Here is a 144,179-nt window from a genome sequence, read left to right as displayed (position 1 = left end):
AAGTGGTGCAGAGGCATTTTGCTGGCAACCCTTGTGTGCTTAAGAATATTTAGTTGTTTTTACAGTGCTATCCATTTAAACACTCATTTTAAAATTCTATATTTATTTTGTTTTCAAGAAAAAATGCCTATGCAAACAACAATACAATGAGCAAGATATTCAAATTAATACAACAATCATTATGGCTGACCTGAGGACAAAGGAATATAAATATGCAAGTCTATTACTTTATGCTTTTAGCTTCTGGGTTTGCTTTATTATTGTTTTATTATTATTTTTTTATTTATTAGTTACTATTTAAAAAAAATGTTGACACAGGAAAGAGCCAATGCATAACTAACAGATCAGTGCAGTTAAAAATTCAATTTAAAATGCACATCAGACATGAACCATGTTTTGTCACAACTTTATTAATACATCCAAGTGACACAAAATTTTAGTGTATTTTCTCCCATTTTATTGCCAATATAGTTTTCTCCATCCAAGCTATGTTTTACCATTATTTCAATCACTGTATAAACTGGAGCTGTGTTAGATTCCCTTTTCTGAGTATACACTTTGTGCTAGTAATAGACATTTCAGTACCTGTATCTTGGTGTTTGCGGAAAGATTTAATTCATTGCTAATTCCCAGCATTTGGAGAAGGACAGATCTTTGTATTCACAACCGTGGAAAGACCTTTACATACATTGCTCCAATGTTTTTGTAACTGGCGACAAGAAAAATTTATACGGGAAAGGTTATCTGGTGATTGATGGCATCCCCAATATTTACTGTAGTTACCTAAATCTGCTTTATAGACACACTCTGATGTACAATAAAAAAATTGCTTTTGAGAACCAGAGAAGACTATCTAAGTCTTTTATGTAATCCCTGTAATACCCTAAACTCAGTATTTGCTGTGTTGCAAACACTTCCCTGTACAGCAAATATTGAGGTACTGTTGTCTAGTTATCTGAAGCAAAACCAGAACGCTTACAAGTACAGAAACTGTAGATGGAATATTTTATATAAATTTCCCATTAAATTATATGCTTGTATTTTTTCAAAGGCAAGATAATACTGAAAAATGGTTATTATGATGTTACCATAAGGACCACAGCACCTTAGATTGTTTCCTTTCTATTCTGAACTTGAGGAATCTTTCCTATTTCTATATTTATTGGTCTATGCTTTCATGCTCCAGAATCTCTGTCTGAAACTATTTTTGTTTCCTGTATTTGTTAGCTGAGATACTCTTTATCAAAATTAGAATAATTTGAACACAGAATAAAAATTTTGTAGCAATCTAGACTCCTCTCTGTTCTGCATATTAAAACAGCCCCAGAGAGCCAAACTACTGTATTTACCATAGTGAAAATTGATTCTTTACAGACTGTTAGGATTGAAATTCTTCATTTTCAGAAGTCACATGATATAAATTAGAGTGATATGCCTAATGGCACTTTTTCTGTGTGTTGGTCCTCCAGTATGAATACAGCTAATATCCTGTGAGGCAGAAGAGGGGGATGGCAGGGTCACATAGTGAGATGATACTGGATGGTCTATCCCAGGGCATGCTGGCTAGCACCATGAAGGTTAGATCACCAGGTGACTTAAATCATTCCAATGTGGCTAATTCCTCTTGTCACTTATTCAAATGGGGGTCACTCACTATTTGATTCTGCCAGTGAAGAACCTTAATGCCAAGCTCCTAGAAGAAAATAATGCTGGCTCCCATAAGATCAGGAGGGAGGCCCACTACGAGCATTTCTCATTCACAGGAATCCATTGTTCTGTAAAAGAGTTTTCTGGTACACAACTTGCACATGTAGAAGCAGCTCTGTTGAACTTTTTGTTGCCCCAGGCCTTCCTGTAAAAGCCACAGGGCTCTGCCATAGTGTTCTGCCTCCATCTGATAGAAGGAACTTATTGAATATTCTATGGCTGCTCTCTCTAGGCCATCTAGTTTTCTTGGGCTTAGCCATAACATCGTCGCTTCTATGCCCTTCCCTGGAAATCATGGGGTCCTAGGGAGATTGTTTAAGCAGCTGGGCCCTGAAAACCAACAGCACTGTTTCCCAGTAATCACAGGGAAGAGCTTCCACATCCTGCAGAGCCTCTCAGTGTATCAGGGCTCAGCAGTGAACATGGAATACTTCCCCACCACTTCAGAGCAGTGCTATACAACTGTGCTTATCTGAGGAATGGAGGAAGCACGTTTCACTGTTCCCACTTTGATCAGCATTACTTCCAGTGGAAAAGTGGTCTCACATCATACTTCACAGCAGCTAGCAACAGCACGCATGTGGCATGCCTACTGTTCGGAACACAGCAATCCTCCTTTCTGACTACAGGAAACAGCAACATGGCAAATAGTGGGTCCTGTGGCCAGATCCTGGCTGAAGGAGGTCCTCTCCCACTTTCTTCTTACAAACCTCCTGGGGCATGCCCCCTCCGTATTGGCAAAGGCCTCTCCTAGGCACTCAAATGCTATGATGGTGAGGGCTGTATACACAGCCAGCTAGATTGTCTTCCTGCAACTGGTACTTTTGCACACCTCGCTCCCCTCTGACAATCAGAAAATATCCCAGACACCCATTCTTCTTTTGGCATTATTTCCACCCCACAGAGGACACTAATTAGAAGAGAGACTTTCAATTATAAGAACATAAGAATCGCCGTATTGAGTCAAACCAATGGTCCATGTATTCTGTCTTCTGACAGTGGCCAATACCAGATGCTTCAAAGGAAATGAATAGGACAGGGCAATTCTCAAGTGATCCAACCTCTCTCATCCAGTCCCAGCATTGGACAATCAGACTTAGGAACACCCAGAGCATGGGATTGCATCCCTGATCATCTTGGCTAATAGTCATTGATGGACCTGTCCTCCATGAACTTATCTAGTTATCTTTTGAACCCAGTTATATTTTTGGCCTTCACAACATCTGGTAATAAGTTCAGTAGGTTGACTGTGTGCTGTTTGAAGAAGCACTTCCTTTTGTTTGTTTTAAACCTGCTGCCTATTAATTTCATTGGGACCCCTGGTTCTTGTGTTATGTGGATGGGTAAATTACACTTTCTTATTTACTTTCTTCTCATCATTCATGATTTGTATAGACCTCTATTATATCCCCCCTTAGTCATCTCTTTTCTAAACTGAACACTCCCAGTCTTTTTATTCTCTCTTCATTCTTCATATGGAAAGCTGTTCATACCCTTAATCATTTTCATTGCCCTTCTCTGTACCTTTTTTATTTCTAATATATCTTTTTTGAGATGCGGGCACCGGAATTGAATGCAGTATTCAAGGTGTGAGCATACCATGGATTTATATACTTTGCATTTTTCAACTTTGAATTTCATCTGCCATTTTGTTGCCCAGTCACCCAGTTTTGTGAGATTCCTTTGTAATTCTTCACACTCAGTGTTGGTCTTAACTATATTGAGTAATTATGTATCATCTGCAAATTTTGCCATCCCTTTACCAAAACCTTTATGAATGTGTAGAAAGCACTGGTCCCAGTACAGATCCCTGGAGGACACCACTATTTACCTCTTTCCCTTCTGAAAACTGACCATTTATTCCAACCCTTTGTTTCCAGTCTTTTAACCAGTACTCATCCATAATAGGGCCTTCCCTCTTATCCTGCTTACTTTGCTTAAGAGCCTTTGGTGAGAGACCATGTTTGTTGACCCTCTCAAAGAATTCTAATAGATTGGTGAGGCATGATTTCCTTTTACAAAAGCTGTGTTGACTCTTCCCCAGAAAATCATGTTCATCTATGTGTCTGATACTTGTGCTCTTTACTACAGTTTCAACCAGTTTGTCTTGTACTGAAGTTAGGCTTGTCGGCCTGTAATTGTGAGAATCACCTCTGGAGCCTTTTCTGAAATTGATGTCACATTAGCTATGCTCCAGCCATCTGGTCGAGAAGTTGATTCACGTGATGGGTTACATGCCACAGTTCGTTGTTCTGTAATTTTATATTTGACTTTCTTCAGAACTCTTGGGTGAATACCATATGGTCCTGATGACTTATTACTGTTTAATTTATCAATTCATTCCAAAACTTCCTCTATTGACCCCTCAGTCTGGGACAGTTACTCAGATTTGTCACCTAAAAAGAATGACTCAGCTGTGGGAATCTCCCTCACATCCTCTGTAGTTAAGACCAATGCAAAGAAATAATTTAGCTTCTCCTCTATGGCCTTATCTTCCTTGAGTGCTCCTTCAGCACCTTGATCATCCTGTAGCCCCACTGATTGTTTGGCAGGTTTCCTGCTTCTGATGTACTTAAAAATTCTTTTGCTTTTGGTTTTTGAGTCTTTTTGCTTGTTGCTCATCAAATTCTTTTTTGGCCTGACTAATTAGGCTTTTACACTTGACTTGCCAAAGTTTATGCTCTTTTCTATTGTCTTCTGTAGAATGTGACTTTCAGGTTTTTGAAGGGATGCCTTTTTGCCTCTGACTGCCTCTTTTACTATGTTGTTTAGTCATGGTGACATTTTTTGTTCCTCTTACTATTTTTTTTATGTGGGGTATGAATCCAGAACCAAGAACAGCATGATCCTAAAATATTTTCCTCTTTCCTCCTTTCTATAAGCCCCTTGCAAAATCTGTGTCACTGTCCTGTCCAACGAGATTTGGATTGGAGGGATTCTGATGCTCCTGCATCTCTTGTTCTCCACATCCATCTCTGAGAGTCCCTATCAGTTTTCTGAGATTTTCAGAATTCACCCCTCAGAATCCTGCTCTTCCTGAGCTGTGCCTGTTTCTAAGAAGACGGAAGATTAAAAAGGGACAAGGTGGGAACATCAAGCAAACTTAAGATAAAAAAAAGTTTCTTCCCTGCTCTTCATACCATCTGCTCTGAATTCCTGTTGATGGTATGAGCCAGATTCCAAACCAGGAGGTCAGCTTTTGAATTCATGGAGAAACTGATAAGCAAGGTCAAAGAGGCCCTTTAGATTGTGGGAATTATACTGTGAAAGTACCAAGCCTGCCTTTAAAATGAGAAAGCGTGAAGAGAAACAAGCCTGCCCAATCCTGAAATTCATAGGGGTGATTGTTGATTGAGAATTTCCATTCTTCTGAGAAGAAGAGCTCGTAGAATTCCTAAAATATAGAAATGTAAATTCTGTGCCAACCTGAAAGTGAATTCCAAAATTGTGTCAGTTATTAAAAAGATAGTAATCCCCCATTGAAGGAATTCAATCCCAAAAACTATGCAGACAAAAACCAAAAAACCTCTGTTCTAAACTGATGCATTCCTTGAGGTGGAAAGACAAATTTGCATGAAAGAACAAAAGTTTCCTATTTTTTTCAACAGAATTTCTGTAGGGATACTTTAAATGCAGGTATTTGTTTAAGAATTAGCTCTCCATCTTGTTCCTAATAAACAGCTGTACTGTATGTACAGACATATTACAACTATCATTACTGAAAAAGACTCAAATTTGTTGTTCCTTGTGTATATACACAATCAATTATGTTCAGGAGGTGGGACAGACATTCCCAAGAGCTTCTAGGGCAGGGGTCTCAAACTCAAATGACCATGAGGGCCACATGAGGACTAGTACGTTGGCCCAAGGGCCACACCACTGACCCCCTCACCGCTGCCCTGGCCCCACCCCCACTCCACCCCTTCCATGAGGTCCCGCCCCTGCCCTGCCTCTTCGCACCCCTTCCCTGCCCCCATTCCAACCCCTTCCTCTAGGTAAATGCTAGCAGGGGCGCGGGGAGCTGGCGGGCCGCAGAAAATAACCCTGCGGCAGCCCGCGGGCTGCATGTTTGAGACCCGTGTTCTAGAATTTCAAGAAGCATTTGGGTGACTTTTTCCAAACTAGAGCAAGACTTAATGAGTTGGATGGTGTTCTTCGTTCTGGATTTGTTTTCTTAATTGCTGTGATACCTGTTCCAATTCTGTTTTTGTATGAAACTTCAAAGAAAGGGATTCTGTAAAGCAAGTCCTGAATTCTTAGAGGAGAAAGGTATTACAACCTTTGATTTATTATTCATCCAATCCTTATTCATCTTTCTTTTCCACAGTTTTTGTGTTCTCCTTCCCCTGACCCCTCAACATTGATATCCAGGTAGAATGTGTATGGGGCTTTTATTAGCAACACTAGATGAGAGTATTAACAATCTTTGTGTAAATATATGCTTAAGCAATGATGTTGACACTGTAGGCCTCTTCCAAGAGAGTAGGATAACCATAAAATCCATTGCATAATCTTACAAGCTGATCGTCTTATCATACAGTATATGCTTTCACCCACATGGTTAGAATCTTATGGATTTTAGATTTAAATGCCCCATAGCATGTTCTGAAATCATTTTTTGTGAGAAGAATTTAAATGAGGCATTGCTGAAACACACCTTCAGTAAACATTTTTATAGATTCAAAGAGTCAATGCAATATCAGTGAGGATAATGGAAAGAATGGGGGAAATGTAGTGCCTGATACTATTCAAAATGAAACCAATGTCAAAACGCCCACTGCTAGCAGAATCAAGTTTGTAAATAACTTTGTACAACTAAGAAAGAAAAAGGCCTGTACTGACATATTCAGAGAGTGGAGGCTCAGACTAATACCGACAGTTATATGAATTCAGTGATGAGAACATGTATGGCTGCTTAAATTGTCACTGTGTGCCCAGCCCATTTCTGGAGCATCATAAATAACTGTGGGTTTAATTCTGCATTTTTAGCCATTTATTGGTATGGTTTTGTATGTCTCAGTATGTATTAGGGAAGAAGCAGCATCTAAAATGGAAACTTCTACTACATTTTTAAGGCTAAAATGTAATTAAGATGTCTTTGGTCCTGAATTTAAAAAAATGAAGTCCTAAAGGTAATTAGAATATTGAACATGAAAATGCACATCTTAAGTTCTAGCTCATTTTGTACTAATATTCTTGCTTACACTTTTGGATGGTATATTTTCACAGACACATTTTGGGTGTTGATGAATTGTTTTTTAAGTAATCATTGAATATCTGGGCAGTGGTAGGTGCTTTTTTCCCCTCCTCTCATTTTGGAGCGTCATATTTCATATATGACCTTTCATGGGACTGTTGCTTTGCTGAGGTTTCAGTTTGTTTCTGCTCTTGGATTTCTTTGGACAAATTATGCTAGTTGTGAGAAATGTTCCTGCTTTTGGGTCTGTGCAGGCACACAATTCCACCTGCAAAAAGATCTGAGAAGCTTCAGGAGTCCACCCATGCAAATTCAATTGCCAGATTTTGGGCTATATTTGGAACAGAAAAAATAATTTCCATCGTTAATCTTGCTGAAAAAGGAAAGGAGAAACTGCAAAATATCTCAGACAGGAAGCTGAGGAGATGGCAAGGTTATGTCCCTGCCCAAGGGCTGCTTGAGTCAACTCTCAGTTCTAAAAATAAGATATTGGGTCAAAATCTCTTCTGTTACATTAGTGCCATGTGATTTTGTTAGCGCTACACTGGTGTAATGAAAAGGAGAATATGTCCCATTAACAGCTCGTATTTTATGTGCTGAAGTTAGATGGGTTGATCTGACTGTGTTTGTGATATGTTTCTGTACATGCAAATGGCTGATTATTGGTCCATTCCAAAATTGCACACATGGCTGCAGGCAGTTTCTCGTTTCGTTAAATAATGCTAGGCACCATAACCTGGTGTGTGTATGAATACATTTGCACATATTGTACAGTATAACTGAAACCAGTTACAATTATACTTTTGAAGGGAAGGAAAGGAGTTCCCTTTCTATATTATTGGCAGGGCTAGTAGTACCACTTATTATTAAGGTTGCCCGATGCTTCCTATTATAAGGTCATTATAAGATCTCATCTGGGGTTGACTGAGTGTTGTGTGGCGAAGGAACCTGTTGTCTGTAGGACACCTGCTTCAGTTGTTACATTTGTTGGAAGGTGTGTAGTGAAGAAGACAGGAGATTACAGGAAGAGAAAATTAAGGTCTTGTGGTTAATGCAATTGAATGCTGCCCTGGAGAATTGGATTCTATCCCTGCCTCTGCCAGAGAGTTCCTGCATAGTGCTAAACAAATCACTTAAATGAAAGTTTTCATGGGTGGTCACTAACTGTGTGTTCCTCATTTTCTGGGTGCCCAGCTTGATACCCTGGGGCCTGATTTGCAGAAGTGCTGAGCATTCACAGCTGCAACTGAAGTCAGTGGGAGCTGTGAGTGAATATATAAAGTGCTATATAATGCTAAATAAAAAATTATATAGCAGGGCCTACGTGTCTCAGATAGGGTTGCCAGCCCTCCAGGATTGGCCTGGAGTCTTCAGGAATTAAAAACTAATCTTTCATGTGAGATTATGTCATGTGATGAAACCTCCTGGAATATGTCCGACCACAATTGGCAACCGTCATCTCAAATTGATGGAAATTTTTGACCTCCAACTTTCAGTGCCTTAGCTCTCCATTTGGAAAATGGTGAAAGTACTAATCCCTTATCTCACAGGGGATTAGTGAAGATAAATAATGTTTGTGACACATTCCGATACTATAGTAATGAGTGCCATAGAAAAGTCCATGAGGAAATTCATAATTCTGTCTTCCGAGCAAGGTTTGAATAGTGTGCAGTAAATAAGGCCTATGGTGACACACTGAACAATATGGATAAAACAAAATATTGAATAGCCGCTTGTTAATTGAGTACCGTCCATCCATAAATGAGCAGGGATCCTGTGGGGAAAATAGCATGTGATCATGTCATTAAAGACTGTATTATAATACATATCCATAAGGGGCCCAATTTAAGGTTGCATAGAACAGCCTTACTTCAGGCATAGCTTAACTTTTGAGTACTTGACTTTGAAACCTGTACTTGTGTTTATAGATAGATAGATATTGTGCGTGTGTGTGTGTGTGTGAGAGAGAGAGAGAGAGAGAGAGAGAGAGAGAAGAAACCAATATTTCAAAAAGTTGAGTTGAGTTTTAAATTTTCTACGGACATTAAAATCTCTGAATATTAGGAATGTTAGAAAGAAAATTATTCTAGAGCCATTTTTATACTTAAATAAATGGGGCTGTTGCCATATATATATTAGCAAAAAGAATAAGCATGGCAACTGGTAACTACAATCATTAGTTTCTCATTAAGACATCATGGATTGTTGTTGTTAATATAAATCCTGTCGGTCATCCGGGGCCCTAACTTCTGGTGAAGTAGGGATTTGATGGATTTTAGGATATACCAGGGTTAGTATATTTTTACTGTTCAAAATTTGTATGATAGGAACTTCTTGTTGCTGTTTATTAATTTACTATTAGACTCATGGATGTGAGAGGTGGATTATATTTTAATACACTTTTTTTTTTCTTTCACAGCTTCTTATCGTATATTTTTCATAGGTCTGCCCACTATGATAAATCGTACAGGTAAGAAAAGAAATATAAAGAAGTTAGTTTATTGATGGGAAATATTTTTAAGATTTTAGGGACTAATTCCTAAGGGACTTCTGTAGTATTCTTAGAGAAACTTCAGCAAATCTATTGCAAAAATGTTGAAAATGCCAGTGTTGTCAGTTTCCACTTAAAAAAAATGAACATCTCAAGAAATTTTTCCCAGTTGGGAGCAGAGTTTATTTTCCCAGTCTGCTTATATTTTCCCAGTCTCTTTCTCTTCATTTGTCTTCTCTTCCCTCGTGCTCCCCGGTGGTCTCATTTCTGCCACAGTTTGTATTAGTATTTATAGCTTTTCAAACCCTGGTAAGTTCTCCCATTCATGCTGGCTGCTGTCAATCTGCCTTTTCCTACTTGTGTATCAGCATCTTAAGCAGTATTACCTGTTGACAGTTCACAGGTAGTATTTCAATACAATTGGGACGGCAAAGCAACTGTGGGAGGTAGGGTCAACCAACAGTGTCTTTACAAATTAATAAATACAGATTTGTTAAATTGAAATCAATATTTAAAATTAATGGCTTTGCTTGTTGTGAAAAGCAACCGGGTAGCAATGACTCAGGGCAGAACATCAACTCCTTAAGTCTCTTTTAGTGTGCCTATAGTGATAGGTTGATTCATATTAGAGCTCAGAGCTTTTACCTCTTGAATTCCTGCTTGCCTAGTCACTGTTGTATTAAATTATTATGGCTTCAGCAAAGGATTTTCATTACTTGTTTTCCATTGTTGTGTGTGTTCATGATGTAATTTGCACCATATGGCATGAATGCAGTATAGTTTTAATCTGGCCTTCTGTAGCTGGCAAGTCCCATTACTTTTACGTTGCCTCAACTTCTGAGAGCTCAAGAAAACACTGGACATCTCAAGCAGGTTACTTGTTTGTTGGGAGAGAAATGAGTGGACAGAGACAGATATTTTTTCACGGACTATTTTTACTTCCAGAATGCATATAAGGATTGATCCAAAGCCCACTGAATCAATAGCAGCCTTTCCATCCATTTCAGCGGACATTAGAACAGATCCTAAAGACAGCTAAAATGACCTCTGACAGGCAAATCAAGAGAAGTCAAATTAACATAGATTCTACTCGTTCTCTCGTTTCATATTGTATCCTACCTCACCCCTTTCGCTCCGTCAGTAATGTTAGCCTCATGCCTCCCTTAGTTCTCTCACTCTCTTCTTCATGTTTTCTTCCATGATGTCATCAACACCTAGAACATCCTCCCAACCCAGTACTCCAAAGGTAAACCTCCTTTCACTGAAGTCTCTCCAAACACTCTCTTCTTTCACAGGACCTTCCAGTGCAAACCCACCCAGTGTTACCATTCCAGTTTCTTTCTTTGAAGAACAAAAAAGAGCTCAGTTGTCACCATATTTTCAGCTCTCCTTCAACGTTCGTGTTCGGTTTTGTTTGTGTTTCAGATTGTAATCTCTCACTGATAGGAAATGAGGCCAATATTTAGAAAAGTGACAAGTGCCCAGCATGAGACACCTTGAAAGTACCTAATTTTCAAAGGTTGGGTGGAAAGGCCTGATTTTCCATAGGTAGAGGCTCAGCACTTTTTGAAAATCAGGATCCTTCAAGCTTCCTCAAGTTGGGCACCCAAAATCACTAATTATGTCTGAAAATCTTGCTCCACACCTTTTTTATGTCTTGTATGCCATCGAACAAAATATCAACAGTTAACAAATATCATTAATGATATCACTTTCAGAGCTCTGGAAAAAAGAAAGCTTTTTTCAAGTTCCAACCTGACTCCTCTTACATAAAGATGTCTCCACTTGCTCGGCAAAACATGTCAGTCAAACAAATCACTTTGTAAGAACATCTGCCTGAACCCAAATCACTTACAGTCTAAACAGGCAGACAGTGCAAGCTGCACAGAGAGTCACAGAAGAAGGTACATTCTTAGAGCTTCAGTGTCTGTGGCCTTAGCAGGAAGCAGCAAAACCCAACAGCTACCATAAATACTACTGTAGTATAGGCAGGAAGAGATCAGCATGTTTTGTATGTAGTTTTCACATTGTAATGAATACATGGGATTTCTGTGTATCTGCTGCATACTTTAAATAAATAATTTGAATGATAATTATCAAGTAGACAATAGCACAATTCGCTCTTTGGGCCAAGTGCCATTCTTTTGTATGTGTTTGTACAACATCGTGCACAATAGGGCCCCAGTGCTGATTGAGACCTCTGCTTGCTACCACAATACAGGATAACAATGAAGTAGAGTTTTCTACAAATATGGATATTCAGGAATTACCTCTGAAAAAAACAGCCCCCCCCCAAAAAAAACCCTGAATGCTACATTTTAAGGAACTTATTTTTACAGACTTTTTAAAACTTTCATGAGTGTCCCATATATCCAGTTCTGTATGTGAACACAGGTAAAAATGGGTGCTTTATCTAGAACATTGATACTCCTACTGAGGCTTGAGAGCCACAAGTGGATCTTTAATGTCTCTCTTGTGGCTTTTTCAGCAGATATCAAAACACTGTATGATTTAATTATTCATCAGTCTAAGATATTAACCAATCAGGATGCTTTTACTATGTTATTTACTATATATATAGTAAGAGCATCCTGATATATATATAGTAAATGAAACAATAAATTCACACTACTGTGGCTCTTTTGGGTAATTGTGATTGCTAATTTAGCTCCTGAACCACTGAGGTCTGAGTATCACTGATCTATAACACGCAATCTGTGTATGGGTGCACATGCACAATTTGCAGTCTCAGATTCAGAGGCCTGTTTGAAAATATGAAATAGTCATTTTTTTAATCTGCTTTTTATCCATTGACGTACTAGTGCTGGATACGCTTTGTGTTCATTATGAGGAGTGAATTTGGGAATAAGTGGAATAGTGAAAGCTTCACTTATCTATTTTGGAAAAACATACTTAAAAATATCTGTCAAAGGTACAGCTTTGTCGACAGTGGTATAAAAATCCCTTGTATTTATAAATACATTTATTTTAACAGTCTGAATTTGTGAACAAATTAGTTTCACCCCTCCCCCTCATGATGGCAACCTGTGACTATTTTAGCTAGTGAGTTTAATGACAGAAGCAGGGTAAGTTAATCACATTTTGTAGACCATTCTTGGAAAATAAAAATTTAATGCTCAGTTTTCACACAAGAAACCTACTTATAAGAGTTGTGTTCATTCAGTGAGGAAGCAGAAGCAATGCCATTTGATGTAACGGATTATCCTCGTAATTCAAATATGAAATACACACAATAAACTGCTCACAAATATGCTACAAACCAAGAATTATTCAAGCCACAGAAAAATTCACTTCTGTGCAGAGAGCTAGCACGAGACCTACGCACAACGTAAGTCTCTTCTGACTCATCTAATTTCGACTACTGTCAGAGACAGGATACTGGCCTAGATGGACATTGGTTCTGATTCAGTATGGTGATTCCTATGTTCTGATTTTAAAGGCTTAAGTAGCATAAAGTCTTGTTCTGGTCCTATGCACAGTGGTGAATTTTATCCAGAATGATTAAATTTGAGAAAATCACAATCTGCCTTCGGATAATCTGTAAACAGAAGGATGAAAAGTGTCAAATAAATAATTCATTATGAATTATTCACCTAGCTTTTGGTCAGAATTTCATAATCCTTGTGTTTGTACAGAATACACATTGGAAATCAGTGTCCTGACTAAAATGAATCAGTTTTAAAGATTTTTAATTATGGCAATAATTCAGTTCAAAAACATAGTTGCTCATTCCTTGCAGTAAATAATTAGTCTTCTGTGCCATCTTTCTTAACCAATGACAAAGAAGGCATGGGGACACATAAATGTTTTCATTAACACTATATAAAGCCATCTATTAGAAGGACTCTTTCTCTTTTGGCTTGGGGGACAGGAGTGTGAAAGTGACATCTTACTGTAAGGAGATAACCTCATGGATAAATCCAAATGAAATTATGGGAAGGAATCCTGGCCCCATTGAAGTCAATGGGATTTTGGCTATTGGCTTCAGCAGGGGTCAGCATTTCACCCAGAGTGCTTTTACCCAATTAATGATTTTAGACTCACTTCTATTTTTATCCTATTTTTCCAACCCGTGTAATAAATGAGGTGCTAACTCTCATTGGTAGCAGTGGGAACTTCATAGGTGGATAGAAAGCTGGCTAGATTGTCGGGCTCAACGGGTAGTGATCAATGGCTCCATGTCTAGTTGGCAGCCGGTATCAAGTGGAGTGCCCCAAGGGTCGGTCCTGGGGCCGGTTTTGTTCAATATCTTCATAAATGATCTGGAGGATGGTGTGGATTGCACCCTCAGCAAGTTTGCAGATGACACTAAACTGGGAGGAAAGGTAGATACGCTGGAGGGTAGGGATAGGATACAGAGGGACCTAGACAAATTGGAGGATTGGGCCAAAAGAAATCTGATGAGGTTCAACAAGGACAAGTGCAGAGTCCTGCTCTTAGGACGGAAGAATCCAATGCACCGCTACAGACTAGGGACGGAATGGCTTGGCAGCAGTTCTGCAGAAAAGGACCTAGGGGTTACAGTGGACGAGAAGCTGGATATGAGTCAACAGTGTGCCCTTGTTGCCAAGAAGGCCAATGGCATTTTGGGATGTATAAGTAGGGGCATTGCCAGCAGATCGAGGGACGTGATCGTTCCCCTCTATTCGACACTGGTGAGGCCTCATCTGGAGTACTGTGTCCAGTTTTGGGCCCCACACTACAAGAAGGATGTGGAAAAATTGGAAAGAGTCCAGCGGAGGGCAATAAAAACGATTAGGGAACTGGAACACATGAGTTATGAGGAGAGGCTGAGGGAACTGAGGATGTTTAGTCTACGGAAGAGAAGAATGAGGGGGGATTTGATAGCTGCTTTCAACTACCTGAAAGGGGGTTCCAAAGAGGATGGCTCTAGACTGTTCTCAGTGGTAGCAGATGACAGAACAAGGAGTAATGGTCTCAAGTTGCAGTGGGGGAGATTTAGGTTGGATATTAGGAAAAACTTTTTCACTAGGAGGGTGGTGAAACACTGGAATGCATTACCTAGGAAGGTGGTGGAATCTCCGTCCTTAGAAGTTTTTAAGGTCAGGCTTGACAAAGCCCTGGCTGGGATGATCTAATTGGGGATCGGTCCTGCTTTGAGCAAGGGATTGGACTAGATGATCTCCTGAGGTCCCTTCCAACCCTGATATTCTATGATTCTATGATTCATATATGGACCAAAGGCAGAATGTTTAACAGGTGTCCACAATACAGATCAGAGATGTGAATTCTGTCCTGATTAGCTGATATGGACAACAGTCCACTGTAAGAACCTAAGTTAAAACTTGAACCCATGTCTTCCATTTAGCACTTTGGTGTCAATAACTAGGCTTTTCCCCTTGTAACCAATTTTAAATTATTGAGACATATTAAAATGAAATATAAACATTAGAATGATTTTCTTCTGAATGTGTGAGATATGCAGTCAGCATCTACTTTGTGTACTGCACCCATAGACTTATACAAATACAGCCACATCACAGAGCCTCCAACTAACTAATCAAATAACACATTTTAAAATGTGCTATCTATATTCTGTGTGCATGAAGTTCACAGTTTGAACTGTTAACCAATTTAGGCCCCAGTGCTATAACTGAAACCATACAGATGGGCCCTTGTGCCCAGGCGGAGCCCAGTTGACTTCAGCAGGGCTTGCACCAAACCCAAGAGGCTCTTTGCAGGTTCAGGGCCTCAGCAGTGTTGCCAGCTCACAGTTTTATCACGAATCTTGCAATATTCGGTATTTTTCTTCAAGCCCCAGCTCTTGGACTCACATGATTCTGTGAGCCTCTCAGCTTTCAGTGTTAAAAATGAAAATTTCTAGCCTTCATGTTTGCAGAGAAAATCTTGAAAATATGAATCCTAGAGACTCAAAAAACAGAAGGCAAATAAAAGGAACCAAACATTTGATGATTTTTTAAAATCTCATAATTTGTAAGCCAGTCTCATGATTTTGGGATTCTGAATCATAGTTTTTTGTTGTTGTTTTTTTTTTTTTGAAAGCTTGGGCTTGATTGTACTATATGTAAAATTTAACAATAGTTGCATATATAAAGATCACTAAATGTTGTCTTGAAAAGTATGGTTACTGGTTTTCTTCTCATCGTATTGAAATCAGACTGGAAATTATATTTTTGTCAATCAATTAACATGATTGGGGAGAAAAAAAATGACATCTGATTCTTCACTATTCGAGTCCCAATAGCTTACAGGTATCAGAGGTAATTATATATTCCTTACTATATCTACAGCTCCTTATCCCATATTCTGTTGTTACCTAGAGCAAACATCAAATGAAATTTATAATGATTGGTCACCTGAAATAGACTGAACCACTGATAAGGGGAAAATACCTTACTGACTTACAGGCATGCAGACCTTTACAATTATTTATATAGAGATTTGGCATGAATTTTCTAACAATAGGACATTGTGCATCTAAAAATTTTATTTCTATATTCAACAATACAGCATCATGCAATAAAAATTATCTGAGCAGAAGAAAGTGAAATACAAGCCTCATATTAGTGCTATACATCCATAACTTTTGTGGCTTTGGCATTGTTTCAGCATGTGTAAGTAGAAAAGATACAAACTTGTTTATTGTTTTAGAATCCCTTAAAATCTGAATTGCACAGAAAATCTGTCATCTGTCCAGAGGAGGAACATATGCTTAGCTTTGAGTAGATACCACAGGAATATCTAAAAGAAAATTTAATCTAAATATATCAGATCCCATATTTTGTAGATTAAATTAATCTCTTCAGAAAATTATTTTATTAATGTATCCCTTAATACACTTTTACTCTGGCTTTCTTAGAGATTCATGAAGTCACTTATTTAATTTTCATAATATGAAGCAACAACAAAGAATAGTTCCTAAATTGTCTCAAGGTTATGCTCAAAAGACATTTCTCACCAGTGTTTGTAGTCTCCCAAACCTCTCTGGGAAGATTTTAAAATACTCTCAATATTGACAGGTTTGTTTTCTGATCAGTTATAATACAACAGCTACCCAAATAACAAGGAAAATAGAACTGTAGAAAGAAAAGTGCAGGTAACTTTGCTAACAGTAATGAGTTAAAATATTTTCCATCTAGTTGTAAAACTAGCTTGCTGGAACTACCACTAGCTATAATAAATTTAAGAAGTTAAATTAGAGAGGTTTGTGTGCCAATTCTGTCTTCAGACAGCAATATGTTGTAAAGTTTGGAGATTCTATTAACTCATGATGGTTGTAGAATCAAGAAAACAACTTTTTCACAGAGAACAAGTGATTCATATATTTATGGTATATCTTAATTATATTGAGACTGTAATACCATAAGGTTTTGAGTAGGGGTTGCCAGACGTTGGCAGTATTCATCAAATATAGTCAGACCATCCCCTGATAGTCTCAAACAGGGATGTAGTAGGTTCTTCCTTGGCTTACTGAATATCAGTAGGTGAATTTTAAAAGGGCTACAGCCTCAAAAATATCAGGATATTTCTGAATGATAGCTCCAGGGAGGGGGGAAGATGCATGAAATCCAAAGAAGAAACCCTTACTTCATAACATGAGAAGGGAAAAATGATTGAGGAGAGAGCCCCAAAATCACTGGGGGTATGTGTGCAGAAGGGGGAGTCCACTTCCCTTAATAATGCTACAGAGAGTGGGAGAGGGTAGAATGCCTTTTTCGGCACACTAATGAAGGGAGTAGGCAAGAGCCATATCCTCCCACTCTGAGTACTTTAAGCTGTTGTTTTTTTTAAAAAGATTGATGTCCCAACCCATCAGCTGGATCAGAGCATGTTCAACTCCACCCTTAATGCAGTCACTCATGGAGCAGTGGGGGTTATTGTTATTACTGGTTGCATTTTACCATTTGTATCAGCATGACCTATACAATAAAATAAGAAAATAACTTTTGCCCCATAAAGCTTACAGTGAATATTTCACTGTAACTGATAACGTGTTTGCCTCAAGAAGGAGGGGACACAACAGAGAATGGAAAAAGTGACAAATGCTCAGGGCAGAACATAATGAAAGGGCTAAAAGCACAGTTTGTGTCTATTTTGTTTTATATTTCTTTATTGCTGAGCTTATTCTTGTCATTGTTAAACTGATGGATTTTATTTCAGCTGTCTTCCTCTGTTGCTCTTCAGTCCCACTTTTGCAGGCAGTGCACGGGCTCAGTAGTCTGTGTGTGTACGGTTGGGACAGTCAACATAGGAAGTGGCAGAGAAGAGAAAGAGGGGGAGATTTTGTCCCTCCTAACAGCAGGGTCACAACTTCTTAACACATCATTTTGTTTAGGAGGTTTGCGTCTTCTACAGCAGGCTGACATTTCTTCGGTCTGGATCATCTTGCCTTGGAGCCAGCAGTCATTGCCTCTCAAGAGATGTGTCTGAGGTCCACAGCTATAGTGTGCTGGATTGGTTCCAGAGCATTTAAAACTCTTGGTAGCTTTCTTTTGTCACTCGTAATAAGCTAAGAATTACAGGGACTAAAATTTAAAGGAAGAACACTTCGCAAATATTGCTAAGCACTAGATTTTTTTAAATTCAGTGTAGTTGTATTTTTGATGGAGTTTTATTTAATTTTTGCTTGAAAATTCAGTTCAGTTCTGATCCCTGTTGCTTTCACATTATTGTTATGGTTACACTTCATAATAGTCTGACTGTAGTCACTCTGTGGTTATGCTTTTTGCTAACTAACTACCACTTATTCTTTGTGTGTGTATACATGCATGCATGCTCATGCATGTGCGGAGGATTGTCAAACTGGCTGATATGTCTAAAATGTATTTCCATCTGTGGGAAAGATGCTAAAGTGCTTGTGTTGCATTTCTTTTAGATCTGGGTCAGAGACAGTTTTCCTGTCCCATGAAAGTTTGTGAGATGCCAAAACTTTTCCCATTCTACTTTGGGGCAGGGCCTGTAGGGTGACCAGATAGCAACTGTGAAAAAATGGGATGGGGGTGGGGAGTAATAGGCGCTTATGTAGGAAAAAGGCCCCAAAAACGGGACTGTCCCTATAAAAATGGGACATCTAGTCACCCTAGCCCCGGGGGAGGAGAGCCATCCTCCCCAGAATAGTCAATAGCCCAGTTGTTATGGCACAAGCTGGTATGTAGGAGACCCAGGTTCAAGTCCTTATTCTGCCTGATCCTCACATTCCAGGTGACTGCCATAACCAGCCAGCTGCAGAGTTAGTCCGTCTCTCTCTTGCTCAATGAATATTTAATTATTTATACAAAGTGGAACAGTTCCAACAGGAGACATGGATGGACACCAACCCCAGAATAACCTGGTTGGTACATCACATAACGGGGATATAGGGAACGACAGGTTCACATCCTTGCTTTGGGCCTCCCGGTTGATTGCCCTAACCACCAGGCTATTCTGGGGACTCTCTCAGTTACTCTCATTTTGACCAGAAATTCCACCCTGGACCTAAGGAAACTTTTCTGAAGAAAAGCCATTTTGAAAAATTCCTAACCAGCTCTATTTTCTTTATAGCATGCAACATATGTGCACTGTGGCAATAAATTTATAAAAAACAAAACACCATGAAAAATAAACAAATTATTTGAGGCACAAATAAACCCTGCACACACACACACACACACTTATTTCAAAGCTGTGCTTATGGTAGTTATGATGTTGCTCACTCTGGCAAAGAGTCAGTAACTCAAATTTCTCAGGCTTTAAAGGAGGTTGCAATTATCTCACATTTCACTTCACATGCAGTGCTAATTAAGATTTTAACCAATGGCTGTAGACTTCTTTTCCTCTTTGGAATCTTATCAGAGAGTTATTTCAGACTTCCTTACGCACTTGCAATTCACCTTTAAAATTTTAGTGCTGCATTTTTGTATAGTTACAGGGCTCCACAGTGTTTTTAAAACTATGAAGGGTCCTGTGCTTTAGTCCTTATGTAACCCACACACCTCCTTGGTCCCCTCTAGTGGCACTAAGACTACTTAGCGATTAATGAGTCTGCTACAGCCTTAGCTAAGGGCCATGTGGCTTTTAGCTCAGGCAGTAGAGGCTCATGCATTTAGCTTCAGGGATCCCAGATTCTATCCTGCCTGCCGATAACCAGTGTCTGTTGGTGTTGCACTTACACTAGTAATCCATACATACACAAGTAGTTCCATTTACTTCAATGGGGTTATTTTATTAAGTAAGATTTAATCGCATGATAAAGGTTGCTCTTTTGTGTCTTAATGTTGTGGAAATCAAGTGGAAAATTTACAAATCTGGTGCCTAAATTTAAGTAACAAAACCTGTTAGGCACATTGTAACTGGGCCATCTGCCTACCATGCACTCCTTTGTGGCCTAGGTCAAGCCACAGAGACCCTGCCTCAGTTTTCCCTCTTGGGCTATTCAAGAAACTCAAAAGGCACTGTTATCAATTCCCATCCCTTCTCGGGTTGTGCTTTATTAAATTAACAAACATTCAAAATAGTTTTCAAGTCCACTCAAAAGTTCACACAAACAACGGATTTTCTTCCTCCTCCCAGGCCTTCCTGCTTGGGGCCTTTCCTGCTTTGTCAAGCCACTCCCAGGCCCTACTAGTTGGAAACTCAGTCCGAACTCCCAGGACTTTCTGCTAGAATCTAGCAGCTAGATCCTGCTCACTTCCAGAGGTCTCTAATCCCTGAGCATTGCTGTATAAAGAGGAGGAGCAGGCTGCAATCATCCTGATCCCTCCGAGGTGTGGCTCATTCTATACTGAAGGTTTGCTAGCCCCAACCCTTAATGGGCAAGCCACCTCATTACACAGCTAAATAACTAGTTTGAATTTTCAAAGTTAATGAGCACCCACAACACTTATTAACTTCATAGTTTGGAGTGTTCCGCTCTTCTGAAATTGAGGCCAACTTTATTTTGGTGCCTACATAAGGATTTAGGTGTTTAACTTTGAACAGTCAAGGTTGGAAATTTTGTTCCTACATTATAAATTTCAGTTTTCTTTTAGCTTTCTTTTACATCACTTGTAAGCATGTATTTTTTCCTCAAACACCAACACAGTACCATTCTAACATCAGCCAGGAATCAAAAATATTGTGGCTCAGTATTACCTCCTTACCTGATAGTCCATCTGTTCCAGATTGTCCATTGCTGCCATAGTATTCTTTATTTTTTAGAACAGAATGATTATAAAATGTTTTGATAAAGCTGAGGAAATAAAATTTAAAAAAATATTGAGGGGACGGGGAAGGGAAGGAAACAAAACCCTAAATCTACTTTAGGCCTTTGAGAGTCAGCATGTTAGTTAGAAAAGTCTCATGCAGACACAGAATTAGTATGCATTATAATTATATATTATATTTTAAACATTCAAGAGAAATTTTTATACAGATTTTAAATGTAATTTTACTTATTTGTAAAACTGACTAATATTTATGAAAACTATCTGTATCCATATTAACAACAAAAGTAACGGAATAATTTTCTCTCTATAAATACACACACACTTATACAGACCTTTTCACATACAGGAATTCTTTAGAATGTAAAATCAATATCTTACACAATCATCAGCCATTCTGCAAGAAGATATGAGTTTTGAGAACTGGTTTGTATAGCTGAAATGTTGATTTATTTTCATCCTAATGCTTTTGCCTCATCCTATAAATAAGTAATTAAATATATTTTTTATGAAACATTCAGTTTAAAAGATCATCAAATAATTAATTTTCTAAAGACAGCTCTTTGCAGGTTGTTGTTTGATGTCTTTGTTAATATGAAGAGGCTCCATGACTTTGGTGTTAGCTGTGACACAGGAAGTATCAGTGCATTTCCCCTAAAAGTCTGATTGAAACTTTGAGAGCAAATTGCTCCTACATTATAATCATCTTCACTACGAAGAGTAAGAAGAAAAGGGTCATATTTTGCCCTTGATCCATATAAGCATCTCCTAGCTGACAGTAACAGGAGCTTCACAAGTCTAATATAAAAACCTTGAAGAGCATTTGTCCCACATAAATGTCCCAAGGTTCTAATTCTGCACGTACATCTATACTGAGCAGTTCTTGTTTGTGTAAATAGTCAATTGTGGCCTGCAACCTTTACCCACAATGGATGTGAGTGACTGCAGAAAGTTGGTCTTCATAGGTATCATGGGTTGTCTACAGCTGCAGCAAGTGTCAGAGCCAGGTCAACTGCCTTGGGTTTATGGAGCTTGCGCTGCGGTGCTAAATATAGCAGTGTAGACATTCAGGCTCAGGCTGGAGCCTGTGCTCCGAGACCCTCCCGCCATGCTGGGTTTCAGAGCCTGAGTTCCAGCCAAGCCTGAACATCCACACTGTTATTTTTAGTACTGAAGTCTGAGCTCTGCAAGCCTGAGTAATTTGACCCTGGCTCTGACACTTGCTGCCACTTACCTTCTTTTGCTGTGTAGACAAGTGTGTCTGTGCCACAGATCTCCATCCCCAAAGGGGTTAATAATACTTTACTTTGTGTCCTCTCTATTTAGACTTTACAGTCCAAAGTTCTCCAAATCATGTGCTATCTCTTACTATATATATAAAATATAAATGCAAGTACATTTGGGCCCGGTTTGCAGGCAGATAGCCAAAACACTATTTGAGCACTATTCTGCACAGGAGTGAATTTCACCCACTGAATGGTATTTATGTGGGTAGACCTACTACTCCTGTAAGAACATACTACTCACATTTTGTATTGTTAAGTACCATTTATTATTATTTATATTACAATAGACTGTAAAGGTCCCAGTCAGGATGGGGGAGGGCTCCATGTTCTCATGGAGAAATCATATGAAAATAATGACATGAACAGTCTACAAGCAAAAGATTGAATTAGAGGGATATTAATTAATCTTCCAGTGGTGAAGGTCAGAGATATTACTTTGAGTCACAAAATAAGTTAATCAATAGACTTAGGTGTATGCTTGTAATAATTATGTATGCCAGAGTAATGACAGTATTATGGATATGTTATTAGTGACTCCAGAATTAAGGTTGTACTGAGATTTGCACTTCAAGCAGGACTAAAATCCTTCTCCTTCACATTTTATATGATTGAATTTAGTTCCAAATTGAATACATTAACTCTTCACCGAGCATTACATTTTCCATCATATCCCCCGTCCTCTCAAAGATTAATGTATTTGTCAAAGAAGAAAAAAAAATCTCTCTTTTTGAAATGTAACCCTCAGAATCATTGTGTTTTGTTTTTCCCCCTTTTCTTTCTAGCAAAAGAATTACAAGCCACGAACTTTGGATAGGCCACCTTTCAATTTTTTTAAATAAAACCAAATAATAGTTATTCCCCTTAAGCTCAGCAAACAGCAACCTACATATTCCACGCACATCCATTTTTAACCTCCTCTTCCCCCAAAAATTTTTTATCCCATTCCACTTTCACACCTTGGTAAGTATAAACATTAGACTCTTTATAAGTATCAGCAATAAAAACGGAATGGGAATTGGGATTGGGAGCAGGACTTTAAGGGATGACATATAGAAAAACAAATGAGTGACCCATAGGTAACTTTCAGAAAAATTCTCAAGTTAAAATAAATTAGATATTTTGAGGACAGAGCAGCGGCATGGAGGGTGGTGGGGAGAAGAGAAGTAAAATTTTTATCTGTATTTAAATTAAGTTTTATCCTACTGGAATAAGTCAAAGTAATGAAAATTTTGCCTACAAATCAATTACAGGAAATAGCCAAAATAAATTAACTTGGTAATAAGGGAATAAAAAAAATATGGATGACATAGATCTCAGGGTAATTATCCCCACCAGTCATATATTTGAACATACCAAGAAGGTACACTTAAAAAAATGCCATGGGACAGAACTAAATATTTTAAAATAAATACTGGAAATACATGTAATTAGGCTGCTGAGTTACAGTTAAATACTTTTTAAAAGTGTGTAATATCAGAATAGTATTTCGAGTGTGCTGGTGTTTAAAAGGTGTATCATGTGTGTAGCCCATGGGAAAGCAAGTGGTCCTGATGCACAAAAATCTGACTTTTCATTTACATTTACAGGGGGAAAATTGTAGAGGCAAAATGGAAATATTTCAGAATGGTAGCGGTGTTAGTCTGTATCAGCAAAAACAACGAGGAATCCTTGTGGCACCTTAGAAACTAACAAATTTATCTGGACATAAGCTTTCGTGGGTTTTAGCCCACGAAATCTTATGCTCAAATAAATTTGTTAGTCTCTAAAATGGAAATTTTATTTTCTATTGTATTCTAAACTATATAGATTCTCATACCTCCCTCATTACCATAGCATCTGAGTGCCTTCTAGCAGTGCATTAAGCAATGTAACTTACAGATATTGCTTAATGCACTACTTTCACAATATGACACTTTTAGAAATGTTGTCAAGATCTTAAATTCTTTCAGAAATTAACTGGGCGTGCTTGCGGATATGCAATATAATATCGCAGAAAAGGACAATACTGATGCAAATAATATTCAATCTGCCGAGAGATATGATCTAGAAATTTTGTCTGACACTGCAAAAACATTAGGAAGTTAAGGATAATAAAGGGTTGTCATTGGATCCAGGAAAGTTGTTATATACCTCTAGGACAATTAGAAAATGTACATCACAAAACAGTTAAAGAGAAAATCTATGAAAAGGTCAGAATATTTGACTTGATTTTATTAATATACATATTTATTGGGACAAAGAGAACCGGGTTTCTAGAAATAATATTTTTAGATTATAATTATTTGTAGGATCATGTTTAGAGAAGAAGAAGCAATAATACAATTTAACTTTAGAGAATCTTCACTTTGGGAAATACTGAAGTTCCCCACTATTTTTGGGTAGGAATGCTATCTTATGATAAAGCTATTACAGTTTATTATAGAAGTAAGCAGTATTGAAGAGATACTTGGAAAAACTGCACTCAGAATTCACCCAAACTATGTATTAATGGTAAAAAGGGAAACTGAGATATATGTGATTACTCAGGAAAATAAAACTATGTTCAGTAAATGGAATAAGCAAAATGCTTAAAAAATATAAACAATCTAAGAACTGCAAAGCCTCTAAAAATAATCAGATACAAGTTAGAAAGCAATAGAAGAAAAAGATACTGAACAGCAAATTGAAGAAACTACTTCAACAAAAAATAAAGGCTTCTTCTGCTGGCGTCAGGCCCTCCGCTAACCCTTCAGGCCACCTTGGACTCTGTGTCCCCCTCATGTGAGAGGCCCTCCAAAACGCGGGACCTGGGGCGGTTGCCCCGGTCCGTGCTAATGATGGGACGGCTCTGCTTGGACCCATTCTGGGTACCACCAAAAATTATACAAACCTGGTGCCCCTGGTTATCAACCAACTTGTGTACCTGTGTCTGATTGTCTTAGAGTTCACTCAGACAAGGAGACCGCAGTTTCAGTGGCATGTATCCACAATATGACCTACTCTGAAATCTGTGGGGCTGCTCTATAGAATTTGATTTACATTTTCGTCATGATTCTTTCAACATGACATCAAGAGCAGATTCTGGTTTTGGTAGGTCAGTGCTTCAGTCACGGTTTAAGTACAGGGGTCCCCACTTAGCCAAGGAGGAGGGGTGGGGCCTCCTAAACAGGGGGAGGAAGCCATCCAGGATTCTTACATGGACCCAGAGTGGGCATGAAGTTTAGCAGCTAATAAGTGATTTGCCCTCTGTAGAATATGTGCATAAACCAGAACCTGCAAGGGAGGTATATGTTTGAATAAATCTGGTGTAGTAAATGACTGAAAGAACCAGAGGGGTGGTTGAGTTCAACACATGTCCAAGGCTACAAGGAGGCATGCTGAAGGGTAGCACCCCCCAAGCATCTCTGGCAGCAGGGCAGGACAGGTGACTTGACTGGATGGAACTCAACAAAAAAGGATACCCTCTTTAGACTTGCTCAGCACTGCTGCTTTATGCATACTTCATACTTTGTGCATAGTACTATGAGTTATATATACTGTATTGATGTACTTTTTCTAGAAGATTCACACTTTTATGAATAAAGAAAAGGAGTACTTGTGGCACCTTAGAGACGAACAAATTTATCTGAGCATAAGCTTTCGTGAGCTACAGCTCACTTCATCCAGTGAAGTGAGCTGTAGCTCACGAAAGCTTATGCTCAAATAAATTTGTCTCTAAGGTGCCACAAGTCCTCCTTTTCTTTTTGCGAATACAGACTAACGCGGCTGCCACTCTGAAACCTGTCATTATGCAACTTTTATGAATGTTTCCTTCTAATTCACAATCACATGGCTGACATAAGCCATTTGATAATAGTTTTCTAGATTCTATCTCACTGTACTTTTCATCAAACTGAACTGTTCTCTACATGTTGCATTCCAATTCTCTCCTTTATGATAAAAGCTATCCAGAAGGCCATTCCAGAAATCTGGTTGCTATGTTTTGGTTGTCATTTGGTGCTTAGACTATAAGTAGTGGTTACCATAGTGTTTTAGTAAAACACTTTTTCATGAGGCAGGTATTGAAGCAAATATGACTCCATCCCTTAAGAAAAGGAAAATAATGTGTTTGTTGATTAAACAATTCAGGCTGTTTATTTGCCCGTCTTACTGGAAGGGTTATGAAGAGGAGAAGGGGAGAGTATCCTCTACAGGAGTTCCACCACTTATGACTAGGCTACTGACCCTTTCAAATCACCATGTCATGGGAATCTTGCTTCCGCCAAAGAAATTAGGATAAATTGCCATTCATCACCCATTAATTCAAGTTCTAGTGCAATAAAACCCAAAGAGTTCACTCTGTCCGAGCGCACATTTCTGTAGAGTTCCCCTTAAGCCCCTGGAGTAAGAGACCCAAACTAATCATGGGATCAAGATCTCTCCCGTGGTGGTGACAGCCCACATTGTTCAGGCCCACCATGTTGGACAATTCTTAGTTAAAACAAAGACCATGTTAAACATTATTATTATTTATTTATTATTTTATTTATATTGTGGTAATACTTAGGAGCCTCAGTCATAGAGAACAGGACCCCCAATGTGCTAGGTCTTGTACAAACACAAAGCAAGGGAGGTTGTGGAATACCTCTCATTGGAGGTTTTTAAGAACAGGTTAGACAAACAACCATCAGGGATGGTCTAGTTATACTTGGTCCTACCTCAGCTCAGGGGGCTGAACTAAATGGCCTCTTGAGGACCTTTGCAGCCCTACATTTCTATGACTCTGTGAAAAAGACATTCACTGCCCCAGAGAACTTACTATCTAACTCAACACTCACTTGTCCCCTGTCATGAAAAAGAGATCTCACTGAAGGGCTGGGGTACTCTTATAATGGGAAATAAAGGTGTTCAGATTACTCCTACAAAGGAGAAAAATACCTCTTATAAATATGACACTTCTCAGTCTTCTGAAATCACTCTTATTCAATTCAAGTGTTGAATAACTGAGTGCAAAAAAGATTTTTAAATTAATAACTGAACAAGTTGTGATAGCTGCATTAATTTCCCAGTTCAACATATTTCAGGATCTTCAACTAATCATTATATGGTTATTTATAATATGTGTCTCACTTTGTCCAAATCTGTGGCTTTGTATTAGTTGTCAAGAGTGAAATGAAACTGTCTCTTAAGCGCAAGTATATTTTCAGCTACACTGTAAGCTGTAATAAAGTTCTATCATCCCATCAGGAAAACAATTTGATAATGCCAAACTCAGAACATTATTTCCCAATAACACATATATGTAACATTGAAATTTAGGTTAAAATCAAAAGCCATGTCAATACAAGTATCCTTATTAAATCAGTTGGGATTACTGCCTTCAGGTATTTGTTTTGATAAATTTAATCTTTATTTTCAACCTATTATATATAAATAATGTGTATGATTAGTATCATTATTATTCATTTCTATTACTATAGCATCTAGGAGCCCAAGTCATGCATACACATCATATAGCAACAGGAATACATATCTCAATAGATACACTGTATTTCAGACCACTTGTGGACGTTAGAGATCCCATGACACTTTGTAAAATGAGAGCTGTTAACCCCAATATCCTGGCCATACAGTATTCCAGCTCAGGTAATTAAATATTGTACTAGCTACTCAAATTTGTGTTGTATTTGCAGTTGGATACAGTTTTTTTTCTACTCTGTTCTAAACTAGGGCGTGTTTTTATGCACATGTGCACAAGCAGATATTCACTGTGGAGATGCCATAGACTATGGTATTTTTCTTCAGTTCTTGTCCTGGAGGATCTTAATGCATTTTACATGTAGTATTTAAATGTCATAACTATATTGACTGTATGGCACATATACTGCTGAAATATGAGCCATTAGTGGACCAAAATGTGGCAGCTCAGCTGTGTACTGCAATACTATAAAATTGTGTAGGACAAGAGCTGAAAAAAAATGCTATGCCTGATGGCAACCACAACATGAATCTTCAGCAGGTGAGATGTAATTATCTGGCTTGGAATTTAGCAAGGACTTTGGGGCTTATGCTCTTAATCTTACAGAAAAGGTATTCTGAGATGTTTGATGTCCACAAGTGCTCAGCATCATTTAGATCTCATCTGAAAGCACTTACAGCTAGTAACACTTACAGCTAGTTCTTGCCTCTGCTACTGAGATGTTGCATGATATTGGTTGAGTCACTTCACCTTGTTTTCCCTTCTATGAAATAGTTATAGTGATACCTGCTTACTTTTGTAAAGTGCTTTAAGATATGGGTGAAAAGTAATATTTAAGAAATGTTCTCATTCATTTTATTGATTAGACTGAAAAATATATTTATATATAACTAATTGCTTGTAACCTATTGCTTATTACAATCCCAGAAGCACATAGCCCAGCAATACAATTTATATAAAGTGTTCCATTAAACGAAGAATACTTGTTATCCTAGTATTACATTATCCTTATGAAGAATTTGCTAAATATAAAATTGAAGTAAATTGTACTGGAAAAAATGAAAAAAATTGCTATATCACTGTATAGATAGTGAAATTCACTCATTGATTGTGTGTCTAACCCTCTATGGCATCTGAGAAATGCACATGAAATCCCTGAATCTTAGAGTTGGTATTTGGATTTCTGATTTACCTGAAATGTGGGAGGAAATTCATAAAGCCAGACATCCCTAAATGTTTTAGTCAGATGAGAATGATCTGGAGTGATAGTTCAGCAAGGCTCTGTAGTAATTGAGATCTGATTGATTGACTACAGACAATAGCATAATTATAAACCATTTGTTAAATTTGCCCACTCCACTTTCAGCCACATTACTTTTAAGATGAGCTATCACCAGTAATGCAGAAGATATGCAAGCGTGAGAAAAAATGGCAGAATCCCAGTAGATCCACAGCTTACCAGGGCCAAATTCTGTCTTTGGAGGGGTGTGCAATTTCTGTTTAACTCAGTGGATGACATTTGCACGTATTTGAAGGTAGAATTTGACAGGTAGCATCCTCATTGGTGCATGACGTATATAGGTCTAACTGAAGACCTCAAGTGTTGTTGTCAGGCCTCAAAGTGTTTATTATTAATGGAATCCAGGGTATAAATCCACACATAGATCCAAAAGAGATGGGAGAGATTAACAGAAATTTAACAAGAGTTTATACACAAACATGAATAGGTTGTCATACTGTGCATTGATACAAGTGGGATGAATGCTGCATCTCATGAACAAAACTTATTTTATGAATGTTTCAAATGCTGAGAGTAGAAATAAAAGGTGAAAAAAAGTCTGTTGTGAAACTTTTCCTGTTATCCATTCTGTCAACATTTTGCTAAAAGAATGTTAAGAACCATTAGGTTTCAGAGTAACAGCCGTGTTAGTCTGTATTCGTAAAAAGAAAAAAGAAAAGGAGTACTTGTGGCACCTTAGAGACTAACCAGTTTATTTGAGCATGAGCTTTCGTGAGCTACAGCTCACTTCACTATGCATTCACTATTCACTTCACTATGCATCCGATGAAGTGAGCTGTAGCTCACGAAAGCTCATGCTCAAATAAACTGGTTAGTCTCTAAGGTGCCACAAGTACTCCTTTTCTTTTTTCTTTTTAAGAACCATTAGGAAAGGAATAGAAAATAGGACAGAAAATGTAGTAATGCCACTATGGTACACCCAAACCGGTTGCAGTTCTGGTCACCTCTTCTCAAAAAAGATTTATTAGCATTGGAAGAAGCACAGAGAAGGGCAACCAAAATGAGTAGGAGTATGGAACAGCTTCCATATGAGGAGAGATTAAAAAGACTGGGATTGTTCAGTTTAGAAAAGAGACGACTTAGGGGGGATATGATAGAGGTTTATAAAGTCATGAATGGGGTGGAGAAAGTGAATAGGGAAGTGTTATTTATCCTTACACATAACACAAGAACCAGAGGACACCCAGTGAAATTAACTGGCTGCAGGTTTAAAGCAAGCAAAAGGAAGTACTTCTTCACACAGCGCAGTCAACCTATGGAACTCTTTGCTGCGGGCTGCTGTGAAATTCAAAAGTATAGCTGGGTTCAGAAAATAATTAGATAAGTTCATGGAGGATAGGCCCATCAATGGCTATTAGCCAAGCTGGTCAGAGATGTAACCCTATGCTTTGGGTGTCCCTAAATCTCTGACTGCCAGATACTGGAACTGGATGACAGGAGATGGATCACTCAATAATTGTCTTGTTCTGTTCATTCCCTCTGAAGCACTTGGCACTGGCCACTGTCAGAAGACCAGCTACTGGGCTGGATGGACCATTAGTCTGACCCAGTTTGCCCATTCTTATGTTCTGATCATCCATTTAGTTCAGTATTTTATGACAACATGGCACTCTTCTGTTCTCTGTCCATAGCACTCCTCCGATGTGATCTCCTGTTTCTGCTGAAATAACATCACCCTTTTGTATCTAAAGGATTATCCCTAATAGCCCAGGTTTTTGCGAGAAGCAAAGTAGAGGAAAACTTGCTGTTTGTTCCATCTCGATGTCTTATGGCACTGCAGCTATTCCACACTCAGTGGAGAACTGCTTCTCCTGCAACAGCTCATTGCAAAGAAAAAAAAGGGCACCTTTATTTGCTGTGGAGTAGAACTTTTAAAACACGGTAAAACGGCGTTTGGGAAGGTTCATTTCAATTTTAGGTGGTTGACTGATTTGACCATGTTTCCCTCCTTTTCGTTGTTAAAACCCGTATTTTGTTCTCATGTGCCTTAGGGGAATGGCTGTTCTTCAGACAAATGCCCATATTTGTCTGTGAACAAGATTATTCTTGCATGACCAAAAGTATTTTCTATACATTATTATTTGTTGCTGTTCTGTTAAACAGTTTGATTCTTCCTACAAGGAAATAGGCATAATATCAGTAGACTCAGGTGACCAGTCAGACCCCACCTGAATTGTGAATAGTCAAAACAAAACTTGCAAGGGTTTGCAAGTAGCCCATAGACTGAAATTTGGAAGACAAGTAAATTTGTAAAAGCTTGTCTGCTCTTGAATGTTTCAAGAGCAGGAAAAGGGCTTCAATTCACAAGGAATATTATTTATGATGAATAATGATTCAGACTCTTAACAAGGAGCCTCCTGCCTGTTTAGCTGTAGCTGGAGGATTTAATTGTGTGGTACTAACCTTAAAACCCATAGAAAGATGGGAAGTCACATCCATTTGAAGAGAAAATAGAGGAGGCCAGAACATGAAAAAGATTACCTTGCTGATTTCAGAGCCTTCAAAGTCACTCTTTCACATTTTGCATACATTTTACAGTCACCTCTGTCTCCCCAGTATACCAGTGCCTTGCAAGCTATGGTCTGCAGAGCAAAGGTTTTTAATTTCCTTTTGTAAAGTACCATGCACTGCTAAGATGGTGTATATAAAAGTTGTCATGATTCAGAGAGAGGCTCCCACTTCCTCCTTCCCATAAGAAGGGGAGTCTCTCTGGGTTCTTACAATCCTGTTGGGATTCCAGTAGCAGTGCAGGTGCCCAGGTGATGAAAAGCTACTTGGAGCTTTACTATTACTGGAATCCCCAGCACAATCAAGCTTCCCCATCACCACCATTTTCTTACCTATGTTTGGGGTATCAGGAATAAAGTTCTCCTGTTCAAAGTCATGGTCCTTCCCCCTGCCTCCATGCCACTGCTGCCTGCTCAGCCATGGACAAGACCATACACATTGGTGCATACTTTTTTTCACCCTTTGTGACATCACCACATTATTTAATGGGTGGGGCACTCATGTAGATCTTTTCCAGTTGTCTGGCATGCATGGACAAAAGTGTCCTCATTGAGGACTAGCCACATGTGAAAGTGTTCTTCTACCTAAAAATGGTTGTGTGGATTCACATGTTGATTGTCTCTCAAAGACTCCAGCTCAAATTAGCTATGTGTATAAGTAAAAATATATATATTTGTTTTGTGTATTGTTTTCAAACACTGCAAAACTCCCACTGTGATCTGACAGTCAAGCTCTTTTCCTTTATTTTCTCACACATCACCACCATTTTGCATGCCAGAATTTTCCCTTTATCTGTTTTACCTGTGCAACAGCATCTGTCTTCAAATTAAACTATTAGTTACACCTGTGCAACTGCACTGCAGGTCAGTGGGGTGGCACTGGTGTAACAAAGGTCTTAATTTGAAGACATTATTACTGAGGACGTAATTTGGCCAGCAGAATCTTTATGCCTAATGATGATGTGTATGACAGAAAGAACCCTGCTTCACTTTCATATTCCTGGCTGAGTTTGAAGCACTGACAGTTAAGAAAAAAGATATTTTGATTTATCACAAGAATAAATTAGATGTGAAAGTCACTGAGACACAATAAACATGGAAGTCTAAGCTGCCATTTTCACAGAATCACTCTTTAGGTTACAGTCACACTTTAAATTGACTGGATCAGCTGTTTTTGAGTTATTTGTGAGTCTGAAAAGCTGAAATAATAGTACTTAGGCTGGTAGACTAGTCTGCATTGGGAGATTTCAAAGAATTTTACGAAACAGGGTATCATCATGCCCATTTTAACAATTGAGGCACAAAGAAGCTACATAACTTGCCCAAGGTCAAACAGTGAAGTAGGGTCTTTTTACTGTGAGTTCAGAGGCCCAAGACTGGAGAGTTTTTAAAAGGGAAAAAGGTATTATTCCCTACTAATAACTAGACATGAGTAAGGCTTTTCCTTAACCTTTCAAAAAGGTTATCTGTGGGCTGAGACCATGCATGTGAAATTTCATTCTAATGCGGAATTTTTTGAGACTGCTTAGGAGGAGTAACTGCACTACCACAGTAGGGTCCAGATGCCATCCTAGTACGCCATGGTGGAAAAGAAAGGGAACTGTTCTTTTTTAGGTTTCAGAGTAGCAGCCTTGTTAGTCTGTATTCGCAAAAAGAAAAGGAGTACTTGTGGCACCTTAGAGACTAACCAATTTATTTGCGTGTAAGCTTTTGTGAGCTACAGCTCACTTAGAGGCAAACAAATTTATTTGAGCATAAGCTTTCATGAGCTACAGCTCACTTCATTGGATGCATTCAGTGGCCCTTAGCTCTGGAACAAGATCCGCTCATCTCTCAGTACTAAAATATCCTGATCTGTTCACCAAGCTGGGCACACTGTAAGGTGCCTTTATTTTCTGTGGAGGGAAGGTGGTTGATGGATGTGGTGGGGCGGTTTAGGGGAATGGGGGAGATTTATGAAGAGTTGAGTTCTGCTGACTGTCACAGGGTAAACTGCTATTTGATTGTATTTGTTTTCTCGTAGTTTGTGGTGGGGGCCCCCTAACACTTTGGATAGGGATTCCTTTATTATTATAGACATTCAAAGAAATAACTTGAGGTTTCAGTTTTAACTCTAACATTCACCGTTGCAAACCCTATATACGATGAGTGAAAGTGTATAGTGGGTGGAAGTGTATGTGTACATTCAATACATGTTTTACACAATGTGACAGGTGTGATCAGGAGAGGAGAGGGGTGGCAAAGAGAGACCCTTCCTTAAGGTCAGATGGTTGGGATTTGTGGAATCTCTCTCCTTTGACCCTTGCATTCAGTCATTTCTTCTTTTTGCAATATATCCAAAATCCATCTGTTCCTGTTCATCCTACTATGACCATCATCCTCTGAGCCTTGATAATTTTCTGCTTGAACTACACTCACCTTCTTTCTGGCCTTCCTGACAACCCCCTCAGTCTCCTCTGATCTGTCAGAAAAGGAGCTGTCATTAAACTCCTCTTCCTCTCCCACTGCCCTAGACTATCAGCCTTTTGGCACGAATCCTTCCATATCCCCTTCAGCATCTGTTTCAAAGTCCTCATCCTCATGTTCTTGGCTGGTACTGTTCTGCTTCCTCTCAGCACTGGCTGCCCATCATTTTTCAGTTCAGACCCTTCTCTCCTCCAGTTCCACCTCTGTTACCTCATTGTTCCTTCTGCCCTCAAGGACTTCCATGACATCTCCCATGCTGCCCACAGAGCCAGGAATTTCCTTCCTGATCCCTTTTCCCACATCATATCCATCCTGTCCTCCTTCAAATCCCTCATCAAACCCCCTTTCCCAGAATCCCTCACATAATGAACCTCTAGAATGCTTAAAGTAAATAAAATGAACTTAAAAGTGTAATTATAAAACAAAAACCACCAAGGGTGCTGGAGCAGTTTTTATAGTGCGGGTGCTGAGATCCATTGAACCAAACTAAACCCTGTATATGATGGAACCACTTCAAGTCAGGGGGCATGGTAGCGCGCACACACACACACACACCCTGCCCCCCCTAGTTCCAGCACCTATGAAAACAAGAGAATTAAGATGATAATACCCGACCATCCTTACAACACTGTTACCTTACTGTGTTTTCCCTGCTCTCTCTTCCTATATTCCTTGTCTGCTACCTCCCCTATTGCCCTGCCATGTCCTAATCAATTTAGATTATAAACTCTTTGGGGCAGGGATCCTGCCTTTACTTATTATGTAAAGTGCCAGGCAGAGCTATGGTGCTACGTACAAATATTAATTAATAATAGTAAGTTTGGCGGTTCCTACCCACCTCCCTTTTATTAATGTAGAAACTATGGACATTACTATATTTTAACATTTATATTGCAGCAATTCCTGAAACTGAGGTAGGAGAATTCATTTGATTTCAGTTACTTTGTTCACAACATTGAACTCCAGATAAATTCTCTTAACTAGCCTATTTTATGTCCTGTAGAAGTGTATCGTGGTTGGCATTTTTATTTGGCAGTCTAATGACATTTTACATTAGAACAATAGATGGGCAGAATAGAAATTATAGATTTGAAGCTGGGGAACTATATCAAATGCTAGTCTATTTAATAACTTGTGTTTTTTATAAATCCAATCTGGCTGTATCCCTTCGCAGGAGTATCTGGATTAACTGTATTTAGGAAAGGGGACAGTGCAGTTCTCAAATGTGTTGGTCTGCAAACTTGCACACCAGCTGTCCTAGTCAGTAGTGAAGATAACAGGGCTAAGATGAAGGTATTCATGCTGTTGGAAATACAGCTAGCTTTCTCAGGAGACTGCTTTGAGGAAGATTGCAGCAATATTGAATCCCCACTGTTACTCGTGGGTATTGCTATGCATATATATAATTTGTGTTAGATAAAATCAGGAAGTAATAAAGGGGGGGAAAGAAGAGCTGTAAGATCTACTATATACTACGTTTTATATCTTAAGGAGCAAAAAATATCCAGGGAATGTTGCTTTAATTTCTGGGGAAAAAGAATGCGCCTTTAAATCAGAAACTTGCATTCTAGTAACTCTTTTAGTTTGGGAACCATTTGGGTGTGTTATAAAGTAAAGTTGCAGAGTAGGCATGTTTACTAGACCTTTAATTGCTACATTTAGTAGAAAGGCTTTTTTTTTTTTTTTAACGACAAGAAGCCAGAGTTTGCTGTGCAAATGAAGCAGGCTTTGCAAGAATCAGATTCACTTTGGACGACTCTTCACATTCCTAGTCATCATTACATTAGGCAGCACAATTCCATCTCTGGTTGATGGGCAGAAAAAGTGGGCAGCCTGCCAGGTAGACGTTTCCATGGCTCCCAACCCCCAAAGGTGATGCGTTTTTCAGCTAATTCAGTGAAGAGTGGGCTGAACTTTGGGTATAAACTAGACAATAGCTGCCTTCGCAGTATCAGCAGAATGGTTTATGGGAATGCACTCCACATTTGGCAGAGAATCATGTGACCTTACGGCTGAGATTTTGTGATGGTGCCAACGGAGACTTGGAAAGCAGCACCCGTTCTGACTTTTTTCCTCTTTTCTTACATGGCTCAGAAAATGGTGGATCTTAATACTTGACTTTAGCCAGACTCAGCAAGCGATTGAGCTTTGAAGCACAACTTTGCCTTTATTCTGGCTTTTTTGGCACACCACCAGGAGGCTGTCCCTTTCACGCCTGATAAACTCTGCTGCTTATCTCTAACTAGGAAAAAATAGATAGATATAGATAGCTAGATAGATGTATATACAGAATATTTAGACTTAATAACTGAATTTTAAAACTAAATGTTCTATTTTTTTTATTGCTGAACTGTGGTTTATAACAATCTTTTTGAGTGTCTGAAGAATAAAAGTTCTTACTGTTTAATGAACAGGCGTTTGAACTGGGCGAACGGGGCGACAGCACTGAACATGAGATCATTGCAGCATAGTGTAGCAAACTGGCACCCTGCCTTTTCACCCCTTTGCTTCGGCAGATTTGTGCAATCCCCATTTATAAAATCAGCACAGGGGCTAGATGAATTTTCTGGTCTCTTCCACCTCTATCACTGTGCAGGCACTTGCAACAAGGATTGGTGCAGCTTTTGCGCAGTGCTTTGTGCTTGGAATTCCGAGAAGAACGAAAAAGAAGACAGGCATCCTGGTCCTATTCCGAGAAATAACAGGAGCCTAAGAAGAAACAAATCTGAGTTTGTCCTAGATACAAGAGTGATGGAAAAAATGTGAATCTCCTGCTTCAAAAAAAAAAAAAATCTGGCATGTTTAACTACAGAGACATCAGGATGTATTAGAGCTTCTTAAAACAATATAACTAAATGAGCCTAAGCGATTGTTTCTTTTATTTACCAAAAAAACTTTATTTTATTTTATTATTGCTTAAATAGCAATATTTGGCAGTGGGTGAAAACGTACCTTTCATATCAGGTATAGCTTATTTTTCTTTTCTTTTCTTTTTTTCCATTTTAAACATGTTATTTTGAAACAGAGTCCTTGTGTATTAAATTTACCGTAGTCAACCAATCACACCTCTTTCTTTTTTTTTTTTTTTACTAACGTTTGGTTTCACTGTTTGATCTAATACTGCTAAAAATAGAAAAGTAAACAAACAGGAAAACCAGAAACTATATAAATAAGTAGTTGGCACATTTTATCTTAGCTAAGCACTGAAGTTACTCAAAGATTTTAATGGTTATATGTATTCAGTATAAGCTTTGGTTATCTGTAGGAAAATGGGTATTTGGAGCTGGTTGCTACGGAAAGTCGATTCTTTTTTTATACAGTGTGACTCATGCTTTCAATTCCTAAAGAGAGGAGGGGGGTGGAAAAAGTTAAAGCTGTAGGAGAAGATCACTCTTGTAAGCAGTATATTAGAGCAAAGTTATTATTGATTTCGTTCACATACAATCTTACAATCTGTGTTTAAATCCATTACAAAGAATTCAGTGTAATTAGCACAGGAATAAAAGGCACATTATTTGAAGTTTCATGCAGCAAGCCTGGTTTGCTGCTAGTAACAGTGCCTATTTTAGGATGTTTGGTAAATCAGCACTTGTCCTAGAATAGTTGAAACAGTGCTTAAGATACCCATTCAATATTTTTGTGAGAAGTGCATACAAAGTTACTGTAAGTTTAAAGCACAGTGCTGTGTCAGCAGATCATTTGCTTTTTAATCATTTTGTCTGTCTTTGGAAATAAATTGCTAGGCAATTGGAACAATTTGTAATAAAATTCATTTTCCATGGCAAACAATGAAAGTGTTGTCCAAATCAATATATTTTATATATTTTCAGTATGATTTTTTTCTCAGTCTTTGTCTATTCTTTTGAATCCTATATTAAAAAGTCATAAGTCCCTGGGCAGAAAATACTTTGAGATAGAAAATGTGCTTCCATTGAAAACTTTGATTTTCTTATTTTAAAAAACTGTAATTTTTTGTTTCTTTTCTTATACAAACTTCATAACAATCTTATGGCTTTACAAAATATATTTAGTGAAGTTTACACATGTATTTCACAATTTATAGATTACCAGTTGGATAGCTGCTCTAAGACTACCTGCTGAATTGTGCTACTTTATATTTTTGTTGCTTTGCAGTGAATTGTGGGAAATTACTAAATGGAGATCATATATGTATAGGAAAGATATAGCTCTATTCACCCTGTATTAAAAAGAACAAATTTATTGTGATTTCTCCCCAATACTTGTGTAAAAATAACTACATATGTCAATAATGCTTATTCGTATAATGCACAACCTATTCCTGCATTCTCTTAAAAGAACATAATTCTTTTGTAAATTTAAGCATAGCAATCAAATTATATATTTTTCTGAGTTTTTACAAAAGTATCTTTTTAAAAAATTATCGTAAGTGTAATTGAACTTAACTTTCTCCAATATTTTTATATTAAGTTCCTTGCCAAATTAAAATCAGATAAGCATCTTTAAGCAAACCTTTCTTATTGTCTACCAAGTGTACACTTCTGTTTTTGGAATTATTAATACAATTTTAAAAATTAAAAAAAAAAGAATAAAGAAATACAAATGACACAGTCACTTTGCCTACGTGTGTATGGCTCACTGCATATTTTGCCAGTGGCCTTCAGAGGGGCGTTGGTTTTAGATCTTTAAAATTATGGTTGCTATCCTTTTACATATTTCATGTTCTAAAAATACTTCCACAGAATAGACCTTTTCATTATTTCTCTCTAAATCATTTTCTTCTTTTAGTGCAAGGAAAAATTAAAACGGACATGAAAAATGAAGAAGTTGGTTATACCAGAAATCAGTGAAGGTAATAAAGTGATCTTCTTAAACATTTTTACATATATAAAATAAAAAAATATTTTATATATATATTTAAGTAAACAAAGTGGGCAAGAACATTGAAAATACTAATGTAAAAGCATTGTCTTTTTGTTAAAAGGGAACGTGACAAAAATAATCTTACAGATATCTATTAAACTTTTTTCTTTGATTGTTTTCTGTTGGGAATAGTGCACTACTGGTTGCTTTTATCCTTTTTTCTGTGTAGCTTTAGACTAAACTGAAAAATCACTATATAGTTTGGATCTTTTACAATATATATATGAAGTGCAGTGACCAATGTGGGTTTTTTTATGAAATGTTAAATACCTCTCCATCATTCTTAGAAATGGAAATATCTGAGAAGTCCTCTCCTGTAGCATCCATTAGAATCAATCAGTAAGAGATATAAGCAGTCAGTATTCATGCTTTTGATAATCTTAAGTATTTTAGGCATAGGGATTGGCTTTTATGACACAATATGTTAACCCTTTGGCTTCAGCAGAAAGCATGTATAAAGTTTTGTTACCCTTGAATGCACACGTACATAAAATCATAGCAAGTTTAAAACACGCATTTCTGGAAAATAATTTGTTTAAACAATTACAAAAAACCAAGTAACATATCTTAGATGTTCTAAGATTTAATCTACTAAATTATTCAAAAACACAATGGTCATTCACGGGCTTTAGATCATTGTTATCCTTTTCAAACTAAAAGTATTTGCTGCAGTTTTCCAGATCCTGAACAGAGTATGGGCCTGATCCAGTATCCCTGTGCTAGCAGTACTCTCACTCTCTTAAATGGAAGTTTTCCAGATTAAGGACTACAGAGTTGGGCCTTTAATGGGAAACAATTTAAGGTGGATATTGAAATCTAGTTCAGATACAGATTTTCAGTTGCAGATTTTCAACAACCTGCTAAAACCAAATCATCTCTACAGCAGTTATTTTAACAAGTGCACCTCTGCTGCTAATATTTTAAAAATACATCTGTAGTTATGCTGTTTTAGAATTACACTCATTTATCATGTATTGAGCTTTAAAATATTGAGATGAAATTGCATTCATGTAAAATATTTAGATTATAAAAATGTGTCCGTCTGTCTCACCTGTTGAGTTACTGAATATTTCTACAAAGGGCCTATTTGGATGAGGCACCATACTTTGGGTCAGTGAAAACAAGGGCAAATTTGGTTTATGAGTTAATCCTGAAGTTTTACCAGGAAGCAATATGGTTTGGAATTTTAGTGAACAAAATATATAAACTAATTTCTGGGGTTTGATTTTTATATGGTTTACTTAATAATCAAGTTCTTGGTAAGAAGTACCTGTAAGCATTGTAATATGATGAAATCTCTAATGTTGGAGCCCAACTCTCATACATGATGGATTTTCAGATACAGTGGTTGGATTTTCATTGTTGGTTTATAGTACATTTCATATTCAAGCATAGAAGCCAAACATATATTGTTCTTATTATTTCACATCTAATTATGGGACCCAATCCTGCATTCTTTGGGCATGCAAAACTCCTGTGGAAGTCACTGCGAATTTCGGATGCACCAATGTTGCATAGTTTATGTAAAATGATGTTTATTCTGATTATGGCTAAAAAGATTATGCAGTAAACCTGTCAAATATTGTAGGGTTTTTTTGTATTTTCCTCTTTTTAAAAAAAAGTAGCAAAGTTATTTTCTGAAGGCCAATTGTTGGATTATGCAGCCTCAGGTTAGAAATATATATTAATTAGGTTTCTTTCTACAGTTGATTTAAATATTTTACTCTTTGATTATCCTAATTATAAATGCTTCACAAGTTATTTTGTCCTAAGTCTTCCACATTTCATTTAAAATGGGAGATGCTAGCTGATGGTGCCAATTGGCATAAACCCGTAGATCCGATCTTGTGGTAAAGTATACTGCACAAGCTCGCTTCTATGGGTCTGTGTCATTCTGGTGATCTGGCAAAAGATTACGTGACAAGCTACTTGGTGATATTTGAAAATCTGATGTCTAGGTAATTGCTTCAAGTAAAAGCAGATTTTGGACATTTTGTTAAACTTTTAATTCTGTTATGCTTTTGTTGTCATGTGCCTTATTAGTGTATTAAATAATTTTGTTCCATTTGATTTATTTAAAGCACTCTTGTCTTAAAATCAAAGTAAAAATCTATACCCATATTTAAGGAATTTAAATATTTTTCACAAAGCAAGAGTAGAGTATACGAGTTTTAAATAAATACATAACATGACACAATGTTAAATTCAAATAGCATGTGGTCAAAGGAAATAACTAAATTTGGATGTCTACTTGATTTTTATTTTAAAAAACACTAAGTGACCACAGTGAGTTCTTTTAGAAATATCGTTGGATTCTCATCATCCCTTTAAATGTTTTTCTTAAAAAGAAAAGATCTGGATGAAACTGGTTGCTAGCAGTGCCCTCACAATAGACAAATATGTATTTTCATTGTAATGTTAAAAATGGAACATGACTGAAAATAGAGTTAACTATATTTAACATTTTCAAAATCCACCCAGTAGGGAGCACATAGATATGTGACTGCCATATTTGAAAGAGATGCTGAAGATGTGAAGAAGACTTTATGGTCACCGTTGGAAGCTGTGTGCATCCGGGTTGAGGTAGTAGGTTGTATGGTTTAGAGTTACACCCTGGGAGTTAACTGTACAACCTTCTAGCTTTCCTTGGAGCACACTTGGGCCATCGAGGAATTCATCATCATTTTAATCTGATCAGGGAAACTGTGCAAAAAGGTATTGTGTTACAGCTATACAGAATAATCACTCTAAAGCTTTACTGATGTTGAAATAGTCCTGATTACATGATTATTTCATTCACATCCTGTTATGAACCATGCTAACATTCTTTTAATGGGCTGTGACTACACGCTACAGACACTTAGAAAAGAGTGATGGTGCTTTAATTCCATTAACAACGTGGCTTTAAAACTTGATTTTAATTTACAGATTGATAAAATATCAAGTATTAAATATGGTTCTAATTTTCTGTAGGATTAGCTAATCCTAAATAGTTGAAATTTGTTGATTTTCTGCTATTATACAGAAACAAACTATTTAAAAAATACTTACTTCTCTTTATGACTCTTTGGAATAAATATTGCATCACGCTGCTTAGGTAGATATATAGTATTATTGTTTAGTGCTGAGCTTTGTGTGGGAATGTGATATCCTTTCTTATGCATACGTTGTCCTACATTGTCACCTCGGTTCTAACCTGGAGCACTCCTACTCTTCAATTGTTAGATTTCAGACACAGTTCTGCCCAAGAACATCAGTATTGACTTGCAGCACCCCAAGCATTCTAGTTCTGGGTCCTCCCATAGTTCTATCAATGTACCTGAATCCTGACTTGTAATAACCTTGTTATTTCAGTCCCGGGTCTCTCCTAGACACAGGTTGCCATCTGAGCTAACTTGTGCTAATGATGATGGCTGAAGTTAACATTAGGGACCACCATACCCCATTTGTTCATAATCAAACTCAAAACTTAGTCTCCATACTAAACTTTCGATTTTTAGGATTTAATTTTGGCATACAACCATAGCCCATCAAAAGATGAAAGAGACCTTGTCTATATCTCCCAGAGTTCCAGCTAGCATCTTAAAGAGGGTGTAGTATGTGCTCATTTCTGCACCCAGCCCGGCAGGGACAGGGGCCATGGTTCCAGCTGCCCCTGCTTCCTTTTCAGAGATTAGTGCAGATACTAGAGCTAGCCCTGTACAGAACTTGTGTTCCTTGAGTTCAAGTCACCTATTTTTGAAAAAAAAAATGATGATAGAGTTTAGTGGAGAGAAAAATACTTTGACCTAGGGCAGTTAATCATTTTTCAAGCAAAACAGGTAGATGGATGTGTATAACTCAGGGACTGTTTGATTTTTATGTCCTGTGTTAAATATTATCATGTACTTTCCCTTCTGTCTACCATGGCCCTAAAAAAAATCATTTTGCATTATGTATATGAGTACTTTTGACAGACATTTCATCAAATAGATAAAATAATCAAAGGACTATCACATTTAGGCCGTGTAAGGTTTAAAGAGGCATTATATTGATCAATTGATACAAGGCACTCTTAAGCCAAAATAAGAATTCCACACAAGGGATTGCACTGTTTTAACTAAATCAGTTTCTAAACCAATTTAATTAAATCAGTACACCTTTCCCATGTAGGCAAGGCCTTACTGATGAGAAGTGTAATGGGGATGAAATTCTGCAAATCAGAGTATTACTAATAAGAAATATAATAGTGGAGCGCATTGTGTTTTTTCAGCAGAGAGACATCTGATGCCGTCTTCCTAGCAAATAACAAAGCTTTGTATAAAATGGGCATTGTTCTATGTTGGTCATTATATAATATCCAGTAGACTACCTTTTTTCTGATATTAGCATTAAATTAGGTCCTTCTCTGAGATTATTTAAATATGTGACCATTTATATATTGTGTTTTACAAAAGATGTGAAAATGTTTTCCTGCTATCATCCTAAATCAAGGGCAGGAAATAAAACTCATCCATTTCTACTGTAAGTGAAGGCCAGAGATTTCATTACTGAGAATTTTTAACCACGTAATAAAGTTCCCAGCATCCATTCAGAAAAGAAAAGAGAATATGTCCAATTTCAATGTAATGCCTGTATAGGCCCCAAACCCTTGGGGACAAAACAGGAATCTCAAACCAATGAAATATAACCCTCAAATTGCAATCTCCGTTGGGGAAGAAAACTGGGCTCATAGGAGGCACGTCTTGAATCTGTGCATGATTGCAAAGACTTTCCCACCATGCTAACATCGCATAGTTTTGTCCATTCTTTGCTAGCTTTGTTCTCGTGTTTGTTATGGCTCAGAACCACAATTACTACAAAGAATTCCTGCCATCCTAACACTCTGACAAAGGTCAGATCAAACAAGCAACCTGCTGTAGACTGTCTATTTTTGAGGTGCTTCCTGAATGTATCAGTAGGAACAAGAACCCTATCTCACCCCACCAGCCATTATGAGCAGGGTGGAAGGATGGACAGTCTGAAGGTCACCAGTGAGAAGCATGAAAGAGCTTCCCTCCGATCAGCGGTCTTAAATTCCCTCTGTTGCATTGGGAAACAAGTAAAAAAGTCTGGCTGTCTTCTAACCTGCCAGTTCTCATACAGGAAATCACTGGCCTTACAGTGGCCAAGAATGATGTTGGGAGAAATTCAGATCCTTTCCTTTTGACTTTTCTTCCCTTGCCCTGTGAGGTGTGGGAGGAGAGGAAACACATTTTTCTATTTTTTTTTTTAAATTTTTAATTGAATTTACTCTTGCTAATTAATACCTGTAGCGAGGAGATTAGGAAATTGTACCTGCATGATAGATGCCTGGAAAGTTTAAGAGCTAGATTATGGCTTTTGAGAGACAACCTTGATTAGGGGATGGTGTGGAGTTGCCCCACGCCAGTGGGGGGGGGCATCAGACAGTTTTAGTAAGCTGCAGCTAAGCAAGTGTGGTAACTGTGTTGCTCACCCAGGAGACTGAGCGTGGGCCACTCCCAATCTAGACAAAAAGGTTTATTGTCCTCTTTGGATTAAAAGTGGCCCCAGTCATCACTGGTATGTTGTTTTCTTTTGTTTTTATTTTCTTTTGTAGTTTAATTCCTTTGGAAAGAGACGTTATTGCTGTTTTCTGCCAACAAAGCAATATTTTATATTAATTTTACAAAATAAGGAGGATTGTTTATTCTGATCTGAAACCAAATAGAAATGACTGGTACAGAAACTGTGGGAATATTTCTTTGGTCTTTTAACTGCATGATAGAATTATAATTCTATCCAGAATAGTTTATAGGTTGTCACACACATTTTCCTTGTGTCATCATTAACTTTAATTAAAATGTTTTTACTTTGCAATGTATAATATGTTGTTTCTAGAGTTATCAAGTTACAGGCAAAAAATTAAGGGAATGTCAATTAATTTTAAAGCAGATTAAAGCAGAAAATGAAAAACAAAAAGAAAGGACTCTATTAAGTACAGCTGGATGGAGCAGGTTATAGTCTTTAGTTTCATTTTGAAGCCATAAGATATATGGTCTGTTTTAGGCAAAACATGGCATTCTTGACCTTTAAAGATGATTACCAGGATGCCAGAATACCAGCTGATCAAGCAGTAATTAGCATTGTGTTGCTGTGTTGTGTTTTCTCCTTTAGGAAATAAATGCACCCCTATAACATAGTTTATCGTGAATGTTTTCAAATATAGGACAAATCTGGCAATATTTATTCACATAAGTACTCTTTTCTAAAGTAGGCCCATTGATTTCAAGTAGTCTCAGTACTTTGTCGTCACTTATACTGCCTGTGTGCATAGGGAATATTCACATGTGTAAGAGTTGCAGGATTGGGTTTAAAGTTATGGGCATCTTGAACTCCCATTGATTTCGCTGGGCGATACCGGTGTTCAGTACCTCACAGGGTCTGGCCCATGGAAAGAAATATTCCCACAGTTCTGTATGTATTATTGCAGAGACACCGACCAGCCAAATTTGCTTATCAATTCCACAGGAGATTAGAGATTAGCATAAACCATAACCTAGTTCCAAACCCACAAACTTTTTGGGTGTTCGAAGTATGGATACAAATTTTTCAGGTTGCACCATGCCAAATCCTGCTTGCATATAAATCAACTCACTTGAGTAAGGTAAGGAGAATAGCAATGCACAAATCCAAAGAAAACGTATACAGAAAGGACACTTTGGGGTTAAAAATCATGGGCCAGATTCATGGATATAGTGTGGATGCTTTGACCCATTCCAGTGAAACATAGCAGCCATCAACCCAGTCCGACTGGTTAAACCACGTTTCTAGCTACTCTGCATTGCCAAAACAATACAAAGCAGTTGGAGCACATAGGTGAATCTGGCTTTGTATAGTTTTAGGTGACATATTTTCAAATCCCCGTTAGATATAATCCCTTTAGATTATCAAATTGAAAGAAATTTAAAAACCTAATTATCTTTTCACAGTTTCTGCTGATTTTCACTTCACTTGGACAAATGAAAATAAACTGATCAATTTTGCTGTAGTTTTTCATCTCTTTCACTTTCTCTTGTCAGAAACTAGCTCAAGGCAGCAGTCTTTGGGTTGAGAATGTAAGGGAATGTTTAAACCCAAACCAAAAAAATGTTTTCATTGACATTTTTTAAAAGGGAGAAATTCACTAACAGCATTTATTAGACTGTGAAACTTTTCTTTGTGACCATTCAGGAGCCCTACAATAGGTTGCTTATCAGGTAAAGGGGGATCAGAATTGCATCTGACATTTTTTGAGTTATTTTAGTGACAGCCTGTTACCCAATCAGGGTGGTCTCCAGTACAATTTCCTCTATTAGTTATTTTTAATAAAACTAAAATTTTGGGCCTAATCTGTCTGAAAAGGGTCTCTTTAAACATGACTATTACTTTTATTAGATGGGTAAATGCAAGCTTGTATAAAAGCTAATGTGCATTATATCTCCCACCAGAATTAAACTTATTTCAGCTTTGACTTTTCTCACCTAGTAAAAATATTTACATCCAAGTGATTTTTTTTTGGCTTTGTTTAACTTTGTACATGGTTGCTATGGCTTTCGTCTATATTTTATTGCTAATGGTTTAATTATAATTTATGTGGCAATTTCAGTTACATTTGGTGCAGTATTTCCTTTCCTCCACCCCCTCTTTTGTATTAGTGGTTTGTTCTTGTAACACGCACACAGTAGGAAAGAGCCTTGTGTTTCTGCAGGAGATCTAGCTTATGAAACTTTCAAAGAAATATTAATTCATATTCCTATAAAAGTGTGGGTTGGGATAGGGGGAGAAAATACTTGGAAAAAATAGGTGCATTCTTGTCTTCTCTAAGAGCAGCATACACTGTGCAGAGTTCTGCTTTTTTAGATAGATATGTATGCTCAGAATTGGTTGTGTCCAGTCTTCAAATTCATGTGATTAATATTTAACTGGGACTTATGCAACGTTGGTCATTTAAGACCTCATGTTTAGTGCCATAATAGCACAGATGGAGTACCCACTGTCTTGAATGCCCTGGCCCCAACTTCCTTTGGAGATGGAATTCTCACCTGAATCACACTGCTTGGGAACCTGATCTGATGACTTTTCTTTTTGGTTCTGGGTGTGGTGGACAGGCCTGAGCTCAAATGCTTCAGGCATGTTCAAGCCAGCTGGCCAGCACACCAGGAGCATCAGAAAGATGATGCAGAGTCAACCACAGCACACTGTGTCCCAGACTGCCTGCATCAGAGTTCAGACAGTCTTGTCTGCTGCCCACTTTTGTCCCACAGTTGGGTGAGAGTCATTCTGTACTTTATTATTTTCTTAATATATACATATATATTCTATTGCCATTTAACAGTTACTGCCCTGGCAAAAATCTGTGCATTTTGAATCTCTCAGCCAAACCACCTGAGCTTTTGTTTTCAGTGTTGGCCTTATGCTCATCTGGGAAACACATCCCCTCATATAACCATTCATTTCCCTCATATGATCTTCTGCTTGTCTCTGGTTCACATGTTTGAATTTATTTCCCTGTTGCTCCATTCCTACTCCTTCACTTGCTGATTACAATTTTGCTAGTGACAAAGCCTCCAGAGACTGCAGAGTATCACAGATAAGACAGATTTGGGTTTTGCAGAGGTTTGGGGTTTGCCCACAGACAAGGAGTGCTATGGGAGACTGAGGGGGAAGATGGAAGGGGAGGGAGGAAAGTGTCCTGGTCACAGGTGCACAGGGAGACAGGTGCTTAACCAAACCAAAGCTGAACACAACCGGCATGGAGGGGTCATGTCTGCTATTCCAGCCAATAGACTGGAGCAGCAGCCTTGAGACGTGGCTGTATGACACCATAACTTGGATTCAGTGTGAAGATATGACATCTTTAACCACTGTGTAACCTCTCCCACACAGAGCCTGAAAACTTGGGTTTCATATGAGTGGACAGATTTCAAACTAAGTTATTGGATTCTGAGCCTTCTGAGGTTTGCCCGTGCATAGACCTGCCTTTCTGTTGACAGCAGTTTCTAGGCAGATCCACAGCTTTGAAAATAGGTGATTGACAGTCCTTGAAATGTATTGTATGTATTTCACTTTGCAGTGATATGCACTGTGTAGATCTGAGAAGAGAATCAACAGAACCCTTAGAAATACCTTATCTCCTACAGGCATTAAACTTTGGGGTAGTGGAGTAGCTTGCTTATCTATATTTTTCTTTATTTAAAAAACATCTAATCTTTCTGATGATTCCTAAAAATATGCTTTCACCTTCTATTTACATGACTACCTCTTTAGGGTGAGAGGTTTCAGAGTAGCAGCTGTGTTAGTCTGTATTCGCAAAAAGAAAAGGAGTACTTGTGGCATCCGATGAAGTGAGCTGTAGCTCACGAAAGCTTATGCTCAAATAAATTTGTTAGTCTCCCACAAGTACTCCTTTTTGGGGTGAGAGTAGCTCAAACTCCATGTGCTTTCAGGGCCAGTGCAACTGTCTGCACATCCTCATGAGGCTGATCACCTGAGCAGATGCACAGAAATGCCCATTCGCCCCTTGTATGCCATGGAAATAGACCCCTGTGAGGGTAATCCAGGGTTTCCATTACTCCACGCAACTGGCTTTGAAGAGTATGGCCACTATTTTAGCCCATATGAAGTCCCACTCATATTTATCCTGATTGGAGGGTGGATTCACCTCTCTGACCACTCTTACCTTCGCAGGGCTCGAATGCTTGGGCTTTATGCAAGTGAAGTGAATCCCACCCAAAGTCTTTGAATCCCCTGATGTGACTTCCAGCAGTGGCTGTGTTAACTTGTGCCAGTTCTGAGGGTGGCCTTCTGTGATGTAGACACTTGTCCCAAGGAACGAGATTGTGACCAATGGCACACCCTCTGTGTCATTGAATGTCTACCAGGTTGTGACAATTTCTGGCCTCTACCAATCCATGACACATTTAACTAGCAATGACCTATATGCATTAAGATCCTGATTCCAGTTCTGATTTCTTGAGCCTGATGGTTCATATACATTTTCTGAGGCAAGTATTCTAAAGCACTAGGGGTTAGATTTGGTATTATGGCCAGGCTTCAGGATATGATTTTTATTAATAAACTGAATCCTATATTGGTGAAGGATTTAATTAATATGTCTTGTTATAATGTACTAGAAGATTGATGTTTTGCTGAAATTATTTGGCTTCTAGTCTAAATATCTTATTATTTACAAATGTTATTGTTACCGTTATTGACATTTCTAATGAAAACCAAGACCAATTTTTTAAAATTTGAGTAACAAAGTTGGCACCTAAATTCCTGTTTAGGGTAAAAAATTGAAAAGCGCTGAAATCTTGTTTTCAGAAATGTCTTAGGAACCTAAGTCCCATTGACTTACAATAAGATTTATGCTCCTCAGCACTTAAGTGACTTTTGACAATGGGACTTAGGCTCCTACGTCATGTAGTCACATTTCAAAATTTTCCCCTTCGGTTCATAAATAAGTGGCCTGATTTTCAGTTTGTGGACTGCTCTGTGAGGGGTGCTGCAGCTGCTCAGTACTTCTGAAAATCAGGCATTTATTATTTAGGTGTCTAATTCTGGATTTACAGGACATGCCTAACTTTAGGCACTCAACTTTTAAAACGCTGTCCTAACTTTTCTACTATTGTACAATTGGTGCTACTACTGTATACTGATTCTGTAGTTTGTGGACGTTGTGCAAATGTGAAAAATAAGAATATTGGTAACAGGAGCATGAAGGAAATTAGCAGCTGGGCACTGGGCTCTGCAGTTGATGACATAATTTGAAGAGTTTATCAAATGAAAGCTCTTTATTATTTCTAGGTACATACTGATCATATAAACAAAAATAAATGTGTACATGTAATATCGGCCTAAACTCTGCTATGTGCTGTGCAGGTGCTCAAAGGGGACTGGTGAGTAAGGATCTTCCTCTTCTTCCCCACATGAGGAATTCTGGATCCTTCCTCGGATCTACTGAAGGGGCTTTTGCCTTGTCTCCTGTCCTGCGTTCAAGCATGTTGGTGTCAGTGGAACATGCAGGCTTCTGCTGTGAGGAACAATCAGCATCAGGTTACAGTGGGCTCTCTTGAAACACTCTGTGCTGCAGCTGCAGGGATGGCTCTTGTGCCAGCCAGGATTAGAATTATACCCCCCCGCGCGCGCGCGCGCGCGCGCGCACACACACACACACACACACACACACTCTCTCTCTCTCTCTCTCTCTCTCTCGGCAGGCCTTCCAGGTTAGGGCAAGATTTTGCTCATAGTGAGGAAAGCTATTTCTGACAGAAATCAAGGTTATTTGGCTGAAAATATTTGAATTGTGTGTAACACGTATTTGTCTAGCTAAGTTATTTATTAGTTATATAGCTAAGCAGATATACAACCTGTTTTAGCAATATAAGGAGATAAGTTTTTAAGGTCCCAACCCTGCATCAGGATTCAGCAGCACTGCCCCTGGGCCTATCTGGGGTCATTCAAGTCAGTAGGCCAATGGCATGGGGATCCACGCTAACAGGAGGCCCAGGTAATCTCAAGCAAACAGTGCCGTATCTTTCAGTGTGAACAGGTGTAGTTTTGTCATGAGGATGCCTTTTAAATTAGGAGAAGCTGGCTCTTTCAATGCAGTATAGAGTCTTCATTTCTGTATGTGACACTAATTTAATGACGTTCCTTAGTGTGGAACATGTTTTGTAAGGCTGACTTCCAGTTTTATGGATTGTGCCTTGAATTTATCTCTGCCTGAACTCTTACCTTTCAACAGTGACTCACTACAGGTTCAGTGAAAATATCTTTGGTATTATTGGTCAGTTCTCTCTTCTTGGATAATGTGCCATTTAATTTTTACTTTATTTAAAACTATTGATTCTTGCAGTAACATTTGTTTAACTTACAATAGCAATAGATTGGATAAAAGATCACATTTTTGGTGATTTTCAACTAGGATTTTCAATGGCTCCTCAGAGCGTTTCTGCCACTCTCCTGGCAGCATACAGAAAATATTTTATGCACTAGCTTCGTTAACAGATAAACTTTCAGTTAAGAAAAATAATGGCAAAAATAGCCACTAATTTTAAATCTTTGTTTTAAAAAACTATCAATTGGACCACATCTGTTCAATAAAGATGGCAGCTGGGAGGGGGAAACTAAAGGGTGGAGTGGAGTGGCGATGGGATGGCACCAGCCTTTTCCGGGGGACATGGGGGGCAGAAGAGGGCTAGACAGAAAATTGCTATTCATCTTGTGGGTACGCCACCCTTACTTCCGCAGTTCTGCGCTGCTGCTAGTGGTGGCACTGCCTTCAGAGCTGGGCGCCCAGACATCAGCCACCGCGCTCTGGCTGCCCAGCTCTGCAGGCAGTGCCGCCGCCAGCAGCAGCAGAGAAGTAAGGGTGACAATACCATACCACCCTTACTTCTGTGTAACGTTTGACCTTTGGCTACAAGGGAGGCTAAGGCAATCTGGGGGGGGGGATGACTATAGCCCCTGCAAACTCCCCCCCAGCACCACCACTGAGTGGAGAAAAGAGAAAGACCGAAGGAAGAAGGAAATGGGTGCATGTCTGATCAAGGGAATTAGGAGAAGGATAAAGGAGGAAGGTAAATTGAAGTGGGTGTATACAAACGTGTGTAGGGGGTGCATAACGGAGGGGGCTCTGGTGTATTTGTGCAGGGGAATGTAGGGGGTGCAAGAAGGGGGGGAAGCTTGAGCGTGTGTGCAGAGGAGTACAGGGAGATGCAAGGGGCAAAAGAAGTTTGGAAGATGTGGGGAGGGGAACTGGGATGTACACTCTGGCTGCTTTGCACTGTTCTCATGAAACAAAGTGCCTTAACTCCTGTGTACTCTGGTCGCTCTGTGCAGCTCCAGAGTGGCATAAAGTAGCCAAAATTTACCAGTGAATCTATCCATTGAAAGTTAAAATAAAAATGATTGAAAGTCAAAACTTGGCATCTTCAAATAATTAAAAATATCACATGGCAATGACTCTCTTTGACTTGCTTGTTTTAATCTTCATGTATTAATTTTTTTAAGGAAAGGCACAGATAAAAATGACATTAAAATTGAGTTACTGTTGAAAGTACATAATAGTGATTTAGGATAACATACAGCACAGCAATATTGCAATCCTAAAAGCAATAATTATGAACCAAGAAAACTCAGAATTAAGGATAAATTTAAAGGAAATCCAAATATGTTAACATATGGGAAATGCGCAATCAGGGCATCCAAATATACTTAATTCTACCCTGTACCGACACAATTTGGGAGGAGGGGGGAATCTAATGTGTCTTTAAAAATCAGATTAATCTGATATAGGACCACAAACAATAAAATGCCACAATCATAGTCCTATAGTTATTCCATAGTTTTGCTACAAGGCAAAGTTTAGGTTGTTGGGAGTCATAACTGTGCCTTAACTGAATTTCCATACTTAACAGGAAGTAGCAGAAATCCAAAATTAAAAGCCTGAATTAAAAAGGATAAGAAACTACCAAATGTTGTGTAATGTATAACTAATCTGTAAAACTCACTACCATAAAATACCATTGAAGGAAACCCGGGTAAAATTCAAAAACATTCAACAATTGTATGAAAAAGAAAGGTTTTTCACTATAGTTTCACTAGGACTAGCAATCCTCCTGGTTCCCAACATAAACTGGATAGTTGCTGGGCTCAGGAAGAACTTCCTCCCTCTGATAATTTTTACAATTATGTTCATTATGGGAGAGTTATGCCACCGAATGCTGATCACTTCCAGAGACAGGCTGCTAGACCAGGAAGGTAGTAATTATTCCATTAATGAGCTATCTTATTAATTCCCCCGACATGTCACTAAATTTGTTCAATCCATAAAAATCTTTGCTATTGTAAGTCTTCAGCTGGTTAAAAAAAATGATTATCAGTGGCTCAAATTTTCCTATTAAAACCATGTGGAGAGTATGAACTGAGTTAATACAGCAATAAATATACTGGAGGATATCTAGATCTTAATTTCATCTATTTCAGGCATTGATTTCAGTGCCCCAAATGTCAAAGTGGAGTTTTAAAAAGTCCATTCAGACAGTTTTGAAAAGGAAGCCGATCCATATACACAACTAAATTACACATGGACATCTTTTTCAGTATTCCAGTTTGTAAAATTGAATTTTTGCATACATTTAATATAGGAATCATTAAAAACATTATGTAAAGAAATATACTACTAAAATATTGTCAGAAAGTAGAACGGTATGAGAAAAGAATATTTAGGGCTGGTGTACACTACCATTTAAGTCAATGTAACTTACGTCATTCAGGGGTGTGAAAAAGTCACGCCCCCTGAGCGATGTAAGTTACATCGACGTAAGCGCTGTCCACGCCAACGCTATGTTGGTGAGAGATGCTCTCCTGCTGACACAGCTTCCGCCTCTTGAGCAGGTGGAGTAATTATGCCAACGGGAGAGCTGTCTCCCATCGGCATATCACAGCTTCACCAGATGTGCTATAGCGGTGCAGCTGTGCCAATGTAGAGCTCTAGTGTAGATTTGCCCTTAAACGGCCATATTTATGTGGTATACATTTGTCTTAAAATGATCTTCAAGCACCAACAAGGTACCCTCTTGCTCTTATTGCACACAAGGGAAAAGATTAGATTAAAATGAGCTTCTTCATATCTGCAGCCAACTTTGAAAGGGAAAATAAACATTAAAATGTGTATTCATTCTTTTAAAACACAATGAGCAATTTAGTAGACAGGCGCTAATTTATCTTCAGACATCTGCAACATGTGATCTATTTTACTGTATTTGTGAATCTGAGTTAGAAAACAATGGAGTCTGACCATAATCATCTGTTTCTCTTCTGGTTTGAATTTGATAGAACCGTGTTAAAGCTCAGTTACACCTATAAATCCACAATCTTGTATTTTATAAAGTGAATCTCTGAAAACATAAAGCCCCAGATGCACTGTTTACATTTTTAAGACTTGATCCTACATCACCGAGGTTTCCTTCTTTCTGCTCCGTTAATTTACCCAAATCCAACACAACTCCATACATTTACATTACTTGTAGTATGATCTCAGTGAGAAGTGAGAGAATCTACTCATGAAAACTACTTCTAAAGTTAGTGCTAATTGGAACAATTATTTCTCCTAACAGGGCCAAATTCAGCCCCCTTATAACTCCATTGACTTAATCACTCACAGCAGGGCTCATTTTGGCCTAGAGACTAAATTTTCCTTTTCTCATTTCAGTGCAGACCGAGAAACTTTATTTTGATCTGTAACTTGTTTCTGAACAACTATTTAATGAAAATCAAAGCTATACAATCACAGGTTTTGGATCTTCTGCTTCTTAAAAGTAACATTTAATTTTCACCTTTATGACAAAATTAGTTAACAAAAATAACCGCTCATTAGTCTACCCTTTATTTTCATTAACACATGTAAAACACCTGAAATAGATTAAGCACTTTATTTTTTTTTATAATGTCTTGTATTTCTTAGTCACAAAACTCCATACCCAATATAAGCAAATTCTCTGGTCTGAGGCTTGCATCTCAAATATGTGCAGAAGCCAAGCATATATAATACCTGGCTATTAAAAAAAAAAGATAAAAGTAAATAAAAGTTCCCTTACTATAGCTTTTAGGAGAAATATGTTCATATTTTAATAGAGGAAATTAAAATATATTTAAATAAAATTCAGGCTCAATCACCATTAGAAGTCATCCTTTGCCTGCAGTAACCACGGGGTGGTATCTGAGATACCACAGTTTATCACTATACTCAGAGTAGGAGATGTCAGTGATAACTTTGTAGTTAAGAGCTGCCAAATGCTTATTTTTTAATAGCTGCTTCTCCTGTGTGGGCCCCAATTCAAGAAAATACTTAAGCATGTGCCTAACTTTACACTCTTGAGTTGTATCTTTGAAGTAAATGAGACAACTTTGTTTACGTTAGAAAACGTGCTTAAGTACCTTGCTAAATTAGAGCCTGGGGTGAAATCCTGGCCTTACAGGTGTCAATAGGAGTTTTGCCATTGACTTCAATGGGGATTTCTTCCTGTATGTGTTTTGGTTTCTCTGTATTCACTGCTTTAGCTCACCTTGGTTTCGTAGGGCCTGATACAGTATAAAAAATAGAGGTGGCTACAGCCTTAACATGAAAGGGTTTGGTTTTGTTTGCTTCTTTTTTAGTTGATGGTTAGATGTTTCAAGGGTCATGTAATTTACTGCATATTTTGTAACACAGAGCAAATCTGGTCATTGTTTTACCTATACTTTTTGACATGCTTCCTAGGACTCTGTGACCAGAAATAGCTTAATGCCCAATGCTGCCTCCATGTACCTCTGGAACTCCCGTCAGGTCAGTAGTGGAAGCCTTTGGATGGTAACCATGTCTTTACCTAAATCCAAAGAACAGCAGGGCAAAGGATTTGGAAAACATGGAGTGAATCCTGACCCCATTTAAGTTAACAGGAATTTTGCCATTAACTTCAGCGAGGCAAGAGTTCCACCCATGCTCTTTAAAACACGGTGAAGGAAATAATTGTGTACAGTCTACAATAATGATGACTGAGGAGTCCCCATGAAATTGTGTGGGCAGTATAAGAATGCAGAAGTGGAGGCTTAAAAAAATTAAAAGTTTTATGGAGGAAATACTTAACTTTAAATAAATAAAATTTTATAATTGTTTTTCTTTTCTAATTATTTTTACAACCTGCCAAGAAAAATTGTGATATTGCCATCATTAGAGGTAGTGAAGGCAAGAGCAGACAATATACCACTGGGCATGAGGTATTGAACTATGGAAACTGACCTGCAACCGTTGACTAAATAACCCTGGGGCCACTTTCAGTCCTAATTTTTATGAAACTGTGAATGTCTTACCATCTTTGGAATAGCATTACCCAATAAATAGTAATGATTAGTACTTATCTGAAACTATACGACCCCAATAGCTAATTGTTAGGACACTAATCAACAAAGAATTATGGGCAGGAAAGGTGACTACTATCACGGTAAACTTTCAGTAACACAGAAAACATCATGTAAATCTTTCACATAATTTTCCATCAAATAATTTTCTTTGGAGGCTAGCTATTTGGGCTCTTGGGTTTCAGCTAACTTTGATTATTTTTCAGATAAAACCTAATATCTAGGGATACATCAGCTTTCATTTTGCTACTGTTCAGTGGCATCCACTGAAAAATTACTGTAATCTGTGTGTGAAAGAAAGGAAAAGCTATTCACCATCACATACATTAAGATTTCATTTCAAAGAGGTATCAGTAACACTTAGTAAAACCAGAGTGTGACACTTAGTAAAACAAGAGTGTGCTGGGTGATGTGTCTGTAGACATAAGATGTAACAATGGTAAGACATTTCAAACACACCTCTATAGCAGCAAAGAACAATTAGGAACACATATGAGCAGGCTGAGATTCAAAAGCATTAGTTCTTTCCAACAATGCCAACTGAAACCTCAAAAGGGGCATTCATACTTGTGAAAACTTCCAGATGCATCATATGTAAAGAACAAATCGTTTGCCTTTCTCTTTTTAAATACAGTTACTTAGCACATTTGCTAATTATTGAAGACACGTTCAAAGAGAGATTGTTGTTTAGTAAGGTCAAATAACATTTTAATTTCTGACACTTAGCCTTATTAAATACCAAATGGATTTTTTAAAAATATCTTTTCCGATTAAATTATAGTTTGAATTTGAAGATTTTCCATTCCTGCCTCCACTGCTTGATTTGAGACATTGGATATGGGTTCAGGTTGTGAGTTCTGGAGCATCTAAGCTGTAGGTCTGTGTGTCAGCTCGTGTTATCCTGTGGTGTGATCTCACCTCTGGAATCCATGTCTGTCACTTTTCACTGAGATAGTTCATTACAAACATAATTACATCCCTATGCAGCAGGAAAATATCACTATCCCCATTATACAGAGGGTGAAACGGAGGCTCAGAAAAGTTAAGTGATTTGTAAGCTCATACTAGAAGTCAGTGTCACTACCAGGATTAAAGTACAAGTCTCCTGACAGCCAAACTCATGCCTAATTTAAAAGTCCACAGCAGAAATTCTGTGCAGCAGAAATTCTACTGATTAGCCTGAGCACAATCGACTGTTCCTTTGTTTCAGGATGTATTTTCATTATGCAATAGAAGAATCTATGTCTTGTCAGTACTGAAAGTTTTAAAGATCTAGACTTTAATATTTAGAAATATCCACGTAAAATGAAAGTTTTAATTTTTTCTTTAAATATTGCTTCCACACTTGCCAAAACCTTCATGCCATTTGTATTATTAGCAGTGCTGATGACATGCTAAAGCTGAGGCCAATCATAACATAATGGCAAATTTAGGCTGATGAACTAAAATTTCTCCTCATATTGTGTTTAACATAAGGCCAAATCCTGTAGACCTTATTCAAGCAAATATCCCATTGACCTCACTGTTACACCACTGTCAGTTTCTGATGGGAATTCATGGTCTTGGCTTTAACTTATAAAGGTCTAAATGTTTTGGGACCTGGTTTGAGAGATTTTCTCTTTCCCTGTGCCATAATGACTCAGTTGAGATCAACTGGAACTCCTTTGGAACAAACAGGAGATGGTTATTGGCAGGACATCTTCCATGGAGGCTCTTCTCTGGAATTAGTTTCTTTTCTGGGTTCACCAGACCCACCAACGTCTGTTAACCTTCCGGACACATTGAAAGACCCATCTTTTGTCCCTTACATTTGTGTTTGAGTTTGTGGTGTTCTCACAGTAAGGATGTTAATTAGGCCCTGGTCTGAGCTTTTCCAGCACAGATGAGCATTTTAAGTATGCCACTTCTTACGGGGGAAAACATCTGTGTAAAATCTAAAATTCTACAAACAATTCAGAAACTGTAAAGAAACCAGAACAAAACATCCACATGAGCAATTTAAGACACTAAAACGGGAATAAAATAAAGAATTAGCAACATATATATACAAAATTTTATTTCAATTTTAAAAAAGTTAAATTATCTTTCAAAAATATTTTTCATTAAAAATCATCATTATTCATTCTGTAAGGTCCTGATCCTGATACGCTTGCACTAAGTAGTATTTACTATAGTCCCTTTGATTTCCCTGGGACAACATGAGGAGTAAGAAACTACTCAGCTTGAGTCTGGGTATCGGAACTGGGTCCTAAAGACTAAACGTTGGCTTTAAGGCACAGCCCATAGTAAAGAGCAGTGTGGAGCTATGGGAGGTATTCTACCTCAATGATGCAGAATGCTTCCTGGAGCTGCCCAGCATGGCCACTATTACACACCTTTGAGGTACGGTTTCTCCCCCCATTCCTCTGATCCCAGTACAGAGTTGGCATGTGGGCCTGGGCCTACCTCCCCACTACATATGGCTCTGGGAAAGTCCCTGTGTTCCCTTGAGTTCAGGGACTGCAATTCTGCTTAGTGCTTATCCAGAAGATAAAGCTCGGTGTTGTCTTCTTATCTCTTCCCCTGCTGTGCACATCCATATAAAGGTTTGGAAGAGTCTGGCCTTAAGTCAGTAACATCTTTTATAAAGACAGGTGCCACAAGTACTCCTTATCTTTTATAAACTAAACTAACTAACTAAATGGGAGTCCTTGCTGCATAATAACTGTAAAGTCCGGTCCACATAGACTGGATAATAAATACCAATGTAATATTTGAAAACAGCTATGTAACACGTTAACACATGTTCCTTCTTCAACATGGGGCTTTATTGTTCCTTTTTAAGATACAAATAGTCACCAAAAGAGGGGGAACCAGTCCTAGGGCTCTCCTTGGAAATGAATACAAGTCTTCAAAATATATACAATAATATGAGAAAAGAAGCCCAAGAATTTCATGAGAATGTAAGCCAGGTTATCCTTTTCAAGAAAAAGAAAGGTGCTTAGAAAATGTTTGCGAATATATGTCATGCCAGTGCAAAGTCAGTTATGTCTGGGAAGTGTGGAATATAAGGAGTGGAAAGACTAGAATAGAGTGAAAACAGTTGTGGAATAATTGTATAAAGTGGGTGTGAGTATAGCAAATGGGCAACATGTTTATGTAAACTTATAGAAATCTATGGAAATGACTGCAAAGTTTCACCTACAGATTTTTGGTTTGAAAGTGTTGGCAAATATGCAACACCTATTGTACTGCAGAGGTGGAAAGAAAGGTAAGATACAAGGGATGTGGTTTGTTTAGGCCTCAACTATATTACTTAACTCATCTGGGAACTATTAGGCAATAATTCATACAGTGCAGGTCATGATTCCTTCCTTAATCATTTGCACTTGGTAGGACTGCCATCACCCCACCATCATTCCACAGCTTGTCCCAGCTAGTATGAGGCTTAAGGGTCGGGCTAAGGACTTGTCTCTTTGCTGTACCAGACATTAGGAGCTCTAAGCTTGTTCCTCAGCTTCTTTAGGGTAAGACTTCCCTTAAGTCCACTTCCAATTCCTGTTTATTAGGGAACCTTATCCCCTCTGTAATGGATACCTGCACTGGATACCTGCTTCAAAGAGGCTTCAGCAATTAGCTTGGATGCTTCATCCCCACCCCCAGCATGTTCCTCCCTAACATTGGGATAGATAGATATAGTAATAAAGTTCCTCCTCTGCCTTGGTGGGTTCTGTGCTTACTGGCGGATCCTGCTTGCCTCAGAGTCCTCAGTTTGGCTCCTTTTGTTAGTGGCACAAACCTGCCGTTCACTCGGCTAACCTCATCACTAGCCAGCATGGGGAAAAGGAGGAGAACAATCCCTGCAGTCTCTGCTGGCCCACCTAATGGGTCGGGGGACAGGCCAGAGACCTTCCCCTATGGTGGGACCCACAGTCCAGATCAATTCCTCTTATATCAAATAGGGAGTTGGGGAACCCGGGCTCGCCCTCTACTAGCCCAGGGCCCTGTGGATTGCAGCTGTCTACAGTGTCTCCTGTAATAGCTGCATTACCGCTACAACTCCTTGGGCTACTTCCTCATGGCCTCCTCCCAACACCTTCTTTATCCTCACCAAAAGACCTTCCTCCTGATGTCTGATAAAGCTTGTACTTCTCAGTCCTCCAGCAGTATGCCTACTCACTCTCAGCTTCTTGCACACCTCTTGCTCCCAGCTCCTCGCACGTACCTCATTAGCTGAAGTGAGGTCCTTTTTAAAACCAGGTGCCCTGATTAGCCTGCCTGTCCTAAATGATTCTGGTAGCTTCTTGATTGGCTCCAGGTGTCCTAATTAGCCTGCCTTCATTGATTCCAGCAACTTCCTGATTGTTCTGGAATAGCCTATTATCTTACCCAGGGAAAAGGAACCTGCTTAATCTGGGTCTAATATATCTACCTTCTATCACTCTCCTGTAGCTGGGGGGCAGGATCCTTTAGCAGTGGGTGGGCTTCTGCCCGCCCACTTCCTGGATCCCAATAGGATCACTCTCCTGTAGCCATCTGGCCTGACCTTGTCACAATATTCTCCCCAGTCAAAAGGGGAATGCAAATTAAAACACAGGTTTTTGGTTTGCAAGTATTGACACAAATGCAATACCTATTTTACCTACAAGTAGCACCTATTTTTACTTAAAGACAGCCAACTTAAATTTGACCTAAAATTTAATTTTGCAAAATAAAACCATAATAGCAATATGAATGTGTCCATTTTGTGGAGAAAAAAAACCCCACATACTCTATACCAGCAGTTGTTTTCAAATACATGAACAACATTCCCCAGCATTGTGTGGAACCTGAATATTGCAGTGCTATAGATTCTGAAAGGAAAACCGACCATATACAAAACTAAAACTGACATCACTGATTTTCACTGTTAATGGTGAGAGGAATATCAGTGTTGTGTCCATAGCATACACACAGAGAAGTTAGATAAAAACATAAATACTCTTGCTGGAAGGTGACAATATAACACTAGCTTATTTCTTAGAATTTAAAACGATAAACATGCAAGACCCAAGCACAGAGAAAGACAAAGCAAGCTGCTTCCTAAGGCAGCGAGTCACACTCACCATACCATTGTCTAAGCTGGCTCTTTCCAGACTGACTGCTGCCCCCGGATGATTCACTACAGAGCCTCTAGCCTGCAAGCAAGATCAGAAAACGCCCAGCACTTGAAGTGACAGCTTTCCATTCCAATACAGTCCTTAACACACCACAGTATGAAGTAAACCAAGAGAATGAATAGTGACTGAAAAAGTGATTTTTAAAAATTCTTTTAATAATCTAAGATGATCGTTATTGATAATGTAGGCAAAGAAGTGTATCTGCCTGCAACATATGGGATGAGATCTCGCCTCACCCCTGCTCCGGCCCCTTTATGCTGTAAAGCAGCCAGAGTGATGTAAAGGGGCCTAAAAGCACTGGATCTGACTGGGGAAGAAGTGTCTTGACCCTAGAATTGAGGAAGACAGACATCAGACTATCATCTGAAGACCTCCTATCAATCCCTGACATATGGGTTGTTGCAGAGGCAGGAGGGCCATGTCACAGGCAAGGCCACAGCATAAACCACTGCGGAGATTCCAGACAGTACTGTGGCCATGGGTAGCTGGGATCAGGTTGCCATAACTTAGACAAGCCCCACAGAGCCATCTAAATTATGTCCACTCCAGAGCAGTGCAAGATGGAGATGGCACAAAGTTGGTGTAAAGCCATGTTAGCCCTCTTCTTCCCTGCTCAGGAAGTTCTGTGCTTTACAGCACAGAATTTCACCCATAGCTTTTACGTTCACAGTGTTCTTTTAACTCGTCACAGTATGCGGTGAGAACTAAATGAGCTCAAATTGCAAAATTCAGATCTGGATTTCAAGAACCCCATGGTTCTGGGGTGTTTTTGGTTTGGCACATTACAGTGAATGGGACCAGCTGTGAAATTTGGATGCAAGTTCAAAGTCCCCAAAAAGAGAAACGTTTGGAAGGGTTTGGATCTAGGGTTTCAGTTTAGGTCTCTGAACTTAAATACTCTGTGTATTCAAGTCTGGTGCTGCTTAGAAAATTATTGCTTCAAGTTCCGTTGCTTCTGGTATATCTGGAGAGTTAATGTAACAAGGATGGTCTCTGAATCTTTATATTCCAAGAGGAGGATAATCCAGTTCAGTATTTCCAGAAAGGAAAATTACTTTTGGGAAAGAGCAATAGAGGACATGAGCCAAATTCTGACCAGCTATTGTTGCTCACATCTGGATAAGGTACAGACACTACCCTGGAGAATTGGAGGGTAGCAAATATTGTGGTTAGTTTTTAGAAAGCTGTTTTGGATTAAACCAGTTAAACTTACTTCAAGACAGGGGAAAGGGGGAGAAACTATAATTTAAAATTTAATTATAAAATACTGAGATGATCATAATAGAAACTAACCATGTTATTAAAACACAAGAAAAAGGAGAGTCAGCTGACATAATTTTCTTGGACTTTTACAAAATCCCTCATGAGAGACTATTAAAGAAGCCATGGAATCACTTGGTGAGCGGTAATGTTCTCTCATGGATTAGAAACTGGCTAAGAAACAGAACAAGAATGAATAGCCAGTTTTCATCAGAGCAAAAAGTTAACAATGGGGAGCCGCAAGATTTCAATGCTAGGGCAGATGTTGTTTAAGATGTTTATTAATGATCTGGAAAAAGGGGTGAGAAGTAAGATGGCAACATTTGCAGATGACACAATTATTTATGTTAGTCAAGTCCAAAAAAGACTCTGAGGAACATCAAAGTGACCCATCAAAGATACAAAAATGGGCAACACAATGACAAATGAAATTCAGTGTTGATAAATGCAAGGTAGTGCACATTGGAGGAATAGTTTGAACTACTTATGCACTTTACTGGATTCTAAATTAACTGTAGCAGTTCAGGAAAGAGATCATCATTGTGGGCAACTCAGTGAAAACATATGCTCAATTTTCGGCTGTGGTAAAAACAAGCAACAAAAACCAACCACCTAACTATCAAGATACATAAGGAACAGGTGGAAAATTATACTGATAATTTTGATAACGTTATCATATAAGTTGATGGCACCCCTTACCTTGAATGGTATGTTCGGTTTTGGTCAGCCTTTGTTAAAAAGGACATAACAAAAATAAGCGGAGGTTCAGAGGTAGGTGAATAAAATTATTAGAGCAATGAAAACTCCTCAATGTAAAGAGAGATTGAAAAGATTGAGACTGTTTAGTTTGTAGAGAAAAAGAGCAAGATGAGAAATGTTTATCTATTATAGACACAGTAGATAGGTTGTTGTGTTGCCAGTCACTGAAATCCTGCCTTTATATTGATTCTCACTACTAACCTAGTTCTTTTCCCCGCTTAGTCCCCACAAAATTCGGTATAGAATCTAGAGATAGGAAAGACCCTTTAGCTTGTAATGTTCTAAACTTAATGGCCATTATGAGATGTGTATAGACTACGCTTATGAATGCATGTATTTGTATATATAGAAAATTGTGCTCATAGTCTTTGTATGAAATGTACAGATATACATGTAGCTGTAATATACTTGGAGTTTTGCTAAATATTTTTGTTTCATAGCGTCTCATAAAATCTTATTCTCAAAACTAATTCAGCTGGCTTGGATACAAAAATGCTGCATTGAAAATTGGATAAAGGACAAGAAACGAAAGATAATGATAAATAGTAAATTGTTAAATTAGGGAGGAAGAGTAAAGGGGATTCCACAGAGATGTATGCTAAGTTAAGTCTTATTTAGTATCTTCATTAATGGGCTAGAAGAGGAAGTGAACACCATATTAATGAAACTCAACGGTAACAGTTAACCTGAAAGATTTGTGAACTCCAATGGAGACAGAAAGTTGATGCAAAGAAATCAAGAGAGATTAGAGACATGGACAGATAGTAGTAAAAGTGAGATTTAATTTGGAGAATGCAAGCTAGTTTTATAGCACAATAACATTGTATACAGCTAGTTGATTCATCTGCTTATTCTTTGGGGTTCAAACCCCATGTTCTCCCCTTTTTGTGTCTGGACCCTGATTGTGAAACAGACAATGCAGATAGCTTACACTGATACTGGGTGAAATTCACCCTAGTAGCATGCCCTCATAAAGGCCTACTCACCACTTCAGTCCTCAAAATTGAGCATAGGTCAGTTTTAAATTATGTATCGGCCTGTGCTGGCCCTCTGCACAGAGGTGAATACCATCTATTGTCCTTGTATGGTTTCCTTATCATTTCTTTAAAGAATATGGTGAAATTCACCTGAGATGATTTATTTTCATAAAACAGTGATGACATTTTCTTATTAGCCTATTCTTTCCCAATCCTAATATCCAATTATTTCATCCCTGGTAATTCTTTTTAATATTTATCTGGACTAAAGATCAGACTCCTGCTGTTTACTTTAAAAATAGATACCACATCAGCCTTCCTCTACTCTTCTATGGTGGCTCTCACTGATGTGTCAGCATTTATTCACTGCCACTACTCAGTTATCACACATACCAGTTATCTCCTACTCTAGGTGTAGGGAAATACTGTGGTATGTCAGATGTCTCTGGGCAAATTCTGATTCTTTAACAATAACTCCTGAATGTTCCTCAGTTAATTAATATTAATACTGAGGAAACAAACCAATTAACTATTTTTACATAATAATTAAGACAAAGCGACCTCAGTAAAACACCATGGTATGATCGAGTTCAGTCACAAGGAACAAAGGGGACATAACCTATTCTCTCTCCATTCATGAGTTTTAGTTTAGTTCTTTGGGTGGTGAAGTCCCCTGATATAATGAAGTACCTAACAGAGGAGTGAGTGATTGGTCCTCAGAGATAAAGTACCTAATAGAGGAGTGAGAAGGCTTGGTCCTCACAAATAAAGTTCTTTCCTTTGCTTAAAATTTCATTAGCTGTAACATTTAGAAGGGATAGATGGATTATGAAAAAAGTCATAATTTTCCATCTCGAGTATTTTTTCTCTTTTTGGGGAAATAAGCTGAAATGTAAATACCGCCTGTAGCTCTTTAATCCCACGCCTAAATTGTGGGAGTAAATTCATAAAACATATTTGAAAGTGTTTTCTTTTTATGCATCAACCCAGATTCCTGCCCCCACAGCAGACACACACACCTTTCCTTTCTAGTATTCTAAGGGTAGTATTCAACCTTGGATCATCTTGAAGAGTTGTGAGGATCCCAGGAAACATGACTGGAAACACAAATAATCAGACTAAGGATGCAGACATTCACTAAAGTGGAATGCCACTTGATGCTTCGTGTGCTTTCTAATTTTCCCCAAACAATTCTAAATTAAAGGGATATAAAAATATTGTCTTATTCATCTGGTGAGGATATAATTAAGAATATTAGGATAGATCAAAGACTGTAAAAAATGTAATGAGATTAGGAATTAACAGAATCCATTTTAGAGATGTTTTTCCATTAATATTCAGTGGATTAACAGCCATTAATGTTAATGAGAGTTAGACAAATCCTCCTGCAAATAGGGGCAGATACCCTTGGAAGATTAAACTTTATCAGACTGTATACAATATGTTATGTTAAAAAAAGATTGATTTAGTGAAATGGAGAAAACGATAAATATCTGGTATATAAAGCCTAAACCCCAATGGCATGAGGTCTCCGTGTAAAGTATCACATAATAAGAAAATGTGATCTATAAGAGCTGGTATAATATAGATGGATCTGATAAATCTGCCCTCAGCTTGTGAGTCTAAGGTTTTCCTTGCAATACACGGAATAATACACCCACTTTTTGTTAAGCATAGAGGTGTAGCCATGTTAGTCTGGATCTGTAAAAGCGGCAAAGAGTCCTGTGGCACCTTATAGACTAACAGACGTATTGGAGCATAAGCTTTCGTGGGTGAATACCCACTTCCTTGGATGCATGTAGTGGAAATTTCCAGAGGCAGGTATAAATATGAAAGCAAGAATCAGGCTAGGGATAACGAGGTTAGTTCAATCAGGGAGGATGAGGCCCTCTTCTAGCAGTTGAGGTGTGAACACCAAGGGAGGAGAAACTGCTCTTGTAGTTGGCTAGCCATTCACAGTCTTTGTTTAATCCTGGGCTGATGGTGTCAAATTTGCAAATGAACTGAAGCTCAGCAGTTTCTCTTTGAAGTCTGGTCCTGAAGTTTTTTTGCTGCAGGATGGCTACCTTTAAATCTGCTATTGTGTGTCTAGTGAGGCTGAAGTGTTCTCCTACAGGTTTTTGTATATTGCTATTCCTAATATCTGATTTGTGTCCATTTATCCTTTTAAGTGCTCACTTTACCAGCCTTAGGAATGAGCCAGGTGTGATAGAATAGTCTGACCTGCTAAAACCAATGCTACTCTTCAAAATGCTTTTGAAAAATCCTAAAACTATAAAGACCCAACTAAGCCCATTTTCTATGAACAAGGGTCTTGCAGCATTCTCTGTCTAAGATCCCTGAATGTGTATTGCTACTTATATTGGTGAGTTAAATGCTGTTCCATCTTGCAAAAGAGATTTAGAGGCTCACAGATTTAGCTAACAGCTATTCTATGTGTGACTATAAATAATGCCAACAGTGCTTGCCATTAAAAACCCTGTATAGAATTGTTCATAATTTCCTTGGCAAATAACTATTGCTACTATGATTTTCTTTCTCGCAGAGGCATAACTGTAGATATTTTAATGGTTAATAGTATATGGCTCTATACAGAGCTGTATCTTATGTCTCAGCAACTTCACAGTCAACATTATTCCCTGAGCTTTTCTTGTCTATGTCATCAATGGACTATTTTTTTTATTTAAAATGCATAAATAAATATTTTATATTGTATGGTAAGTCACTTTTGAATATTATTTAATAAGCCATTTTAGGTGCCAGGCAGCCTTAAATGTTTCCACCGAGAAGCTACTTTCCTGGAGTTCACCAGAGGAAGCACCACCAGATCACCTTTGCCATCTTAAAGAATCAAAAATATAGTTAAAAATATCTGAGCTTCAAATTAGGGTTCATATTCATTAACTTTCCCCCTCCTCACATTAATTTTCCTCCCCCTTACTCAGATACCAAGAAGGAGAGACAGGGAACAAATAATTATAATAAATATGGTATAACCGATTATCTATCTTTGTTATTAGTTATTTATTATTTGTACTACAGAAGTGCTTGGAGGCCTTAATCAGTTTCAGGATCCACTTGGGCTAGGTAGTATACATCTACATAGAAGGAGATGGTCCTTGTCCTGCCGAGTTTATATTCTAAGGCTAGGATTTTCATAAGTGCCCAGAATTGGCCCAAGTTTACTCCCATTGAACTCAGTGAAGAGTATTACCTGAGTTAGGCCAATGCTGAGTTTGCTTGAAAATCCCACTGGAAATATACCAAGACAAACAAAGATTGGAGGGAATTACTGAAGAAAATACCAAAGTAGCAGTTTCTTCTTTCTGCACCCCCCCCCTCCAACACAACGACCACCACCACCACCCCGCAAAAAACAAAAACAAAACACTCCATTTCTTTCTGAGTTCACTTTCCCCCATGTGACAACCTGGTAATCCCTGCTCTGCAGGAAATCCAATGTCTTAGCTGGTTTCAGAGTAGCAGCCGTGTTAGTCTGTATTCGCAAAAAGAAAAGGAGTACTTGTGGCACCTTAGAGACTAACAAATTTATTTGAGCATAAGCTTTCGTGAGCTACAGCTCACTTCATCGGATGCATTCAGTGGATGCATTCCCAGCCAGGCCTCTCTCACTCTCTACAGCCATATCTCAACTTATGATAGAAATGAAGCACTAAAAGTTTGCTTTCCATCTGCCAATCATCATCATGTGGCTTCTTTCCAGCAGGAGTAGGAACATATACACAACTTGTGGGCTGCCTGAGCACTCTTCCTTCCTAGATAAAACTGAAAAAACAAAAATATTAGAGATCTTGTTCTATTTCCATAGGTCACCATTTCAGAGCTTGAAATACTGGCCCCACTGACATAAATGGCAAACCTTCCATTGACTTCACTTGTGTCAGGTTATCTTCCAGAATCTCTAAGGATTTATAGGAGGGCCTATATCTTCTTTCAGATGTGCACTGTGGCTCTCTGATGCTTGGTATAAATTCTTTATTTAGAGGTCTTATTGCAGCTTCTTAACCAAATATCCATATATGCCATGGTTCTGCCATTCTCTAAAGACTGCAGCTTCTCCGAACCACATGCAGCATGGTATCCTCACTACAATGTGTTTGTGGTTTGGGTAAAAGTGAGGTGTTTAGAACCAATCATTTATTCCAAATCTTCTTTGTAAAAAAGGCAGATGTGCTCTGAGGGCCATTTCACAAGTAAACTACAAGTGACTTGGAAAGGAATAACTTACATTGTTAAGTCTACTCCTCTGTGCAGTCAGTGTGCAAACTGCCTGGCAACATGAATTCTACATATCTTTCAACTAAGTCATAGGTTCAAATGCATAATCCATCACTCCTGTGCATCCTGTGGATTTCTGATGCACTTTCAAATATTTTTATCTCCTTTATGCCAGTTCTTTTAAGCAGAACTCATTTGTTTCAATGGGGAGTTCTGCATAAAAACTCAGGGCCCAACGTGGCCTATGAGTAGATCACAGCAATCCACCATTTTTCATATGTCATAGATATGATATTGATTATATTCATCATTTTGCATGTTTGTTTGGAATAGTATGTCTGAGAGAACACAGCAGCACAGAAACTACTTACAAGATAGGTACACAATGTCTGATGGCCTGGAACATGTGAAATGAAAGATACACCAGATGCTGCCTTTAAACTTGTATTGTATGCCAAAAGCTCAAAAGCTGATGCTTGGAATACCTTCCACATCAATGATAAGTGGGCTAGTTGCCAAACAATAAGGCAAAATGTTGCCTCTTGTATTGGATAGTACATTTTATAGGTGATCTGTATATATGTTGTGGCTGTAATGGTCACAGTGAGCTTATGAGAACTGCAGCAATTTTACATTTTAAACTATAACGTGATCACACATATTGTATAGCAATTAAACTCTTTTCAGCACATTCTTTATTCTCTCTGAATTCTAACCACGGTTTCTAGGCTAATTTATTTTACTGTGGCAAATAAATTACCAAGAATCTGTTGGGAAAATAACACAGCAGGGCACAGATCATCCAATAAGTTCTTGGAATGTATTGGAGACAATTTTTTATTTCAGAAGGTGGAAAAAGCTACCAGGGGAGAGGCTGCTTTAGGTTTGATTTTGAACTGGTTGAGAATTTGAAAGTGGAAGGCAGCTTGGGTGAAAGTGATCATGAAATAATAAGAGTTCATGATTCTAAGGAATGGTAGGAGGGAGAACAGCAAAATAAAGACAATGGATTTCAAGAAGACAGACTTTAGCAAACTCAGGGCATTGGTAGGTAAGTTCCCATGGGAAGCAAGTCTAAGGGGAAAAACAATAGAAGACAGTTGCCAGTTGGCACAAGAGCAAACAATTCCACTGTGTAGGAAAGATAGGAGGTATGGCAAGAGACCAGCCTGGCTTGACCAGGAGATATTCAATGATCTAAAAATCAAAAAAGAGTCATACAAAAAGTGGAAACTAGATAAAATTAGAAAGGATGAATATAAACAAATAACACAAGTATGTAGGGACAAAATTAGAAAGGGCAAGGCACAAAATGAGATCAAACTAGCTAGAGACATAAAGGGTAACAAGAAAACATTCCACAAACACATTGGAAGCAAGAGGAAGACTAACGACAGGGTAGGCCAGTTATTCAATGGAGGGAGGGGGAAATAATAATGTGAAATGACAGAGGTGCTTAATGACTTCTTTCTTTCGGTTTTCACCAAGAAGGTTGGTGGTGCTTGGACTTCTAATGTAGTGAATGCCAGTGAAAATGAGGTAGGATCAGAAGAGGCTAAAATAGGGAAAGAACAAGTTAAAAATTACTTAGACAAATTAGATGTCTTAAAGTCACCAGGTCCTGATGAAATGCATCCTAGAATACTCAAGGAGCTGACTGAGGAGATATCTGAGCCATTAGCGATTAGCTTTGAGAAATCATGGAAGACAGGAGAGATCCCAGAAGACTGGGAAAGGGCAAATATAGTGCCCATCGGTAAAAAAGGAAATAAGGACAACTCGGGGAATTACAGACCAGTCAGCTTAACTTCTGTACCCAGAAAGATAATGGAGTAAATTATTAAGCAATCAGTTTGCGAACATCTAGAAGAAAATAAGGTGATAAGTAACAGTCAGCATGGATTTGTCAAAAACAAATCATGTCAAAGCAACCTGATAGCTTACTTTGACCGGGTAACAAGCCTTGTGGATGGGGGGAAGCGGTAGACATGGTATATCTTGATTTTAGTAAAGCTTTTGATATTCTCCCGCATGACCGTCTCATAAATTAACTAGGGAAATGAAACCTATATGGAGCTACTGTAAGGTGGGTGCAAAACTCATTGGAAAACCATTCCCAGAGAGTAATGAGTAGTTCACAGTCATGCTAGAAAGGCATAACAAGTGGGGTCCCGCAGGGATCAGTTCTGGGTCCAGTTCTGTTCAATATATTCATCGATGATTTAGATAATGGCATACAGAGTACACTTATAAAGTTTGTGGATGATACCAAGCTGGGAGGGGTTGCAAATGCTTTGGAGGATAGGATTAAAATTCAAAAAGATCTGGACAAACTGGAGAAGTGGTCTGAAGTAAATGGGATGAAATTCAATAAGGACAAATACAAAGTACTCTATTTAGGATAGAACAATCTGTTGCACACATACAATGTGGGAAATGATTGTGTAGGAAGGAAAGGGATCTGGGGGTCATAGCGGACCACAAGCTAAATATGAGTCAACAGTGTAACACTGTTGCAAAAAAAGTGAACATAATTCTAGGATTTATTAATGGGAGTTTTGTAAGTAAGACATGAGAAGTAATTCTTCTGCTGTACTCCACACTGATTAGGCCTCAACTGGAGTATTGTGTCCAGTTCAGGGCACCACATTTCAGGAAGGATGTGGAAAAGTTGGAGAGAGTCTAGAGAAGAGCAACAAAAATGATTAAAGGTCTAGAAAACATGATCTATGAGGGAAGATTGAAAAAATTGGGTTTGTTTAGTCTGGAAGAGAGAAGACTGACAGGGGACATGATAACAGTTTTCAAGTATGTGAAAGGTTGTTACAAGGAGGAGGAAGAAAAATTATTTTTCTTAATCTCTGAGGATAGGACAAGAAACAATGGGCTTAAATTGCGGCAAGGGAGGTTTAGGTTGGACATTAGGAAAAACTTCCTACTGTCAGGGTGATTAAATACTGGAATAAATTGCTTAGGGAGGTTGTGGAATCTCCATCGTTGGAGATTTTTAAGAGCAGGTTAGACAAACACCTGTCAGGGATGGTCTAGATAATTACTCCTGCCACGAGTGCAGGGGACTGGACTAGATGACCTCTCGAGGTCCCTGTGACGTTGCATCCCATAATGCTTTATGGAAATATATTTATGAAAGTAAATATGGCATAACTGGAATATGTTTTATGCTATATATGCCATGTAACATATCTCTGTAAAGGTTATGATCTATTGAATATATTCATCCTATTTATATACATGCATCATTTTTGTATTCGAAGTTATGAATATTGGCTATGCACTCGTTTGAGTTTAAGTAGCCTTAGTAAAGCATTTGATCAGCTTCTTGAGAAAGCAATGTGCAAATTAAGTGCCCAATCAAGAAACACTTAACTGGCAATAGATCTTGCAAGACTCCAATCCACATAAGAAGTCTTCGTGGAGACAGTCAAGATAGCATGTGGGCAATGACTGCTGCCTGTAAAAACTGACTCATGCATGGACATTTGACTTGCCCATGCGACTCCAAAACTCCATCTTGGAGCTGGATTTTGCATAGCAGAGAGGAGGGGTCTCCACCCACAAGAGAAAGTCTACTTAAGCCCCTGGGAGACCCCTCCATTTTTGTCTTCAGCTTGCTCAAGAGATAGCCTCTCCACCCCCAAAGGATACCTGAAAGAAACTGGAACAAAGGACAGTAACCATGGGGGTGTGAGTGATTGCTGGACCCAGTCCAGAAGGAGGCTAGTGTGTAAAAGAAGCTTACTGGGACATCTCTGAGGGGGAGATTTCATCTGTAATCACTTTCTTACTGTATGAGGTTTAGACTAGCATGTTTTATTTTATTTTGTTTGGTAATTTACTTTATTCTGTCTGTTATACTTGGAACCACTTAAATCCTACGTTTTGTAGTTAATAAAGTCACTTTTTACTTATTAATTAACCCAGAGTATGTATTAATGCCTGGGGGGGTGGGGGGGCAAACAGCTGTGCATATCTCTCTATCAGTGTTATAGAGGGTGAACAATTTATGAGTTTACCCTGTATAAGCTTTATACATATATATTTCACAAAGGTGCAATTCAGGAAAACCATAACCTCTGAAAATCAGAAAGCTGATTTTAGTAAGAATTCTGTTGTACTAGGCGTGTTCTTCTCTACAGTAATTTCAGTTCAAGTGCCCAGATATTTCTAAGTATGTTCTTTGTGTGTTGGTGTATAATTCCTCCTAACAAGAAATTAAATATGAAGGGATCAAATAACAGAGAGTATAATGACAATTTCTTTTAGTTAAATGTCTGACTTCCATTTGTGTGTATTCTTTGGCTATTGTTGGTATGGTGGCTTCTCAACTACAGTTCCCACCAGCCAGAACATCTTTCTAGTATTTCTTGTCCTCCTCGATTCTCCTCTCTTTTCTCCATTGCCTATGCCTCTTGTTTTCTTTCTCCCTGTACTGTTGTTTCAAATTTAGCAGCAAAACAGTTTATTTAGCTCCACGTAGCAGTTAGAGATGCTGCCCGTATGAAAGACCCTATACAATATCAATTTGCATAATTCAATGTTATATACAGTACAAACATGGTTTTCCAAAGGTTTCAGATGGGGACAACCATAATCTTTGACTAAGGAAGGGTTTGGATAATTGGATGAGCTAGCTCAGCAGATTCTGAAGTTGGCATTCAGGCTCAGAAGATCCTGAGTCAAACTTCCAAACCTGCTGAGCTAGTTCTCCAGCTGGCTGACTCACTCAGCAGAGTTTCTGGCTTTATGTGGTGAAAAAAAGTGTGAATGCATCAAGACTTGGGCTTCAAGGTCTGTCTTGGAGGTTAAGTTCCTGAATGAGCCAGGACACTGTCACTCTATCCGTGGTAGTGAACTGCAGCAAGTATCTGCTGAGTGGTGATCACTGGGGAGGGAAGTAGTAGTCACCATTCACCAAACCTAATTTACCTGAAACTGTGAGGGGACATAACCCTATTTGAAAGACCAGGCCAGCTGGGAAAACTGATGACTGGCTCTATATTTTCATGGTGGTGACAAAAAATAGGAGGGAGGGAAATAATTTTGACAATACAGAATATTAACTATAAAGGACTAGTGGTGGCCTAAAAACGCAGGACATGGCAGATGAATTGCCAATTGGTGCCTTTGAAACTCTTGATTTATGCTGGTCATTTTGGTAGAGTAACTAACGAAAAGGTAGCATAGTATAAGTGTATTCATTGGAAACTTTCATCTTAGTTTTTCAGTCACATTTCACTCTCTTTTGTGATATTTTCATCCTTTTATTGAGTCTGAGATAAAAACTAGGTTAAGCTACAGTTATTAATAACTTCAGGGATGTAGTAAATATCCCCAATCCAATCATTACAAATTTAGGAGATTCAGAGCTCAAGTTACACTTAAAAGAATTTCAAACATAATAACGTATGGAAATTCATAGTTAAAGCACCCAAACACCCTTACCTTGGTCCTGCAGTGATGTCATATAATAAAAATACAATTGTGATTAGTGCATAATAAATCTTGTAGTCTCAGATTTGATTAAAACTGGATTTTAAAGACACAGTAAAGATTTGCTTTGGCAGGAGGTGCACGCAGTGTCACTACAGGGCAGAGTCAAGGGTGTTTGTGTGCATTCTCATGCTTCTGTAAGATAATTGAGGAGAGAAGTCCAGGCAAAAGTAGGGAGCATGACAGTCTGTAGGAAGAAATGAGGTACAGGTGGGATGGAACTGATGGGGAGGAGGAGACCTGCAGAAGAAAATGGAAAGCCAGTACAGAGATGTGCTCAGCAGATGATCTTGTTAGTACTGTTTCGGTAACACTGGAAGGAAGAAGTGAGACAGTTACAGTAGTGAGGCCTGATTGAGTTTTGATTATTTTTTATTTATTTACTTACTTACTTTTAATAACTACTAAAGTTATTAAACTAAACTACTAAAGTTGACTTTCATGCAGTTAGGGTAAAATTATGCCTTTTGAAATGCATATATCCCATTTATCAATGGGAGCAGACATGCATCAAAGGGCAGAATTTGGCTTATTTTGTGATTGACCGTACATGTGTATAAATCTTGTGCATCTATTGAAGTCCTAATGTAGATATTGTTACAGGTACAGTATTTTTATATTCTTTAGGTCTAGTCTATGCATGAAACCCCTCAGTTATATACATATTTTCAGTCTCTGTTCTTTGTTTGAAAAAGAGTCAAAACTACAGATTGTATAAGCGTTCAATATTCATTTTTATTTACCTCAAAAATGCAACTGATTTGCTTTGTGATGGCTTTTCTGAGGGAAGTGATGCATTGTAATCAATTTATTGTGTCCATTTTAAAATGTTAAGGACACATTTGTTACTTAACTAGCAGCAATTTTTCTGTATGGGATTTTGCGGCCTTTCTATTTATTTATGTATTTATTTAGAAAGATTTTCTAATTTTGAAGTAAAGCTATTTAAAGGACTTGTTTCTATGAGAATTCTGGTCTAGCATATCTTAATTAAGTACATGCTTGTTATTTTTTTTGTTTGTTTTAAATTAACACTCAATAAGACTTTAGGAAATAAGTAAGATAGATATCGGAGACTATATTTCTACTACTATTTTATAATAAAGATTTTTTCTTTATGATTTTTTCTGTGGTAAGATATGACACACAGGCAAATGTTTACTTGATTGTCTTGATAACTGACTGGGAAAGTTCTTTGGAGATATTAAATATTTGTTTGTAATAAAAATGACATCTGAGCGTATAGTTCAGTTAGAATTTCTTAGTAACAAAATGTAGAAAGATGCAAATTGTTCCTATGTACACATTAATTTGATAAAATGAACTTTTTAAATTTTTGTTTCTGGAACTACATGTGGATTCTGTAGATACTTCGGCCAATGTTCACTGTCGGTTGAGTTTATTTAAAGAGCTTTTCTAGTCACCTTTGAACCCAAACGATTTCTCCAGATGTACAGACGTGAACAATGTAAAAATCTTGCTGCTTCAGCAGAACAGGATCCAGCTGGCAGGGAACTGGATCTGCAAGTCATTGGTTACAGCTGTGTTTCGATTTGTGTGATGGTTGAAAAAATAAATTACCAGATTAAATGGTTAGAAAGAGGACTCTTTGTTTAGCCCTTGTGTGGGGACTGAAAGTGTTTATGGTGCTGTTTTCTACACAGCCTTTGCAAAGTAAGTTGGACAAACAGATTTATTCAAAACTCCTCAGAAATGTTGCACATTCAGCTTTATATCATCACAGAAGAAACTGTATGTTTTTGTGTAATGCTGTCAACCAGCAACTATTTTAAAGGTCTGTGGCCTCTGATGGTGGCAGTCTTTTAGGCGTGGTGGTTTATCATTAGAAGACAGTGTTCTATAGTTTAATAGTTAAACGCTTTAAAATGTGTCTCTTAGCATGCATACAAATACATGATGGCCTCTGTCAGATTCATAAATTGTTAATAGGTTTATTATTTCACTTTTGTAGATCACTTACCTTTTACTTTGCGTAATAATGCTGATGCAGTTGTAAATCTGGCACACAACAATTTAGAAGACTAGATACAATGAAATCAGAAATTAAATGCCAACAGTTTGGACTATTAAGTATTTTTTAATGTTCTAACAATTTAGATGAATATACTCCTCAATGCAGGTATTAGGTTTTATTGCACAATAGCCCTGATTCTGCAAAGACATACATGCTTGATTTTATGTACAGTGAGGATTCCCATTGATTTCAGTGAGAGTACTCATGCTTAACGTTAACCACAAGTCTTTGTAGGATTGGGGAGGGAGGAAGAAGGGGTATGCTTTGCTAAGAACTAATGCATATTTTATAGTGCTATATTAGGGCGCAATCCCATGAGGTGCTGGGAGCCCCCAGCTGTCATCAAAGGTAATGTGAGTTGAGGGTGCTTAGCCCTTCACATGATTGGGCCTTACATTCTTGAAGTGAAATCCTCACTCCATTGAAGTCAATGGGAGTTTTACCATTGACTTAAATGATGACAGGCTTTAACCCTTGGAGACAGAGTCTGATGTCCTTACTCAAACTAACTAGTACCATATCCCACAAGTGATTCCACTCAAGTAAATGGAACTACTTGTGGAGTTAAAGTACTACTCAGTGTGCATAAGAGTATCAGAATCTGGCCATTAATAATAATAAATTCAAAGCCTGCATCTCAAGATCAGATAAATATTTGAAAAGATCAATAACATGCAACTTTCAGAGGTGAAAAAGCAGGGAAGTAACTGTAAGATTTTAAAGCTTTAGCCGGCTTGTGGTATAGTAGTTTGCAAACCCAGAGACATTTTCAGAGCTTTGAATCTGTTTGTTCAGCATGATTTTCTAGCAATAATTTTAAGCAGACAATTTAGTTTCATTTTACAATTATAAAACTGTCAGTGGCCATGGATTGATATCAGTTACATTGTATCTCTTAAGGCATATTTCTAAACAAATGCATAGATAAATATGGAATGTGATGGTTGTAATTATGTCATAATTGTTATTCTATCAAGATTTAATTACTTTCTTAAATACGTTTTGCACAAATCTTTTTCAAAGAACTGTCTGTATTCTTTATGAAATCCTACGCAATGCTGACAGTAAGGAGAACTAAACACCAGAACAAGAGTTCTGTTCCAAGTCAAAAAATGAAATCAAACAAGCTGGCCAAGTTCCACCATAAACCACCCTCAGAAATACCAGAGGCACACTTAAAATGTTTATAATAGAATATTTCCCCCTTCCCCATTTTCTTGTCCCCCAGCAGCATTTTACATTAAGAACTATGCGACAGAAAGCCATGGTGGTGCAGAATAAATAACCATAATGTATCAAAAGCAGACAAAGGTGTGATTGATCTGTCTGGAATTGGCAGACTCTTTCGCTGCATCAGGCTGTTTCTTTGATCAATGAAGGTATAGCCTCTGACCCTTAAAAAATCAATGCAATTGATTGAAAGAGAAGAGACAGAACTATGAGAATGCAAGATAGTCTTTAACCTTCACTGTCTAGAAAGTTTTAAATGTTTTTGCAAGCATTTAACACCTACAGTTTCATATTTTATTTTTTAAAAGATTTACATTTCTTGAGCCAGGTTTGGAAAACTCCTGAAACAAAGTTCTGGAAACAGTGTCACTTATTGTGAACGTATGTCAGAAAGGCATATCCTTTAAACAACATTGTTCATGAAAGATACACACTGGCTGTGCATCAGATTTTCTTCTATAAATTCTAGCCCTGATCCTGAGCAAACAGCAATGCAGATAGTCCAGTTAGTTTTACTGGGAGTGCAGCCTAAGTAAAGTTGCTCACGTATTTTTCAGGATCAGGCCCACTGAATGTTGCAACTACAGGATAAAATTTCGGCATGCGAAAGTGGGATCTCTGGCAAGAAACAACGTCTTTAAACCCTTTCCTGAACGTTTGTCAATAGATACAAAATATAGCTATCCAGGAAATAAAGAAAAGAGAAATTTCAGAAAATATATTTAGCTAATATTTTAAGACTATATGAGTCTGTGAATCTTATGGGATTAGTAGACTGTCTCTCCAAATAAAGCCTATCAAAAAATTTAAACTCAAACTTTTGCCCCGGTGATCATGTGTTTTATTTACATTCTGTGTTTTGTTTTACTCCCAGGCTGTTTCTTCAGATTAGACTAAAGGAGTATTAATATGAAATAATTAATAAAATCAGACTATAATGTGCTCTTCAATAGACAAAACAAACTAATTCACTCAATGTTTCATGCTTTTGGACTGCTTGAAAATGAAGAGGGGTATGGGTGTGTGTATATGACTGGTTATTTTGTTTCACAAATAATTAAAAATGAAAAGATTTTTTTAATTAAAAATATCAATAGAATCAAACAACATTTCATATGGATGAATATAGTTCCAAAGTAATTCAGCCTGCAATAATTTGTGCTGTCATGTATATTAATTTTAATTAAGGACAGGTAAACTGAAAAGGCAGCAAAAAGAGGGGAAAGTAGTATTTCCCAAGTATGAAGAATGCTTGCAAACTTGCACAGAAAGAGTTGGAAGGTCACTCTTTCTGTGTAAATTACTATTTTTGTGATTTTTTTTTAAAAAAATCAGCTTCTGGTTTTACAGCTCCACTTTATGCAATTAAAATAAAATACATTATGCTCAAGTGGGAATTCTCATACCAGTTAGGGGAAACATTGTCACTAAAAACAACAGTAAGGGTGGATGTGAGGGGTTTGAATCAAGGAAGCAACAGAATAGATACTATATTTCCAGTTCATCTGGAATTTTTCTGAACTCTTTATCTCCTTGCTGTTCAACAGGAAGAGATTTCATGAACAGCCATACAAAGGTATGGCATACTGGTCACTCTCAGTCTCACTCTTAAACACTCACTTGAACAATATAGTAAAAGAGATACACTGAGAGGCTAAACAGTAAGCCTCCACTTACTTGCACTGCTACAAAACAACTCTGGTTTTTTATATCCCACTTGGAGCGCACACAGATTATAACAATTGAAACCTAGACACCACAATCACACATTTGATATCACTTACATTTCCCCTTCCTTTTTAGGAAGATACAGTCTAATTCCCCTGGAATAGTATCTCTCTCTTGTTGTCATCCACCACCTCTTTCCTTAACAGTGTGTGTGTGTATACATATTACACACACCGAAAAATCTTGTTAATATTAAAAATCACCTTTAGTCTCATTGTCTAATCCCCTCTCCCCAAAAGATATCTCTGACACGAAGGTACTTTGACATCTAACATCTCCATGTCCAGCCTCTCTGCTCATCTTTCCCTGCCCCCTCCCCATTTTTTGGTGACTGCAACAATGGCCGCTGCAGTCTCTCATTTTGCTCTTGATATACAGACTGCATCTTTCCATTGTGGATGTGAATGCTGTCCCCTTGTGGATGATGCTCGCAGTCTGAAATGCTGCCTATGTTATACTTGCAAAGTAAAGCTGAGCCGTGTGTCTGTGTGCCCTTCCTCCGTCTGATTTTGGTGCCGAATGCATCACATTCCCTTTTATCCCTACAGGACAGTAGCTAGCTTCATTCTGAGTCTTGTGCTACTGTCGATAGAGCCCGTGCCTGTAAGGATGTGAACCTGAGCTCTTTTTTCCCCCAAGACGTTAGTGGCCATGTTGTCTGCATGTCTAAATCAAGGTAGAAATGAAGTAATTCCTGACTGAGGACTAAGTCCCTTGGGTCCCCTTCAAAAGGCTAAGCTCTGAATCATTTTCTAGGATGAATCTTACTAAAAGGAAATAGGCAATTTTTTCCGCTTCTACGAATGAAATCAGTTGAATCACTAAATCAGACAATTGATCCCCAATAACAGTATGTCTTGTATAATGCTATTGCAGAACGTTTCCTTGAGCATGCTTCAAAAAAATGTGATCTGATTTACAAGACGTATCTCAAGAGTGCCATACCCAAGCTCCTTCAGGTATACTCCCCTGTAACAGCTTCCCTTGACTTCCTTGCCTAAACCTTTTGTATCAAGACATCCATTGAATGCTGCTATCCCAATCTCATGCCTCACCGCTACCCTCCGATCCAGCCCCAAAATATAGCAAGCACCAAAATGTGTTCTATTTAACTATGTCAGCGCCCTGAGGTACAGAGCATATTCTGTCAGGTGACATTCGTAGAGCTGTACGGACTTATGCTGCACATCCTGCTTCTCCATCTGAAAACAGACCTGCAATTAAAAGATGTGGTTCTGGGTGGAAACAAAGGCAATGCATACAGAGATTGATATTACTGTGCCTGTAATGGGGATTATTCTATTATTTTGAGTCTGCTGGTGGGAATATAACAGATTTAAGTAATCTGGAGTTCTGGGTCTATACTCGCTATACAGTAGCATTTGTTTTGGCTCCCCCCTCACCCCCCCCCCCACCCAATGTGTTAAAACTTGAACAAGAAAGATATACGTGTTTTGTTAAGATGTTGTTGATATAAAGCTTTCTGATCTTTTCAGTACTTGCAAAAAGAAAAACTCATTACATTGATGGAATTTTTGTCTATAAGCAGGAAATGTGAATCGTAAAATGAGAGCTAAAAGACTCTGCTTCAGTGGCTGAGACTGACAGCTCTGCCTTCCTGCTGTTGCATGTGGGAGAAAACTGTGGATGCAAAATGTAAAAACACAAGGGAGATTTTGTGCAACTCCAGTATGCATATAAAGGTATCTTGAAATAAAAACTTTTTAACAGTTATTCATGGACTGAAAAGAGTTTATCCTAGAGGTTCCTTCACCAGGAATGTATGGTCCCTAACTCGGTTGTGCGGGGAAGAGTTCTATAATATTGGATTAATAGCAAGGGGTGAACAGCTCCACTGTAATTCAACTAGTCCTGTTGTATTTGTAATCTCCAAGGAAACAGCTGAGTTGAATGTTAATTAAACAGCGTTCTTTGATCCACCCAGCCACTCCCAGAGGCATAATAGAAATCATATATGGCAAATACATAATGGTATGTTTAAACGAATGCCTCTAACCTTGCCATATTCACACTTAAAATATTTTTTGCTGTCCTGACTCCTTATCCCATATCATTTAAAGCCTAGGGGAAAAAGCTAAATTCAACTTTGGTCCATCTGGAAGGCAGGGTGACAGGAAGCATAAATTCCTATTTAAGGCTATATAAGGGTTAATGATTAGAAGAGTGGAATCAGGAAGGACCTTAAGCCCAGATCTATGACAGTGGTAATTGAGCTGATTGACTACGACATCTCGTTTCAGACGACTATTGATTTAATTTAGTCTGTGTGCCCCTTGGTCCCAAAGGTGAAGCCTCAGCACTTGAACCTGGATACTTTCCCTACTCACCGTCTGGACATAAATTTACAAAATGTGCAGCCATTTAAAATTTTGACTCGTCCTCATGGCTTTACTCTAAAGTTTCTAATATCAGCAGGTTAATGTTTTTAACCATCGAGGAGACAGAGGCAGAGAGTGTGAGATGGCACAGACAGAGGAGGAAAACAAAAGATGTGGCTAGTATCTGCATCTGTTGTTTTTGATTTGCAGAGCTAGCAAGGGCTTCTTTTTGGAAGCTGTCCACAAAGCTGGGCTATCAGGAGGCAGTTTGCTATACACAAACGTTCAATTATTAAAATAGTAGAGGTTTTCCCACGTGTGATAGCCATAGCAAGGTCATGACATTAATTTATCCAGGGCATTGTGGGTAACTATACAGAAAAAAAGCATAAAGGGCACAGATGCTGGAGCAGCAAAAAATGGATGGGTCTGAGCAAATGGAGATTAAAAGGGGATGACCAATCTAATGTACGTATAGCAGTAAGAAGCTGGCATCCGTCAGACTATTGATGGCAATAAGTATTTTAAGTCATGCTGTGAATGTGTTAAAAAAAATTTTCTAGCTCAGTAAATGCTAAACGGAATGCTGTAATCCTGTATTTTTTTCAGTTTTCCAAATCTGATTTCAGTCTTGCTTTTGTTGTCTCATGCTTGGCGTTCTTCTCTCGCTTGCTTTCTCTGTCTGTGGGTGTATGCCTCTCTCTGAGATTACAGACTTAACTGTTTCCAAATTGTCTACTTTTGGTTTATTAATGATGATTGTTCATGAGTTGGTGTACAAACTGGGTTTAGGTTTCCTACCAGGATGTTTTTGCTTTCTGTAGTCTGGGGGTTTGTAGTGTTTTCTCTAGAACTTTTCTGCGAATGGATGCCCTTCATGTTTGCTGCAACAGTGATGTTGCCAAACTGCTCCCTTAGTTGGTACTGCAGTGTGGCACTGCATGTTGGGATCCGTCTGTGTGGGTAAGCTGAGAATTTCCACAGCACCAGACAGCTTTTAAAATTGGCTTGAGAATTGTGTGCTGCTCATCCCTCTTTTGTAAATAATTTTTATACTACAAATCACTGTGTAGTGGTATTGTCTGGTAAAATAATTGCTCACGTAAAAAGGAAACACTAGTGAGTTTATCACGCTGTATGTCATGAAAGTACCTGGTTTTAAGAACAAAGGAACAAGGTAAAAACACACACCGTAACTGTGCTTTATGGATTTTCATAATTTATAATACGCATGTGCCCGCATTTCAGTTAACAAAGCTTTGTTTTCTACTGTGTGTATAACTTACAGGTATTGTGCATATGTATAATACATACATTATACACTGTAGTATATACACACACACACACATAAAAAACCCTAGATAAACTACACACAATATATAGATCAATATATATGCATTATGAGGTACTCGCATGACCAGTATTCTGTATATTGAGTAGTATATATTGCTTCTGTCTGTCTCTCTCTCTCTGTCTGTTTGTCTCTCTCTCTCTCTCTCTCTCTCTCTCTCTCATACACACACACACACGCTATTTTGTATAAGGAGGTCTAAAATAAAGAATGACTAATGTCTTGTGAGGCATTGATTTAAATCCAGCAATTTATGATTTCAACACCGTATTGGTGATTCAGATCTTGGCAATGATTTGTCTAAAATAATATAATTCCTACCAAATGAGAGTACATCTAGTTTAAAAAAAGCAATCATTTGAATTCCCATTAAAATTAGAAATTTTCATTTTCATTATTCAACAAAAAATAGGAGAAAATTCTGGATCCCAGCAGATTATGTCCTTTGCACCAATATTTATTCAAGCAAAGGAAAAACTGAAGAAGGCGTAGAATGAACTCTAAGACTGTTAAAGAATTGCTGGCATTATTTCTCCCTACATCACGTGTGAGCCTGGGTTGCCTGCTATTCCTGAGGCAGAGGATCGAGGATGAAAGTCTGTGTGTCAGAGCCTGTTTTCACAACTGCATTTGGAGATCTGTCTTATTGATTAGGAGAAAAAGGGGGAGGGAATAGGAGTGTGAGGTGAGGGGAGGACCGACTGACTACTGGCTTATTGCAGCTCAAGACATTTTCTTCCGGAAAGATGTCAAACAACTGAGACACAGCAACAGAGGAAGTAGAAAGGTGGAAAAATAAGAAGAGAGACCCTTTGGAAGAAATGAAGGCATTTCTTATGAGAGCCTTGAGGCTTTTTTTTTTTAATCCTTCCAACATCTGACCTGCAAGGGCTAGAGTGCCAGCGTCATGCAAATGCTGCAGTCCAGCAGGTCTGAGAGAGGGTGGATGCTAGACAGTGAGTTAATGTTTATGATGAGTGCAGTGAAAATACCAGCCGATACCACCCCCTCCACACACAACCGTTCTGAGTCAGCATCCGCTGCTTTGCCTTGCCTTTTTGTGTGTGTCTGTGTGTGTGTGCGCATGTGTGTGTGTGTCTGTGTGGCTGTGGCTGTGTGCGTGTGCGTGCAAGGTAAAAGCGAGTCAGTCAGTGAGAAGCAAAGGTACGTTTGAGAGCAACTAAAATCTGACTGATTTCCATCTTCAGAGCATCAGATGTATTCCCTAAGGAGGATGGGTCTATGTGATGGGGGTGGTGTAATTATGTTAATGTCATATTTATAGAGGGGAGAGATTTTTCATTCTAATTATTGGTTTGAAAGCCGTGGTCAAAAATTGCTTGGAAAACCATGCTCAGGTTTTTTTTTTTAAAAGGCATGGAATGAAATCTAGGGAATGCTTGCATTTTTTTTATTGTTTCATTTAACTAGTTAGTGTCTAAGGCATAACTGATTTGAATAGTGCATACCAAATGACAAAGAAAAGCTCCTATATAATGTTGCATTATATAACTGACCAAAATATTTAAAGTAATCCAAGATGTATTGAAATCTGAGATAACATTTGGAGAGAAGAGTGAGGGAGGGCAAGGGGGTAGCAAGGCAATTAGCAAATATTTTCTTCAGCATAGCTTTCTGTACAGCTTACTTGTAAATGGATGATTCACCTGTTCTACTAGCATATATTCTAATTCTTCCCCCCCCCCCCTCTTTTTCCCTTTAAAGCTGAACCGCTTCCTGAAGAGCACTGAATTTTCTATACCAGATTCTACTTCAGTGGCCAGGACCTTTATGGCCACTGATTCTTTTGCTCTGGGTTCTGAAAAAACATCGTGGATCCATCCCTAAAGTAGAAATGTTATTTTCCGTCCCGCAAGCAAGGCTAAAGATTGGAGGAGAATGAATGTGAATCTAATTCAGGATTGCGGTCATGCCATTCAAAGTTTTCAGCTTCAGAACAAAATGATTTGGGAAATATCAGTTTTCTTACTCTATCAACAATGTTTAAAAGTTGTAGGTGGTTCAAGTGACTTGACTCAAATAATGACAATCTTTGCATGTCAATAATTTCTACAGTTTAAGGAGTGAAAGGTAGTTTTGAGTTTGGAAAAGAAGAAGCTGTTACTATCAGCCTGTAGTGGGATTAAATGTTGAATATGGGGAAGAGGCAAAAAGTAAATAGATGCCCGAAACTTATCCTGGCACTGAGGATGGGTTTAAAGTGCTGTATATCCTAGGGCCCACCTTACTGTAGAGGTATAATGGGGAAATATTTCAATTAGAAGCCCATTAACAAGCATTTAATCCTTCTTTAAGGCATTAGAGGAAATAGAATAAAACATTTACTGTACAAATCTGCTGCAAGCAGACTTTAACCCACTTATAGACTTATCCTTCTGATGGATTATACTATGGCTACTCATGACTCAGAATAGTAAACATTTTATTTGTACTCCTTTTTTCCAAAGTTGTGGAATCTGTTCTAAGAAGTGTCTTGATCAATCAGCTGATATTATTGTTTTGAATGTATGTGTCTATATTGCCTACTTATTTGGTTTTTTCCAACCCCTACTTGAAAAGCTGGGGTTTTTTATACAACAGCAACAAAAGTTTTACTGAATGTAATCTTGACGACTAAGTGATTCAGATTATTTGAAGACGAATTCTACTGGATCATATCGGACTTTTCCTAGTCCCTGAGACCCTAACTTGTGAGGTTTTTTAGCAACAATCACAAGTCAGGCTCTTGGGACCTAGGCGGAGGGGAACCAGCAGCTTTGGACTTTATTGATTGTTTATCTGCAATATTAACAGAACCAAAGGAGATTTTCTTATCTGGGGGAAAATATTTATTTCAGATGTTAAGCACTAGTTTTATGCTACAAAAAAAATTGTTGCTATGTATTGTACAATATCAAGATTCTACATAATTTGTATGTTTGGAAACCTATATTGTAGTGGATAACATGTAACATTTAGAATTAAAATGTAAATGAATGACATATCTACATAAAAAATCAGATACTGAAGGATAAATGCACTGTTTTCAACCATAATTTTGCTATTATGGATCCTTCTGGTGGATAATCAAAACAAAACACATTTCCAAATGTATTGCTATAACATTTAATGAACTTTTTGAAACTTACAGATTATACATTGATCTGTGAGGCCTAGCAAATGGATTCATCCTGTTGCCTTTGGGGTAATAATGTGAGCGTGCAAGAAAATTGTTGCTTCTCTTTTCCTGTAAGGCAGTGCAGAGATTCCTTTGTAGTTGTTACTATTTCTCTTAGCCTATATAATAATACAATAAAGATTCTCTCATTTGGTGTATTAACCCCTTACTCTGAAAGAAAAGAGAAAGCTGGTGTCAAATTCATAATGCTGTGTTGAAGTCACTTTGCCCACAGAACTACATACTTTTCATGTACATACCGTATCTCAGCAGAGAAGACAGGACACCGGGAATTAAGCTCAAACTTTAGTCTCTTCCCTCACTTTTACTTTTCACTTATAAAAACAGACTAACTGTTGTGTTGTCCCCATATGCTGAATACTTCAATGACTTCAACATGAGATCTGCCAGGACACAGCTAATTTGTAATGTCTGTCACTCCTAAAGTGCTGAACCAGAACACAGAGAATTTGACTGTATTTCTTAATATTTTATAAGTAGTTTGGTCCTGATTAATTTTTTTTTCAATTTCTTGTATCTAACCCAAGATGGTACAGCACCCTGTTATTAGTGTACTAATGTCACACTTCACTGATTGAAACAAATGCTTTACTTAGGGCAAGCATCTAAACAATTTGGTCATTTTGAAACTGATATTTTGGCTCCAGTTTATTTTTTCCACATATGTGGGAGGAATTGTGTTTCATTGTAACGCTATTGTTAAAATAAATTGTTATTAAACATCAGAATAATTCAAGGTTTTGTTGTCCTATTTTCTTTCAAAACAAACCACACTCTGTATAGTTTTCAGTCAAGTCACTAAAACTACAATTAAAGCTTTACTTACAAAAAAAGTCTTACCTATCCCAAAGATGACGTAGTTTCTAATAACAATGAAATTGTTTTCTTCATAAAGCCATCAATCTAGCATGCTCAGAATACTCAAGAGTTACTTGGAAACACTTGATCCATCCTAGATGTACTACTAATTCTTTTAAAGAAAGGTGTATTGACCTATGATGGTTTCTATTTATGCAATCTGAGAGGAGTAGATCTAAATCTGAGTACGCAAAACTAAAATATCAAACCAGCGCGATGCACTGATGAGGCACTTTGGTAGTAATTGACTTTATTATACATAATAGATTCTGTGACTTGTTTTAAAAACAATATTAAAGGTGTTGATCAGGTGAACATGTATTCTGCCCTGATAAACTATATAGTGAGATCTAAATATATTGTGTGTGGTATAGACATGCTGATATATAATAACTATGTTATTTAAAATATGCATAACATTTTCCAAGGTACAAATCCTGATTATGCTTCATTTATCAGATAAATAATGCATGTATATGTTTACATTAGAGATCTGGAGTGCATTTATGTATAAGCACAATTTTCTTGAATGTGATTAGTTCATATCTAATTTGTCCATGTCTGTGATTTGTTTTACAAGTATCCTTAAGTGTAAAAAAAAGACATTAGGTGATGCATTTTTCACCTGTCTCAGTCATGAACTAATAACACTAAGATTCCAAATATTTTCTGTAAATGACAGTGGTGATCAAATGAATCCAGAAAATAACCATGTGTGGCTTATTTAGTGTTACACCAAAAACATGAATCCAGTGAAGGGGGCAGAATATTGGCTTTCAGCAATTGCTTGAACTCTGATAGTATAGTGGGTATTGTATACCCGCCCTATTCACCACTGGCCCTTGGAAAAGGGAGAAAAAGTTGGAGCACACTAAGCCTTTTTTCCTGTTCAAACAATGCCAAACTAAGAACTGTGGCACATGTTAAAGCCTTCATAAAAATATATAGCCCAGTCTTTTACTCGGGCAAAACTTCCATTGAGGTCAGTGAGACTTTTTGCCCATGTCCAGACTGCATGATCAAGCCCACAGACAGCCTATAGAATGCAGTCTTATTTATACTTTGGCACCATGTATTACTTCGCTTTATTAGCTGCTTGGCAGCAAACAGATCTTTTGTTCTTATGATTTATATATCAAAAATGTATACACACACATATACACATAGATATAGATAAAGATATAATGTGTATTCATTCATGTGTCTGTTACCTTTTCTGTTGCAGGATAATATTTTCTAAATGCTATATAATACGTGATTTTGGGTAATCAGCTCATGCTACAGCTTAAAAAAAAAAACCCTCTAGCAACGGAGAGAGAGAGAGAGAAAATGATGTGTGATGCATACAAAAAAGGAGTGATATTAACAATTCGATGAATTCCTAGTTGGTAGACCAGACTGAGCCAGACGCATATATTAACGGCTGTCTGCTGCTGATGTGAGCCTGCTCAATGCGGTGGAAATGAAGGATCACCTAGCCCCTGACACCAGCTTATTTGCACGTTTTAATTTTAAAAAGGAAAATCACTGTTTTACATAAACAACTTAACCCCTGCATGATTTTCCTCCTTCCTCCCCTTTTTCTTCATATTGTTTGCTAATTTACTGTCAACTTAAAGTGCTGTTTAGCTGGAGCCCAACAAAAACATCAGTCAAAAAGCAAGGGAAATATTAGCTTTTCTTTTGTCTGCCATGTACAATTGGGTTATTATCATGATAATCATATATTTTAACTTTTAATCTTCATAGGGGGACACACATTTTCCAGAATGTCATTTTTAAGCATTTTCTGTTTCAACAAAGACAACACTTTTCACGTTATACCAAAATAAAATGTGTTTATGGCTCATGCCACGTATGATTTGATCAGTACCATTCATTAACCTGAAAGTCCTTAACACCTTTGTATATATAGTGTTAAACCTACTGGTCAGGATTCCTTTCCAAACCTTATAAACATTAGGATCCATTAATATTGTCTAGAAGAATGCTACATGAGTCTGGGGAATTGCAGTCCAAGTTAATAACTGTTGGAATTGGAGGAAAGGATAGTCTACCTTAAACCATATCACAAGCATCTACAATTATTACATTTCAGGGCATATTCCTATTCATCTAATGAAATATATCAATGAAGTTTGACAGAAGATGTTATCCATTTACATGGATAATGAAAATCGGCACCGCAATGGTTTGCTAACTCACAGCTTTTTTCACCACTTTAATATGCAGTGCAACAAAAATATCTGTAGGCAGTAAATGTAGCCATCATTTTGATTTGTCCATATGATGACTATACTCTGTTCCTGACTGAGTACTTAATTTAGCACTGAAATGCAACTATTTCCCTATGCAACCCAGAAAAGAGACCAACTTTCCAAATTTAATGTTATATATAAAACCTCTTGACATGACAAACATTGTTAGAAAAAAGCAAATTTACATTCAAAAGGTAGGATCCCATAAACAATTGTCAACTAAATTGTATTACTCAAGCACCAGATAAATATTGGGACTACCTTAATTTTGGTTGTAGGTTCATTTAAAGTCCCTTTGTCTAAACGAGGCATCTGCAGGAGACATCCCCTTGGTAATATCGTTCATCATTTGTTACTTACAATGAGACATCTTCAGTTTTCATTGAATACTGCATCTTTCTAGCCCTCCATAACACTAGATTCATCCTTATCAGATGAAATACATTAATCTAGTAATATTGAGTTGTATGTAAAGCTACTTTTTACTTGCAGTGGCCTGGTAACAGGTGGAATATGGAGGCATTGAGATTAAGTGAACATAAGATGCCTTAAATCAACAGTGACAAAACTATTTTATGTGTATAAGAATTTTTAACCTGATATAAATGGGATTTAAAAATCATCTGGTTGATTATGCACTGAAGTTTCTCTCCTAGGCTTTCAGCATTGGCATCTGTATTTTTGTTCCTGCTTGTTTCGGAATTAAGGATTAGTTTGTAATTGTGTGATAAAGTAGATACGATAATGATGGTTAGAACAATACAAGTATCCTGTGGGGAAAAAAGCAGATTTGGGGTTTTACTTCTGCCCATTACTGATTGTAACAGGGCTGTCATTCTTTGAGGTAATCATTTGCTTCTTATTTATTTATTTTTAAGTAGCAAAACAAATTAACAGTTCTGCTGAATAGTTTTTCCTTGCGAATGATGAGGTGTGAAGGGAAAACAATGTAAAATGTCCCACCCTTTTAAATAAGCTTTTCCTGGACTCTGTAAAAATACTGACAATGGGTAAATCCCATTTGGTGGCTTTTACTTTAATAGATTCCCTCAGAATTATATTCGAATACTTCAGTGATGCACTACATATCAAAATAGTTCTACTGGTAAATCACTGGGTACTGAAAGGATTGGATGGCATCAGCACAGGGACCCAACTGGAAGATTTTTCCCCCTTCATTTAATTCCTTTCACCTAGTAGGCTCCCTAAGCAGTAGGCAAAACCCAGTATGTGGCTAAGTTATTGCTCTAGTGTTCCTCACACAAAAAGCACAGTCTTAGCATTTGTAAATTTTCTTCAGGGAGGTTTCTAATCTAGACAGCAATTTGCGTTTGGGGATTACACCACAATCTGTTCCCCACCACCTCCCCCTCTAACATGTAGCCCTTTCAACTTCTTCAAAGAAGTGGAAAAAAGTAGTTTCTTTTTTTAATAGCAGAAAACAAACCGACTGCTGGACTTCCGTGGCAGAGCTCACATAATGCAGCAGGGTGGGAACTGTAACAAAGAATTCTTGAATGCACTAAACATATAGTGAATCCCCATTTAAATTCACTGGTAGAGCTTAGAGTACAATGAGTGGAAAGTTTAAAGTAGAAATTAAGCGGGCATAAAAGGAAAATGTACTTTGGTTAAGGTAGTTATTTCCTTTAACAGATTGGTTCAGGGATTAAGTTGCAACTTCAATACTTCCTAACAAAATGCCTTTCTTATTAATGTATCCCTTTACCCAAAACGTCACCAGTATGGTACATTAGATGAACAGAATCTCTCCTATGAATAAGAGAGATTCTGTTTTTCTAATTTACGTGATAATTTGAATATCAGTGCAGCAGTTATCAAGGAATCCAAAAGTTACTTTTGGATCACAGTACATCCCTTTGCCAGGGTAGGGTACAGTATCACACTGCTGATGTGAAAGAAATCTCTTTGTGTCCCGAGATAAATCTGAGATAAATCTGAGCATGTTGTCCTCTAGGGTTTCCAATTTTTCTGTACTTTTATTTTCCGAGTACATTCTGCTATCCCATAATGGATGCTGAAAAAATGGCATTCCTAAATAAAGAATGGGAAGAGTTGGTCACTGTTTTCTGATAACAGATGTCATGAAATGGAAGCACAATGTTAACTCTTATAAGCCCCATTCTCAGTGCATTACACTGCACATCTAAACTGAAGGCTGTGCACTTGTCTTCAGCTGCTGGCCTTTCTCCCTTCCCTAAGAGAAGCAATCTCCTCCTCCATTGTGGTATTCTCCAGCAGAATAAATTCCTTTTTATAACCATCAACGTGAAGCACCGCAAAATGCACTCTATCCCCTACTGTAGGTTTGAATTAACCCCTGCCTCCCACTATTACCGTTGCTTTGGCTCTATGCCTCTTCTTTCACTTTCTGGATGTGAGGTCCCAGATAAGCTGGCTCCCCGCTAATTTTGCAGCCTGAGGAAATGGGTCAGGAACAAGAAATAGGCTGTGTCAGGAATGTTGTGCCAGTTATCAGTGAGTGTCCCCATCATCAGGAAGATGGGGCTGACAGGACTTATTCCAAAGCAATGTCCTGGTCTTCTTCTCTGTGGCAAACCAAAGCACACTACAGCCTCGCCATTTCCTCCAAACTTCTTTAGTAACTAGCCAGTTCTTTGTGGTTTCATACCAGCTTGTTAGCTGCCTGATTGTGTGGCTTCCTAAGGGTTAAAAATAGAGCAGCTAAGCTCCCCTTATCGTTAGTTTTCTTCCATGCTATGGTGTGGTAGCCCTGGTCATTGGCTATTAAAAAAAGGGGATAATATGTAGAACATAAGCCTCAGAAACTGTGATTTGGGAGACAGAAATGATCTGCTGTTGTGCCACCTTCAAGGGCACTCACTACACTAGATAACCTTGGCTTGAATGAATGTTCAGCTGTAGCAGTATTCTTTTATTTTAAACCAAATTTACTGCTCATTAAAAGTGTTGGATTGACAGCCCTGGAAACTTGAAGGCCTTTGTTTATCCACAGACAAGCTAATCCTCTAGCGGGTATGCAGGCCTGCTTCTTGGATGTTCCCTGGAAGCAGACTATTTGCACAGCACTTCAGGTGATCAGACAGGCTAGTCAGTGCCTAATGCATGTGCTGAGTTGTCTTATACTTGCCCACACAATGCACAGAGTCTGACTGTCTTGGTCTGTGTGGCAAAGGAAGTGGGGACGTTGAGTGCATCAAAATTTGGCATGCCTGGAATGGAAAATGGCTGCTTGCAGCCATTTTGTGGCTAACACTGTAGCACTGCCTCTTCCCCCGCCCCCGACTAGAAGTAATTGCCCTTCCACTTATATTTCCAACAGGAGGGCTCATCAAACTGTAGGGATGTAGTGTGTCTATAGTCTGTGTGTATATACATATAACACAGCTGCCCATTTGGCAGCTTAGGTTGACCAGTTCTGTTTTAAGTAAATGTAGGGGAGCTGTGTGGAAAAACACAGGGCAAAACTATTTTTAAATTATAGCATCTCCCATAATTTTGTATGTGTCACACCTGTGTACATTTTTTTCTGAAATACAGGCTAAAGGGCTGCTATATTGACTTGTTAGAAGTCAGCCGGTCACAGGTGTCTATAAGGGATTTCCCTTAAAAAAGGGGGCCTTTTGGTAACCTGCCCTGACTGACTCCACAGAATGAAATTTTGCCTGAATGTTACAGTTAGCTGAGGGCTGCTGGTGGTGGTGGTGGTGGGGGGGGTTGGTGGAGTGAGTGCTTTTATTTGTTTATGGTTGCTGTAGACTGCAGACTGCCCTTCTAGCATTTAGTGATCATTTCTTGAGAAATGCTTGGGGAAAATCACAATCATCAAGTTTAATGGCTAAAATTCAAAACGCTGTAAAAATGTTTACAGGTAACAGGGCACATGCATTTGCTATAAAAGTCAGATAAGTGTCTGAAGATTGGAGAAAATCAACCCAATGCACGGGGAATGAACATCAACCCATGCCTCAGAATTCTCTCCACCGAATATGGAGCCTCTCCTGCTATTCATGAGTATCTTTTTTTTCCTATGCCATGGTTTGTTGTTTACCCAGTGGAAGGATGATCTTGTAATTAAGACAGTGGACTATGACTCAGGAGATCTGGGTTCAATTCCTAGCTGTGCCACAGGCTTCCTGTGTGACCTGGAGCAAGTTGCATACGATCTCTCTGTCTCTGTTCCCCCATCCAAATGGGTATAGTTATTCTTCTTTTCTCCAACCCTTTGTCTTGTTGAGTTAGACTGTAAGCTCTTCAGGACAGGGATTGTCTCTTTCTAGGTGTGTTCACAATCGCTAGTACAAAGGGGCCCTCATCTTGGTTTGAACCTCTAGGCGCTGCTGTAACACCAATAATGAATAATCAGATCAAGGTCATGGTTTGCTTGGACAGACGTTTTCATACACATTGGTAATGTACCCAGTGCTTCAGGAATTGTGAGATTGGGCCCAGAAGGGAGTCAGCATGAGCAGCCGCAGTGCAGTTTTCCCAACACCACTGTCAATGTGCTGCAGGGTTTGTCTACGCTTCCAGTGCTGCAGTGGCTCAGCTCTGTCAGTGCAGCTGTGCCACCGCAGTGCTTAGTGAAGACACTACCTGTGCCAACAGGCGAGCTTGTCCTGTCAGCTACTCCCCCGCCCCAAGAGGCAGTAGCTATGTTAATGGGAGAAGCCCTCCCGTCGACGTAGCGCTGTCTACTCCAGGGGTTAGGTCAGTATAACTACATCAATCAGATGTGGATTTTCCACACCCCTGAGTGATGTAGTTATATCAACATGTCTGTAGTGTAGACCAGGGCCTAAGCCCATTCTTCAGGGACCACCACTTCTATAGATGTGAGTGGGATGTTCAGTCTTCCAGACCACACAGTCTTTAATATCCACCCTAAGCCAGTTCTGGTGGTGTATTTTTGTAATGTGGTTGTCTGTCCACAAGCAGCTGCATTGACCACTACAATTTATTTCACATCCATCACTAGCTGCCAGATTGTAGTAATTTTCTGTCACTGCTGACTTGGGTCACATTTAAATCGGTGATAGGTTCACTGTCCCAGTGCCCTGAGTCTTGTATTCCACATCAAGACCTTCCAACTTAGTTTCTGCACCCACATTTATGAGTTTTTAGATGGATCATTTAAAATGCTCCCAAAGGTTTTCTGAGACTTCCAGTAAGAAAAGTATTGTCAATAAATTGCTCTTCAAGAAAGAGTTGCTAGGTTCAGCAATTGTCTAGATAAACCTGTTCTGTACACTTCCCACAGTTCTATATACAGAGATATATACAAAAAATTGTGTTTTCTGCTTATTCTCATAAAGGCCAAAATCCTGCCCCCAGCATCTAGCCCATACCATGAAGTGACAGCAAACCCTAATGATTGCAGTAGCCTCTACTGCTCTTATGCAGCTGCCCCACAAGGACAGCATAGTCATGATATCTATGCCTCTGCTTCCATGCCCAGCCAGCACCCAAACACCAGCTGCATTAAGTTATGCTAGGAGACTTGGTGCCATATAAGCTATGTCCCACCTGCTTCTGAGGCTGGCATTCTCCCCCACACAGCAGAACTATAATGCTTCTGCTTTATAGATTCAGCTATTTTTAAAGCCATGTCACCTCTTGCATAACATGAACTATATAAACTTCTGCATCAAGCCCATAACTTCTGATTGGGCTAGAGCATATATTTAGTAGACAACCAATCTTGATTATAAAGACTTCAAGTGATGGATAATCCCTCATTACCCTTCCTAAATTGTTCCAGTGATTAATTACCTTTACTGTTAAAAATTTGCACCTTATTTCTAGTCTGAATTTGTCCAGCTTCCCCATATAGGTACCTGTAGACTGTGATCAAGTCATCTCTTACCTGACTCTTGGATGAATTAAATAGATTGAACTTCTGTAGACTTTCACTGAAATCTGGTTTTTCTAGACCTTGGATCAGTCTTGTAGCTGTTTTTTGAACCTGTTCTAATTTGTCAACATCCTTTACACATGTGGGCGCCAGAACTAGACACAGCATATCAGTAACGATCTCACTAATGCTATATGCAGTGGCAATAATGCCTGTCTATTTCTACTCTGTATTCCCCTGCTTATACATTCATAGATCACATCTGGTCTCTTGACCACTCCATTGCACTAGGAGCTCAGGTTGAGTTGGTTATCCACCCTGACCTCAAGTGACTAGGGCCCCTCTGCACTTGTAGCTGAAAGGGTAAGGGGCCAGATTTACAGAAGTGCCTAAACAGCGTAGGTGCCTAACACCCATTGAAGTTAATAAGAGTTGTGCACCTAATCTATTTGGGCACTTCTGTAAATCTCACGAGGCACTGATATGCATAAAGGCACCTAAATACCTTTATAAATCTGGCCCATGGCTCTGTAGAGTAAATCCGGTCATCCCTACTGAAGCAAAACTCCCATTAAAGTCAATGGGAGAAATGACTGCGTATCTAAGGGCTTGTCTACACTGGCACTTTACAGCGCTGCAACTTTCTTGCTCAGGGGTGTGAAAAAACACCCCCCCCCGAGCACAAGTTTCAGTGCTGTAAAGTGCCAGTGTAGCCAGTGCACCAGCGCTGTCGCCATGCTCCCAGCGCTGGTAGCTATTCCCCTCGTGGAGGTGGGTTTTTATGCTGCGACTACACAGTGGGGTTTTTTTATACCCTCGTGGGGGGGGGGAGGTTATGCCACGACTACAGCGCTGCAGTGAAGCCGTGCCTTGACTATTTGACCATACAATATTTCTAACTCTTTCTAATCATATGTATAAAGTGCAAATCGTGTTAGGTGCAACCTTATCACCTAGGTTGTGTCAATGATAGTATTTGATATTCTCTCTGAATGGTCTGGTTGGCAAAATATCTTATTCTTAATTCCAAATGGAATAAAACTGGGACTAGAACTGTGAATGTTTGGAAATTTATCTTGACATTCAATATTTCCCATACTTGTTCTTCATGTGAATTACAGAAATACATTGTCTTTATACAGGTGAGTTAAAATGACTTCTGCAATGTGAACCAGCTGCTCAGGATCATGTTTTAAGTACATTCTTCCAAACAGGGGAGATACAGTTTGTCATAAAGTGTTTTTAATGTATTCCTCTGCAGATCTGTAATCTATTCCCTTCCCAATTCTCGTTTATTTTCCTCAGTCTAAGTAAATCTTTAGACCTGCATTTTATCGTTTTCTTATCAAGGGTTGGGGGGAACGACTGTGATTTTAGATAAGCAATGCAAGTTGGTTAAGAAAAGAGGTGGCTGTCAGCTGTAGCCTTTCCAGACACTGCAGTACAACTCCAGACAGTCACCTGAGTATTATCACTTTGTCTCAACTATAAATCACAGTCTGGTAATGGCCGAGGCTGACACCTTGACATTTTCAAGAAGAGTAAAAGACCTGATTTGAATGGAAATCAATTTCATTTCACAAATGTTGGGATACTACTCCAAACCTTTTCTTGTTCTTTTTTGTGTCTTATTCAGGATTCCCATAATCTTGATAAAGGATAAGTTGTGTGATACAATGACTTTCACTTCCTACATATGATATACAATTATAGAAGTGTGTCTCTAGAAAAGGCACACTGTGGACATGACTGTGTGTGTGTAAAAGAACCTTCCCTCCCTTGCAATCTTGTGCAGGTGCTGGCACAGTCCCCTTTTGGGGTGTGGAGCAAATGTCCTTTGAATTCCCCCTTCCTCCCTGGCAGGTACCAGATACCTGGAATGTGGTGGGGGGCATAATCTTAGATCCCGTGGCTCTCAGAGCTGGCCAGGTGTTGCGGGGAGTGCATGCCATAACCCCTGAAGAAACAACAATGTTGTTACCCTAATCTGAGCTCCCCAGGAATTCTTCCTGGGGGTAGGGAGGTGGGATGAATCTGCACCATGCACACATCCCATCCAGCCTGACAGAAACTTTTCCTAGGCATTTTCTAAAATTTGGATGCAGAACAAACAAACAAACAAAACCTTAGGGATGGAATCCCTGGATGGGTTTTTTTTTAAGCTGTCCCATATGCAAAATTTTGCATGAATTTATTGGACTGGCCAGATATTCCCACAGCAAGCTCTGCAACTGAGGCACCCAGAACAGAGTTGCACTGACAAAAAGAAAAAGAGGAAAAAATTAGAAAAAATTAATGTACCTTCTCCTTAATTGTCTCTGTCATTCATGGCTGCTAATATAATGGGATAGCTCTTCCAGATGAAGGTTCCCTGTGGGAGCAGCTGCTGTGGTGCGCCAGACTATATAGTACACATGTATAGGCCAGCAGGGAACTTCACAGCCACAGTATAGCAAGACTTCATTGATTACCCCAGCAATCACAGGCGATCAATGAAGGGTACTTTAAAAAGCGTAGTTAAATCATGAGAATCCACATACACGTTCCTGTACAGCGTTCCAGTGCAATACACAACTTCCTTGAACTGACTGTCGGTCAGAAGACAAGATGAGGGCACTTTCAAAAGTGCCATTAAATAATGAAAAGGTCTGGCACTAAGGCAAGTTAGCAGAGCGCTATCTACCATTTTGATATGGAGCTGCCATTGGATAAATGGAGCTATCTGCAGGGGAATTAGGAAGATTGTCCAAGACCTATACTGAAGGACGGTCGACACAAGTGGCTGTTGTCATTCTAAATTCAACGACTTAAAGCCGCATACAGCAATTTTTTTATGCAATGAAAACAGAATGGTGTTTGTGGCCGTGTGGTAGGAGTCCGTTTTGGGTGTATGATACCCTTGAAAAATTGTAAGAATAACATGAGAAAACCCGGAGCAAATGCAGCATAGTCCAGTGCATCAAATGACATGCAATGCAAGGGCAATGCACGTACCGGATGCTGCCGATTGCAAATATGGCCATTGGGTGTATCTCAGAACATCACTAGAGGCAGCAAAAGAGAGAGTGCTGCTGTGGGATGAAAGTGCTGACAGTCTGGATTACATTCAGGTTAACAGGGAATGCAGTCCCAAAATAGCCCCAGCAGCTGCATTTGTGAATTTGGAAGTCTGGCAAAACTCAGCTGAAGACTTATGTATGCCTGGGTAGATATCTGCTTTGCGTCACTGAGGCCGCAGGTCACAATTGTGCTTAACAACCTTAATTAAACTCAGCTGTTTTACCTGTTTTAAGGGCTTTTTTCAACCACGTTTTGTAATGTGTGGGCATGCAGCCTTCCTCGTCACATGAGGTGTGGTGGCTGTTTCTGACGGTTTTGGCCCTTTTCTGACAGTTGTGCAACTTTTTCAGCCCATGTGCATTGTTCTGTGTAATGGAGGGATTTTAGTATGGTTTTGATTGCAAGATGTGTCATGTAGCACGGTGATGTTTTCATGAGTAGTTTTCAGTGTAAATGAATACCCTGCCTGCATACATACTTACAGAAGGACACGATAACGCTTTTAGACATAAAGATGATGGGTGAAATCCTGGCCCCATTAAAGTCAATGTGAGTTTTGCCATTGACTTCAATGGGGACAGGATTTTACCCAGTAAATGTTAGGTTTGGAAAAGTTGCATCCCTCCAACCTGACAAATCACTCATAAAGTTTCCAGTGCTGAAATAATCCATATTATGAATCTGCTCCTACCTTTCTTTTGCACCCCAAATGCCTATTGATTTTCCTCTGCAGTTCTGGGAATCCAAGCAATGCAGGACTGGGGCCACTGTAACATATATTGGGATGTACTTCATGCGCGAGGAATTCTTTTCACATAAAAAAAAATTACAGATTCATCTAAAAAGCCCCGGTTGAAGACTGGCGTATTGCTGAATACCAGCTCTGCACTGTGACTTTAAGTTATCCCATTAAAGGATATATTTGGCCATTCGGCAAAGAAATCTAAAACCATATTTAGTTTACTTACACTTTTTTTAAAGTAGCAACTGAAGCAACCTCACTATATTCCAGTTTTACTGAATACAGAAACGGTTTTGAATGGAAACTGAATTTAAATATTCATACTGGAGTTAAATGAGATGTTTAGTTTTTGTAACTTGCAACCTGATTGGATGATTCATATATTGGATCTGTCACTCTAATTATGGGCCCATAATTTGTAAATGTCTATAACTTTTGCTAAAATGTGCTTTGATGTAATCTGCAGCTCCCTCTCATAAGGCAGCCATTCAGTTCTTGTTACAGAAACAAAATGTAATATCTACTGATAAATGTTGATTTTAAGAGGATTAGATCAAGATACTCTGCTCTATAATTCCAGTTTATCAAGACATGCAACAACATGTTATATGAGGACAATCCAAATGGATTTAGTTGGTATTTTCTTCAGTCATTTCTTTCAACTTCTGGCTGCGCAGTACAAACACTTGAGTTTAGTATTGGTTACTCAGCAGAGCTGTAACGAATGCAGTTGTGACTTGGATCCACTCGGTGTGGATAGGACAAACCAGACCTGGTTCCCCATTGCCGTGCACCTTGTGTAGTCATTTACACCTGTGCACAAAATACTACCAGGTCAAAATGGTATCATTCTCCACCCACTTTGCACAGGTGACTATGCTAGGTGTGGTGGAGTGGGAAAGCAGATTCACTGTGCTATAACCAGATTTTAAAAAACAACCCCACCTTTAGCCTAGACAGCAGCTGTAGCTATAACACATTTTTTAATCTGACTACAAGGTGGCTGGGGTCTATTCACGAAGGCTGGACTGAATGGATTTGGTCACCCAGTGAGTCCACAGCCAAATTGAGAACCCATGAGCCTTGTTTGTTTTGGCTGTGGCGGGCCATTTCAGTTACAGTATAGGTGGGATGTCAAAGGGGCCTGAAGGAGTTAGGCACTTGAAGCCCATTGACTTTAAATGGCCCTAGGGTCCTGTGCTTCATTGGGCCCCCTTAAAAATTCCACATGAAGTTGCTTGTTCACAGAGATGACGTCCCTTAAAATATTTGCATGTGACCATTTGGAGAATTACAGCCCGAAGTTAAAATGGCCTAATGTTTTCAGTGGGGATTTGAGTGAAATCTCTTGGGGCCAAATTCTGCCCCCAGATGTGTGCATGCAGCTCCGTTGGAGGTCAGTGGGCATTTCATGCACACATGAAAAGCCAGAATTTGGCCCTTGGTCTGCACTGCTGTTATGGCCATAATAGCCTGACAATATTTCTCTCTCTCTCTCTCAAGCTCTCTCTCTTTTTCTTTTTTTTTTTGGGGGGGGGGGGGCGAATGCTGATGCTAAAAATCAAAGACATTTTAATCAATAAATGTCTCTAATGCTGCTGCCATGACAGAGCGATGTCCTTCTTTTCGTTACCTGGTGATCTTTTCCTACCATTTTGTACCAAGCCCCACAGCATTAGCTGAGGCACATGTTCGCATTTCAGTGGAGGAGCTACTGGAGACCAGCAGCATTTACTCTAGCTTATAATTTTCACAGCTGTAAAGAACAATTCTAAATGTACAGACCTGATGTTCTTTAATAAGCAACGTTCCAGTAATGTCAGAGCCGGGGTTGTTCTCCTCTAGCTGTTCACGCACAATCTTCAATCAGTGAGAATTACAAGAATACAGCAAGAAGAAATAAGACCTCAGTAAACAATCAGCCTATTAGCCCATATCTGAATTGCAGCAATCTGGAGTTTTAGGCACAATTCACATGGGGCTCCCCATTGCTCCACACCCTGCCATGGCCCTGCCCATCCTGGGGATAGCCACAATTTTCAGGGCAGTTCACATCTCTTGGCTTTATTGTTTCAGGCTGTCTGCATACTCAGGCAGACATCAGTTACACTTTGGTCACCTTTTCAATATACAGATGGCATCTCTAGGGTTATCTTTTGTTCCGTTTCTTTACATGAAAGCTGAGATTCTGATCTGCTGTGGCTCCAGGTTTAATATGCTTTAATCTGGACCTGCTTTCTCCCTACATGTTTGCTTACCTAAACAGGTTTCCCGTTGCTGTACTATTTGTTTCTTCTTGAATTTTCAGAGACTAGACTTTATCACAGAAAATCTAGAGTCGCTACTAAAATGTGCCTTTAAAAAAATGCATTCTGGATGAGTTTGTGGACCATAGCCTTCCCTGCTGTAAATTAGCACCTTTAAGCCTATTTACCCCAGGCGCAGACTTGGTCCTATAAGGCCTTTGCAGAACTTGAAGAAGGAGAACATTCCCAGGTTGGTTTAAAAGCATGTTATCAACACTTCAGAAACATAACGCACAGCTAAAGTCCAGGGTTGGGACATTTATATTTGCAGTAATAAAAATGGGGCCAAAATTCATGGCTGGCATGAGCTGGTTCAGCTTCATTGACTTCAGCAGAAATGCACCCTCTTATGTCAGCTGTCAGTCTGGCCCATTGAAACTAACGGCGTATCCTCCCTTTGATGTTCATTATTGTTAACAGGAACTATGCATGCATATAGAAGGAACGCATACCCCAACACTCTGCAAACATCCTAGGCCCCTAGCAGCTCAATGAGACTACACAGGGGAGTAAATGCTACAGTCAGTAGTAATTCTTTACAAGCTCAGGTCCTTAACTTTGTCATTTGAGAGATGCAAGGAGAACCTTACATACTTTTATTCCCTACTGCCTGCAATGGAAGAAAAATAATTGTTTTTCTCTACACACTGAGCACCCAATACGAAACCCAATAACATACTGCTGAACAAGTTATTTTCCTTTATTACTTATATAGCACCATGCAGTAGCAGTAGATGTGCAAGCTGCTTTACAAAGTACAGAGGACCAGAATAAGTATTCCTTTTTCAGGCAGCCTTCTAACTGGAATAATGGAAGTTCTTCCTGAGTAAGGTGCAGGATCAGGACAGCAGTTTGCCCAGTAATATGAAGCAAAACTACATAAGATTAACAAACATGAGGATGATGTTTCATCATCACGCTTTCAGGGAGGAAATGTTTTTGCCACTATAAATCCCTAGTAGAAATCTAATTTTAAATTAAAAGTTACCCAGTGTTTTGAGATTCAATAACAGAAATATGTGATTGGCTGAATTTCACTGGTTAGCAATCTGCTTTGAATAGCACTGACTAGAAACCTGAATGCACGTAGAACAGAAGTGTTGACCAAAATAAATGCTTGGCTGGGTTGGGGTTTTTTTGACTTCCATTTATTTTCCCAACCACAGTATTTTATTTAATAGCGCTCTCTCTCTCGCACAACCCCCCACCTCTTAGGAAATCTCAGCTAACCTGTTTGACATCAGGTCTATAGAACAAAATGCTCCGAAAGTGACGTGATCTCTGTGAAGCAGCAAGCAGTAATTCTTTGTTTTCAAAAAGAAGAATTCATTTTAGGTGCTGGATGAACTTTTGTGGCTGTAATTAAGAAAGTGGCAAACAGACTTCTCTGGTTATTTGCAAATTGTGTACAGTGCAGGCAGCTGTAGGGTGAGATTTCCTTTTATCTGGCTAATGATGGGGGGCTGGGATGAGGAGGAGAGACAAAAACCCAGTTCTCATGTTATCTTAGAGCCCCAGCCTTACCACCAAACAGAAGTTCCCTTGAACTGCTCATGGTAGCAAGCACTATACTTGGTAGTAAGTGTTTGCAGGATTGATCCTTAGTCCTGTGCCTTTTAGAAACATAGATTGATTATTCTGCATATGATCTACTGTAGCTGTCTGGTGTAGGGTACCATTTCCTGGCCATTGAGCTGAGACCTTTACACTCATTTTACTCATAACTTTAAATAGTTCTTTAACCACAGTAAAGACTCCAAAGTGAGAGTTAGTGCTTTAATCTACTGAACTCTTCCCTTGTGGATATTTCAGGGAGAAGATAGGGGGAAGGGAACGCAATGGTGAAAACCAAAGGGTTGAGTGGTATGAAAGAATTTTGGACGAGCATGAAGCAGGCACCTTTGCTCTCCAACCCCCAGAGTCTGCATGTTGAGAAGGGAAGAAGCTGATATTGTTCGCTCTAAAATTAATTCCCAGTTAGCCAGTTACTCCTGGTTTTTAGCTCAGAGCACACTATAATTGCATTTTTCATTTCAGTAATTATAGAGGATATTAAAGTGGATAGACAGCTGTAGCAATCTGGTTCTTTAGACATACACACTTGTCCAAGATCAAATGGCTACAGCATATTTAGGGTTACAGTCTCCTTCTTTTCCTTCTTGTTCTTCACTGCAGTGGGTTTTTTTCAGTGTTACCATGGCAACACTATATCTGGCTGCCAGCTCTGTCGTAAGTTATTGAACTGAGACTGGCTTTTGGTTTAGCAGATAATTAGGTTCTGTCTCACAGGTTCATTTTCCTGTGACTGGGACGTGAATATGACCTACAGCTGGCCTCAATTTCAGTGTCACAGACAAAACTTTAACCCTTCCTAGGCTCGCCACTACCGTACCAACAGAAACTGGTGGTGCTTAGAAGCACTTTCCCTGCAGTTTGCAATGCGAATTGTAGGGGATCATTTCCCAGTTCTCAGTTTATGCCAGTCCTGCTCCAGGAGGGAGATGGCGAAGGTTGCGTTCACGGAGTGCGATATATATGAAAGGGATGTTATTGGCGCCAAATAAATATTGATAGTCTGGTATGTAGACTGGCCAGTATGGTAAGTTCAGTGGGGTATCCTGATTGATTAGTGACCCTTTAAATAATAGAAATGGGAAGGGCACATTAGGCATTTCTGCTTGCATCAAGACTATGCAATATTTCCAAGGGACCTATCTTAATACATAGGGCCAGATTTTCAGATGGTACAAATTGGCTTGGCTGTGGAGCTCTGCCAATTTCAAACAGCTGAGAATCTAGCCTAATGTCTGTAATGCTAAACTCTGCCCTTTTCTTCTTGTCCTTTGTACAGGAATGTAGGGCCCAATCCTGTGAGGTGCTGAGCACCTTCTGAGTAATACGGCCTGACAATTATAGCAACAACTAGCAGGGTCATAGCCCCTCCCCTGGAAAAATGCTCAGGAGAAGGCACTGGTTGAAGGAAACTTCTGTGGTGTTTTACTCAGAGAGTTTTCCCTAGCTTGTTCCCATGGAGCTGGGGGTGAAGCTTTTTCCACCTGAAAAGTGGAAAGGGTTTCACTCCCACGACCCACAGATCACAGAGATTCCACCAGAGGCATAGGACCACGGGTGCAGAAGCCATGCGTCTGAGGCCCTCTGCTCCCTGACTGGCCATCAGGCAGCACGGCCCCACTGTGCTACTGGGACTTCCCCTTCCTGCAGCTGCCTTTAGCGCTCTTCTTTCAGGGGATCCCACAGCAAAGAGGATGCTTATGCAAACATTAATGGAACTTCATCCGCTATCTACACATAAATCTTCAGACACAGAGAATATTCTCTGTGGGACCCAGGGAAAGAGAGAGAGAAAGAGAGAGAGAGAGAGATCTAAATGAGGATACTGGGGACAAAGACTGGTTTCCTTCCCCTCTTTGTTCTCCTTAAAATTATTTGCAATAATATCTCTTGATTGGAAGGTCACAGCATTTAGCCAGGATAACAGCCTTGCTTATATGGAATTCACCCCATTCAACTAATCTCACAGCCTGGATTTGGGGATACACAGTAGTATGTTTAAAGCCTGACTATGGTACAGGACAAAGAAAATGGTATAACACATACAAGAGACAGTGACTTTACTATTCAGTTAACCGGCAGCTTTCTGCACAGTTTAGCACATTTGTATAAGTCAAATGATCAAAAACGACTCTCAAGGTAATTCTTGATTAGCATATTTAGTGTGGATTATAGCCCTTTTCAATACGGGATAAAAGGATCGTTGGAGGGTTAAACTGGGAATGGGGGTGGGTGAGATAGAGAAGGTCTCTCCTGAATTACAAAATGGATGGAAGAAATTCCACAATCTGATTGGCTGATGAATCATCCAGCTAGATTCTATTATTGAATATTACCACTGCTGGGATCTTACCAACACTGAATTGGCTAATACAAAGTCAGGAGTACATTGTATAGTACCAGTATATATATTATTTAAAATTCACAACTAAACATTTAGAAGGCACATTGGTTAAAAAAATCATATTTATCTGATTCACTTCTCATCATTAATGGTGAGTTGTTTATTTGGGGGGGGGCGGGATGGCATTTTTTTTATTTTACTTTTTGCATTTTTCTCAGTTTGGACACTAACATATAGGCTAGTCAGGGTCAGTTTTGTTTATAGCTAGTTTCAGGTCCACTGTCTAGCTCTCATATCCTGGTATAGTCCTGTAATGCTGGAGCTTCAATCACTGTTCAAAGCCAAGCAAAACAAAACAAAATTTTTAAATGGACCCTTAATGAAATGCATGGAAATATTGCCAGTGAGCTTAAGCCTTGTAAAATTTAGATCTGAACTCTAAATGTTTGGCCTAAATCAACATGACATTGTGCCCATAACATAAAATAGTTGACAATGAGGATAAGCAAACCAGCTCAAATGAAAAATCACCTATTCACCAGGTAACCTGAAACTTACACTGCCTCATTTTCACAATTTTCAGATCTGTTTGTAGACCAAAGCATCTGAACCTCCAAATCACTTGTTGTTCACCCATAACTACTTGAAAATTGCTTCCTATTTCAGGGCTCTTGGATGGGGTAGACTGACCCCTTAAGGGTAGTTTTTCCCTCCTTAAGGGTAATGATGTGCAGTGGTCAGCTGGAATATGTGGTGCTTGGAAGGAAAGCCTGTCACTGTGCCCCAGATCCAGAAAGGTGTTTGGCACCTAAACCCCAGATTTCGGTGCCTAAAGCTTTGTCTATGCTTGCCTACACCTGCAGTGATGTGTAGGGTATGTGTAACTACACACCACAGTGAAAGACAGGCTGCCTCCACGCTCATCGTGGGGTGTAGCTACATGGGGCAGGGAAAGGCTCTGGCAGAGGGGAGGCAGTGGGGAAAGGCTACAGCAGCTCCTTGCTGCCTCCCCCTGCCAGAGCTTTTTCCCATTGCCGGAGTCTTTCACTGTGGCAGGGAAAGGTTCTGGCAGTGGGGAGGGAGTGGAACACAACACTGCTAAAAGTAGCAGCATGTAAACATGGGAGGCACTGCCTGGGAGTGTAGAGAGCTGTGTATGGTATATGCTCTAGGGTTCAGGCGTGTAGGGCAAACCACTCGCCTAAGCAGTGCCTCATTCTCTACACTGCTATTTGTACTCTTGTTAGCTGGGAATGCAGTCTGTACTCTACACACCACCTAAAGTCTTGAGTTTAGTGGCCTAAGTCCCAGCTTTAGGCTCTACTGTGAGCCACTAAAATCCTGCCAAACTCTGGGCTCCTAAACTAACTCAGCACCTAAGTTGTCAGGGTAGAAGTTTCCTAGGCATCTATGTTCCTGCTTCGGGGCATGCGCATTGCTGCCTCCCCCTAGGTGTCTAGATGCCTAGCTCTCACCTGGAGCCCACAGCAACTCATAAATCGGGGAAGACAGGCATTTGGCTGCCTAAAGCGCATGCTGGCATGCTTTTGTTAGTGATCTTAATTTTTCCGACTTATTTGAAGATTTGACTCTTACCTGTAGATTTCCAGGTCCAGCATAAAAGGTGATTGCCACAGCATACAGTTAAACTCCTTTGCCACTAGAGCAGAGGTTCTCAAACTGTGGTCCGCGGACCACTGTGTGGTCCGCAAGCTCCAGTCAGGTGGTCCGCAGATAGTTCCCTCTAAGTTGCATGCTGGGCACCAATGAAGGGCCACCCACCTAACTAGTGGACCTGTGTGGGCGTGGCTCCACTAATTAGGTGCCTGGACCCTGGAGAAGATGCACGTGTAAGATGAGGTGGTGGCCTTGCGGGGAATAAGGGGTAGGTGGGAGGGGGCAGTGGGATGAGAAGGGGGGTGGGGGAAATTTGGGAAGTGCAGGGCTCCAGTGGCCAGAGAAAGAGGCAACTTTCCCCAGATCCAGGGCTGCGGCTGCCGGGGAGAGACAGCCCTCCTTCCCAGCCACAGCTCGTGGGCTGCTGCGGTGGGGGGTGGGGGAGAGAAAGCACATTGCACTAGAAAGGTAAGACTACTGATATTAAAATATGAGTCGTGTGTTTTTATTAGTGGAACAAAAAAATGTTAATTATTATTAACGTTTTTTTTATATAGCGCTTTTATCCAAAGCGCTTTACAATAGTTAGCTAACGGTATAAACAACATTTGGAAAGATCGTTAAGTGGTCCGCCGAGACCCTCAGCAATTTTCAAGTGGTCCGTGAAAAAGAAAGTTTGAGGACCACTGCACTAGAGGTCAAACAATATGACATGAGCATGAATTCAGGAAGAAAATATTGATAGATCCTCTGGCAGGATTGCATCTCAAAATATGCCAAATGATAGAAGTACTAACATACTATAAATGTAAACCTTAAGGCAAAAGAAGAAACATTTGAATCATAAACATCATTTTGGAAACTTAATTAGAGCTGGTAGAGATTTTTCAAACAAAAATTCTTTCTTTGAAAAATGGTCATTTTTTTTTCCAAAACAGAATTTATTTATTTCTTTATTTATTGATGGTTTCCATTTTTTCAACAAAACCCCCAAATAAAAAGAGTTTCATTTTCTTCCCCCCCTTTTACTCCTCTTTTTTCAGTGTCAAAGTTGAGGGGGGAAAGCAAAGAGGGAAAACAAACCCTGAGAACCAAATATTTTCAAAACTGAAAATTTTTTATTTCAGTTTTGAATAACTAAAAAAATGGCTCCTTATAAAAACCTGTAAAACTAAAATTATTCCAATTCTAATGTTTTGGTAAAATTACTGTTTTCACCCAGCTCTAATCTTAATGTTGCTGACAGATTTTATACATCTGTTTCCAAACTGTAACTAAACACTTACTTTTCAAATACAGAATGTGTGGGAGGAGTACTTCTATAAAGTCACTGAAAGGACCCTTTTCAGGATAGATGACCTCTGCCAACCACAAGGCCTCAAAATTAAGCACGTATCAAACATCTAACCAATTCTGGTTGTCGTCACACCTAAAGTAATATTTTACCAGATTAAGATAAAGATCCCACTTCCCGCTTTCCTCTCTTTCAGAGTCCCAGTCCCAGTCCCAGCATAAAGGCATATTCATGGAAGGTAGGTTTAAGATAATAATGAATTAAATCCCAAAACATAAATTGGGAATGCCTCCATAAATCCCTCTCTGAATTTAAAGTTACACATGCTGATACATCATTTCCATCCCCACTTCCCTAACTGAACAAGAGGCAAATACAAAAATCAGTGTATTAGAGGTCTTTCTTTGACTAGATGATTTTATAGCAAAGTTATTGTACTTGCCAAGTGAGTGCTTGTTTCTTGGCATTCCAACAGATAGTCTCTAAAAGGTGTGGCTCCTTCCAGATGGGAGGGACTTCTGTCTGAGGAAGTAACACTTAGACTGAGTTGCGGTGTATACTTTCTGACTTGGGCAGAGAGGGAAACTGTACCAACAGCAGGGAAGCTGTCTCTGTACCTTCTTTAAGTAATAAATACATGTTCTGTTGTTAGATTGAGCTCATGCCATTGTTATTATTTCAGGGACTCTACATGTCTGTGTTAACCCACCAATAAGGAGACCATGAGGTCATGTAACAGTATTACAGAGGCTACCTCTCCATTAAGCTTCTTTGTCCACACAAATGTCATTGAATCCCGCAAGATGCAGGACTGCACAAATGTCATTGCTGGGAAGCTACAGAATTGTTCATCCCGTTCTACTGAGAGCCTTCCAGGGCACAATATGCTGCACAAAAGCCTAGTTTTTCAATTCCATTTTTTACTGTAGCAGAGCTTGTAAAAGCACAGTAGGGCTGGGCTTTCAGAAACGCTTTACTGGAGTCAGGCATTTTTAATTTTTAAAATGTGTGTTTTATTAGAAAAGTTAGCTCAGTGGCCTAACCTAGCCTGCTTCCCCATGTATATTAAATAGTGGATTATAAATTGTGTCTGGGTTGCCATACTGATCAATAATATCTAATAATCCTTAGTAAATCCATGGGTTAGACCTTTTCTAAAATAATTTCCATGCAGTAATAGCAATAAGATCCATCAGGCAGTGCACTTCTGGGAATTATTGCACTTCTCAGGTGACTGAAGTCACTCATTCTCCTAACTCATGCTTCACAACACATCTGAGGCATGAAATTATTCCCTTCCAATGTGATGCTTTCGCCTGTCCTTATTTCTTAAATGATTTGCAAGGATTAGTGTGTTAATAGCATTGTGAGAAATTCAAAAAAAGAAGACAGTAATATTTTACATTAAAGTCATCAATGCAATCCACATTTTGGTGATTTTGCTTAAATCAAGAGAATCTTGATCTAATACACATCAGAAGTACCCGGTCGTGAAAGTATGGAGGGCACAATAGCTTTCTAGGAATTGTTCTGTAAACAAAAATTATGTGTCATTTATAGTGGAAACTACTGAAATCTATGAGTCTATATATTTACAAGAAGAAGAAGAAATTCATTTCCCTGTCTTTTGATAAGTATTGTCATCTGTCTATTATGTGCAGCTATCGGTCTTTGTTCCCCGAATTTTATGCATTCAACTGTGATTCATTTGAAATTGTTTTACCATACATTGATTGATTTGCAGACAGAATACAAATTCTCCTGAGACAAATATATCATTCCTATATTAAACACTAATCTTTTTCAAAAGGTGCTGTTTTTTCCATTAACATTTTAAAGCAACAGACTAAGCTCTTTTAATTTACTGTAGTACTGACAAACCACTACATTCACCCTTTTTTTACCTAGTAAAACTCCAGTTGTAACATGAAGATGTCACAACAATATCTTGGACAAGTTGTTTTTCAAGTTTGCAACAAACATAGGTACACAATAGGGCAGATAAGCTGTCATGACTTAAAAGGCCAGAGGGTGTATTGTCTAAACTCATGTTTCTCAAACTAGGGTCCGCGGACCCCTGGGGGTCCGTGAGGGTACTCCAGGGGGTTTGTGAGCCCCACTGATCAACTCCTCTCCCTCCCTCCCTCAATTCCTCCCCCTCCTTCCCAGCGCCTCCTGCAAAGCCAGGGAACAGCTGTTCAGCGGCGTGCAGGAGGTGCTGGGAGGGCGGGGATGGGGCGCGCTTGGGAAAGGGGGAAAGAGGTGGAGAAGAGGAGGGACAGGGGTGGAGTGGGGGCAGGAAGAGGGGGGTGGTGATGGGGCCTTGGGAGAAGGGTGGAATTGGGATGGGGCATGGGGCTGAGTTGCGGGGGGGAGGGTTTGAGGGGCCTGCGAAAAAGTTAAAAAAAATGGGGGTCCTTGGGTTGCTAAAGCTTGAGAATTGCTGATCTAGACCACTACAGCCTCAGCCTTCTGTATGGGCCTGATCCAAACCCCCTTGAAGTCAATGGAAAGACTCCCACTGATTTTATTGGGCTTTGGATCAGGCCCTCTCTCTCCATTCTCTCTGTTTTTAGCCTCACTGTTCACTTTTAGATGGGCAAACTACTTTCTCCTTCCCAGCTCAGATCTGTTTTGTGACTGATGCCAATAAGCAGAGAAGGGAAAATGGTCACCATGTTAAAATGTCCTTCTACCCTAATCTCTCCAGGGAAGATTCTTTGTTCTGTCTGTTTCTGAGACTCTGACAACTTGTACTGTTTGACATTGTTTGTCCTCTTTTTCCTCATAATTAATGTGGGCATCTAAGCTGTTCCTGGGCCCCAATTCAGCAAAGCACTCGTCTGTGTGCTTAACTTTAAGCACGTGAGTATTTCGATTGATTTCAATCCTCATTTGACGTTGATAGGACTACTCACATGGTTAAAATTCTGCACTTAAATAAGTGCTCTGCTGAATCAGGCCTTTATCTGTTTCCTTTTCTGCCTTAATGATATACATCATGTATTTCAAGAAAATACAAATGGCTACACATGAAAATGTGTCTGCTGGCTTTCAATTCTATCTCACTGACTCAAAATCTTTTTGATATGAAATCATGGGTGGATTTAATTTACAGTCAGAGCCATTATTCATTATAATATATTTATTATGTTGTTAATGTTAAAGTACATCAACAGATCATGAAAAACATGTTGTTTGCAGCCATGTTACACTATTCATTTCCCCGGCTCCACCCTGTATCCAAACACTTATTCATGGGTTACAGTAAGTAAAATAACAAAAATGATAGGGCAAAACATTTATGGCTTTTCTGAGTCATGTAAGTGACTCCCTTGGTTAAAAGTAAAGATATGTTTCTCCCTCCCTTTATGAGACACTCATATCTTAATATAACATGTACTTTATCTACAGCTATCTTGTATATGTTCGTGATGGCTAATCTTGGTTATGACATTTCTCTTCTTAAAGTGTGAGGGAAGGATCACTCAGAGTGGTGTAGATATAAATGAGCCAGTCCATCTCTTCTCACAAGAGAAGAGAAATGTCACAATAGAGATAAGCCATCTTGTGTTATATATACAATACAGTATGCAGAAGTATGTTTTTCTCCCAATATTTTATAAGGCTGCACTTGCATTAGATCACAACAAAGTGGTTGGAAATATAAAATTCTAAATTAGGAACGGGTGAAATGGTAAAATCTTCTATGAAATTTTGCCCCAAACTCTGCATCACTGATTCAAATCCAGCCCTGATTGGGAGTAACCAAAATACCATTGGGAGGCTCTTGATTAGTTTGTGCAAAATGAATTATTGGTCTCAATTCAGTTCCTAGGGGGCAAATGTCCACCTCACAATTTGCACTGTCACTGGCAGTCTTAGCAGAGGCCAAGCAATGAATGGACATGGAAATTGGGCTTTCCCTCCAGGTTAGAAATGAAGCATATTGTTGGGGTAATATGGGGAAATTTTCAGCGCCACTTCCCAAGATATAGCTGTTTTGGAATAAACAGAGAACTGTGGTTATCAGGACTCTGAAGCCAGTACCTTTCACAGCATTCACTTAATTTATGAAAAGTTTTCAGACAAAATCTAAGTCGGAATCTTTTCAGAAGCATAAACATCTTCAGTTAAGTGTCTTTCCATATTTTTTTGGTTGTGTGACTAGTCTTTGAACTTCCTGCTTCTGATTCAGGAGGAGACTGGAAGCAAAATATTGAGCCACTTACAATAAAATGCTTTTCTTGTGATAATTTCAGCCTGACCAGAAGTAGTTAGCACCAGTAACTTCAGGAGTCCTCCTTCCCAAAACTCCAGATCTTAATAGTTTTGATTGCTTGGAAAAGCCTCTGATCTCCAGCGTCCAAACTGAATGGAAATTCTGAACCTTTGGACAGGTTTCAGAGTAGCAGCGGTGTTAGTCTGTATCCGCAAAAAGAAAAGGAGGACTGGTGGCACCTTAGAGACTAACAGATTTATTTGAGCATAAGCTTTCGTGAGCTTCTGAATTCCTGCTTCTGAATTCTGGTAATGCTTAATAAGTGTGGGTTGCAGTAGTATAGGATAAATAACATCACATGTAGCTAAACGGTTACTATCTATACTATCTAATCTGCTGGGAGACTGTTTGGGAATGAAATACATCTACAGTATTTCACATCTGTCAGTTTCTGGATGCTTTCCTGACACAGTGCTCTTTGGATTGTTCTTTACCAATTCACATTGTACCTCTTTTAAGCTTCAAATATGAACAAGAAGAATTCATTTCTTCCTTCCCCTTCCTTTATTACTATCTGATTAACATGAACATCAACCCTCTGGAATACATGATATGGAATTTTTACTCTGAGTGTTAATACGTGTGTTTGTGTGTGTGTGTATATGTGTACACACTCATTCTCATTCATTTTAAGTCACAATACACGTGACACATCTTCTGGGATATGATTTATCTACCTATATTTCTATAAACTATGTTTGTTGTTATTTACCTACGGTCATGGTAGTTTTGATATAATCTATATTTCCTTTTACTATTGCAACATTGGACTAAATATTTTTATTGTGGATCAATTGACCTTTGGTAAGAAGAAAATATTTAGTTAAGTATTTTAAAATTCTTCTTATTTTGTTTTCCTTTTCTTTTTCGTACAAAATATTACCTTTGATTAATAACAAGCATATGCAGGCTTTATTCCTCTTATCTTGGTGTCAGTGGTAATTGGAATCCATATCCATATCCAGCCTTGCAATCATGCTGCAAAAGGCCAATAAATTCCCGCTGAGTGTGTTACTTGTTAAATTTAGTGCATTGCATTCAGAGTAATGAATAAAAGCAGTGGGCCGTTACTGTCTGGTTGGCAGAGAAGGAGTAAGAATAGCCAGACTCCCCGGAGGCCCCAGGCAGGCTTAAAACTGTGACAGGCAGAAGCAAGGGACTCCCTAAGCATCACAGTTCAGTTTGTCTCCCTTAGTTTCCTTTTCTACCAAGACTTTGGAGAAAATGGAGGGAGGTGAGGTAATCTCCTACATTCATACACCATTTATGTATACCAATATGCTCTGCTATAGGCTCTCTTAAAGGCAAGTGTGTTTAAAAGTAATATATTTATATTAATCAATTAGCAGGTTTGACTGTGCTTGGGGGGAGACATTTATACATGTATGCTGTTTAATTTAATTATAAACACTTAAAATATTTACACATATATAATTATTTGCACATTCTGTTAACCCTGTGTTGATTTACTAGTTGGTAGAAAAAAATATCAAATGTCTAGGTCTTTTTATTGGACATGTAAATTTTTGTTTGATATAGAAGTAGATAAGTGTCTTGATTAAGATAAGAATACATTGTATACTTAAACACTGAATACAGATATTGTATGAGCCTTACTATATAATATAAAAATACAACATTAAAATCATGAAAATTGATGCAATAATGCCATGGAGTAAATTAATGCCATATAACTGGAGTCTCAGTGAATATATCCACAAAATAGTTTTGACTTTACTGGAATGATTTTTGCTCACTTTTGCTCACCTTTTTTTTTTTTTTTTTTTCATTTCCGCATGTCTTTTAGTTTCTGAAGAAGTTTGAGTGTGTGTCCAGCCAAGCCCCAGAAAAGAGAGACTATTGGACTAAAGCTGCAGAAAGATTTGGTCTTATGTATAAACTTGTTCTTCCCTTGAACATACAAATTTAGTGTCAGGGTCAACTACCTCACCTAGTCTCCTCAACCAGAGACATCTAACAGCTGGAGCGTAGACTGCCTTAAGCAGGTGCATGTGGTCTGGATTTCTCATGTAACTGTTTGGTTTATTATCAAGTGAACCAGAAACAAACAACCAACCAAAAAATTGTAGAGTGAAATCCTGGCCCTATTGAAGTCAATGGCAAAACTCCCATTGACTTCAATAGGGCCAGGATTTCACCTATAGTGAAAGGATTCTATTATAGCCCTTTCCAGATTTCAAATGATTTTCATGGACTCGCATATACTCTTCTCTAGTATATTCAATGGGAGAAGGAGCAGAGGCATGCTCTAATGGGGAGATTTTCAAAGGCACCCAGGGGAGTTAGTCACCTAACTATCATTAAATCCAACCTCCAGCCACAGATGGTAGCCATTCTACCACTTCTTTCACAGTCAAAATCCCTTTTGCTTACATGACATAATAATTAGCAGCAGCATTCTGCCAGCCAATCATATAGTATTCACACCATGGCTTTATCTAAATTTAAGGCCTTTTCTTCATGACCTCTGTCATGGTCTAACAGTCAGTTAAGTGGCTAGTTTACTTTCAGATATATAATCTGTGCTTTCTTTGTCTCTGTAAAATCAAATAGGTCTCATAATTTAAGAAAAAGCATGTAAACTGACAATTTGAGTGACTGTTTATTCTGAGTTGGATGGTTATAAATGTAGGTTTTGGTGTTGTTTGTCCTGGGTAGCTGTTAATGTGTGTGAAGGAGGTTCCCAGCCGCATGCTAATCGTGGTGCTCTATTCTGCTAAGGGAACATTGTCTAGTAGTTAGCGAATGGAGGAGGAGGCACAGGCAGGAGGAAGAACTGGGTTGCATTACTGGTTGAACAGAAAACAAACTTTGTTGAGTCACTTAGACCAAAAATTTTAAACAGGTCCTCTAATTTGGGACATGTCAGCATGTGATCTGTGCCTGTTTTTCCTCATTGATCATATGACTGAGAGGAATCGTGTGATGGCAGAACTGTGTAATGCCCTCTTTGGCTCAGTGTGATAGAGCTCAAAAGAGAGCTGGAAGGTTTTCTCTGCTGGCTTGGGGAGGAGGTTGCCTAGAACAGTGCTGTGGCCAGAATCTTGGAGAAGGTCTTGGAGGGAGAAGCTGAAGAAACCTATTATAATTAGCCTACTGGCTCATTACTAGCTACTGTGTAAATTCCTAGTTCAAGATCCAGCCATGTGAGGATTCCATAATCTCAGTGTAGGGTATGGGAAAGGGAAGTTCTGCTCGAGGTCAGAGGGAGCCAGAGACTGTGTGGGGGTAGAACCAGAAGGCTGGAGGAAAGTGGCTGTGGAAAGAAGGCTGGACAATCTGGGAACTAAGACTAAAAGACTGAGAGCTGGGCTAAGACTCAGCATGATACTGGCAAGGGGGCCAGTGGAGCCCTTCAAGGTGGATACTAGGGATTAGCCTACAAATGGCTGTGTGGATGGGTCTGAGCAAGTCACAAAAAGATTGAACTCCTGCTGGAGGATCTATTGGGCAGTGCATGATTGCTGCTGGGAGGGGGGTTTCTTTCTGGGATCCCTAGTAAATCAACACTTTTGTCATTCACTGGGCTCTGTGAGTGTTTATAGGAACCCACTGAGAGCTAGAGCCTGAAATGTCTAGTGCTTGGAGCACCTACAGAGCTGTTCTCTGAGAATGTGGTCCACCCAGCATGCTACCAAACACCTAGGGAAGTAGTGTTCATGACACTTGCACCGAGGTTGTTTATACTAGGGAAGGACTGGGATGAAGGCCTAAAAGGCAGGCAAGCCAACCAGAGTAAGAAGGACACTTGAGGAAACAGTGATGTGGATGTTTGAGGCTGAAGCAGCTGGCTGCTTCACTAATAAGGGCCTTGGACCTGGTCCCTGTAGAATATGGATGGTACGGGCTCCCCTGCCACAATGTGGGGGTAAACAGACAGCCCTCATATGAAAAAAGGGCTATTTGCAGTCCATAGGAAGAGAGGGCTCTTCAGAGAACCCTCAACAAAGAGGAGGAAGGTTTGACTTGTTTTTTTTTCTATTTAGACTTTTGTTTGCCCTGAAAAGGGAGGGCATATGATTTGCTTGAGGGAAAGTCATCCCAGCAGTCTGAAAAATGCTGTTTCCAGAGGATGACACAATGGGGAAATAGAGACAGCAGCAGTGAAACTGAAGTCAAATAGATAAAGCTGCAACCTCAAAAGGAACCTCTGGTGTTTTGGCTGCCCGGGGGGGTTGTGCCCAAATTGAGACATGCTGACCCTGATTTTTCAAAGGTGCGGTCACCTGCAGCTCACATTGTCTTTGGACAGCGCTTACTTGGCCCTGGAAGGATGCTCTGAGAGGGAGTGGGAGACTGATCAGCAAGAGAGGGAATTCCAACAGAAAAGGTAGCTGAGAGAGGCACATGAGAAGACTAGTTGTACTTCTGTTTTACCTTTATAGTTTAATGTTTGCTAATCGTTATTCCATTATAATAATCATTATTCCAAATCGTTTGTGAACTAAACTGTTTTATAGTGAGGAAACTTGTGATAATTTACTTAGACATCTGACTGTATGGGTGACAGAACATGGGAACATTTGTTGTGTTTAATTTTCAGGTGCATCATTTCTTTTACTTGAAATTTTTTGGAGTTCAGATTTAAAGGCCAATTGGTTTCTGGTTTTTGAAAGTTGCAGAAATGTGATTGATGGGCTTCCTGACTTCATCACCCATGATATATCATGGTCTCTCCTCTGGTTGCGCTGCCACAGTGCATCATAGGAGTCACATGACCATGATGCATCATGGAATATGCAGTCTATCTAAAGAGCATAGCCCATGGAGGAGAATGGTGACATAGGAAACCCAAACTACAACTCCCAGAAGGCAATATGCCAGCTTAAGCAGATACATTAATATTGAACTGACCTAATAGGTACTCCTGAGGGAATTCTACACCACGGCACATATACAGAATTCATATCCTCTGCAGATTTGTTTGCTTCTCTGCAGAAAAAGTACTTTCTGATTGGGATGCAAAGGGAAGCCTCAAAAGTGGTCACACAGCCCTCCGCAGAGGTGCAGGGGTGCCATTTTTAGGTGCCTGGAACAGCTGGCAGAGAGGTAAATCACTGCAGATGGGAAGGGCTGGGGATTCCCCAGCTAGTGCCAGGTCAGACCCACCCCTTTCTGCCCAACCCCTGTGCATCTGGATCCCTCCCATACGCAGACCCTCCTGCCCCTCCCCAGTGAGTCTTCCCCCCCACACACACACACTGCAACCCCCACCCTAATGAGCGTCACCATCTGCATCTGGAGCCCTCCCACACCCAAATCCCCTGGCTGAGCCCCACCACCCCTGCACCTGGACCTCCCCAGCCTCACCCCAGCCAGTAGTTCCTACCCTGTGCTGGGCTCAGTTGCTAGTCCTGGCTGGGCTGGGGGTGGGGGAGGAGCACACTTCCCCTACTTTCTGCCCCCATCGCTCCTCAGTTGTGGAGGGATGGATCAAAACTGTACAGGGAGCTACTCTCCATTCCACCCACCCATCCTGCATCCAGACCCCCACCCCTGCACCCAGACTATCACCTGCCAAGCCCCATCTCCCTGCATCCAGACCCCCCACCCCTATACCCAGGCCACCCCCTCCCCGCTGAGTCCCCACTTGACCCCTCAACCTGCTGAGCCCCACCCCCCTATGTACCTGGACCATCCCATGAGCCCCCCATACCTCGACCCTCACCCCACTGAGCCCCAACCACCTTCCCCTGGACCCTCCTGCAGAGCCCCATTGCCCCTTCACCTGCAACGCCCCCTCCCCCAACAAGCCCCTGTGCATCCAGATCCTCCCGCACCCTCTCACTGCCCTCACCCAGATTGCCTCACCCAGGACCCTCTCGCTCTACACTAAGCCCCTCCACACTAGAATCCTGCTGAGTGGAGTCTGCCTGCCCACATCTGCAGCACCTGGCCTGGGGCTGCTAATCCTGGTGAGTTGCTTCACCTGCTGAGGGAATTCTGACCCCCAACACTGAAAATTATGTGCCAAAAAAGGTAAAAATTCTGCTGGTTTTATTTGTCAATAAATCAATGTGCAGTCAGTGCCTGGATGAGGCGCACAGGCCACTGGTTGCACGGAGGTGGGAGGTCACCCTGAAGCTCCCCATTCCCAGGACACGGACCTTTGGGGGAGGCCCAGTCCTTGTGCTGTGTCAGGGTCGGATGCAGTCTCACTGTCAAATCTGTGTCCCGGGGGTGGGGAAGGTTGCAGGGTGATCTCCCACCTCTGTGCAGCCAGTGGCCTGTGCTCCTCATAGCCATGCTGGAGTCTCCACATTTATTTACTGACAAGTAAAATTTGCAGAATTTTAAAATATTGTGCACAGAATTTTTATTTTTTTGGTATGGAGTTTTTAATTTTTTTGGTGCAGAATTCCCTCAGAGGTACTGATAGAAAATGTTTTGTTTCACTTTCACAAATCATAATGTTTTGAGTTGGGTCAACACAACCCCAAATGAAATATTTTGTTTAAATTTTCCCAACAGAAATTTCAAAAAAGTCGGGCAATCGTATAATTAAAAAATCATAATAACATAATAGAGTGCCCACCCTCCCACTAAAAAGATTAGCAACAAAGCTTCGAGCCCAGATAAAATTCTCCAACCCTTTGCATGCCCTCCTTCCATAATGTTTGAGTGGAAAGATGGGTCTTGCATCATATTTGGAAGGTTAACAGATCTGGGCTCTGACTGCAGTTGCAGCAGTAGGGCATGGGAAGAGAGGTAATCTCAAGTAATCAGCTGCCAAACCATGTAAGGCTTTAAAGATTAATGCCAGCAGCTCAAACTCCCTTGTATTTGCTATGCTCTTTTTTTGTCTCAGGCACGCAACTATCTGAGTATGAGTCTTCCTAAATCTATGAACAATGGTAGGGGAGTACGCTGAAAGAATCAGCTTCTCCATACAGGTTACATCATCATCTCATTTTCCATTGATGGCCGGTTCAAGAGTAGCCTCTCCTTTTAGTGACACTCAGGCCTCCTAATCCCAAAGGGTCTGCCCTGACTGTTCCTGGATCTGCCCTCACTGTTCCTGGATCTGCCCACTGATGCCTGAGCATGCACTCTCTATGGCTCTTTTGTCACTGGTAGATTGGGAGGAAGTAATTGAGCAAAGCAGTTGCCCTCACAAATATAAATAGGTTGGCAGGCATGCTGAAAAATCTGCCTTACTCTTTGTGAGTGAAGGTGATCTTCCTTTTCCTTAATGAGGAACAAGTCTGGCAAGACTTCATCATTTCTTGTTTCTAAACCACATCACTAGTATCAGAAGCTTTTCTAGCTGCACATGACTTTTGGTAGCAGGCCCTGAGTGGCAGCCATGTGTCTTCTAAGTTGCTGTGAGGCAGAAATTTTCCAGTGTAACACTGTCCAGATAGTGCATGTGCTTAAATTTTACTCATTAATATACTCATTAGAATAATGCTGACTATGGATAGGAAAATTACTGTGAGCCCCGCAAATAAGTTTGAAGTACTAGAAGTAGATTGGTTGGAGAGATAGGCACAGTCATTGGTTTTAGTTCCTTAAGGCCGTTCATGGTAGGAAATATCCTGATGAGGTTGGCCGGAGCTCAGGAGAACTTTTTTGGCTTGAATCTCTTTCTTCTGACCAAGAAGCTTTCTCAGGGAGGGGAACAGTATAAGACTGGCACAACATTCTTGGCAAAGCAAGTTTTTGCGCTTTTGCAAGGATTCGATAATCTTTCCTCATCATAGCAGGGGACCTAAGTCATGTGATTGCTTGATTCTGAGTCGACCATTTATGTGGTTGATTTATTTTTTCTTTTTAAACTGTGACTGTTGGCTGAGACATCCATGCTGCCGAGATGTGTGAAAGAAGCTGCCCACCGGCCGGGAGCATGGAGAACATGTCTTGACAAATATCTAATGTGCATATCAATCATCTGTTTCCTGATCTACCTAGCAGATATTGTGCCAAAAATAATTTGAGTATCCTGATACTTTAAGTTGTCCTAAAATTTTCTCAGGTGTAGGACTGGATACATTCCCATACCTTACAGAACCTTACAAGCCCAACTTTTTCCTATTTTTTTTTCCTGGTGAAAATGTCAAAAGCAATTGGTGCCGTTGCTGATATAGTCTAAATGTCATCTTAACTTCCTATGGGGCAGCAACTTTAGTCAGCAAAACCTCAATTTGTACGTGGCAGTGCAACTGAAGCCTCAGCTCTGTAGCTAATGGCTATACTCCAGCTGTTCTTCAGCTATGATCCAGGAGCCCCAGGTGGTCTGCTAAGCACTTGCTAGTGGTCCAGAGATAGCTGTCGGGCCACATGGTGCAGGCTCTCCTCCATACTGCCAGCTTCTAAATCCCAATGAAAGAAAAATAAAATGACATTAAATCCGACCCTGCTGTAGAGTTTTTATGTGATCTCAACTGGGACAAGAATTGGTCCATGAGACAAACACTCCTTTGAGCTGTGTGCCACACTTCACAGATCTCTGAGAACCCCTGCCCTATTAAGAGAGAAAGGACTGATGCTCTCATTGTGTAGACTGCTAAACACTAAGCATTTGTGTCACTGCACTCCTGGACTCTGTGTCTGTGACTCCACCATGACTAGGGACCTTACATGATGCTCAGGGGAAGGATACACTGGAGAATGAGCTACAGGGGGTCCTCCTGACTCTTGAGGTACAAACAGTGAACTTTGGGAAATATAAGGAGAAGACGCTCCTTTCTCCTGCACGTGAGGAAGTCATTGGGCAGTGCAATTGTAGTCATGAAAATGGGATCCCAATCTGCCTTGGTCAGAAGCGCTGTAAAGGACTTATGGGTGTGATAGGCTTCCTTAAGCAGGAGGTTAAACTGTTAAATTAAGTAATCTTAATGCTTAGGGATGCTTAGGGAGTCCCTGTTAAATTAAGTAATATATATATGTGTATGTATATATGTGAATGTATATACACACATATATATGTGTATGTATATACACACACATTCAACCGGTGTCATGAATGCCTCCGTTAACAACACAGTGAGGACGAGGTGACCCTTTCGCATCTTTAATGATGAAAGTGACTCAAGTATCAAGTTCCAAGCACACTTGCTTCTCCTCACATCTAGCAGCTGAGGTTTTGGCTGAAAAACCCTCTAAATTGGAGCACCCACAGTGGTTATGTTAGAAAAAATGAAAATCTATGCTGAACCATCCCACACTGCTGTTTCAAAGGCCTTGTATTTAAGCAAAGAGCAGAGCTGCGAGCATTTGTAAAAACCTGCCTGAAGAGCAATTTCTTTTGCTTAAACAACAACAAAGCCTCCTCTTCCAACTTGTGAGCCTACGGAGATATTAATTAAAGTAAGTCAAAAGGAGAAATATAAGCAGGGGGCAAAGACAGAGAAATTCAACACTTAAACATGTTTAGTTAAAAACAAGCCTTTCATTTGGCACTTGCAAACTCTTTCCCCTGAATGCTCTTGTGTTCAGCTAAAACTATTGAATTTCCAAATATAAATAGATAACTATTGGCAGCTTTCTGGCTTGCTTTTTTTATCCTGAGCCTAACGGGTGAGCAACATCGAGTATGTGAGCTTTTCTTAGAGAGCCCAGAGGGACTTGCTCAGCAGCTTGTTGCAGCTTCAAGAATAGGACTGTAGAAGAAAATTAAAAAGGAAGGGCCTGTGTGCTCAGCTTGGAACAGAATTGATTTTCTTCCCAGATTCAGCTACAAAGGCCTTGTTCCTACTCCCATGGAAGTCTTTGGAAATTTCGCATTGATTCCAGGGAGATCAGGCTTGGGCCTTACGTAACAATCTGCTCACATTTGCTCCGGGGCCCTGATTTCGCAAACCAGCCCGATTAAGTAAAGGACTTAGGCACATACTTGACTTCAAACACAGGCTTAAATGTTTTGCTGAACTGGGCCCTGAGCATAGGGGATGTACCAGTGATGCCATTTAAAAAAATGTACTTCAGCCACAGGATAGCAAAATCAGCAACATCAGTTGATACTGTCAATAACAGAGCAGAGCGCATGGAAATCTTGAGTCAGTCAATCTTATAAGCAAAAAAGACCCCTTGGAAGACTTAAGGAGAAAAGCAGAAGCAGCTGGCACCCTTTGTTAATTGAGGTTGTGGGTGCAGGTTGTTAGAGCTGGCTGTTAACACCTAACAAGTGGGTGGTATTGGCCAAGCTGGGAGAGGTGTTGAGTCAAAACATCCCCCAGGGGTCCTCTGCTGGATAAAATAAAGTCCTGTGGCGGACTTTCTGGAAGAGGTGGGTGTCTTGCCCTCCTATGGTGTTGAATCCTTCTGTCAGCCTACCTGCATGGTAAGTGCATGGGGGTTAATAGGCTCTCACCCCTTTTCATTCTCTGTTTCTGTAATGGTGAATCTGACCCATTGATGCAAGAAGCAATATGCTATCTTCAAAATAACTGTAACTGAGGCAGCAACAAAAATACAAACGTGTAAGAGAAAGTGCCTCCTGACAGATACAAAACTACAGCTGTTACCACTAATATCTGCACTCAAAGAGGAACCTTAGTTTCTGAAAGATTGGTCCTCCAAGGTGTTGATAGCTTGTAATTCCTATCGAACCAATCCCTTTCAAGGGCATTCATCACCTTGCAGGCCTGAGCCCTCAGGTATGTGTCTTAGCACATTGAGCAGCTTGAGATGTTCAGATATGGCCACAGCACCAGAACATCACACAATAATGTGGAACAGAGAGCATTTTTTCTTTAAAAATCAGGAAAAATGGGTGCCATCTCAGGACCAGATAGCTTCCTCTTGCAGTAAAGACAGCAAGAGAGGTGTTAGCGAATGGACACTTCCCTGAGGTACTCCTCATGGACCTGCCATTCACCTCTGATCATTCATTTGGGGATGGGCTTTGCCCCTAAAAGAACAAGCGGCAGATCCACCCCAGATCTCACAGCCATTTGCATGGAGGTCAGTGCCTCCCCAATAGCTCTGACCCCCTCATGTCCTATCTTTCTCCCTACTCGTAACCAGGGACCCCCAAAGCCACACCTGTCCTTGGGTCCCCCTCTTGAAGAAGGTTCCTCATCAAGGAAGGTGGCATAGCAGGAAAGTTAATACAACCTGGAGCTGTCTTATCTTTCCCTGGTAACTTCCATTTCCAACGGGAAAGCTAATACCAATCTGGAGCAAGTGGTGGGGGATAGGTCCGGAGGCACCGTATAAGGAAGTTGGAGGTACAATCTGGTTTTAGGTAACTTAAAGGTACCGAGTCCTTCAGTGTTTTCTCAGTAGTCCATTTTTACTGAGAGTGTGTCACATTTCCAGAAGAAAAGTCAAAAGGGCTCAGCTAATCTAGTCATCTGAGGCAGAATATCCACTTAATCATTTTATTTATATTCCCTCTGTCCAGAATTGCTGCTAAGTAGAATGACATTTTCATAGGATGGGAATTTTATTTTTGAATGGTGTTTCTCTATTGTTTTCTCAGCTTTGTCAGTGAAATAAAGCAAGGAGACACACTGTGGAACAATAAGGCAGCAAGCTGGGTGGAATACCAGCACAGTCAGGTATGCAGTAGAGCTTGAGAATGTGTTTCCTACTTGAAGTCTACCTAGGAAATATTTCTTTGCTTTGTATATCTGCTTCACCCATCTTGTATAACATGGAGAGCAATGTTTTGTCACACAGAGGGAACAAAAGGAAGGTGTATGGAAATAATTGTTAGGTGGGGTTGTTTAGCCTAAGCTATGGAATTTGATATTTTAATCAGGAAAAATATTTTTGAGCGCATAAACAAAGGATTCAGAAGCCCTGGATGTTATCTTAACCCTTGGGAAAGTTCAAGGCCAAACTGCAGATGGAACAGTGAGACAAAGGGTTTGAGGTTATTGTTGACATTGTTCCCCTTCAAAAAAGCTTTCTGATGAAAATGGAGAAGTCCTTTGAGGAGGGTCACCCTCCCATTCTGAGGTTTGCTGTAAATATTGGGAACTAAGAAAATAGAACAATGTCTGAAAAATAAACTACTCTCTATAAAGTAACATAGAGGCATAGAAGAATAGGTGGGAATGCTGTCCACCAATTCTGCTCCCACTCACAGGAAATTGTGTCATCTGATCCTAAGTTTTGATCCCTACCTGTCAGTCCAGAGGAAAATATTCTAAAATGTCCCTGACTGTGCCATGCAAGAAAATGCATTTCCAGCCCCCAAACTGATAATCACTAGCACTTTCTGCATGTCAGCACAATGACTATAGCTAAGCATAACCCCATTTCTACATAGAGCACCTTGAATACTCCAACGGTTGTCAATTTAATTTCTTAAAGTAAAGTTCTGGTAAGGCAGATTCTACCAGTCCCTCTGGTCACAGAACTTTATTGTGGATGACCTCCTGTGGCAAAAAGGGTGAGCAAGCAATTCGAATGACCAGTGCATAATTTTATTTCTATCTATTTCTGTTGTGGTTATATGTTTACCACCCCTCTTTACAGGAGTTTGGCTGGCTGGCAATCCCAGCTCTTTTCCAAAAGCTGCCAAGAATTCCTTTATTCCTGCATTTTGTTCAGTACATTCATAAATTATAAGGCCAGAAGGGATGATTGTGACAATCTAGTCTGACCTCCTGTGTAACAGAGGCCTTAGGACTTCCCTGAATCGATTCCTGATTGAACTACTAGAGCATGTCTTTTTTAAAAAAATCCCATCTTGATCTGAACATTTCCAGTGATGGAGGATTCACCACAGGAGATTGGCCCTGCTTAAAAACAGCAGCAGGAACAGGAAGCTGTCTGAATACCTGACTTCCACTCTGCTCCTCTAGCACAGCCATAGGTGCTGGTGGAACTAGGTTGCTGCTGCACCACACACACATCCCTACCTTTGAAGTGGCCCGCGCTGCTTCCTGCAGACCCCATTGGCCTGGAGCGGTGAACCGCAGCCAGTGGGAGCCATGATCGGCTGAACCTGTGGGCGTGGCAGGTAAACAAACTGGTCCGGCCTGCCAGGGGCTTTCCCTGAATAAGCGGCAGACCGGCTTTGAGAATCACTGACATAGAGGGTTTACAGTTTGGTTCAATGGTTCTCAGCACCCCCACTATACAAATAGTTCCAGCACTCTGCTGGCATCCTGACCAGGCTTGACTCCTGGCACCTGACTTCTGGTTGCTGACCTCCAGTTTGTCTTCTTCTTCTGACCACTTGGTATCCTCACCCAGCTGACTCCTGTCTTGCAATTGTGGACTCTGCCTCTGACCACTAGTTTTGGCTTCTTATGACCGGGCTGTAACACTGGACAAAGTTGTCTATTCTACTGTCAGGTACAAAACATGTAGAAATGTATATTGACATATCTAAGTTTACAAAGGAATTGCCATGCTAAATATTAGATGGCTATCTCATTTTCTTGCCTCTTCCAGTGGGGATGGGAGGGGAAAGCTTCCTCTCTTGTAGAGTCTTAAAGCTACCATAATGCCCCTGGTCAATTGTACAATGCTATAAAATGAAGACAGAAATTCTTCCTGGCCCTTTTCTGTTTACACCATGATTCATGAGAGGTGATTTGCAATTGAGTTTAGAATCAAGCCTTTCAAATGTTTTCCCATTCATACCTGCTCAATTGTCTTTCAATTGTAAAGAAATTTCAATACACTTTTAAAGTAAAATTAAATCTCAGGAAGCTCAATAGCTAACAAAACAAATTAATAATAAAAGAACTAGGACAACATCTGGGTGTCTTCCCTATGAATAGCAACAAATATGTCTTATAAAACTATCAAACCCAGCACTGTCATAAAGCCTGCCTTACTGTGTATTTATATCATTTCAGAATTTATCACAGATAGTGATTGGGTGCAAGGGCAGCAGTAAAATATTTGTCCGAAGGCTGACAGCAATATTCAGCCATTGAAGGAATTCTTTTATCCTGAGGTCAGTTATCCTACTGTGACGGCTCATTGACCCCACCAGTAATTTTCAGTATTCAAGGTTCAGTATTTTTGCTTTTTTACCTTGTAAGTAAAGAGCAGCTGTTGAATGGGCTAGACTCACAGAGGAGAAGTTTTCAGCTGGCTGACCTTCTCTTCAGTAACCCATCCTCTGAGGATGCCTGGGTTTCTCTTCTGAGAGATCCTGGGAAAGAATGAAAAGCTACACTAACTTTTGTAAGTGCTCTGTGAATGGGCTTCAAGAGTGAGGTAGGCTTCTTCTAGATTCACGCTAGCCTCCTCCACTGCACATGTATAGGTGGTTGACCTCCATAGTAAGCATGATACTTTTTTATGGACTGTTGTCCTGAACACCATTACTGAAGATGTATTTTTGTGCTTGGGAGGTGGGGGTTGTTTGGTTTCTCAGTAATAAAACATTCTATTATCATTCACATGAGAGGAATTTAATAGGCTTTCAAACATCTGAAAAGTTAGTATATTGTTTGAATGTTTTTTGTGTTCATGAAGATTAGACTTGGGTTAGTTAATCAAATGTTGGCAGTGATGTTCAGCCTTTTTTCTGTTAGTTTGAAATTCTTGGACATTTACAACATTTAGGAAAGGGCGGGGGTCACAATTTTTGTCCAAAAGCTTATGTGGAAAAAGAAAAGGCAGCCTCTAGTTTGGCTTGGGAATCAGTTAAAATTAGTTGTCATTTAGTAGTTTCATTAATTATTTTCCATTTTGTAAATTATTTGTCCATGTGTAGCTTCTGATTGGTGGCAATTAGTATTTCAGCTTCTGTCCCCCTGTTGAATTCTGGAATGAATTTTGATTGTTCAGAGAATGAATTTTGAATTATTTTATTATTTGCTTTATTGATAAACATTCATGTGAACAAAATCCCACTATGTACAAAATTTTGCCAAGAAAATGAAAAGTGGGTTCACAAACACAGGAAACAGAAATATGTATTCAGTTGCTGAACAACAAAAAATGTTCACTCTCTCCCCAATTCCAGGCTCCCAAAGGGAAGCAGATGAGCACTTCCAATCCGTTTGAATGCGACTACTGACATACCTAAAGTTAGGCACTTGTTTAAGGGCTTTGCTGGACTCGTGCTCTAGTAAATACGTATGCATATAAATACACCACATGGTGGTGGTGGTATCCATGTGATATATTTCATTTACCATGCACTCTGGACCACCTCACCTGCCTACTAATCCATCTCCCTTAGGATTTATTCTAACATCCCAAATCTGTGGACAGCTTCAAAGAGCTATCATTTAAAATACAGATGGGAAATGTTTGCTTCCTTCCACCTTTTTTTTTTTTTTTTTTTTTTTTTTTTTACACCAGCTGAGACCCAGAATGAGATGTATTCAGTATTGGAGCAGTAGTAGATTTGAAGTCTAGTATCTTGCAATCCATGAAACCTACAATAAAAGCGATGGAAAACTACAGGAAAGGGAAAACTTCAGGTTTTCTAATGGGCTACCCAATACTTGCTTTAGCCCTATATGGCCCTGAGATATCAGGCTTTCTATTTGAATCACTTATGTATAGAAAAGCCATTTTAGGTAGTTTTTAGAGATATTCATTAACACTTTATTAGTTATAGTCTCTTCCTCTGAGGCCTTGTACAAATGGCTGCATGGTAACTAAGGAAGCCTGGATTCCAAGTGGAAAGAGGAGAACAGTAATACTGGTAACATAGTTAAAACTCTCTGAAATATTTCTAAACTAATATTTTTCTCTAACTCATGACATATTCAATTGTTCATTTTTATAGCAATCATCTGTCACAGTTTCAGAGTAACTTCACCCATATTCCTCCTCTGTGGTCCCTTGAGGGCTCCCATGCTCCCTGCCATCATTTCTCTTGGCTGAAGATCCATGTCTCTCACCCTCATGCCTGGAGGTTTTAAGGTTGCACAGCTCCCTGTTGTACACTGTGAAATCTCCAGTAAGCCAGATTGCCTAAAGGTCCATGCTTGTGCATTTTTCTCTCTGAGGGCTATGAACAGTGTATTGCGTGCAGTTGCAAGTTATCACACAGCTCTTTCTAAGCAAGCACCTTTATTCTTAAGATAAAAGCATTACAGAGAAAAAACAAATAAAAGTTTCTATACTCATTCTAAATACTTACCAGAGAAAGTCTCATGGAGCTCTAGAAGGCCAAAGTCTTTCCGACCCTTCTACAAGGCTTGGAGTCCTTGGACAAGGTCCTGTCCATTTGCTGGCTCTGAAAGAAGGGCCTGAGTCAGTTTAAAGGCAGCCTTTTTAGCTCTTTTTAGCCCAAAGCCCTTTCTTTGTCTGTTGGTCTTGGGAAAATCCAGTTTGAACCATTTATATATATATATAAAATCAATCAGAGGTGGACAAACTGTGGCCCGCAGGCCACATCCGGCCCATGGGACCCTCCTGCCCGGCCCCTGAGCTCCTGGCCTGGGAGGCTGGCCCCCGGGCCCTCCCCTGCTGTTCCCCCTTCCCAGCAGAATTCAGCTCACTGCATCGCCGGCACAATGCCCTGGGAGGTGGGGCTGCAGAGCCGCAGCCTGACCCAGTGCTTTGTGCTGCACGGTGACTTGGCTGGCTCCAGCCATGCAGCACAGCTGCCTGTCCTGGTGCTCTGGGCTGCGCGGCTGTAGCGGTGCCAGCCACCGGTGCTCCAGGCAGCGAGTTAAGGGGACAGGGAGCGGGGGAGTTGGATAGAGGGCAGAGGAGTTCAGGGTTGTGGTTACGGAGTGGGTGTGTGGATAGGGATCGGGGCGGTCAGAGGGTGGGGAACAGGGGGGTTGAATGGGGGCAGAAGTCCCGGGGGAGCAGTCAGGAAGGAGAGTGGGGGTTTGATCGGGCAGTGGGGGGCAGTCGGAGGTGGGGGTTCTGGGGGTAGTCAGGGAGAAGGGGTGGTTGGATGGGGTAGGGGTCCTGGGAAGGGCAGTCAGGAAGGAGAGGGGGTTTGGATGGGGGGGCGGTCAGGGGACAGGGAGGGGTGGATGGGGCAGAAGTCCCAGGGGGATTGTCAGGGGGAAAGAAGCAGCGGGGGTCGGATAGGGGGCAGGGTCCGGGCCACCCCTCCCCTAACCAGCCCTCCATACAATTTTGGAAATCAGATGTGGTCCTCAGGCCAAAAAGTTTGCCAACCCCTGATATATGCAAGGCTCCCCAGAGGGTGGTACCCCTCTGGAGGTGCTTAGAACCTGAATGGTTCACCTCAATCAAACCCCACTGTTCTTATTTCCTGGTGGAGCTGTGACAACCCTTCCTCCCCATAGAGTTGCATATCCCACAGTGATACCTGAGCCATTCATATACTTAATACAACATGGTCCCCAAAGATGTTGCATGTGGCTGCAATATCTGTCACATGGTCATCAACAGGGACTGAACCCAATGGTCTCCATAGCTAAGAGCCCCAATTCAGCAAAGCAGACAAATGCATGCTCAAATTCTTTGCTGAAACAGGGCATAGGTCCATTAGCTGAAAGTTGTAGCAGAACCATATCTCCTGTGAATTGAGCACAAAGGGGAACATGTTACACACACACTGACCAGGGAGTTACATACTTCCTCTGGATGGAGGAAGCTCGTCCTGAGTGTCTGAAACCTATAGCGAGGGCCCTACCAAAATCCATTGGTAAATTTTATGGTCATAGGATTTTTAAAATAATAAAATTCATGATTTCAGCTATTTAAATCTGAAATTTCATGGTGTTGTAATTGTAGGGGTCCTGACCCAAAAAGGAGTTGTGGTGGGGGGGTCACAAGGTTCCTGGGGGGGAAGGGGGTTGCGGTACTACTACCCTTACTTCTGCTCTGCTGCAGCTGGAGAGAGGTGGCTGCTGGCCAGGAGCCCAGCTCTGAAGGCAGAACCGCCGCCAGCAGCAGCGCAGAAGTAAGAATGGCCTGGTATGGTATTGCCACCCTTCCTTCTGTGCTGCTGCCTGCAGAGCTGGGCCCTCAATCAGCAGCCGCCACTCTCCGGCTGCCCAGCTCTGCAGGCAGCAGCACTGAAGTAAGGATGGCATAGTATGGTATTGCTACCCTTACTTCTGCGCTTCTGATAGAGGGGTGCTGCCTTCAGAGCTAGGCACCTGGATAACACTTGCCAGTCTCTGGTCACCCAGCTCTGAAAGCAGTGCAGACGTAAGAGTGTCAATACTGCGACTCCCCTAAAATAATCTTGTGAGCCCCCCCTGCAACTCCCTTTTGGGTAAGGACCCCCAACTTGAGAAACATTGGTCTCCCCTGTGAAATCTGGTCTTTTGTGGGCTTTTACACTATACTATATGTATTATATATATATTAATATATGGTCTGTGACACATTTTTCATGGCCAGGAATTTGGTAGGGCCCTACCTATAGCCATGTCTTTAGTTATTTAGGGCCAAATACTGACAGATGGGGACTCGCTTAAACTGAAGTTTGTGGAGTTTAAAGGACTTGACACATCTCAGGATTTAGCCTGTGCTACAGAATTACTCTTATGCAGTGCCACAGAATTATCTGAAGAGAATGAAGGGAGATCACATTCATTACACAGTGACAAAAACATCTTTACAGCTTCTACTTGGCTTCAGTGTGAATAGCCATATTGGGTATTTTCTTCCCTCCCTTACCCCCCTTCTCCAAACTGTATATTTCAGTTAGACCCATTCTGTTTATAGAAAATCCTTTCAACAAACAACTGTCAAAGTATGACTGGTTTTTTTACATTACTCTTCAAGGTACCATATAAACCTATCTAGAATAAACATTCCTAGATGGCTTTAATTATCTGAAAACATTTATTTGACTCTTCATTTCCCATATTTAAAATATAACAGAGAATCTGACGCTTTAAGTGCTTTCTTTTCTTACTCTTTTTCTCTCTACTTATCAGTAATAAAGCCCTACTAAGGATTATCTTAATCACCAAATTGCTGATGCCTACTTTAAAGAGGACTCTTGGATTATTTTACTTAATGTACTCTTTTAAGTATCTAGTGACGTCTCTGCCCTTGACTCAGACTTTTAACCAAAGGACAAAATACTTCTGTCTGGGAGATCCTTTTGCTCAGCTTCAGATTTACTGTACATCAGATTGATCAGGGAGTGAAGACTCTTGTGAGTTTTTTTCCTATCACAAACATATGTATCCAGTGCATGGATTAAGCTGGCTGTAGAAGAGTTTGGAAAATCTACTCTGCCCAAAACCAACATTCACCCAACTATGTAGCCCCAGATTTAAACTAACTAAAACAGTGTTCACTCTTTTAATGGTGCATTATTCTGGCTTCCTTGTGCAGAAGGGCTCTGTAGCGGGGTCATATTGGAAAAACCTGGGAAGTGGGCAGGCGCAAGCCTGCTCACCACTAAAGGCCCCTCCTCCAGCCTAGCAGGAGGGACCGCTGGACCCAGGGACCAACTGATTACAGGGGACAACTAATGAAAAACAGGGATCAGAGTGAAGGTCAGAGGTTCAAAACGAGGATACCAGATGGGGACCCTGAGCAGAGAACTCCGGACAGCACCCACTGCTCCTCAAAGTGGTCGAGGGAGCCAGTGGACCCTGCCCAATGGAACTCTGCCCGGCTGCGTGAAACTAGGGAGGAATGGAAATAGGCCCCGCAGTTGCAGAACACCCCCTCGTCCAACATCCTCCTCCTGGTATTATAGATGGAGACTTTGGCCAGAGCCAGGAGGAGGTTGACGAGGAGGTCTTGCGACTTCGTGAGGCCACGGATAGGGTGTGCAAAGAGGAACAAGTGTGGGGAAAAGTGCAGTCAGAACCTCAACAAGAGTTTCTGGAGGAGCCAGAATAGGGGCTGCAACCTGGCGCATTCGAGATAGGCGTGTGCCAGGTTCTCCCTCACGCCGCAAAAGGGGCAGGCCTCAGATATAGTTGTGAACCGTGCCAGATGCACGCCCGTGCTCGTGGCTCCATGAAGGAGCCGCCACCTAATGTCCCCGCGGGCCATGGGACCAAGGTGGAATAAAGGCTGTCCCACCGGGGCTCCTCATCCTCTTTAGGTGGAAGATAGTCCCACTATTTGGTGTCGGGGCGGGACACGAGGGTGAGGAAATGCAACATATGGAGCACAAGTGTGTACAGATTGTTTCTGGGCGCAGTTCAAAACCAGACCGGCTGCAGGGTATACAGCCGGCTCAGAGTGTGGGAGCGGGGAGGCCCAGGGGACTCACGGAATAGGGGCCCAATAAAAATGTCCGGAGAGCCAGGGGTGAGCGGGGAACACCCTCTCGCAGGGCTCACCGCAGGAAAGCGAGAGAATAGGGTGACAGTGCAGCCTTCACCTCCTGGAGTATGCGCCTAGGGGGTCGGATGGTTGGAAAGCCCCATGCGTCGTCCGAGTGCACGGGGCTCCACCCAATCCCCCCGTCGTAGTCCAGGAGGTCTCCGACTCTGATGGTTTCTGCCAGGACCAACCTCCGACACACCAAGGGAGACTCCGCCACCTGCACACGGAGATCGAGGTTGGGTAGCAGGGGCTCCGTGAGGAGGTCCGCTCCCTTGGTGGCCACAAATGACCTGGTCGCCAAAAAAAGCTTCCAGGTCTGGAGGAGGTCCTGGTAGAAGACCGGCAGCTCAGAGAGGTCTCGCGGAAGGCCTCTTGGATGGAGAAAAAAGAGCTGCTGGTCATATCTGAGCCCTCGGAGGCGGCGGAGGAAGGCGTGCACCAACGTGCTCCACGCTGGACTACCTGCACCATAAAGAAGCCTCTGCAGGGCCTGGTGGCGGAAGACATGGACCTGGCTGCGCAAGGAAACCAGGCCCTGTCCTCCCTCCTCCAGGGAAAGACTCAGAACCCCTGCAGAGACCCAGTGCAGCCCTGGCCAGAAGAACTCCAGAGCCATCCTCTGGAGCATGGCCAGCATCCTCAGGGCCAGGCTCAGGGTGTTAAGTCGATGCCAGAGCATGGACATCTACAGATGGTGGTTGGCGAAGAAGTAAGCAGCCCCGTCGAGGGGCGAGCAGCAGGTGTTGATGGTCAGCTGGGTTGGTGGAGGGGGCGGTGTCAAAAAGGGTGTGGTGGTGGGGAAGGAAGATGTGGCGGGGGGCAGCAGGACTGGGGGAGGGCTCCACGCCTCTCCCCCAGCCCCCCACAGCAGCAAAAGGCTACCACCACCCCAGGAGCAGAGCTGTGAAAATCACTCAGTCCAATAACCGACCCCCTCCACAATTCCTCGCAGCGGTCTTCCTCCTCCTCAACGAGGTAGCAAGCTTAGGAGCAGCAGCAAGCGGGCAGCGGCCAGCCAGGTGAGGACCCAGGTAGAAGAGGCAACAACAGTGGTGGTGGTGGGGTCCTCGCTTCTCCTCCAGAGGGGTGGGGATGGGGGGTAGGCTGGCAAAGCCCCCCCCCCTTCCCCACAGCAGCGGCAGCTCCCAGAAGGGGTCCCAGCCAGCAGCGGTCCTCCAGGAGGCAGAGAGCTCTAGCCAGCAGCAGCAACAGCCCAGGAAGGGAGAGAGCTCCAGCCAGCAGGGCAGCCTGAATAGACTGACCTCTCCTTCTCATAGTTGGGGGCGGCCACCCACTCCTGCCTGAAAGGGCCTAAAACAGCCCAGGGAAAGGGCTGTGACAGGGAAGGAAAAGCTGGGCTGATTGGGAGAAGCAGCCTCAACTGGGGGCCATGCCTCAATCGGGCTGTGGCTGGCTTAATCAGGGCCCAGCTGGCCCTTATAAGAGGGCAGTGGGCCAGGAACACGCAGAGTCTTCTCTAACTGTGGAAGAAGATGGGCCTGGCTGCTGGGGAGGTTGAGAAGGTACCTGAGGTGAAGCAGGGCTGGGGAATGCCAGAGGAGCTGGGTGGCCCCAGACTGGAACAGCCCCAGGCTGCAGGCCTGGCAGAAGGCCAAAATGGTACTGGGGTTGCAGGGGGCAGCCCACAGGTAGGTAGAGGCAGCAGGTCCAAACCCCGCCTTGCCTGGGATGATTGGCTTATACACTGCAGTCTGCCCCAGTGTGTGGGGGCTCAGTGGTGACTGGCAGTAGCCAAAGACTGAGGTGAGGTGGGGATTGTGGGTGCGGGTTCCCTGGAAGGGGAGACCCAGATCTGTGGGGTATTGCCTGGAGGGGCAGCATCCCAGGTAAAAGGGCACCGGGGTCTGGGAGGGACACGGGGGCCAATGATGGTGAGACACTGGCAGAGGGTGCTCTGGAGCTGGTAAAAAGAGCTAAGTCTCAGACAGCCAGCAGGTGGTGCTGCTGGGTGAGTCTGTGCCCTGTTACAGGCTCCTCTATGTATAAGTGGGGGAATAGTCCTGCTATTGTGGGGAACTTTCCTGGCTTCTGCACTACCCTGGTGAAGTGGGCTAGCGAAAGGATCTGAGTCCTTGCTCCCACTTCCTTTACCCAGTGGTCTCCCTGCCCTTGAGGACTCCCCTTCCACTCTCCTGTCTGGCAGAGTCCTCGTAACCCTAACAAGGCTGGGCCCAGGATTCCTGGGGGGCTCGACCCTCAACCCTGCTGTGGTCACCTAGGACAGGGGCTAGGGTGTCCCCACTCCGGGGTACTCTCGCTGCACCGGGCACTTCTCTGACCCACTGACCATTACATACAATTTGAAGCAAATGCAAGTTATTTAATCAACAATTAATTTTAAAAAGAATAAGGGAAAATGGGAAAGGTTAAAGGAAACACATCACCCCGCTCTGTGGCAGGGAACATCACAAACAGTGTCTCAGGAACGTCAGGGCAGTTCAGTCGGTTCCTTGTAAGTCCCAGGCCGCCTTCTCAGGCCCTGGCTGTGCTGCAGGGATGCTGTGGGTTGGACACTCGCTCTGGTGGTGGCCACACGCTCTCAGGCTCTAAGTAGTAGGACCCTTCTTCCCAGTGTCGCCCCCACCCTGTCGGGGTTACGATTCAAGCTTGGCCTGCAGAGCCTCTTGGCTGAGGTGTCTGTGCCTCACTATGCTGGGCCTGCTGCCCAGGGTCCCCCTCGCTCTCCCCAGCTGCTCACTGCACCCAGCTCCAGACTGCTCCAGCCCCAGCTCAACCACTTTGTCTCAGCGTTGCTGCTGCTGCTCTGCCTCTAGCTCCCTGGGCGGCTTCTCTGGCCCCTCTGGCTCTGGTTGCTACAGCTCTGCTCTGGAGGCTGCTTCTGTGACTCTGCTCCCAGCACTGACCTGCTTCGTGAGCTGCTTTTCTGGCCCCTCTGGCTCTGGTTGCTGCAGCTCTGCTCCCAGGGCAAGTCTGCTCTATCTGGGCTGTGCCTCTGGCTTTGGGGCTGCAGCTCTGCTCCCAGGACAGGGTCTGCTCTCTCTGGATCTGGCCCAGCTCTGCTCCCCAGCTCAGCGTGGGCCCCTGCTTTCTCCTTAGCTCAGCCCCACTCTGTCTGACCCAGGCAATTCCAGCTCACATGGAGGATGGGACCTCCCTGATTAGCCTGCCCACCCTGTCATTCAGGCTGACCTGGAACATTGGCCTCTCCCCCTTGTTCCTGGGGGCTGTCAGTCTCAGGGTCCTGATTCCCCATCGAGCCTTCCCCCTTTTTAGTACTGGGAGCTAGCAACTATGACACCCCCACTGACTGTTATGTAAGGGGACTGTTGCCCCCTTACTGTGCATTCCTTACCTGAAAGTACTTTGTTAGCATGTTCTGGCCCACGTTGCTAAATCTGAGTTTCTTCCACAATGGTATTTTCTTCACAATGCTTTTAATATGTCACAAAAAGGCGAGAGATCATGTAACTCCTGTTTACTCTGGTAAACTGTATTTATAGTAGCCAAGACAATTGACTTTAAAAAGCAAGCAGTGGGACTGTGTTGTGTGTGTGGCATGGAGCAGTCTATGGTATATAACATTTGTCTTTTTGCAAGACACACCACAGGTCACAAGGGGAAACTCATTTCTGAATTTTGGATTAACCATTTTAGATGAACAACCTGTTTTCTCCTCCCTAACATCATACAGGTAGAAATTAGTGATGTAGAAGACTAGTCAGACCATCTAGTCCATAGCCTGGCAGTGCTGGATCATTCACTGCATGATACACTATTCACTATGCAGTAGAGTAAAACTGTTAAATTTTTCAAACTTGAGTGCCCAGACTTACACCACAAAATCTATATTTTTGGCATCTATAAAAGTGGCTTGATTTTCTTTTTTTTTTAACTGGAAAGAATCAACTGCTCCCATTGAATTTTAATCTAGCCATTAAAGGGTTAATATCTCTGGATCTGGGTTAATTAAAATGCCTTATTTAGCTGCCTAAAATTTTTAGGCACCCAAGTTTGAAAATGTTGGCCTTAGTCGCTTAGTCAACTGAGGAAGTGAATAGTGGAACGTGTGCTGTTTGAAGCTAGACACTGTTTTGATTTCTGTCACACCTTGAAAACCTTTCCTTTTATACTAAGTGATAAGGATATCCAAGTAGGTGCTTCATAATTTTGTAATAGAAAACTCTTATTATAAAGGAAAGAATAGACTTCAGAACTCAAGATTGTTTGGTATTCCTGGAATAACAGCTGGATGGTTTTGTCTTGATAAATATTGTCTTTTATCTCGCTTCTATATGTTTTGTGCTATTCCATGGGAAATGTTAGCCATTTATTTTATACCAATAATATGACATTTCAGATGTCCAGAAATACTTTTCTGTATTGATGAACTGAGAGGTTTCTGACAATTATTGTTGAGCATAGTGATTTCAGTACAGTTTACATTAGGGATGAATTCTGCCTACTGTATAAAGCACATATCTAGCATATACATAAAAAGACAAGTTGCCAGCTTTCACCCTCTCGGCAATACAGAGAATGCTGAATTGTTCAGAGAACAGACAGTTAGAGGAATAGTGAATTAGAATGGTCACTAGACTGGGATTCTGGATTAAATTCAAAACTCTGTTACAGACTTCCTTGGGCAAGTCACTTACTCTCTCTGCCTCCATTCCATATCTGTAAAGTGGGAATAAAATGCAGATTTGTTTGTACAGCACCTAGCACAATGGGGTCCCTATTTCAGATATAACCATTACGGGTTACTGTAATGCAAAAGAATAGTAATCAATAAAGTGAGTGGTGCACTCTACTAAGCTAAATTGAGCCTGGTGTTGTGACTTTATCCTCCATTCTCATGTCTCCTATGGTTCATTTTTTAAAGCGTGGCTAGAAGACACTTCAGCCTGTATTTCTTAAAGCTATTTGCATTCCCCATTGTGACACTTTAAGCTTTGTTAGCTTGGTCACTCCATAGCCACATCCTTAGTTTTTCCAAGTGATACGCAGAATTTTTCTAACTTTAGAAAATTGTATACCGTCTCTATTCCCTTGCAAATTGTAAACACTCAAAATTGTGTAGACATGACTCTTTAGATGCCTAAGTGTTTTCTTTTTCTTTTAGAAAAACCTATAACAAGCTTTAGTTATAAAAAAAAAAATCTACAGAAGACCTACAATATATGAAATGCTTCTATTTTTTTGTGCATAACTGAAATCTTGTGTACTTAACCTTGCTGGACTTGTTTCTGGACTGCTTACTTAAGCCAAAATATCATTGATGTGAAGTTATTTATTCCCACGCCTGCTATATAGGGCTAAACACTTCTTATCTAGGGTTAATTACTCTGTTTTCTATAGTGCCACGTGGCATCTTTGGTTTGATTAAAATATATCCGTCTACACTTGGTAAATCTTCAGCCTAAACACCATTATAAAAGTAAATTTAAAATCCATTAAAATTTGAGTTTAGTGGTATGTGGAATGCTTGTAACAGCATAATAAACTTGCATATCAAGGAGATATTTATCAAACCAAGTGGTAAATATTGAGTCAAAACTGAGATTAATACTTACCTCAGTGGTTAATAAATGGTGATGTTCACTGAAATGTGAAGTCAATGTGTATTGTTAATAGATTCAGATTTTTTTCAACAGATATATCTAGAAATCTCTCTAGTATGACCATGAATGTCTGAAGTGGTAGGGTTTTTTGCACCCAACTAATATTGTAAAGGAGGAAGATGAAGTTAGAGATCCAGAAGCAGAAAACGGCAACTCACTTCTGAGATGCCAGTTGTGAGACAGATTTGCATATGTCATCTGATAGGATTTGCCTTAATGAGCCTCCCTCTTCCCCCTCCTCCCCCCAAAAAAGAGCTTTCTCAGGGGCTGGCCCAAGACACTAAAATGAACTTCTATAGAAACTAAGGACTTTCACAAAGCTTGCCACCACCTTCCACTCCAAGTGCAAAGTGCATTTTTCTGACCTTGCCTTCTCTAAAATAAACGTGTGTGTATGTGAGAGGTGGGGCGGGGTTAAAAATCCAAAACAAAACACTCCACTGCACACATTTCTTTCCCCCACCCCGGGGAGGATGAGAAAACAAACATGTGACAGATCATAGGCTACGTCTACTCTGAGTGCCAAGTGGTGTGTAGGGTATGTGTAGCTACATGCTGTAGTGAAAAGCAGGCTGCATCCACACTTCGGTGTGTAGCCACACATTTCAGTGAAAGGCTCTGGCAGGTGGGAGGCAGCAGGAAAAGTTTTCAGCAGTCCCCCCTTTCCAGAGCCTTTCCCTGCAGCAGGTAAAGTCTCCAGCTGCTGGAGAAGGCAGCAGAACGTCTGCATTATTTTTAGCTGTGTAGTCAGAAGGCATAGCTTGGGCAGGTCGAGAGCTGTGTAGAATATGTACTTGGGTACACACCTAGCCCCTTCAGGTACATATGTATTCTGCTTTACTCACCTAAGCTGTGCCTCACTGTCTACACTGCTACTTAAACCCATGTTCCAGGGCTACCCTAGTTCATATGCTACACACCGCAGAAAGAAGCGTCCAGTATGTAGCCTTACTCCCATTGCTTCATGCAGTACTGGAAGGTTCTCAGAAAATATGGTGATGAATGTGGTGTAAGAATCTGTATAGAATAGAAATAGCTGTTGCTGAACTCAGGTTGAGTCCATCACAATGCCGTTATTTACTGAAGTGAATTGATTAACATTATGGCTGGTTGAAAAATAAGAATTCTTTCCTTGGAAAATTTTTGAATGAAACAATTTTCATTTCACTTAATCTCCAAATTTGCAGATTATTTTTGGATGCAACAATTTGAAATTAAACTTCATTTTGAGTCTTTTTGAAACATTTGAAAAATTATTTTGAAACAAATATACACACACAGAGTTCATCCTTTCTCCCTGTAAAACAGTTGTATTTTCAGCTCTGCCACTAGCTTTTTTTCATGACCTTTTCTATATCACTTAACCACTGTTTCTTGATTTCCCTGTCAGTAAAATAGAGATGCTATTACCTGCTTACTTACCTTTGTAAAGAGCATCCACTTTTCAAAGGGAATTGATAGCCTACTTTTATGACCCTTTGAAAACCCAGCCTAAAAACTCTGTAGAAGTATTATTAATGAGCTAGTGAAAATGTGGCTGAAGACACTTTCTGTCCATTTCCCCCCATGTTTTTATCAGCAGCTTATTGAAAAACATACACATCCATTTTTTCTATTCATCCTTTGCTGTTTTGTTTGGTTGAAAGGTGCTTTAATATACATCTTATACACTTGTATTTTTAAAAATACATCAGGCCCAAGTAGCCAAGTCCCTAGCATCTGTGAGCTAATCAGCTTTCCACTGTGTATAAAAATGCATTATTTGTGCATAGGGTGTTTTATGGTGACTATAATGTCTCTTAAATTAAGAGGTGAGTCTGACATTTCAGAAGGCAAGGAAGGACACTGGCTAATATGTTCCCTATCAGAGCCTGAATTCTTTTCCTATTTTATAATATGACTTCGAAAGACACTGCATTATAAAGGGAATTAAATTGTAAAATTGCATTAAAATAACATTGTCTAAGGTTAATGTATTAACACAAGGAAATTGAAACTTAAGCCTTTGCTGACTAAAATGACTAGATATTGCAGATCATATGGTATATAAAATTACCCACTCTCCTAAGATAGAGGATCATATTAGTTGCAGTATGTAGCACAAGGGAAGAGTTAAAGCTGGAACATCAGCTTTATCTCTGAATTTTCTTGCTTTTAAGGTTGTCACACACAAGTGTTTAAATACACATTTTGTACTTGATACTCTTTAAACTAACAGAAATTAAAAAAAAAAAATCGGAAGCAGGAAGCCTGCCAAACAATCAGTGAGGCCACTGGATGATCAAGGTGCTCACTGAGCACTCAAGGAAGATAAGGCCATTGTGGAGAAGCTAAATTAATTCTTTGCATTGGGCTTTACTGCAGGGGCTGGGGGAAATTCCCATAGCCAAGCCATTTTTTTAGATGACAAATCTGAAGAACTGTCCCAGATTGAGTTGTCAGTAGAGGAGGTTTTGGAACACATTTACTAATTATCAGCAATAAGTCACCCAAGACTACTGAAGGAACTCAAATATGAAATTTCAGAATACTAACTATATGTAACTTTTCACTAAATCAGCTTCTGTACCAGATGACTAGAGGATAGCTAATCTGATGTCAATTTTTTAAAGAGACTTCAGAGGCAATCCTGGCAACTACAGGCTGGTTAAGCCTAACTTCAGCACCAGGCAAATTGGTTGAAACTATAGTAAGAATAGAATGATCAGACACCTACATGAATATGACTTGTTGCAGAAGAGTCAACACAGCTTTCATAAAGGGACATCATGCCTCACCAGTCTTAGAATTCTTTTGAGGGGGTCAACAAACACAAGGACAAGTGTTATCCAATGGATATAGCGTACTTGGACTTTCAGAAAGCCTTTGACAAGATCCTTCACCAAAGGCTCATAAGCAACAATGGGATAAGAGGGAAGGTCCCCTTGTGGATCATCAACTGGTTAAAAGTCAGGAAACAAAGGGTAGGAATAAATTGTCAGCTCTCAGAATGGAGAGGTAAATACTGGTTTCCCCCAGGGCTCTGTACTGGGACTGGTGCTGTTCAACATAATAAATTATCTGGAAAAGGGGGTTAATGGTGAGGTGGCAAAGTTTGCAAATGATACAAAATTACTCAAGATAATTAAATCCAAAGCTGACTGCGTAGAGTTACAAAGGGATCTCACAAAACTGGATGACACATCTACAGTTTTGTAGATGTAATTCAATAGGCAACAGGCTTAAAACAAACAAAAGGAAGTACTACTTCACACAACACAGTCAACCTGTAGGGGATGCCAGGAGATATTTGAAGGACAAATTATAACTGAGTTCAAAAAATTAATTCATGGAGGATAGGTCCATCAACTGCTGTTAGCCTAGATGGTCAGGGATGCAACCCTATACAGTGGGTGTTCCTGGCCTCTGACTGCCAGAAGCTGGGATTGGATGTCAGGGTATGGATCACTAGATAATTGACCTGTTCTGTAAATTCCCTCTGAAGTATCTGGCATTGGCCACTGTTGGAAGACAGGATACTGGGCTAGATGGACCATGGTATGGCCGTTCTTAGTTAAATTGCTGCCTCATTCAAATTAACATCTCTATTACTACAACATGACCAAATATTCCATCCCTCAGCTATATCTCTAAAATAATAGATCCATATACTGTGGCTAGAGAGAATGGATAATTCATTGAGTCCACATTTTAGCATCTAGGTAGTTGTACTGCTCCAGACTGGGATTCAAATTATGGTCTCCCACATCCCAGGTGAATGTCCTCACACCACTGGGTATGAGGTGGATTGGGGGGAGGGGAGGGCACTATCACCTGCTCTTTGAATGGTGCCTAAGTCGCCTTGTGATCTAGCCTGAAAAATCAAAACATTTTGTTTCAGTGATGTTTAAATGAACTGTTTTGACATCTCCACATTTTTTTTAACCAAGACAATTCACCCAAAGCAACACCAGTTTGCAAAATGTTTTAGTTGACCAAATCTTCATTTGTCAAAAATTATCACCCAGCTCTAGCTGTAAGCTCTTGGATGAGATAAAGTTGAGCTGAGATCCCAGTTTTCATTGTTCAGGTTTAGGAATTTGTTTTATTCCATCACTCACCTGCTCTTACATGAAACTTCCCATATCCCCACTTAAAAAAAGATTCCTCATTCTCAAATATCGAAGAGGTATCTGGACTATTCAATCCATCCATTTCCCATTTGTGTCAACAGAAATCTTTCCATTGACTTTAACAGGAGTTGAGTCAGTCTTCCAATTCTGTTCTGTACAAGCAACCCTAGTTACTTCAGTGGAGCTTGAAGTGTAGAACTGAGAGCAGAATGTGCACAAAAACATGAACATAGGTTTGGCTTTACTCCCTAAGGCTATTTTTAAAATGTGTGCTAATACTGTAGGTTAGCCCCTCCACTCAGGCTCTACAATTCTCAAGTGATGTTCTTGTATTGCAAATGACAGGTTTCAGAGTAGCAGCCGTGTTAGTCTGTATTCGCAAAAAGAAAAGGAGGACTTGTGGCACCTTAGAGACTAACCAATTTATTTGAGCATAAGCTTTCGTGAGCTACAGCTCACTTCATCGAAAGCTTATGCTCAAATAAATTGGTTAGTCTCTAAGGTGCCACAAGTACTCCTTTTCTTTTTGTATTGCAAAGTCACTCAATAACTTCAACATGGAGCTCTGACACTCTATCACTTGTTTACAGAATGTATTGAAACTGGGTTGATGGCCAGGTCCTATTTCGTCCTTTCATGCCATTCTTTTGATCTCCTCCTCCAAAAAAATTCTTCCATTGTCAAAGAAAGAGATGGCATTATTGCCAGGGACTGCTCTATGAACTATACTATAGGGGTTTTTAGTGTTCCTACTTTTTTTATTGATATTGATCTTAGAATCAGCCTTAGCATTTGCCATTCCTGACTTCTCCCAAGGCACAAAAAAAGTTCCCTTAACACACATTGCAAGTCTGCATTAGAAATATTTATTTGGTACATCAATTGAAAATAAAGGAGTAGCAACTAGAGATAGTTTGAACTTGCCCAAATGGCATTGAATGTGGAGGTATTCACCTGACACATCATCCTGAAAAGTGCCAACCAATCAAACCCTGATCCAGCAAAGTTCTTACTTGTTTAACTATGACGACATGGTTGCATTGCCAGCACATGCTTTGCTGAATTGGGGCCAGAGTATTCAACATGTTGCCGGATTTGGCCTTTACTGAAGAATGGATTTCTGCTACTCTGTAGATTAAGGCCACATATTAATTTAATGGTGTGCCTTTTCCCATGTATGCATTGTTCTGTTGTAGTCTATCTATGTGGGACAAATTCTTCTGGCCTTGGTCATCTGGATAGCTTTATTAAAATCAGTGGGGTTGTTTGTGTGAACAAGTTTGAGTAGTTCTGACCCACCAACCAACACGTACATAGGGAATGCAAATAAATATCTTATGACCAGCCCTACCCCCACCAGCTCTCACCACCTTCTTTGGACTTTTGGCTTCTCTTCTTGTGTTCCCCTGCGTCATCTTGATGGCAATTCATTGGGAGCAGACACCTCTGTCTGGGGTCTTTAGGTTCTAGCAATTCTTTACCCTTCAGCACCTCCCCTTAGAGACTATGGGGTTCTCTTCTTTGGGGTTGCCTGAGTGAAATTTCCATGGAACAAATTCCATTTGTTCCATAATTTGAACAAAATAAGATTTCACCGGAGGACTGGAGAAGGGAAAATATTTTTCCTATCTTTAAAAAGGGAAATAAAGAGAACCCAGGAAATTATAGACCAGTGAGCCTAACTTTGTTACCTGGAAATATACTGGAACAAAATATGAAACAATCCGTATGTAAGCACCTAAAGATACTAAGGTTATCAGGAATAACCAGCATGGATTTGTCAAGAACAAATTATGCCAAACCAACCTAATAGCCTTGTTTGAGGTTACTGGCTTAGTGGATATCTTGATTTTATTAAGGCTTTTGACACAGTCCCACATTCTCCTAAGCAAACTAGGGACGTGCAGTCTAGATGAAATTACAAAAGGTGTGTGTACAACTTGTTGAAAAACCATACTCAAAGAGTAGTTAGCAATGGTTTGCTCTCAGAGTGGGAGGTGTATGTAGTGGGGCCCTGAAGAGGTAAGTTCTGGGTCTGGTACTAGTCAGTATTTTCATTAATGACTTGGCTAATGGAGTGGCAAATGTGCTTATAAAAAATTGCAGATGATCCCAAGCTGGAAGGAGTGCAAGCATTCTGGAGGACAGGATTAGTATTCTAAACAACCATGACGAATTGGTCTGAATTCAACAAGATGAAATTCAGTAAAGAAAAGCATAAAGTACTTCACTTAGGAAAGAAAAATCAAATGCACAACTACAAAATTGGACAATAACTGAAAAGGATCTTGGGATTACTGTGGAACACAAACTGAATATGTCCATGTGATGCAGCTGCAAAAAAAAAAAGTACAAATATCATTCTGGGGTATATAAACAGGAATGCCATATGTAAGACATGGGAAGTAATTGTTCCTTTCAGTTTTGACACTGGTGAAGCTTCAGCTGGAGTTGTGTCCAGTTCTGGGTGCCACACTTTAGGGAAGATGTGGACAAATTGGAGAGTCCAGAGGAGAACAACAAAAGTAATAAAAGGTTTAGAAAACTTGACCTTTGAGGCAAGGGTAAAAAAAACTATTTAATCTTGAGGGGGGAAAAAAAGACTGAGGGTGGACAAGATAATAGTCGTCAAATATATTAAGGGATGTTACAAAGAGGACAGTGATAAGTCTTCTTGCCCTACCTTCAGTGGACATGGAGAAAAGGAACTTACCCCACAGCAAGTGGGATTTAGGTTAGATATTAGGAAACACTTTCCAACTGTAAGACTAGTTAAGCTCTGGAATAGACTTCCAAGGGAAGTTGTGGAATCCCTGTCATTGCAGGTTTTTAAAGACAGGTCAGGAATGGTCTAGTTTACTTGGTTCTGTCCCATTTCAGGGGGCTGGACTTGATGACTTCTTGTGGTCCTACATTTTATGATTCCATGGAATTTAAACACAAGAAATAGCTTACTTAGAATAACTAGATTTACAC

The sequence above is a fragment of the Natator depressus genome, chromosome 1, assembly GCF_965152275.1.
Source record: "Natator depressus isolate rNatDep1 chromosome 1, rNatDep2.hap1, whole genome shotgun sequence".
Lineage (NCBI taxonomy): Eukaryota > Metazoa > Chordata > Testudines > Cheloniidae > Natator > Natator depressus.
Note: the sequence above shows the minus strand (reverse complement) of the source record.